General features: G+C 38.1%; 1 protein-coding gene across 1 annotated transcript; it reads right to left on the bottom strand.

Annotated features, from left to right (window-relative positions):
* Positions 1–17,311: 17,311 nt before the first annotated feature.
* LOC146005350 (paired mesoderm homeobox protein 2-like) lies at positions 17,312–82,894 on the bottom strand. The gene is made up of 5 exons (XM_083144544.1): positions 82,746–82,894; positions 46,101–46,279; positions 35,940–36,078; positions 33,957–34,064; positions 17,312–21,457 (listed from the first exon to the last, which is right to left on the bottom strand). The coding sequence occupies exons 1-5, from the start codon at positions 82,891–82,893 to the stop codon at positions 21,321–21,323; spliced, it is 711 nt and encodes a 236-aa protein (XP_083000670.1). The 5' UTR covers position 82,894; the 3' UTR covers positions 17,312–21,320.
* Positions 82,895–121,896: the final 39,002 nt, after the last annotated feature.

The raw sequence follows: 121,896 nt of genomic DNA, 5'->3' as shown, positions 1-121,896 counted from the left end.
GAAGGGAGACTAATTCGGAGGGGAATAGGGGTCAAGCACTGGCTAACAAACTCTAAATGAAGTATGAGAAGTAGGATTCAAGATTCAAGATGGATTTAAGCTGTTTGTTCAGTGGGATCCATGAGTATTAAGTTGCAAATTGTCCATCATCATGTTCGTGCACTTTATTTGACCCAATAAGAGCTTCAAGAATTAAAAGAAAACTCAAAACAAGCTGTTAACAACTTCTGCACCAGCATACATAAAAATCCATAGCTTAAAAACACATAGGATGTAAGAGAAAAATTAATGAAAATAGTCATGGACAATTTGCCAAGCAATACTAGTGGATCCCACTATACACTCACCTCAATTAATACTCCGGCAGTTTGTATCTTTATACAGCATATTTGTAGAATATACAATTCAATCTGCAGGTGTATGAATTCATCACTTGTTTGATAAATACTAAATTGCTGCATAAAAATCTTATGTTGAAAATTTAAGTTACTTTGAGAATTACAATTAAAAAATCTAGAATCGAAACTATCCTTAGACGGTATTTTGGTAAAAACTTGACATTTATACAGTACACGCTGTCACACGATATCACACTAATAAATTCAGATTTGTCGATTACTCTGTACGCAGATGACTGCCTTCTCGTTCATGTTGGAGAAACGTACCAGGATGTAAAGGAGAATATGGAAAACTCATTTCCCAAAGTAATAAACTGGTACAACATGAACAACCTGAAGCTTAACGTTGCAAAGACGAAGGCTATGGTGCTTCACACCGGTAAGGGAATCCCGGCTAACACGACGCCAGAGTACCTTTGAGCTAAATTTTAACCTCCAAATAAATAACTATATTCGTAAAATCTATCACCATGTTTACATATTTCGAAAAATTCGTAAATATCTCAATATAAATCTTAGTAGACATTTCTACCTTTCCTCCTCCAAGAAAATAATTCCCAACAATTCCGCAAGATTTACAACATACCCACAGTCACTTCGAGAATACATTACATCTACCTGAATAAAGTATTCCATAGTATTCTTAACAAATCATCTCCATTGCATAATAGGCTTAAGCTCCGCTCTGAGTTCAGCATCCGAAACACCAGATCGTCCTTACATAGAGACCTAGTAATCCCCACACCTAACAAAACCAGATTTGGCCAGAAGTCTTTCTCGTACCTAGCAGCGGTAACCTGGAATTCACTCCCGACGAAGGCCAAACTCAGTACCAGCAAAGCGCAGTTCTGTCGTCTTCTACGTTCACATGCCTATAAATTCTAACTCCAGTAATATTATTTTCAATGCTTACTCCCCACCCCACCACCATTTCCATCAAAGACATATATTTTAAAATTTTCATCCCTGTACTTCGAACAGTAATTTCATACACACTCATACCCTAACCCATACACCCTTACACTTTCCTTTCTTCTAAATGTGTATAACTTTCAAACTTTCTTTATTTCATTGCTACAATAGAACACTTTATACTGAATACTCATGTAAATTAATCTCATTTTCCTTAGATGTAGATTTTGTATATATATTTTTACCACATAGGGCATCAAGTCATTATTTGTATTAATATTATTATAAATGACATTTGTATGGCTTAATTGTAACCCTATAGAGATAATAAATAATAATAATAAAACACACTTTATTACTAATTTCGTTGACCCTGAACAGTACACAGAAAGTACCTACCCCCCCTACCAAGTCGGAGCCTATGCATTACAGGTGAGAAGGTTACATAGGTACTTCAATACTACTGAATACTCTTACTAAATGGAAAATTACTGATACTACGAGTACTTTAACATACAACATTACACATAACACAAGGTTTATCTTGAATTAACCAGTACATAGGGCAGGGGCGATTCCTCCATGTAGGAAGCGAGGAACTTCCTACAATTCATTTACACTTATTTCCAGTCTTATACTTTCTTATGAATTTAATGCGCGTTATAAAATTATGAGCGCAATGTGCATTTGACTAGGTTCGCTACTGTTCGCTATCACTCGCTTGCTCCAACTGACAGCCAAAAACGACAGTCTCCTCTCTTCCCTGCTGCTGAGGAACCTCGATCTTCCACCTACAGCGTGATGGACGAGGGGCAAGAGAGGGGGTTGCTCGGTTAAATGGCCAGCGAGGAAGGATCGAGGGTTTCCTCATTCAGTACTGCCAACCCTACTATTATTGTTTCAAACCTAGCATAATTTGAACTTCGCTTGCACCTAGCACCCTGTGTTTGGCAAGTACTTTAAACGCGCATCCTTGGGAGACATGCATTTAAGGCTCCTTCACACCGCGACGACGTTCCGTTTTAAACAGATTTTTCAGTTACGAGCAAAGATAGGACCTCGGGATTTGTTTTCTATCCTTCAGAAAATATGGCTGCGTAATTCCTACAAAGCCGAAATTTTAAAAAAGACCCTGCTTAATAAGTAAATTGGGCATAAAAATGGGGAAAACCGTAATTTTCACATGCAATTATCTCGTTAACCACACAAGCTTATGGAAAACTGTTTTGTTGGGGTATGCAATGTTCATTTTACTTGACATTAACATCATCACTGTAGAAGTCAGTTTTCCTATTTTGAGACTGTTTGAGGAAAACGAAACCCTTGCAATACGTAAAAGTGTCCCTGCACTGTGACGACACCTCGTGCAGATAGTTAGAAGCGTTCTAAACCCCACCCACAGTAGAACGCGGAGGGATACAACAAAATAGCTCGTGAAGACAAAACAACCCTACTATTATTGTTTCAAACCTAGCATAATTTGAACTTCGCTTGCACCTAGCACCCTGTGTTTGGCAAGTACTTTAAACGCGCATCCTTGGGAGACATGCATTTAAATCAAAGGAAGATACTTTGAGGAAAGAGCAAATATATTTTATATCTTATTTGTACTTCTCTAGGGGACTTGTTTCAAACAAATTCAAATTCAAATTCTTTATTTCAAATTCAAATTCTTTATTTACGTGGGCGAGGTTCAGCCTGAGGCTGTTCTGAGTGAGTATGCCGACTAAAAGGCAAGCTTTTTAAATCACAACCCGATACATCCTCTTGTTTTAATCTTTTCTTTATCCTCCCCGATTAGGAAATGAACATTTTATGAAAGGAAATCGGTAGAAAGTTGGAGGTCACAAATAAAACATACGGGTCGCCGTTCCCAATGGTAAATTTTTCTCCCAACTTTTTCAAGCACACAATACTAAACCCATTTCATTCATACTGAACCCTCCCAACCAGACAAACAATCAGCAACACAATGGCGTACAGACAAAGGTTGTCACACAGAGTACAGTTCGGTGCTTCTTGTTTACACTCAATTCTCGGAAGTATTCGAATAGTGCTGTTTTCGGCAAATTACCAAGTTTTCAAATTTCCTATACTTTTCTGATACCAGTATTATTGAACAGCCATGATAATTTTATGTTCAGAAAATAATATATTTATAAATTAAATGCTACGTATTAGCAATGATTCTTGTAGTGAATTTAAATCGGGTATCGGGACGTCTGGTAGCCTCCCATCAATTGTCAAAAAATTAAAACGACCAAAGATTGCAGGCTGCAGACTTCTGGATCTCTCCTATCTCCACAAACAACTTATTCATTAACGCAAGAGAAAAATCGAAATTCTATCACAATCTGAAAAATTGTCAATGTTATTTTCGTATGTATTTTTAGGATTGTATATAAATAATTCATTGTTAGAGGGGCATGGCCCCATTGGTACAGGGTTGCAGATAATATTCTAAATGCAATGGATAGTACAAGTTATCCGTGTGCCTGTTTAATTGAACGCACTTTCGAAGCCTTTCCTCGGTTTGTTTACCATAACTTCCTACACCTAAAAAAGCCAAGAGTCGCCACTGGCATAGGGTAAAGGGCGGACAGATGGCGCTTCACGTGTCTAGCATAGAAGGAGCAGGCCGCTGGCTCCACTTTTCCACAGTTTTGAAGAAGAGACAACAGGACGAACGAATGAGCGTTGTGTTCCCGATCAGATATCACAGAAATTACAAGGCTTTTACGTCATCAGGACGTAGCTGGTAAGTGAAAAAAAATATTACCACTATTTTGTAAGCATCATAGATCTCACATAGGAAGTAATTGAGAAATTTTCAAACGCATTTTCTGGAAGCTTGTCTATTGCACTTCCATACTTGTTTTGTATATTCAGGTCAGTGTTGCCATCTGGTGAGGTTTTGTGAAAACATTTATCTCGACGTTGTGGGGTAAGATGACGCAAGTTGAGTGGGACAGATGGCGGCGTTTTTTATATTTACATGAAAGTTTACAATATCAGTAATCTACTACGGAGTCTGATTACTATTGTTTTATCACTCATAAACCAAATGTTTCATTACCTTAGCCCTTACTCTTTCCACTTTTTTACAGAAGCCAAGAACGCACCATAGATCAACGGAACGAGCATCTTGGACGGAGGAAGACATCAGAAAGCTGCACAACGTATAATTGACGAGTAGATGAGAGTGCGGGAAGCGAGTCGACAATTCCAGAAATCAGAGTCTACCTGTGAAGGCGACTTCTTTCCAAGAACTTGTATTAACCTTCGATTACTGAGTTTGAGTTTTGGTTTTAGGCCCACGTTATGCACAGGAAGGCTAATCGGGACTAGTCCTACAGTTTAAAAGTGGGATCCGAACCACTTGTGCCTCCACCCGGTAACGAACGCATCTTTGATGTTTCTGTGACCGCAAGGAATCTATTACCGACATGAAAGTAAGAGAGTGCTTACAACTGTACCAAGAGTTAACGTCCACAGCAAACAGGATACAATGCATCAAATACGTAAGCTGGTTCCATGAAACTCGTTCAGTTTATCCTGATAAGTGCTCTGCGTGTGGAAGAGTGAAAAAATGGAACGGCGGAAGATGTGAGGCGATAAACCGTTATATTCAGATCGCATTCCCACTGTGCCATCTGTCCCACCCACGTGGGACAGATGGCTAAAGGCTACTATTTTCTTGCGCGCATATTGTCGCTACATGGTGATACACAACTTAGCCATCGTACATTTTTATTGTTCCTTAAGAACTGAAAAATGATGTAAAGTACATTGAAAATAAATAAAAAGATGAATAAACAGCTTTTTTGCGTTGCTGAAAATGTCCCCCCTTTTTTTACCATACATTTCTTTGAAAACTGGTTCATAATGTAAATAAATTGAAGAACAACTGAGATTGTAATTTTTAGCATGCTTCGTATTATTAAAAAAATAAATACCATACTTACATTTACATAAGTGTGTTATCCTTTTGTGTGTGTATCAACGTTTCCTTATGAAAATGCCATTTGTATCTTGTATTAATATGTATTTTAGTTCATGATGTTATCAATACTCTAATAAATAAGTAAAGAAATAATGTGTCTAATAGAAAAACAACTTTATCTTTGATACACAAGATATCATTCACACATGATGTATACGGCCCGTTGTTTGCAGTGAAGAGTGAAAATGTAGACAGCTCACAACTTTAAGGATAAATCCACAGATCATGAACAGCAACTGTTACATTCGCTCATCTTGTTTATGAGCAGAAGTCGAAGTAGCTGCAAATATTTAGAAGATTATCTAGACTTTGTTAAGTTCTTTCATAGGGGGCTTCTTTATCTGTACCTTCACTGTCCCTGTTGCGATCTCCCGTTTAGACAGAAATCTGTGACTTTGATGTCATCATGCAAATTCCCTTCGCATCTACATCAAAGGAACGAAGGGGAGTTTCATTGTTTCGGCCGGGGGTGAAATGTACTGTAGGCAATGTGATTGAATATTGTGCGTTTTTTTTTTTTTTTTTTTTTGTGATATACATATCTGTATCATTTAAGTAGTATGGAGTGTGTAAGGGATGATTTCAGTATCAGTCAAATTAACACTTCAAGAGATGGTTTAAAAGATGTAGAAAATGTAGTATCTGTATGATATTTATAAATTTTATAAAAGTTTATGACCCCCTCTCACACACACACATCTTCATTTAATACTGTTATATTTTTGAAAAATGGTTTACAAAGCCCCCCTGATAACCCGTGAGCCCCCCTGGAGATCAATTCTAGCAACGGGCCTGGATGTATAGTTCAGGAAATATGGCCCTACGGAATTCAGTCCATCTTTTTTAATCACGCTGTACATATCCAAGGAAAACTAATAGTGTTGCCCACGAGACGAGACGAGACGAGACTTTGGTCTGTCCCGTCCCGTCTCGTGAAAATGCTGTCTCGTCTCGTGTCTCGTCTCGAAAATATTCGTTTGTCCCGTCTCGAAAATATTCGTGTGTCCCGTCTCGAAGGGTTCTGTCTCGTCTCGTCTCGTCCCGTCTCGTTTTGTCTCGTCTCGTCTCGTAAAAGTGATCCGGGATATCATGCCAACAAAAGTCAAAAGTATCAGAAACACGAAATATTTTTCCAGAAAGTGGGATAAAGCTCCAAATATTTTACCCATTGCGTGTAAGGTTCGTTAATCATGAGGACATTAATATTAAAAATGCAGTTTGTTGGTTACTGATTGCTAGGTATCTTATGAAATCTACCTTGTGTTTTTTCTCGCTTCCATACAACTGTCTATCCATCGTACATAAGTTAGTGCTCTTTTTCATTACTGCTATACCTTTTGGAAGTCTTGAAATGTTTTCCAATAGACCTTCTTTCTTTCTGAATGTCGAACTTCCATGCACTATGAAAATGTACATTTTTTTCCTTTAAATTCTAAGCTTGGCGCTCGGGAGCAACAAAAAAGTTTTTAAATGTGTAGTACGAACACAAAAGACTATTTAAAATTTCAATACTTAGTATATTACAAATAGAAAGCATTTATTGTTCTTAATATTGTTAAACATCCTCTATGATATAAGTTTCAAAAAGCGTTTCTTTGTGATATTGTGCTGTTTCTGCTCAGCTTATGACGCACATACTTCTTTGTTTTCCCTTTAGCCTCTAAGTCCGGTACCACCACCGCTTGATCTAATTTATCCTTCGACAGGCACGCATCTAGAAATATATGTCGGGGGAGGGTGTCTGAGCCAAGTGTTTAAGAAAAAATGATCATAATAACATTAACGACAACAATTAAGCAAATGTTTAAATTAATACATTAATATAATTCATAGGTCTATTCACTTGAATATGTAAATTAATTAATTCTACTATTGTTATTACATGAAATGTTACAAAGATGGTAGAAGAATAGTAATATGACAGCACGAATATTAGCTAATATCTAGCTTACGTGTAGTTAAGATCGCCAAAATTTGCATAAAAACAGCTGTCCTGGCAAGAAAATTAATGTCAAAAAAGGTGATAAATTGAATATTTGCTGAATAACAAAAAAGGATGTTATATCCAGTTGACGAAAAATAAAGTTCCTGATAAATATTTTATGCTCATTATTATAAGTAGTAGTGTACATCGTAAATCTTCATTGATACTGTCATTCAAAGCCGTATGATCCCAATAGAATCCTTGTTTTCTAGTAAGTTCGGCAGGAATAAGTAACTAACCCTCGATTATGCTAACCAAATATATTTTCTTGTTTAGCTAGAGCAAGGCCCCAGGAGGATGCAAGAAGCCGTTCCTGCAAAAGTGTTTGTTTTACGAAGCGAAGAAACGTGACAAAACCACCACGTATGGAAGGCAAACCTGCATTTAGTTCATATCGGATATTTATAGAGCCGTGCCTCCTGAATCTATAAAAATCCCAACTTGAATGATTCTTTTAGACATGCTATAGTTGAAAAAATATGTTTAGATGCACCAAAAGTGCATCATTATCAGATTATTCATATAACGTGTTATTGGAATCAACATATTTGTGTAAATTGGGTGCCTCCCAGATGGCGTAGTAATAAATTCGAGGTCTTGTAATGAACGGTCCTTGCGTTCGATACCCAATGGAGTCACAAAGTGGATCGGATCGCACATTAAACTGTAGGTCGGTTCGCGATTTAGCCTATTTGCGAATCAAGTGGACTTAAAAAAACAAAACAATATCAACCTTAAGAATATTCGAATCCAGTAATTCACCCTCAGGTAAGTCAAATTTCACATATCCGTCTTCATCCTCGTTCATAGACTTCCTGCAATACCTTGTGAATGTGTGTTGCATCCTACCAGGTGCGAGAAATGTGCAAAGTTATTCTTTCCCTGTACTGCGTTATTTCTTTTCATAACAGTAAGGCTAAATTCTCGTTTTATCTGAACTTTTAAAAAATGTGCAAAATACGTCTCCATCTTTAAACAACCACCCTTTCTCATGTATCTGTAAAATAATCCCACTCTGTCTCAGAAAACCTCTTCCCACGATGAAATGAAGGAAACAACTATCAAGTCTCAACAGTTATAATTTTTTGCTTAAATTTCCTATCATTTATACAAACAGTAGCACATATCACGTCCTTTGGTGCAACACTGTCAACAGCTAATGTTACTTTCCGCGTCCTAATCAATTTACTTCCAAACAGTGACGGCGACAGGGAAATGTGACTGGGGGGGGCGGAAGGCTGGCAACAAAATATTGTAAGGGGGCAGTCACATTAACACGCCCGAAAACACTACACATATATATACATATATAATAATACTTATAATAACTAACTAACTAACTCTCTAGCCTTCTTAAACCCGCAGGTTCATGGCTGCAGCAACACAGGCCTTCCATCTGTCCCTATCTTGAGCAAGATCTATATACTCTTTTCCATCCCTACCGATTTCCCTTAGGTCCATCTCAACGTTGTCCCTCCATCTTCGTCTTGGCCTTCCTACTGGTCTCTTACCATCAGGTTTCCCAACAAGAATCCTGTAAACTCCTCTTTCCTCTCCCATTCGTGCCACATGGCCTGCCCACCTAAGTCTTCTTGATTTAATTATTCTAATAATATCTGGACATGAATACAAATTATGTACTTCTAAATTATGTAACTTTCTCCACTCACCTGTCTCCTCATCCCTTTTAGGTCCAAAGATTTTCCTAAGGATCCTATTTTCAAATACTCTCAACTTATGTTCCTCTTTCAATGTAAGGGACCAAGTTTCACACCCATATAATACTACAGGCAAAATTACTGTTTTGTATATTTTAACTTTTAGTTTCTTAGATATTAAACGAGAAGACAAAAGTTTATGAAGAGAGAAGTAACATGCATTTCCTGAATTAAGCCTACTTTTTATTTCCTCTTTAATATAATTTTCATTTGTTAATATTACTCCTAAGTATTTGAATTTGGGAACTGGTTCAAACGAGTTGTTATCAATAATTAGATTTTGATTATTACCTAACACTTGGTTTCGGCCTGTAAGCATATATTTAGTTTTCTCTTTGTTAACTTCCAAACCTATCTCTTTAGCAGTTTTGAAAAATATTTTAGCATTTTTCTTAATTGTATTCACATCATCCCCCAGTAAGTCTACATCATCTGCATATGCTAACAACTGAGTCACACCATTTAATTTTAGCCCTTCTTTAGTTTCTTTTACCTTCCTAACAGCATATTCTAAGGCAAAATTAAAGAGCAATGGAGATAATGCATCTCCTTGTTTTAACCCATCATGAATTGTAAATTTGTCAGACATATTAATACCCACACGAATTTTACTTTCTGTTTCACTGGTGCATATTTTTATCATACTAACAAGCTTCTTAGGTATTCCAAACTCTACTAATATATTATATAATTTATCTCTTTTGACCGAATCATATGCTTTTTTGAAATCAATGAATAGTTGATGGACATTTTGATTATATTCCCACTTTTTTTCAAGTGTCTGTCTGATGTGAAAAATTTGATCTGTAGTTGATCTGTTACGTTTAAATCCACATTGATAATCACCTATAATTTCATTAGCATATGGGGTTAGTCTTGTTAAAAGAATGTTAGATAATATTTTATATGTTGTTGAGAGTAGAGAAATTCCACGGTAATTATTGCAGTTCATTTTATCACCTTTTTTAAACACAGGAACAATTATGGATTCTTTCCATTGTTGAGGGATTTCTTCTTTATTCCATATTAAACAAATTAATTTATGGATTTGACATATTAATGAATTTCCACCATATTTAATTAACTCAGCTGGTATTAAATCAATGCCAGGTGCTTTGTTATTCTTTAGCCTTTTAATAGCATCTTTAACTTCAGTCAAGTTAGGTTCTGGAACTAAAGGTTCTGCTGTGTGTACTTCATTCACTTCTGATTTATCTCCTACATGGACATTTAAAAGGTCATTAAAGTAGTTCTTCCATCTATTTAGAATATCGCTTGGGTCAGCAAGAAAATCACCGTCTTTATCTTTTATCAAGTTTACTTTAGGTTGCCACCCCTTTCTAAACTCATTTACACCTTTATATAAATCTCTGATATTTTTATTTTTGCTGTTTGTTTCAATTTCGTTAATTTTGCTTTTCAAGTAATCTCTTTTTTTACTTCTAAACGTGCGGTTAACTTCTCGCTTTATTCTATTATAATTGTTTAGATTTGTATCATCAGAGTTATTTAACCACCTAAGTCTAGCCTGATTTCTTATTTCTATTAGATTATGACATTCATTATCAAACCATGGCTTACTTTTTCTCGGTTTATGGTATCCTATACTTTCTTTAGCTGCTGATTCTATTGCATTACGTATGTGCTCCCAATTCTTATTTACGTCTGTTTCATTTATATTTTCATCATCATTTAAATCCTGCAAAACATCAAATCTATTTGACAGTTTAATTTGGTAATCTTTCTTAATTCTTTCATCAGTAAACTTTCCTGTATCAAATTTTAGAACTTTTACATTTTGTTGCTTATGATTTATCACTGAGAGTCTTTCTCTTAATTTAGCAATTACTAAATAATGGTCACTGGCACAGTCAGCACCTCTATGTGTACGAACGTCAATTATACTAGTATGCCTTCTCTTATCAATGAGAATATGATCTATCTGATTATGAGTTTTACCATCTGGAGAAGACCAGGTATATTTATGGATATCTTTATGTTTAAAAGTGGTACTTTTCACAATTAAATTCTTTGAGGTTGCAAAAGTAATCAATCTTATACCATTATCATTACTTAATTCATGAAGACTTTCTTTACCAATCGTGGGTTTAAATGTCTCTTCTTTGCCAATCTGTGCATTACAGTCTCCTAACAGAATTTTCATATCATACTGAGAAAATTTATCAAAGACCTGTTCTAACTCTGTATAAAAATCATCTTTACTATTATCATCTTTATCTTCCGTTGGTGCATGTATGTTTATTAAAATAATTTTACACCACCTACCCTGTAAAACTGCATATGATATCCTATCATTAATAAATTCTACTGTTTTAAGAGCCGAGATAATTCTATTATTTATGAAAAAGCCTGTTCCAAAATTATGATTTTCAGTACCACCATAGAAAAAAGTATAATTTTTAGTTTTACAATTCCCTTCTCCTGGCCACCTAACTTCCTGGACAGTTACTACATCTAATTTATACTTAACTATCTCATTAACTGTACACTGAAATGCCCCAGGCCGGTAAAGGCTCAGAACATTCCAGGTGCCTAATTTAATATCCTTATTCCTAATGTAGATCTTATCCTTAGTCCAGGGACCTCCCAAAGTAGTCCCCACCCGGAGATCCGAACGGGGGACTATTTTACCTCCGGAATATTTTACCTTGGGAACATCCATGGCCTTATATTGCTGATTCTTGACATGGCTTTTTTACAGTGCAGAGTTGTCAGCTCTACGCCTAACCCCCACTATGAATGGAGGAACTACTACAAAAGATGAACACAAACACAGAGAACACAACTACTACACAAGACACACACAAACACATCACAACTATAACACAATATAAACACAAACACATCACAACTACTACATAAGACAAACATAAACAAATTAGACAGCACAACTACTACGCAAGACAAAACAAACATACTAAATGACCTTTAAAATGACAACAAAAATCCTGTAAAATGACTTAAAAGTCTTTGAAAAATGACCTTTAAAATGAATCCTGTAAAATGACCTAAAAATCTTTGAAAAATGACCTTTAAAATGACAACAAAAATCCAGTAAAATGACTTAAAAGTCTTTGAAAAATGACCTTTAAAATGACAACAAAAATCCTGTAAAATGACTTAAAAGTCTTTGAAAAATGACCTTTAAAATGAATCCTGTAAAATGACCTAAAAATCTTTGAAAAATGACCTTTAAAATGACAACAAAAATCCAGTAAAATGACTTAAAAGTCTTTGAAAAATGATCTTTAAAATGACAACAAAAATCCTGTAAAATGACTTAAAAATCTTTGAAAAATGACCTTTAAAATGACAAACAAAAATCCAGTAAAATGACCTAAAAATCTTTGAAAAATGACCTTTAAAATGACAACAAAAATCCTGTAAAATGACTTAAAAGTCTTTGAAAAATGACCTTTAAAATGAATCCTGTAAAATGACCTAAAAATCTTTGAAAAATGATCTTTAAAATGACAACAAAAATCCTGTAAAATGACTTAAAAATCTTTGAAAAATGACCTTTAAAATGACAACAAAAATCCAGTAAAATGACTTAAAAGTCTTTGAAAAATTACCTTTAAAATGACTTAAAAATCTTTGAAAAATGACCTCGGAACTTGATCGCAATTTTTTTAAGGACAAGGAATCAATATAAAGAAGAACTCTGTTTTACTCACATTTAAACGAAATAACAATATGTGGCAATTCTATGCAAATACTAGATTTAAATAATACACTATTTACAATTTTTTATTATTACATTTACTTTATTCATGTTTCATTTCATGGTTTCAACTTTATTATAGTAGTTTTGTATGGAGCAGTTTCAAAACTATTTGCAATTTCTATTAAAAATAAATACATTTGTCATCAAATACGCAATAAAATTTTTTACAGGCTTGCATTAGTTGGCATTCTATCCTTAAAAAAAAAAACACAGTGCTATGAGGACGAACCGGGGACCCTTCGTGTGGTTAGCAGGTATCATAGTGACCGGATCACACAGTCCTTCTTGATTTATCGCTTATATGTTGAAACCATATTGCACTATTCTATCTGCTATTCATAAGAAGCATATTACAATTAAATTAGTGTTCCTCGAAACTACGAAACATAATGTTTTCTTGTTAACTCTACATATTGTAAACGAGTACATTTAGAATTCGGTCACGTATAGGATGGTCCATGTCGTGTATGATTCAACAGTCTACCTAAGAAGACTGCGAGCTGAGCATGCGCAGTTCTACGATTGGCAAGCTTCGTGATCCCTGTTCGAGCCCACAATTCACACAGTGAACGCGAAGGTTCTCTCAGCAGTATAACGTCATCCTTGGTTGTCTTGCAGCGGGGTGCCCAAGAATTTGTAAAGGAGGTATATGCAGTGGCGTATCAAGGGGTGGGTAAAGTGGGCGACTGCCCGGTGCAAGATATGTATTAAATAGAAGTGAGGGGAAAAAAAGATGGAACAGGCTAATTTTTGTAGGCAATAAAATTAAAACATTCTGTTTTTAATCTGGCTTTAAATTCTAGTTAAACGTTATAATACGTCAAATCAGGGGCGTAACATACAGGCTCTAAGCCTAAGGGGGCCCGGAAAAATTAAACATTATTGTCATATTTCTCTTGTGTAACAATAATACTTATAATAATAATTATTATTATTATAATTATTATTATTATATTCATGTATGGTGTTTTGTGTTTGTCTTTTATTTAGAGTGGACGTTTACTGCCTAAATTTACTTCTTGATTACGAGTTTATCTCCACATGATTCGTTTTAATAAAGACATTAATTCTTTTTTATTGTAAAGTTGCGTTGTCTCTAGTGGCCTATTTCAGTATTGGAAGACATTCATAATTTTATAATTCATCGTCTTTCTTGAGACGAAACTACTGATATAAATATTTAAGTTATAAGATAATAATATAAATGACGAAAAAATGCTTCGAAGAGTTTAATTTTCTTGGAAAATAAACGTTACGTTGGAAGAAATTAGTCTTCTTAAGTATTAGAAACAATGTGAGGCACTTAGTGAAGTGCAATTCTCCTGCAGGAGAATTCTGTTCTATGTGCTTTGGAGAACACATTTGCCCACCTTTGGTACGTCCAGGACTTGACATTTCTTCTCAATGGCAAGAACAGCCAAATGAGGCAGTCTGCATCCAGCATCCTGTTTCGAGCAAACCTTTTCAAAGATTTTAAGGACAACCATCTTCGTAACGCTGAAGAGTTTTGGGCAAAATTTGTGTTTCACCTTTCAGGGAAATGTTATCACATGATAAAAAATCAGACAAAGGTTTCAGTTATCTCATAATTCAAGAAATATTCTGACCCTGGCATTACTTACTCTTACTCTACCATTCCAACGTATGTCTGTGCTACACAATTACAGGCACCTATGGAGTTTGTGGGAAGAAGTTCTTCGATTTTGATATGTACGAGAAAGAGCGAACCTGCATCTAATGATTGAAGAGTGGCAAATCATAATAAGCGTTCTTTTACCTGCCCGCGATATGTTTTGAATCGAATTTTAAGTGTAATTTGCATTTTAAAGTTCACGTTCAATACATTTCCAAATAATATCCCCTCATTAACTTCAAGAGTATCGAAGAAATTCCCTTTGTTAAGGTTTCCTCAGACTCATCATCTCGAAATTCAAGTCCCTGAAAAGTAAGAAACCGCGATGAATCCACAACTGACATGTAGTGTCGGGTTTTTTCGATCACCTTTGGTCCTGGGTTCGATACCCAGTTGAGGCACTTTAAACTATAAGTTCAGTCCCGATTAGCCTTACTGTGCATAAAGTGGACTTAGCCTAAAACATCAAATCAACCAACCAACCAAATCTTCAATCAACTTTGAATGTCTTTTACTAATTAGCGTTGTCACTAAGGACCACGATTAGAATAATTTGCCCGTACTACAGATGATGTCTTGCGGTCCTCAAATTATTCGTGATGTTTTAAAACCATCCACATTCAACATTTTTTCCCACTTCTTAAGACTGGTTAAAACTTAGGTTAATCTCGGCTATTACAGGACATAAATGAATGAGAAATCACCTATGCCCAGGTCGGCGCTCGAATATTGGACGAAAGTCACACACAGATAGCTAGCTATATATATACTAAACAAATTAATATTTGTTAATGAAGTTGGTATTATAAGCAGGAAAGTGATATCATGCAGAATACACCACTTTGAAAAGGTGAAAATTGTCATACTCTTATAAATGAACTCTCTTATTATTCGATATTTAATTAACTTCAGTTGGGGGCCCCCAGGGGGGGCGAAGTGTCTGACATGGGGCGTCCCCCTGCCCCCCTCTGGCGTCGTTACTGCTTCCAACCCTCTAATCACTTCGCTGCTGATAGCCTCACCTTGGAAATGGAAGCTTGTGTGTCGGCGAATAATACAAAGAACTTGTGTTCATTGTCCCTCTTTCATTCAAAGTCATTCAAAGTCTGCCGTTTTCCTTTTCAGTTTTTATTGCAAAACTTCGTCAGCAAGCAAACCAAATTACAGAATTTTTATTGCCCCTCCCTTGCATCAACCTTCATTCCTACTTCAGGCCTGGATTTATGGCACTTACCCGCTACTGCAGGTCAACCTCGCCCCTATGTTTGGTGTTTGCCCCCTGAAGCAACGGTGTCCATTGTTCAAATCGAAATCTCTGTCAGTGGGGAACGGCGAAAAATAGTCTCGGAATACACCCTGGCCATAAACAGGCTCCCGCCACCCTGACATTGCTGTCAGCTTCCCTCTGAAATTTGATAAAACTACTTTGTGAAATTTGTTTTGAAGGCTAAATTCATAGAATAAAAATAACAGCTACAACATTCCTTCATCTGATTTACAGAAAGGCTAATCGGGACTGGACCCACAGTTTAAAGTGGGATTGAAATCACTATGTGCCTTCACCGGGTATCAAACCCGGGACCCCTTGATTACATGGCGACGACGCTAGCACTGTACCATCGGGGAGTCCCCTCGTAGAACAACGTTTCCTTCTACGACGATTATACAGAACTTTGTGCCCTTCTTCATTTGAAATCTATTCTAGATCAGCCTTGGTATTTCGTTATTACAATCCAAGGAATAGTATTCTCCAATAAGAAATAAATAAATAAATAAAAAAAGCATTGGAAATAATCTTCAGACGGACGTAAAGAAATCGAATCCAATCACCTGTAGATTGCCTGAGGGAAACAACAAAAATTTTCTGAACAAAGACATTTCCAAAATTTCCCTAACATTCTAATAATTTCGCAACCCGTGCAAATAATCATGTGGTAAAATCTTGTCATGGTTCCCTGTAAACACTAAAATCACCAAATTAGTTATTTCCATATTTCCCGTATTTTCTCCTCCTCTTTAGCTCTCAGCTGTTCGGAGTGGAATAATGCAAGATTATTTGTACCTAATTATCTCCTTCTCTTAGTTTTGCTAATATCTTGAACTTCTTAATAACTTTCCCAACAACTCGTTATCAATTTGTACTGTCATGTTTCCTACAATGTTTTTCCTACATCCTAATAACATTCACTTCTGTACACCCTTAAATAATAATAATAATAATAAACCCTATCCGTCGGTCCGTTTATCTTTCCAACCTATAAAGCTGAGACTATTTTTACAAGATAAATCTCGGACTCAGACACTCCACGATGTTTTGGCCTCTCCTTCCACCTTCTCTACCTGTCCTTTTACTTGATGTTATTCAGAATTGTATTAGTATCTGGAGTACTATCGTAACATAAAGTTATTAACCTGGAATAAATTGAAAAAAAATGGGGGGTAAACCTGTGTTTCGAAAGAGTATTGAAAATAAGTTTAGGTATTCAATTCATTCATTACTCTCTCTAAAATAGTCTTATTTTGACTTAATACACGCTTATGAACATTTCTCATTGAAATACTTTATTCCAAGCAAACAAGTATTTGCAACTGATTAAATATTTTGCTTTTATTTTTTTCGAGACATTCGAGACGAGACGAGACTTTTCAAAAGCCGTCCCGTCCCGTCTCGTGTCTCGTCTCGAAAACGAGACGAGTAAGGCATTCCGTCTCGTCCCGTCTCGAATTTCAAAAGGCTTGTCCCGTCTCGTGTCTCGTCTCGAAAACGAGACGAGACGGGACATGTCCCGTCCCGTGGGCAACACTAAAAACTAATAACAAAACGCTTAATCCATTACGAAAATAGGCTGCACATTCACACAAATTAATTAATAGTAGGACTCTAAATCCATAAATCAAATGAAGAGTTTATTGTTCAATATAGTCAAACATTAAATACATTCTTGTACAGTGGGATCTATGAGTATTACCGTGCAAATTGTCCATCACCATGTTCATGCACTTAATTTGACCCAATAAGAGCTTCAAGAATTAAAAGAAAACTCAAAACAAGCTGCAGACAACTTCTGCACCAGCATACATAAAGATCCATCGCTTAAAAACACACAGGATGTAAGAAAAATATTAATGAAAATAGTCATGGACAATTTGCACGGTAATACTCATGGATCCCACTACATACCAACAATATTATTTACACATAAACTGTCAAAGATATGTTTCATACACCCTTGAACAAAATATACTTATAATTCTATTTTTATTTACATGAAAGATCAATTATTATCAATGTAAACTTGAGCTGTGGCACGATTTTTAGATTGTGAAGACTTTTGTACAAGATTTTGTGCTTAAATTACAATAGAAAAGCGAAGGCACTTAACGTGTCATTGTACATGTATATATCAACAATATCACAATACATAATTTCAGAAAATTCATGTACTATTGGCCAGAAATGCAAGTGTACCTCGAGTGTAAATTGGAAGACGACAGCACCAGCATTAATGGACTACTACAATTTCCATTTTGTTGTACAAACAAGCATATATACTCGTATATATAAAAACTTATCAATATTGATTTTCAACTTGCCTACACATTTCTTTTTGTACAAAGATTCATTTTGAGCTTTGTATGAAGGCACATGTTAGGCCATGGCTTATTACTGAGTTGAGTACGCTTTAACCCTTGTTTGCCAGAATTATTCTTTCATTTAATAATGATTTTATACATAATGAACTGTAGCTGCAACAAAAATAATTTTCATGACTTGCGCTACTACCACACAAATAATAATGTTCTCACCAACTTGAACGTGTGGCACAGGGATGATGAAAAATTAAAATAATATTCCAGCCAAAATAGCAACGTCTCTGCAAACGTGTCCATGTGCATACAGTAGGGCAGTGGTTCGCAAAGTGTGCGCCGTGGGTGGGTTACAGGGGCGCCGCGAAATATTCAATTATTTTCACAGAAATGATACGATTGTTCCAAATATTTGGTTATTTAGTACTTTTTACATGTAAAATGTTTCTGAGTTTGAAATATATGCATTTTTTTAAAATTAAGGCAAGCAACTTAACCACACTAAGTGAGCGTTGTAAGTGTTGGATAGCCCCATATTCTGACTAGGGCGCCGCGGAAAAAATTTGAAACACTAGGGGCGCCGTGAAACGAAAAAAATTGGGAACCTCTGCAGTAGGCAGTTAAATTAGCTAATGTCGAAAATTCAATAGACCCAGAGCTAAGGATGGATGTTCTAACCCAAAATTGTCCGAATCCTGATCCGAAGGAAATCCAATCCTCGATCTTATATCCTCGAATCCTGTATCTCAGAGCCGATTATGGAGTTTTGGATTCGATGTCCAAGTGATCAAAGAGTCGAATTCGCAAATATGAACAGCTTTCATCGCACACAACTTATCTTAGCCCGTATTAACTACAGGACTGGACAATTTTGACAAAAAGGCGGTATTATTTCATTGATATGTTCAATAAATAAGTATCAGAATTTCATGGCACGCTGGTTTCGAGACTACATGCTTTTGTTTTAATGTTATGCTCGGAAACTACTGTCTTATTCATGGTCTTGCCTAGAGTTAGTTTGTCAATCCGGGCCACGTTACAACTTATACCAGAGAATTGTCACTAGAGAATTTAGCAGAGCATATAAAATGTAGCAAGTATCGTCAAGTTAAAATGAATGAGGTAGTTGTCATATGGTCCTTAAAATTGAAGCCATAACATGAAAAATATTGTAATCAACGGCAGCAGAACAATGACATCAGAGGCGGATTTACTTGGCATAAGATTCAGAACACATCGCAAATTTTAGACATGGAGAACCAGGTTCGATTTCTGGGATTTGTAGTCTCAAGCAGAATTTTGTCCATCAGAAATCTGAGTTTTCTTGTCAATGCAAGGGCGTAGCCAGGATGTTTATTATTATTATTATTATTTTGGAGGGGCTCACATATCGATATATTTTTTCAAACACATGTGTTGGAAAATTGTTGGGGAAAAATAATGCTGGAATAACAACTTGTGATATACTCGTCACTATGCATATTAATTGTGAATTTTTTCTATAGAGAACAGACTCATGTAGCATAAAATTAAAGTTTTTGAGGTGTTCTGTACAGAATATGTGCCAAATATGGTGAAATTGAGAAGAAACTCTAATGAAAACCACATAAACTAATGCACCCAATGTTCGAAATGCATCAGTTCTAGGTTAATGCACTTCGGGGCTATATTCTGACACAGTTTGAATGATTGTGTGAGATCTGTTCAATTGACACATTTTTTAGTGCATCGCACGGAACAACAGCTGATAAAATTAAGAGAACTGTGCGTAGTATCGCCCCCATTTTGAAAATCTCATGACATGGCATAAATTAAATTTGGCACATTTTTGTTGTTGTTGTTGTTGTATACTTTAAAAAGCTCAGTTGCAAAGACCCCACTTAATCAGTCTCAAAGAATGTATCTAAGAAACTATAGCAGATTCTGTAATAGGAGCAGTAGAGAAATCAACACTAGGTCTTCGTTTCCTTTTTCTAAAGATCGTAGATATTAGATCTCCTTCTTTAGACACTGGCGTAAGTAGGATTTTTTTTCGGGGTGCTGGAATTGAATAGGTGAACATTACATAGCTGTTTTCAGTGGCACCAACTTATATAGGCCCGTAGAGTCCGAGCTCACCAAATAATTGGACGTATTATCATTATTATATTAGTTATTGTAATATATTTGCTTATTGATATCAGTAAAAAAAAAAGATTTACAATAGAATACATTGTTGGTGTGCATTAATATCATACTGCATGGAAGGAAGGTTTCATGGTTCTTTTTAAACTTAAAATAACCCAATGTTTTTTTTCGAAAGTTGGCGCCCCTGGCTGCTTTCTAGTGGGCGGCAAACACAACAAGATATTTCGTATATTCAGCAATTTCCAGTCTCAAAAATGGCAATTAGGGGTCATTTTAAGGGGATTTGCTTTTACTACTCTGGTTTTTCGCCAAGTTCATCGGCGCTTTTATTCGAAAATGTTGATTTCTTTTTAGAATTTCGGAGGGGCTGTAGTCCCATCAGTCCCCCTCTGCGTACGCCAGTGTCTGTAGACATAAAATGAACTTGGATTTCGGTTGGAATGCTCTCACCAGAACGTTTCAATTTTCCAATCACAAATAATATGCCTACATGTAGTAGACTCCCTGAAAAATATGTTCGAGTCGAACTGAACTGCTATTTTTAAATTCTTAGAGTCTTGGATATAGCTATTCCAGAAATGGATCTAGACACGGCACAAGAGTTAACGACAACTTTGGCACTCTAAATTGCCTCTGTCCATTTTGCCACTACATTTTCTTTGAAACACTTTTGTGCAAAAACAAATGAATGCATGTTGCACAACAAGAGCAACAAAATATTCAATGCTTTCTACAAAGTTCTCAACGCCATTCTTAAATAATTATAAAAAATAGTCGTTGTCATCCATGATTCTCAAAAATATGATCGTCTTCTTGTAATATCGACTACATTTCACTATTATGATAGCATCTTTGAGAATGACTCTACAATGTGCCAACTTCAAACCAGGCACCCTGATAAAATTCCACTAGAAAGGCACCGTAACAACACATAAATAAGATATGTCCTTGCTTTCTTGTGAACCACGACACAAACTATAAACCCTGGCAGACATTTTTGGTAAAATTCACTGAACTCGTGAGAGATCACACCGAAGCAGCTCATTCATAGGCACATTAGCTGTTTCCTTCAACTCCTATGTTCAGTTACAAGGAGCTTTTCGCGTGCACTTTCCACAATTCCTCACAGAATCATTTGCTGAAAAAGATTAACTTTATTGCATCAAGAATGGTGGACGGTATATTATTTTCATTACGTCTTGCAAGTCTTCAGATCTGTGCTGGATGTAGGCTGTATTCGTGGGCCCTGAATCTCAAGTTAGCGATGCTGTTGCTGACGTAGGAGGAACTCATAGATGGCGTTTGTGGCGCTCCTAAAGGTGAAGCACTGTAAGGTGACGTCATACCTACAAGAGAATAAATTAGAACATGAAGTGTAATAAGAAGAATTGTGATTCAGTACATGTATTAAGTATGTGTTCTAGTGATCATTTTTGCTTTCATTAATATCTTAACTAATTACTATCTTGCAATTAGAATGCCAGAGCTTCTTTGTGTAAATTCTTCAATTCAGTTTTGGGGAAAATACAATAGTGCAAGCCTCTATGTACCTTGAGTGCAAATGACATGCTATCTTTTTTCAAAAATATTGATAGAATTTGGATATACTATATTTAAGTCATGTAACTGTAGGTTATAACAACTGCAATGATGAGACTGAACAATTGAATGATTAAGTAGTAGTAATAATAATAATAATAATACTGGTGTAACAACACAACGACACATGCATGCTTTACCCGTAATTCGAACCTGTAATCGCATAGTTCTAGCCACTCCACCACAACAATATTAAATGTTAATTCTTTCCCTTACTGCACATCACCATGCACACTTACAAAGGATTATAAAATAAAGATTTCTAATATATGTAGAAATTTTAGGTTGTAAATGAAAATTGTGGGTTGAAAATTTGAAATCAGCAGTTAGTTCATGTTTTTGAACTTGTGGTGATGTGACTAAATATAATTACACAGTGTGTGCGAAAGTCCTAGGTCTGACGATAAGTGCAATATAATCCTTCACAACATATATTGAGTTTATTGAGAACTTTTTCACACGCAAGTACCCCTGAGGGGCATTGGTGCATGTACATTGCGGTTGAAAGAAATACACCACGTACCTGAAGACACGCAGGAGGGGTAGGGGGTTGTCGTTCAGGGTGGAGAAAAAAAATTAACAAAATCACATTTTTGACCCAAAACTACTATCAGTTCCTGGTTTACGACAACTTTCTCTGAACTTTTAGTCTCTACGTACACAGAAATGTCGAAAGAGGCTAATTTTTTTGGTTGCAATGTGTAGGGTGAAAGAGAAATGAAATTTTATGATGTCACCAGGAAAACGTACTTTTTGCAGTTTGCAACGCTGCGAGCATCAAATTGCACGGCACATTGCATACTGGGTATCTACACAATATGGGAAGAAAAAGTACTGATATCGAATGATCGTAAATTGTAACATCTGGTATGGACGGTTACTTTTACTGTTTGTTGGTTAGCAACACTGATTTCTCTGGTGCGCAATCCAGGCGGCGCTGACAGGCTCGATCCAGTTACACAGCATGGCAGCGCCGCCTGGATTGCGCACCAGAGAAATCAAATCTTTTAGGCCTTAATACATACAACGTATCACCTTGAAATTGCAGTTCAAAATTATATTCTTAACTATAAAGCCAAAATTAATGAGAGAGTTTAAAACTCATAAATAAATGCGGCGCTGCCATGCTGTGTAACTGGATCGAGCCTGTCAGCGCTGGTCTGTTTGTTGCATTGTCGGCTCGTTGGTTGTGTCGTATATGAGTGACGTTGTTTCCGCTGCTCTGAGTGCTGTTATTAATTTGATTTAAAGTTATTAATCCTTTATCTTTTGAAATGAATTACACCTTGCAAGAACGTGTTTTTATTCTCAAATGTAGGGATGTGCGGGATCCCGAAAAGTCGGGACCAGGAAAATATTCCCGTCCCGATCCCGACTTCGGGAAATGACTTCCCGACTTTTCTGAATCCCGAACAATCGGGAAATATCGAATGGTCATTTTAAAAAGTCGTTGCATTGTAAATGTCTCTGAAATTTATCGGAAATTGTTAGTTTTTGTACCAGAAATGGAAATACAATCACTTAAGGTGAAAATGACGTGTAGAATTCGAGATTTCAAGAGCGTCGGGAAATTTCGAACATTTCCCGTCCCGAAAAGTTCCCGACTTTGTAGGGAAATTGCTAATTTTTCCTGTTTCGCATGTCGGGATTTAAAAAATTTCCCGTCCCGATCCAAAAAATTGTGTCCCGCACACCCCCTACTCAAATGCTTGTTGAGAACAAACACTCATGAACAGGTGCAGGAACAGCTTTCATTGAGGTATCCTGGCAAGAGTGTACCACATAGGAAAACAATATTGCGGCTTAAAAATAAATTTGATGAAACTGGTAGCGTGTGACAAGCCAAGAAGTGGAAGACATAGTGCCTTTACAGCTGATTTTTTAGAAGATTTGGAACATCGGTATGCTCGTTCGCTTAAGAAATCATTATCGAGAGAATTGCAGATCCCCATTGCGTAAGTTCAAGTTTCGTGCTTACCGTGTTCGTGTCGTACATGAACTTAAATTTCCGGAAATAGACAAAAGAATACGATTTGCTAGATTGTTTCTTCAGACATTCAGGTCTCAAAGGGAACTTGACAAAGTTTATTTTTCCGATGAAGCATGGTTTCACCTATCGGGTTATGTTAACAGTCAGAATTGTAGGATATGGGCTACCGAAAACACTCATGTTTTACATGAGGAACCACTTCATTCCATGAAAATAGGTGTCTGATGTGCGATATCACGGCGGCGCATTGTTGGACCAGCATTCTTCAAAGAAACTATGAATAGTGATGTGCATGTGAACATTGTGCAGGAATTTGTATCGATGTTAGAGGAGGATGAGAGAGACGCTTGGTTTTAACAAGATGGGGCATCATGGCATTCATCGCGCGAAACAATGCCTTTCTTGAGATACACTAGATTACTTCTTGTGGGGTTGTTTAAAATATGTTGTTTATCAAGACAATCACAAACATTAGAACATCTACAGGCATGGACGTCCGCAGGATTTCTTCCACGGAGGGGCAAGGAAAGTATGTTTTCCATGGGGGGTGGCAAACAAGACACATTATCCGCAATAATAGTGTTGTTCCCTCAAGAAACGTTGTTTAAATTTGAATTTACCATGTTCGTGCAATAATTAATACGTATTATTGTGACTGAAATGAAATTGTGTGTGTGGAATATATAATTTTATGGTTGACTTTCATTTCCCAGGAGGGCCGCGGCCCCCCTTGCCCCCACTTCCGGATGCCCATCTCTACAGGCAAACATTGTGCATGCCATTAACAACATCAGTCCACAATAGGGATGGCCAAACGGATCCGGATCCGAAAAATCCGGATCCAAAAGTTACGGATCTGGATCCGGATCCGAAAATTCCGGATCCGGATCCGGGTCTGAAAGTTTCGGATCTGGATCCGGATCCGAAAGTTCCGGATCTGGATCCGGATCCGAGAGTTCCGGATCCGCGGATCCGGATCCGGGTCTGAAAGTTTCGGATCTGGATCCGGATCCGAAAGTTCCTGATCTGGATCCGGATCCGATATTTCCGGATCTGGATCCGGATCCGAAAATCCGGATCCGAGAGTTTCGTATCTCTATCCCATTATAATATTACCACACCTTAAAAGGTATTATGATCTTCGATTACAAAGAAATTTTTCGTTAGTCCTACAAGAAGTTTTTCAAGTGTTGTTTCTAAAATACTTTGCTACGCATCGGCTAACACACTCGTGCACACATGTCAGAGGTGATTTTGTAAATGCCATTGAAACGAATATGTATTCATTCGAATGTATTGGAAATGTATACACACATAAATGTGAGACATTCCATTCCAGGATGAAACCTTTAACACATATAACAAGATAGAAATGTTATACAAAAATTATACAATTGTTCTACAGTTACAGTTCTACAAATTAAAATAAAACATTATAATATATGCAGTGTTAAATAATTACAACCTGGGCTGGGTTACCTTCCCAGTGGCAGAGCTGCATGCCACCAGGCGCGTCCCCAGGTTGCGGATAGGGGAACGGCCAGCAGATATGTTGGCTAGCTGGAAACAGTCGCGGACAAGCAGCAGCAGGATTGGAGGAGACAGCGAGATGTGGAGTGGCAACTGCATCTCGGTAAATACTGCAATGCTCCGATGAAAATCCTGCGATGTGGCGAGGAGAGCCGCCACTAACTAAGCTCAGCCCCTGCTGCCTTGCAGGGAGGGGAGGGATCCCCAAAGGCTAAGGGAAGGATACCCTGACAGAAAACCAAGGGTGGGGCAGACTCGTAAGGCATAGTGAAGCCAGCTGCCCTACGGGAGTAAACCCTAAACAAATCCTGGTCCTCCAAGAATGGGGGTTGGGCGTGGGGCCGACAACCCCATCCCACAAAAGAAACCACGTTACGAGACCTCAAAGAAATGTAGCCGGACAGATCTACCGACGACGGACTGGCGTGAACAATGGACAAGCGAATTATGGAAAGGGAAGGGATCTATATGTAGGGAGCTGGAATGTGCTATCTTTGTATAGGGCAGGTGCATTGAGGATGTTGCTGGATCAACTAAATAATTATAAGCCTGCGATAGTGGCATTGCAAGAAGTACGTTGGATCGGAAAAGGAGTTTTGGAAAAGAGAGAAGCAACTGTCTTCTATAGCTGTGATGAAAGACTGCATATGCTAGGAACTGGGTTTATAATACATAAACAACTAAAACATCTAGTGATAGGATTTAAAGCTATAAGTTCAAGATTATCGACATTAAGAGTTAAAGGAGAGTTCTTTAATTACAGTATAATCAATGCACATGCACCCACGGAAGTATCCACAGATGATGTAAAAGAAGATTTCTATGATGCGTTAGAGAAAGCATTTGATGATTGCCCAAAAAATGACATAAAAATAGTAATTGGAGACTTCAATGCCCAGATAGGCATTGAAGACGTGTATCAACCAACAATTGGTAAACAAAGTATGCATAAAGTAACAAATAACAACGGTATGAGGTTAATAATGTTTGCAGCATCTCGGAATCAAGAATAACAACAACTCTGTTCCAGCACAAGGATATTCATAAAATGACATGGAGAGCCCCGGATGGAAAAACTTACAATCAAATTGACCACATGCTAATAGATTGTAGACATAGATCAGATATCATTGATGTTAGATCTTTTAGAGGGGCTAATATTGATTCCGACCATTATTTGATTATGGGAAGGATTAGAGCAAGAATATCTAATAGTCGAAAAATGAAGGCGACTAGCCTGATTAAATTTAATGTCACGCAGTTAAGAAATCCAACGGTGGTTGAGAGGTACAGAAGTAAACTACAAGAGGGATTCGTCGGGATGGAACCGGCAGAAGTGGAAAATGTAGATGAGGGGTGGGATAGATATAAGCTGAGGATCAGTAATGTAGCAAAGGAAATACTTGAAACACAAAAGCCAGTAAAGAAAGAAACGTGGTTCGATGAGGAATGTCAAAATGTAACCAAAGAAAAGAATGATGTATATAAGAGGATGCAGCAAAGAAGTGCAACAAGGAGAGCTAGGGATGAATATCAAGAGAAAAGAAGGATTGAGAAGAGAGTCCATAGGAAAAGAAAAAGGGAATGGATGAAGCAAGAGATGAAGCAGTTGGAAAGCCTGCATGAGCAGAAGAATGTAAGACAGATGTATAAGCTGGTAAATAATACAAAAGATGTTTTTAAACCAAGGACAACAGTCTGTAGAAATGAAACAGGCGATATAATTAGTGACACTAATGAAATTTTAGAAAGGTGGAGAAGGCATTTTAATGATGTATTGAATGGCAGTGCAGATGTAGCATATATGCTGGAAGAAGGATTAAATGAAGAAGAGGAAAGAGAAGAGGGCATAGAAAGTCCAAAGTTAGATGAAGTATGGGAGGCAGTCAAGATATTGAAAAATAGTAAAGCACCTGGTATAGATAACTTGCAAGCAGAGCTGCTTAAGCATGGAGGCGAGAGTGTCATTAGAGGCTTGAAGGAAATAATAAACATAATCTGGAAAAAGGGACAGATGCCAAGTGAATGGAGGACGGGTATCATAGTACCTATCCACAAGAAAGGGGACATGATGGAGTGTGCAAACTATCGTGGAATTACATTGTTGAACGTTGCATATAAAGTATTTGCAAGAATTATATATAAAAGACTACTACCATATGTAGAAAAGTGCATTGGACCATATCAATGTGGGTTCAGGCCAGGTAAATCTACAATTAACCAGATATTCACCTTAAGGCAAATACTGGAGAAAACGCTGGAGTTTGGGATAGGAACGCACCATCTATTTCTTGATTTTAAATCTGCATACGATAGTATAAACAGGGCCCAACTATATCTGGCAATGAAAGATCTCGGAATACCAATAGGATTAATAAGAATGGTGAGGATACTCTAATAGTAAGATAAGAGTAGGAGGACAACTCTCAGAACCTGTTGAAATAGAAAATGGACTAAGACAAGGCGATGTGCTGTCCTGTTTGTTGTTTAACATTGCCTTAGAGAAGGTTATACGGGAAGCTCGGGTGCAAATTAGGGGTACCATATATTATAAGTCAATCCAGATACTTGCATATGCAGATGATGTGGACATAGTAGGAAGATCTCTACATGCAGTGGAAGAAGCATTTCTGGCCATAGAAAGGGAAGGAAAAAAGATGGGATTGGTGGTGAATGAAGGGAAGACTAAGTACATGGCAGCAGGCAAAGCACACAGATATAATCCATCACCGACCATAACAATGGATAATTATACCTTTGATAGAGTGGATTCCTCAATCTATCTGGGTTCTGTTGTGACATATGAGAATGATTCACAGGAGGAACTAAAGGCATGATTTATAGCAGCGAATAGGGTCTATTATGGACTACAGAGACATTTTAAGAGCACCATATTGTCCAGAACAACTAAGTTAATACTTTACAAGACACTGATAAGACCTGTATTGACTTATGCTGCGGAAACTTGGACCAGTTCAAGGAAAGATGAAGAGTTGGTAGAGACCTTTGAAAGAAAGATATTACGAAGAATATTGGGACCAGTATGTGAGAATGGAAAATGGAGAAAGCGATTTAATAAGGAGCTCTACGACTTATATCAAGAACCAACAGTTATAGGTGTAATAAAGGCGGCTAGATTAAGATGGGCAGGTCATGTGATGCGCATGAGTGATAGTGACCCTGCAAAGCGAGTGATGTTGGATAGCCCAGGTGGACAAAGGAAACGAGGAAGGCCTAAATTAAGATGGGTAGATGGAGTGGATGAGGATGTTCGGAAGCTCCAGTATAGAAATTGGAAAGTTGTGGCGAAAGGTAGAGATAGATGGAGACAAATCACAGAGGAGGCCAAGGTTCATCAGTGGACTGTAGCGCCATAAGAAGAAGAAGAAGAAGAAATAATTACAAAGTGTAAGACTAACAAGGGAGGTTATCTAAGTATCCCCCTCCGATTTCCATGAAACGTGGCAGTATAGTGGGGCCCAAAGGAAGAATTACGTGTATTTTGTTTCAGCTAAAAAACGGTTTTAGGGGGGCAAAACCCCCTCAAATGTCAAGATGAGGACAAATTGAAGTGAGGATCTGACCCCTGTGTCCCTCCGATTTCCATAAAACTTGGCAGGTGTATAGTGGGGCCCAATGGAAGAAATACGTGTTTTTTGTTTCAGCTAAAAAACTGGTTTAGGGGGCAAAACCGCCTCAAATGTCAAGATGAGGACAAATTGAAGTGAGGATCGGACCCCTGTGTCCCCCTCCAATTTCCATGATACTTGGCAGGTGTGTGTATAAACGGGCCCAAATGAAGAAATATGTGTTTTTTTGTTTCGGCAAAAAAATTGTTTTAGGGGGCAACCTCCTCTCAAATGTCAGTATGAGGACAAATTTAAGTGGGCATTTGACTTATGTGTCCCCCTCCGATTTCCATGAAACTTGGCAGGTGTATAGTGGGACCCAAAGGAAGAAATACGTGTTTTTTTTGTTTCAGCTAAAAAACGGTTTTACAGTGCGAAACCCACTCAATTGTCAAGATGAGAACAAATTGAAGTGGGGATCTGACCCCTGTGTCCCCCTCCGATTTTCATTAAACTTGGCAGGTGTGTGTATAAACGGGCCCAAATGAAGAAATATGTGTTTTTTTGTTTCGGCAAAAAATTTGTTCTAGGGGCAACCTCCTCTCAAATGTCAAGATGAGGACAAATTGAAGTGGGGATCTGACCCCTGTGTTCCCCTCCGATTTCCATGAAACGTGGCAGGTGTATAGAGGGGCCTAAAGGAAGAATTACGTGTTTTTATGTTTCAGCTAAAAACTGTTTTAGGGGGCAAAATCCCCTCAAATGTCAAAATGAGGACAAATTGAAGTAAGGATCTGACCCCTGTGTCCCCCTCCGATTTTCATGAAACTTGGCAGGTGTATAGAGGGGCCCAAAGGAAGAAATACGTGTTTTTTTTTGTTTCGGCTAAAAAAACTGTTTTAGGGGGCAAAACCCGCCTCAAATGTCACGATGAGGACAAATTGACGTGAGGATCATCTGACCCCTGTGTCCCCCTCCGATTCTCATGAAATTTGACAGGTGTTTAGAGAGGCCGTATGCCCCCTGTTTCTTCCTATGCCATATTTACGTGGTTTCGGGGTCAGATCCCCACTTCAATTTCTCCTCATCTTGACATTTGAGGAGGGGGGGGGGGAATGAAAACACACATAAATGTGAGACATTCCATTCCAGGATGAAACCTTTAACACATATAACAAGATAGAAATGTTATACAAAAAGTATACAATTGTTCTACAGTTACAGTTCTACAAATTAAAATAAAGAAAGTTCTGGATCTGGATTTCGGATCCGGCAGGATCCGGATCTGGCCATCCCTACTATTCGCGATTAAAATTAACCGATATGCCATCTGGTGGGATTTTCAAAAAGTACTCTAAGTAGGATACGTTGTGTTGAAGTCGTTTAAAGCATGGGGAATATGCGAGAGAGTAAGGTCTACTGTTCAGTTTTTTTTTCTCTAAATCGTTGTATCGGTCAGAACAAATTAAAAGTTTTCATGTGTTTCCACCCCTTTGAATCAACAAAACGAAGTTCGTTAATAAATCAGGGAAAACGTAATTAACAGAAGATTGGTATGGGGGATATAACACTGTAATTCGGCAAGGAAATTACGAAGAATGCACGAGTCTGCTTACTTTATTTTTGGAGAGATAAATATATATTACCATGCAAGTAAAGTTTTAAATTGTACTTTATAACTAAAGCTTTTTTTTTTTCGAAAAATCATGAAGCGTCTTGCCCAATGCGTCCATGTATTACCGGTATTACGTATGTGTGAAATTTGGAACAGGTGCAAGTCGATTAAGAGGGAAGATGAAAATAGTTTGAGAATGAATTAATGTCAAATGTAACCAGAAAGAAAAGTGGACATGCTAATGTTACTGTTTCGAGAAAGAACTGCAACGATATGTTTTCAATTTTCTCCTGTCCCAGCTTTTCAAGTACAGGTCAATTTCAATTCCTTTATTTTCAAATAATTTCCGAGAACCCCAGTTACAACATGACGTGCAGATGATACAGCACTGCTTTGGACAACCAGTGTGTATACATAGTTTCGTCTGCATTTTCCGTGTTATTTTTGCCTATCATAATTAAATGCTTCGTTCTCAGTACAGCTTCACGTTTGTTAGAGTACCTGTAATTCACATCGCATTCGCAGTATTTAAAAAGAATGCGTAATTTAAACGTTTTCTGCCATACCAGTCATGACAACACGCTGCTATTTTGTACTACTGCTGAATGTAAACAAAGATTTATCCTACTTAGAGCGGCCATATTGGAAGCGACACTAGCGCTCAGGTGGTAATTTTAATCGCGAATACACCTGCCACGTTTCATGGAAATCGGAGGGGAACACAGGGGTCAGATCTCCACTTCAATTTGTCCTCATCTTGACATTTGAGAGGTGTTTGCCCCCTAGAACAAATTTTTTGCCGAAACAAAAAAACACGTGTTTCTTCATTTGGGCCCTGCAAGTTTCATGGAAATCGGAGGGGGAGACTTAGACCTCCCTTGTAAGTGTATTAATTAATTACAAATCGCGTACGCGCGCACACACACTATATATATATGTGTGTATGTATATTATATATATATATGTATATTAGCAGGTAACAATATGTTATAAGCACATTCTTACTTTCCAAAGAAGCGCATGTGGGATGGCAAAACGGATCCTGATCCGGATCCAAAAGTGCCGGATCCGGATCCGAAAATTCTGGATCCGGATCCGGAAGTTCTAGATCCGGATCCTTAAGTTCTAAATCCGGATCCGAACGTTCTGGATGCGGATCCGAAAATTCTGGATCCGTATCCGAAAATTCTGGATCCGGATCCGAAAGTTCTGGATCCGGATCCGAAAATACCGGATCCGGATCCGAAAAATTTTAGGATCCGGATCCTTAGGATCCGGAACCAACCGGATCCGGATTTCGGATCCGCCAGAATCCGGATCTGGCCATCAAGTCGTGAAAAAAGTCTTCCACAACTTACGGTGTCGTCTGCAATGTGCTTTGGAACAGAGGGGTGGGCATTTCCAGCACTTGCTTTAGAAGAGTGTGTTCAGACTAGTGTTGCCACCCATGTGACGAGTTTATTGTTTGTTTGTTACTAATTTCCGAAAATTTTTAAAATAAATATGTATTCGTCAATGTCAGTACTTTTTCCTTCCCATATTGTGTAGATACCCAGTATGCACCGTGCCGTGCAATTTCATGCTCGCAGCGTTGCAAAATGCCGTGAAAATGTACAAAAAGTAGGTTTTCCTGCTGACGTCATAAAATTTCATTTCTCTGTCACCCTATACATTGCAACCAAAAAAAAATATATAGCCTCTTTCGACATTTATGTGTACGTAGAGACTAAAAGTTCAGAGAAAGCTGTCGTAAACCAGGAACTGAGAGAAGTTTTGCGGCAAAAATATGATTTTGTTAATTTTCTTTCTCCACCCTGCACGATACCCTCTCTTGTGTTAAAGTCGTATTCATCTCCGACATTTTGTTACCAACTTACAGCTATTCAAAGTTCAAGAGACAGGACGTTGTGGACACACTGTATATACATCAATTGGGCACTATGTTTCTTACAGTAGTACGTATATCAATTGTATAATACAATGTAAAATCATACAAAACAAATTATATATTTAAGTTCCTGAAATTGTTGTGTTGTAAACAAGTTTTTAGTATTCATGTTCTCGAACAGAGTATCAGTATAGCTGACAGAAAAAAAAAGTTTAAGTTTTGCTTGTCATAATAATGAACTCTTAATTATAATTCTTCCTTATTTAATTAATCTTACAGTGAAAATTGGATAAATATTATTTTCTTGCTGCCATCTTATAACAATGAAATAAGCTTCCTATCTTTAATGGACAAATTTTCCTTCAATCCAAATCTTGGACAATTTCCAAAATATTTGAATGAAATTTTAGCGTTGGGGGTTTTAGAGCTAGAATAGTTTAGTACTCGTGGGAATCCCCGTTACGATCGGGATCAGTAATGTACTTTCTCTTGCTGAATTAAACGTAAATTGTGTGCTACAACATCGTCCACAATATCCGAATATTTTACTTTTTATTTTGTCTTGTCAGAAAACAAAATCTGCATTTGCACGATCAAGTGTCATGGAAAATTATTAGTCTTTTGTCGTTCTCTTCTTTGAAATGCTAATATATATACTGTGTGAGTGTGTAACTCTATGCAAGGTATCGTCGAACGAACAAAAAGTTGTGGAAGAACAAAGGTCTTGGAGTCGAGGTGGAACGTGAAGATATCAACTCTCTATTAAATAAGAGTAAATGTAATTGCCAGTTTGCAAAGAAATGGAATAAAAAAAAAGTTTTTGGCCCCTTCTCTCGCAATGTAACCTTTCCTGTAAGAGCCATACAAAGTTTATGCTTAAAGCCTAAAAACAGTTGCTATGTATGATCCATTAAGTAAAAGTTATTTTTTAAAAGTAATCAAACTCGTGGATAAACTCGTGATAAAACTCGTGGAACGTATTGCAAATATATGATTTGCAAGCGAGCTGTTTCTTTTACTATCTAAAATGTGCATTAATTTTGATTAAATTATGAACTGGTATGTTTAAACATGAAAATATGAATCTCATAAAATTCCAAGTAATAATAATAACAGTACGCTTATAAAATTTTAAAAAATGCACAAGACGGCGCTACCAACTATTGGCCGTGCACGACAATAGTTGTCATTGACTGCGCCGGAAAAAAAACATATTGGGGTGGTAGAGGGGAGAGGAATATTTTTGGGGGGAGAATCACACTTATTTCACCAGATAAATATATATTTCGGCTAAAAGAACATGTGTTTTTTCTTGTTTCCTGGGGAGGCAGTAGGGGGTAGAACGTCTCTGGCACCACCATTGATGATTAAGCGTTACTATATCCACTTGCCGGGTTCTCAGAACAAATGAAACATTAAATGACCTTCAATAAAAATATCCGAATACAGGAATTAGCTAATACTGCATTTTATGTAAAAATATGTAGACATCTGCCCCTAAAAGGAAAATATGTAACTTAAAGTCATGTACGTACATCGTTCCTAAACTCGTGATTCGTCAACATGTGTAAATTTTGTTCAGCCGTATACAGGAGAAAATTTGACAAAACGCCCTGAAGTGTTACTGGACTTTATGAGTGCAATGTAGCCTTACCTGCTGGCATCATGGCACAGGCAGCCGTCGTAGGGCTGGGTATCATGGCGTACTGTGGAGGCGGACTAGGTTTCCATGGTGACGAATACGGGGAGTAGTCTGCAGGACCTACAATAGAGGAACATCATTTAATAACAAACAAGGCGACACGTTATACACATAAACCAAGATGTACATCTATTCACTGCCAATCAAGGTGTTCTTTTTTTTTAATCACTTTAAATAAATATTTTTTAGAATAATGTATATTAGGATTTTGTAGACATCAGAATCACTTTTGGTGAAAGTACATTAATCTCGTAATCATTTAATGATGTTTATTAGGCTGCAAGAAAGGAATGAACAGGAAACAAAATGTAGCCTATGTACTGATGGGGTGAAGCTCATACACAAGGAAATGTAGTATGTAAACTGTAAAGGCACTTAAATATAATTTTTATAGGCAAAAATAGTAAAATTTTTTTTAGAATAATATACAAAATACTAATCATATTGATCCGTAAATAGTGTCATTATCATTAAACTGTAAATAAACATGGCTAACTATCATTAAGAAAAATGACAAAATTCAGCTACAAAGGCTATAAAAAATATTTAAAGTTACAATTACTTAGTACATGAAGAAAGTTTTTTTTCCACTGTGAGAAAATTTATGAAATTATTAGCTATAGTTTCATTAACACACACAACAAACATTTCCATAGTAGGTTCATATAAGAAACAGAAAAATGTATATTTCCATCTATTTTTTTATTTGCTTTAATCAAACTGTTCAAATATTTTACAGAGGCGTTTACCAGAAAGAAAAAGCCTCTCTCTATATAAAAAAATATATATATCTATATGTACCGTGCCAGAAACCATGCAAGCAATTTCAAGCGTGTTTTCTTGCAAAATCAAAAAAATCGATTCAAATAAAAAATCCGGTTGAAATACAAAAATCATCAAAAATGTTTTGTTTTTTTTAAAAAAAAAGGTGAGGTTCACGAAAATATAAGAAATCCTACAAATAACCATACCATTGTCCATATATAATTGTTCATATTGAATTTCACAAAAACCTACCCAGTGGGTGAATTACCGTGGGTTGGAGAATGCCGGAGATTTTCCCCCACGAGGAAATTTATTCCCGGCAAAAAAAAAAAAAAGTTTTCGTCCCTGCGAGGAGTGTTTTTAGCCCTCTCAAAAAAATGGAATGGAAAGAATGTGTAGTATACTATTTCATAACTATACAACAAACACATCATCATTCGTCTTCATGAATGGTCCAGTCATCATAAGATTTCCTTGAAGAAATCTTGTGTTCGGGCTAAATCCACACATCGACAGATTTTTATTTATTGATTGATTTGATGTCTTAAGTCCACTTTATGCACAGTAAGGCTAATCTGGACAGGAACCTTCAGTATAAAGTGGGATCCGAACCACTATGTGCCTCCACCGGGTATCGAACCCGGGCTGCCATCATTACAAGGCGACGACGTTACCACTGCGCCATCGGGAAGGCTCTCGACAGATATCCAAACGATACTCCAGTTCGTGCCAAGTGTTGACCAGCATCTGATGCGTTATTAGCGCAACGATACGCTGTCTCAACCACCAAAATCGTAAACTTTCCATTGTGCACAACACATTTAATGAAGCCCCATGCAAAAGAGTCCAACGGTGTCAAATCTAGCGATCTCGGTGGCCAGGAAGTTTCTGCGCATGCGTGACTCATCAGCACAAATGAACTACTGAATCTGGGATCAATGTTCTATTGACTGAGCTTCACTACGAGCAGTTGTTCTTGTAACCTGTAGCCCGGACACTCTGTACTTTAATGTTGAAGCTAAGTTCTTGCAATTCAAAACTGTTGCTGTGAACAAAGCTCGAACAATGGATGGATCACAAATGTAACCTCAGAGATGTTCTGTTACTTTCACTCGCGGGCAGCATGTTCAAAAAAAAAAAAAGAAATCATTAGGCTATGCCTACACTAACCTGTCGTTAAAGCTGTTGGACGGGGAGCAAGCGGCTGCTCAGCAACGTGGTCGGCTGTTCGGCTGTAGACGCTGTTTCTTTGAGCGAGAATGCTTCTCTCGTTTCTTCGGAATTTCGCTCTCCTGTTCTGGAACCACACCTGTGAGTGATGAGAGAGTATCTTAGCATACATGGTAACTATGCTGAAATTAAGGATGGTACAATGGCGTATTTAGAGGGGGTCTAGGGGTTCTGGAATTGCCAAAAATCACAATAATCCACTTCATTCATTATAAATCAGAATTTGCTCTCTGTTGTAACAGTGTGTTACGAGCCTGACCAACGCTCATGCAGAGAGAGGAAAGATGAAGACAACACACAGGGAAAGAGAGGCAGACAGAGAGAGAGAGAGAGACAGAGAGAGATAGATAAAGGAAGGGAATGAGATAGAAAACAAGGGACAGAGAGAAGAAAGGAAAGGAGAGAGGGGCAGGCAGAGAGAGAGAGAGAGAGAGAGAGATAGAGAGGAAGAAGAGAGACAGAAGGAAGAAATAGGGAGACGGAGAAAGAGAGAGAGAGAGAGAGAAAGAGAGAGACATCAAGAGTAATAGAATCATTCCATGTGAAATCAACACAGCTCCCAACCCGGCCATCTCCGATTTTCATGAAATTTGGGGAGTTGAAACTATTTATGGAACTTAGTAACTACGAAAATGTTGAGTCTCGTTTGTCTTGTACCTGTAAAATTACTCAAGGTCAAAGTTTGCAGATATTGCCCTTTCCGAGCTCGTTTAGCTGCGCTAAATGTGCTGTAACTCTGCGCCTATTTGGCCTAGGAAGCTGAAATAAAGTTTGTTGTGCAGGGAATGGAACAATGTAACACGCCTACCTTGGGGTGAAAATAAAATTTTGTCACGTGACCTTGACCTTCGACCTTGAATATCTCAAGACATGTCATCACCAAAAATGGTGAAAAAATATATTTGGTGCACCATGCTATACTCTAACATGCATTAAAAATAAAACTGGGACTGCAATGGGATCAGAAATTCAAAATAATATATACATCTATGTGACTGATAAAGTTTTTAATTGTTTCTCCTAATATTATTAGACATCTTATTTATACATTAATTATAGTAGTGGGCTAAGAAAATTACAATGTACTAGGGTGAGTCAAAAGCCCCTTAACACCCTCTATAACGTATCATTCTAGTGAATGATGGGATCGAACCTGCCACTCCCAATAGATTTATGGGTGATGTAGCTAATCATCATTCATCCTCATCAATGATGATAAAACTTGTCATAACGACAAGTTGAATGCTTGGCAGCAAGAGGCACAACTGAAGTAGAATACCTTACAAAACAACTAGAAATGGCAAATAGTCACTCGTTGGATTTTAGAAACTTGAACCCGAATCATACATGTTAAGGATTAGGATAAATATCTCTCTAGATTTACAATAGATGATCAAATCATTAGCGAAGTGTAAAATGAAAACGTGTTTTCTCCAGGCTTCTCAGCTAGTTGGTCTCAGTCAGGTAGACTACTCTCCTTCCCTACTCTCTAAAAGACCTGTTCCCTGTTTCCAATCAAATCGAAAAGTGAGTCCTCTCCCAGCCTGTCTGCTCCTCTAATACCCCTGTCAATCGAAACTTCCTCCACTGATACGTGAGTTTCTCCCTTCCTATACGAGGGTCACTATTTATATTTTGAGCCTAACAATGAAAAAACAGGAATTTGGCATTGAAAACTGCTTTATTGTTTTTCGAAGTATTCTCCTTTATGGTCAATACACTTTTGCATTCGTTCGAACCATTTGTCAAAGCAGTTTTTCCAATCTTCTTGAGACACCTCCATAATATGGTTTTTGAATGCATCAACGGCGTCTTCCGCCGACGAAAATCGTTGTCCACGCAATTTATTCTTGACATTCGGGAACAAGAAGAAGTCATTGGGTGCCAAATCAGGACTGTACGGCGGATGACCCATCAATTCGATTTTTTGACTGTTCATAAAGTCGGTTGTTAGACGAGATGTGTGACAGCTGGCATTGTCTTGATGAAGAATGATCCGACGGCGTTTGTTTGTTTTCCGTATTTGACCGAAGACCTCTGGCAAACAAATTGTTGTGTACCATTCAGAGTTGACCGTTCTACGTTCCTCTATAGGCACAGTTGCCAAATGACCAGTTTTCCCGAAAAAAACAGGCGACCATTTGTTTCGATGTGTTTCGAGCGCGAGCAACTTTTGTTGGATTGGGTTCATCTTGAAACACCCATACAGTCGACTGCTGTTTACGTTCCGGCTCATATGCATATATCCATGATTCGTCACCTGTTACAATCTTATATACGTCTTTTGAAGCACCGCGATTGTATTTATTGAGCATTTGTTTGCACCAATTGACGCGAGCGTCTTTTTGAGTTTTTGTCAAATTGTGTGGGATCCAACGAGAACATACCTTTCTCACAGCTAAATTATCATGTAATATTTTATATGTGCTGGTGGAACTAATGCCTATGGTTGCCTCAATCTCACAGTATGTCACATGACGATCTTGCAGTATTAGGTTTTGCACAGCATCAATGTTTTCTTGAACAACAACTGATTTTGGACGACCTTCGCGAATCTCGTCGGTGAGCGAATGGCGGCCACGATTAAATTCGTTATACCAGCGTTTCACAGTGGCAAAGGATGGGGCTTCATCGCCAAATGTGGAAGTAAGTTGATCGATGCACTCTTGTCTTGATAATCCACGTCGAAAATCGTAAAAAATCATCGCACGAAAATGTTCACGAGTTAATTCCATTTTATTGTTGTCGCGCAATCTCCAAGGCAACATAAACAACACAAATGAAGCTATTGACAAAACATTTGAAGCACGTTATGGTCAATAATGCCAGACGATTCCGTGCAAACGTCAAATCGCGCCTAACTTCAATCAGTGTTGCCAAGGCTCAAAATATAAATAGTGGCCCTCGTACTTGTAAACAGGTACTACCTGTTTACCTGATGAAACTCTGTAACCTCCATACATCAGGAAGTCTACACACACACACTTAACTAAGCATAACTAAAATGCCTCAGAGGAACAGACAGTTGATGTAAACAAGTGAACGACCCTTGGTGAATTGAAGCTTCTAGAGAAAGTTTAAATAAAAATAAAGAATAAACCTATGGATTGATACGATAAAATGTAAAGGATTTATATTGGCTACAATCATTCATGATAGAAAGATGTTAGGCCCAAGGGGGAACTATAGTTGTGTGTGTCAAGAAGAGGTCCGCCATTTTTTTTTTGTCTGCCATATTGAATTCAACTCAAAGATAGGTGATCTGAATATCAAACCAGGCTAGAATTTTACGAGAAATGCAGTGGCGAAGGTTTTTCCAACGTATCTTGGATGGTCAGGTTGAAAATTGCACATATCTGTGTTTATTTGGCATGGAATGATTCAATAGGAAAGCAATTTTTTAAGTGTCTGATTATGAGATTAAAATAAAATTCAATTAAATATAAATAATATGATTCCAATGCGATTGAAGACTTCATTAGGAAAAATATTACTTGAATTCCATAAAACAAATTACAGTACAAGACATATAGATTATATTAATTTTATATTATTTCGGTCAGGACAGTTGTGTAAATGGACCAATTTGGTGACCAATAGTGAGAAAATCTAGTTTTGGGGACAGATTCGAGTTCAATAAACGTTGACGGTATGTTTTAATGGCTTACATCGTTTCAAATAAATGTTGATGTTTCCTCTTTGTGCACAAAGCGGGCAAGAAACAAAGTTTACTTCAGATAGGACCAATCTACTGCTGTGAGTATTGGTGTACATGTGAAAGAGAAGTTGCAATTTTGATATCTCAACATGATGACAATGTAAAATGTTGTCGTTCAATGACACTGACGAGAAGGTCAGAAATAATAGGCGACAGAAGCAAACAGTTCCGTGTAACCGCCTTAATCAAAGAGAAAAACGTCATGGCACTGTGGCCATAGGGCGACAGCGGTTTGTTTGATCTGTCAATGTCAAGAGAAGAACTGACGATAAGTTATCGAAATTAATAACAGCAATGAGTTTCGAATCGAAATGTTACGGAAGTTCGCCGAGGAATAGCATCAGCCTATTAGAATAAGCTTGAGCAATTCGCTTGCACTTTCCGAGGACACAGAACACGAGATTTCCGTGCACGAACGCGACCGACGGAGCCTATTGCTCAGCTCGCTCCTCCTTTCCGCCATTCCCACAACGCTGCAAGCCTGCTGCTCGTTCTGCAGTCCACAGGTGAATACGAGAGAGCTCTTCCAACATTCTATAGTGAAATCGTGGTATATCCCGCGGCAACCTTTGGAACCTTCCACCTCGAAGCAGCCAGCAGGGAAACAACATTTTGTCAAAATAACCGTTCTGTGGTGTGATTGCACACCGGTTCCTAACGTGACTCTACTGTAGGGTGTTCGGGAACAAGCAAAAAATGAAATTTTACAGCAGGAAGTTATTTATATTAAACATTTTAATACGAAACATCTCAATAACATACATGTTGGATCGTCACTGTTAAGAATCTTTAGACACAAAATTGTACTTATAATATTTTCTTTAATTGATTCAGTATGACAAATGAAAACAACAGAAAATCGCAGTTTGTGACTTATGTGCTTTTTTCCCAAACGCCCTAGAAACGGGTTGACAGGGTGTCTACCAAAGTAACAAATCTAAAATTCTTGACTTTTTCACGACGTTTGCTTGGCCTTTTCCCCCTTTTTGCTACCATTTATTTAATCCCCCTCCCCCTAATTAGGTATAGTTAGAAACAAAGAAAATACATATTTACTTGTAATTCAATGAAAACCCCACACCACAAGTCCTGTTAAGATTAAAACTCAAGCTGTACTTTAACAAGATATTTAGACTTGCTTTAATTTATTAATGAAAAAAAATAATGCTTCAGACTTCATCCTGGATGGGGAATGGCCATATTACTTTAATATGTTTACAAAACTACACGAATGTAATTCTTAATAAACAAAGCGAAAAAATCTTAACCACAATTCAATACAACTTTAGATTTCCAAATTTTACAATTTCCAGTACAGGAATATAACAATGTAAATTCACCATACTGTAAAATATAGCAAAGAAATCTTGACCACAAGCATAATTCCTTGACTGGTAGACGCCTTGCCTGACCAGACCAGATGTAGAACAAATTCTACTGTCTCTTGTCTGTGATGATGTATTCCGCAATTATTAAACTTGAACACACTATAAAAAAACGATTGATCTCATTGATTTGGTTTAATTCACTTCGCTTTTCTGCTACTTTTGGTTATTCGCAATTATGAGAATGAGTGATGGTATGATGAAATTGATGAAGGGATAATCAAAAACATATAGAAACGCCACAACACAAGCCCAGCAGAAGTTTATACAGTACTGGGTGTGAGTTCAGGCGCCAGAGCTTCGCTTGTGGGAACCAAAATTCGGAGGAAACTGACATCAAAATTTCATTATTGATAACAACTCCTTTGAGTAATACTAACAAATTAAAATGATATTAAAGAGGAATTAAAGAGTAGGCTTAATTCAGGAAATGCGTGTTACTTTCTTCTTCATAAACGTTTATCTTCTCGTATAATATCTAAGAAACTAAAAGTTAAAATATTCAAAACAGTAATTTTGCCTGTAGTATTATGGGAATGTGAAACTTGGTCCCTTACATTGAAAGAGGAACATAAATTGAGAGTATTTGAAAATAAGATCCTTAGGAAAATATTTGGACCTAAAAGGGATGAGGAGACAGGTGAGTGGAGAAGGTTACATAATTTAGAACTTCATAATTTGTATTCATGTCCAAATATTATTAGAATGATTAAATCAAGAAGACTTAGGTGGGCATGCCTTGTGGTGCGAATGGGAGAGGAGTTTACAGGATTCTTTTTGGGAAACCTGATGGTAACAAACCAGCAGGAAGGCTAAGAAGAAGATGGAGAGATAACGTTGAGATGGACCTAAAGGAAATCGGTAAGGATGGAAAAGACTGGATTGATCTTGCCCAGGATAGGGACAGATGGAAGGCCTGTGTTGCTGCAGCCATAAACCTTCGGGTTTAAGAAGGCTCGAGAGTTAGATAGCATCAAGTGTATACCCCTGAATTCATGCAAGTGGAGGCGGGCTTCTTAGGCCAGCTTTAGACGAAAGCATTTCCTTTAACATTTCTTTTGCTAGCATAAATGCTACGTAAATGCTTCCAAAACTCTTATAGCAGATATTGCTTCAAAGGGAAGCATTTCATGCAAAATTTCAGAAAGCTTTTGCGATTACAATGTATAATATATACAGCACGATAGACACGTCGAGTTACACAATCTATGGTGAGTTCACGTTGTTTACAATTGAAACAACTAAAATATTCTTTAATACGTGTACAGTAAACGACATAAAGCATGTATTTAAGCAGCGCCATTGCTTTGTACCTAAAACCATTTACTAGGAAACCTTATTCCTCTTGGTTGAATAGTTATTGTGTTTTAAAAATGTGAAGTGATACATTGTGGGCATCTCACTCGGCCGCCATTACATCTTCTGCACTCGTGACCTAGAAGTCGCTTCTGATTGGTTATGCTACGAAAATAGGATCGACCCTATCCTTGAGAAATGCCATGAAGTATGCCATGACATATGAAATGCCATAAGATGTTTCAGTAGCATTTGGGTCATGGCATAAATGTTAAGATGCTAAGGAAAATTCATTCGTCTAAAGCTGGCGTTAGGGGGTACTCCTCTTAAAAGAACTCTAGAAGAAGAGTGAAATAAGCAACACTTAGGTGCGAAATAAACACCAGTGAAACGGAAAGAGGTAGCGTGGATATGAAGACCTCCAATTAAGATTCCTCGAGCAGAGAACAAAGCGGCGATGCAAAGCAAGCGAGAGTAAGCCATGCCATGGACCACGGGCAGGAAGGAGCGGGGAAGAGACCAGCATCCCGTTCCGCCATCCACTTGGCTCCGCGACTCGGAGGATTAATCTGCAGCAGATGTTCCCGAGGGAAGCGTTTTTCCGAGGCAGCACTCCAAGGCGGCCGCCGAGAAGAGCCTCAATATCGGCGCTAGGTGAGGCGTGGAGACCAAACCATCCCTGCCCATTAGGAAGCACAAAGACGGCGCTTAGGGAGTGAAAATGGCGCAGATAACTGAATGCAATACCTGACGTCCCCGTGTCAATGGTCCTTGCCGTCGTCTGGCACCCGCTCTCCTTGGTGTAATTGAATCGACTTCCTTGGTGAGCTGAATCGAGATGTGAAGCGTTATTTCGGGTCTACCTCAATGGTCCTTTCTGATGTTCTTGTTGTGTTCCTCCTAGGAAGGCCTTTTACAATTCGATACGGTGCCGACTTCCTTGGCGGAATGGTTAGAACAGCGCGCTACGACGCCAGGGATCCAAGGTTCCAATCTCGACCTGAACCGTGGAGTTCTTTGTTATTGTCCTTTCATCAATTTCAACATTTATCAATACTCATCCTCATCTTCGCTATTAGCCAGAAGTGGAAAAGCGAAGTAACTAACTCTCTAGCCTTCTTAAACCCGAAGGTTCATGGCTGCAGCAACACAGGAATTCCATCTGTCCCTATCCTGAGCAAGATCTATATACTCTTTTTCATCCCTACCGATTTCCTTTAGGTCCATCTCAACGTTATCCCCTTATCTTCATCTTGGCCTTCCTGCAGGCTTCTTACTATCAGGTTTCCTAGCAAGAATCCTGTAAACTCCTCTTTCCTCTTCCATTCGTGCCACATGTCTTGCCCATCCAAGTCTTCTTGATTTAATTATTCTAATAATATATGGACATGCATACATATCATGTAGTTCTAAATTATATAACCATCTCCACTCACCTGTCTCTTCTTCCCTTTCAGGTCCAAAATTTTTTTAAGGATTTTATTTACAAATACTATTAATTTATATTCTTCTTTTAATGTAAGGGACTTAGTTTCACAGGCAAAATTACTGTTTTGAATATTTTAACTTTTAGTTTCTTAGTTATTATACGAGAAGATAAACGTTTATGAAGATTAAAGTAACATGCATTTCCTGAATTAAGTCTGGTTTTCATTTCCTCTTTAATATAGTTTTCATTTGTTAGTATTACCACTAAATACTTGAATTTGGAAACTGGTTCAAACAAGTTGTTATCAAAAATTAGATTTTTATTATTACCTAACACTTGGTTTCGGCCTGTAAGCATATATTCAGTTCTGTCTTTGCCAACTTTCAAACCTATTTCTTTAACTGCTTTTAAAAATATTTTAGCATTATTCTTAATTGTATTTACATCATCTCTACATCATCTGCATATGCTAGCAACTGAATCAGGCCCTTTATTTTTAGTCCTTCATTAGTTTCTTTTACCTTCCTAACAGCATATTCTAAGGCAAAATTAAATAGCAATGGAGATAATGTATCTTCCTGTCTTAACCCATCATGAATTGTAAATTTGTTAGACATTTTACTTTCTGTTTCATTATTGCATATTTTTATCATATTAACAAGCTTCTTATGTATTCCAAAGTCGACATATATTATATAATTTATCTCTTTTGACTGAGTCATATGCTTTTTTGAAATCAATGAATAGCTGATGAACATTTTGATTATATTCCCACTTTTTCTCAAGTGTCTGTCTAATGTGAAACATTTGATCTGTAGTTGATCTGTTACGTTTAAATCCACATTGATGATAATCACCTATAATTTCATTACCATATGGGGTTAGTCTTGCTAAAAGAATGTTAGATAATATTTTATATGTTGTTGAGAGTAGAGAAATTGCACGGTAATTATTGCAGTTCATTTTATCACCTTTTTTAAACACAGGAAATTAATTTATGAATTTGACATAGTAAATAATTCCTACCATATTTAATTAACTCAGCTGGTATTAAATCAATACCAGGTGATTCGTTATTCTTTAGTCTTTTAATAGCATCTTTAACTTCTGTCAAGTTAGGTTCTGGAACTAAAGGTTCTACTGTGTGTACTTCATTTACTTCTGATTTATCTCCTACATGAACATTTAACAGGTTATTAAAGTAGTTCTTCCATGTACTTAAAATATCGCTTGGATCAGCCAAAAATTGACCGTTTTATATTTCATGAAGTTTACTTTAGGCTGCCACCCCTTTCTGAATTCATTGACGTATTTATATAAATCTCTATTTTTATTTTTGCTGTTTGTTTCAAGTTCGTTAATTTTGCTTTTCAAGTAATCTCTTTTTTAACTTCTAAACGTCCGGCTAACTTCTCGATTTATTCTGTTAAAGTAAAGCGAATCAATCATGTGTTACACACGTGTGTGCGGGCGCATGTATTCATTCAGTACACTAACTTAACTGATTGATTTGGTTTATTTTACGTCGCTTTTTCTTTCACTTTTGGCTAATAGCGATGAAATTGATGAAGGGACAATCACAAGCCGGGATTTGGACCTCTGGGGTCGGCAATACACTACTGTATGAAATGTATAACTAATAATGAAGAATCGTTGAACAGTTGCATTTGATATTCACTCATTTGGTTGATGTTTTTTCTTTTTTTTTTCGAGGATGCCTTCGATGTTTTATCTTCGTGAGAACAAAAAAGTGGTGTTTTTAGTGTTTTCCAAACAACTGCTTATTTTAAAAAAATTCTATAAATAAAAAAACTTGTGGTCCGATCGCGATGAAATTTAAATACAGTACAGGTAGAAAGGTTTTAATCACAATTCTTAATTTTCAGGTTTTTATCAATTTTGTGAAACAACTTTTTTTGGGGTAGTACTGCAAATTCGTTGTTGGTCTTGTTTTTGAAGCTTTTGGCAGCTGTTTTCAAAACTCATTATCATTGCCAGTTCATGTTTCGAAACCAATTTTGTACAGATTTTTATTCAACGGAGTAAATATTTGTGTTGAACGTGGCAACACCACTGTCACTACAGAATTGAGGCTGTCACTGTGAGTGGTGTCCAAACTCGAGTATCCATAATTTTTAGAAAAATAAGTTTTAAATTAAAATAGGTTTATATTAATTGTATAAAAATGATCATTGTCATAATAATTGTTATTTCTAAAGTGGTATCAACAGTCTGACTCTCCTACAAAATGTTCCTGCGTTGTCCATGCTCACCTGCACCCTGGCTTCACTCAGGTTGACCCTCCTGGCTAGCTCCTCCCTCACGAAGGCGTCGGGGTAGTGGGTTCTCTCGAACACCCTCTCCAAGGCGTTCAGCTGCGATGTGGTGAACGTCGTTCTATTCCGCCGAGGCTTCTTCCGTTTCCGGTTCTCCCCGTCCAAGCAGTCCTCGTCTGAAAGTGGAACAGAGGACGTGAACCATCTCTCTCCCTTGCAGTTCTAACTCAAAGTTCAGTGAAAGAACCACACAATATCTCGGGCCACATTTATGGTGAACAAAAGGCTATGAATTTTGAAAAAAAAAATGGGCATATTAGCATTTCAGTGCTAAAACGGTAAATCCAATCATACATTTTATTTAAAAACTATACTTAGTACACAAACTTCACAAAAGGGATGATTAAATATCATTCAAAGTATTGATATCATTATATTGGAACGAACAAAAATGTTCCACATAGTAAAAACCAAAACAAAATTTGGTGGTATTTTTTGTAATTTGCACCTATATAAATAACAAATGAAGCAGTGATCCAACAACAAAGTGGTTTATTAAATTTTAGTGATTAATAAAACGTTTGGGCCTCTGAGGCACCGTAAGTTTCTTGTACGGCTAGAGTAATTTAGGGTTAAAGCATGTATTTGCCCTTTAAGTGCACGTAAATCCGCTACCAATGGGAACAGAACAACATTAGAAAAAATTTAAATCCCTGTTGCAAAATAATGCGTACGAGCCTTACTCAGAGAATTCCAGGAACCATTTCGACCCATCGGGAGACAGAGGCTCCCTTGTGGTTCCAGATCGAGGCTGTGATACTCGGCCAGCATCAAGAGCGTTTTTACTAGAAGGCGAAGAGAGAGAGAGTCTATGTTGCGCAGGAAGGAAACTCAGCTCCGATAACAGCCCCCGTCAGATACTCGGTAGATTGTCGCCCCGTCCAAAGGAACCACCTGTGTGGAGGATATGTGCCACACATGGTCCCTGCGCAGCATCCTCTATAGGGAGACAGAAGGAGATCTGTTGTTTGTACCACTTGAAAGAAGCCGCGCCTGAAGTCAATTAACTTCGCCTCTTAGGCTTTCCGCTACTTACTTTATATCCCAGATGAGTTGTCGCCTATAAGGCATTCGTTTTTCTCTCGTTAATACTATTAACTGACTATTCGCATTAATTATTGTAATTTGATTATACAATCAACGGAAACAACCAGTAAATTAGAACGGTGGCTCAAGTTAAATACGTAGGTGTACGGTGCGAATCTTTCGGAACGCACATGTAATCTCTTTCACGTAGTACCGGGGCGGGCATGGGCGTCAGGAAGGGGAGACAGGGAGCGTGCCCCCCTGGAAAAAGAAAGTCAACCAAAAATTATATATTTCACACATATAATTTCATTTTAGTCACAATAATATGTGTTAATTATTGCATGAACACCATAAATTCAAATTTAAGCAATGTCTTTTAGTGAACAACACTATTTTGGGGGAAAATGTGCCTTTTTTGCCCTCCCCTGGAAAAAATACCTTCCTTGCCCCTCCCTGGAAAAAATCCTGCGGACGTCCATGGAGGCGGGTAAGGATAAAATTTTCACCCGGGCGAGGTGGATTTTTGTGTCAACCCTGCCACCCCTTCCCCAACTTTGTACCATGACCGTAGGCAGGATTTTGGGGGGGGGGGGGTTCATTCATAATCGTTCTCATGGGCGTCACCAGAAATGTGAATAATAGAAATAATGACAATAATTATATAATAATAATTCAAATATAATTATAAACCAATTTTATTCCAAAATAATAATAATAATAATTATTATTATTATTGCAGTTGTTATATCCTTGAGGAAGTTACTGAGTCCAGCAGATGAGTGAATATCCAGCACTCTAGCACGTTTTTATCATTTCTTTAAAAATAATTTTTACGTTTCACACAGCATACAGTTTGTACTGAAATGCACAATTATTATACTTTCTTATTAAATTTTAAACACCTTCAAGAAAAAGCTTTAAAAGTTAGATGGAAATTTTAGTCATAACGTTTTGTTGTTTGACCTTAAAACATAATTTTTGGAATTTTGAAAACTATGTAACCAGTTATTATTTTTAAAAAAACTTAGCCCGGTGCATGTATTGTAACTGCAATTGCGAACGTAACGCGCTACAAAACTGTGTTCCGAGGTTTCAACTCATATCAAGGGGGATTTTCAACTTTATCGGATAGGGAATTTAAAAGTTGGAAAGGAATTTTGGAACAATCATAAGGAAATTTTCAGTCTGACCCAGCCAGGAATAATACTAGAAAGAGGACAGCAGAACTGAAATTGGAGGGGTCACGTGGGTGGGCTGCAATTCCGAGAAACAAAAATACGGTTTCACTCAAGATTCAGAATTCTAAATGTATGAAAATTCTAGATGGATCGTTTCAACATTGTCTCCTTGTTGTATTTCTTTGAAACTTCGAATAATTTTTTGAGAATGAGTTACAGATTATGGTTTCTGAACTTCCACTAATCCAACATGTGAGAATTTTCGGAGGGCGTTTGAACCCTAGCAACCCCCCTCTAAATACGGCCATGCTTTGTATCCTGTTTTATGAAAATCCTAAACACCAGGTTAATCAAAAAGAAGGAGCAATTTCAAAATGTTACGTATATTCAACAAACCATACACGACAGGAAAATAATCCGCACATCATTGGATGGATTAGATTAAGGGTACACAATTTTATTACGTATGACAATTGGCGTTTTGTGTGCCACAATTTGCGAAGTGTGAATCCATTGCGCAACGCAAAATTCGAACCTTCTGTGATGGTCGCCAGGGTGAAGTTCCTGCATTTATTGCAATTTGCACGGTTGCATATCCCCAACACAGGCAAGCCTAGAACTGTATCAGATCTTGAAGAGTAGCAGGCATACTGTTTTTAAGGAATGCCCAGATTTTCTAGGGCTCTCGGATACGCTCGAAATTTTCATCGGACGTCCGTGGGCGACCAGTGCTTTTCCCTTTGCATATGCAACCATCTTCGACGAATTTCTTATGCCACTCGTAAATTCACTTATGACGAGGCGGCTGTTAGTTGATTGCACAATGGACTCACACTTCGCAAATTGTAGCACACAAAACGACTTTACTTGTGGCGTCGTCATTTTCATGCAAAGAAAAAAGAGCGTCATTGTTAGTGCACGAACGAAAACAATTGTCTTGCAACAAAACTTTGAACCTTAATCAGTCCAGTGATATGAGGATCATGTTTCTGTCGTGTAGTCTTTGTTGGAAATAACATTTTGAAATCTGCTACTTATTTTTGACTAACCCTGTATATGACATGGAAAGCAGGGGAACGAGGGTAGAAAGTTGGGGAAGAAATGACAGGGGTGACAGTAGAAGAGAGCCAAAAATTCACCCGGCTGAAAATTTTATCCTGAGCCGCATCTGTACTACCTGAAATAGATGACATTTGAGTGAGTGACTTCCGAAAGATTCCAGAAAGACCAAAAATGTCAGCGCCTGAAGAAATTAGTAGAGAGGCAAGAATGTTTTCTGACAGGGGTGCAGTCACATTCAGTGTACACTCATATACTATACAAAAATGCATATTTGTGCTAAAAGAACACTTGTTTATTGTTTGCTTCGGGGGAGGGGGGAACACGGGCGGACTAATTGACAGGGAGCGAATGGGGACGCCGTTACTGTTAGATGGGTCACCCCTATTTTGTCAGACTGTAGAGCAAATGGAAGCAGGTTCTGTGAAAATCATTTCTTCCAGTTCTAAAGAATTTGTTATGTTTGGTTTGAGTTGGTGTTTTAAGTCCACTTTATGCACAGTAAGGCTAATCGGGACTGGACCTACAGTTTAAAGTGGGATCCGAACCACTTGAGCCTCCACCGGGTATCGAACCCGGAACCCCTCGATTACAAGGCAATGACGCTACCACTGCGCCATCGGGGAGGCCCTGTTATGTAAGTTATAGAAGACCCATCACAGCACGAAAACCTAATATGTACATACAGGGTGATTCAAAAGTCTCTTGACATTTTCCTTATATCGCCTCAGCCCTAGTGTACACATGTGTGTGCGTGCGTGCGTGCGTATGCATTGAGCTTCTCGGGGCTCCAACTCAAGTACGAAATAGATTTATGCCATTTCTGGGCATAGAACCAAGGATCTCCAGATTCCGTAACGCATCGCGCTAACCCTCATGCCACGAAGACAGGCCTGGAAAGCCGCTGGAAGACTTTTGCAGATGACAAAAGCATGTCGCGCTCTCTAAATATTGACTCTCGAGAGAAGGATCAGTTCCAAAGCAAATCCCCTTCCTCCCCGATCGCATGAATGGCGGCGGTAGAAGTTCCCTCGGAGAAGAGACGATTTGTCACCTTCAGCCTCTTCCTTCGGCGTGATGCATGCGTTGTTAATTGGCGTGTCTTCCTCCATCCCGGAGAGATCTTTATCGAACAATTCCGAGTAGGCTTGGTTCCTGTGTAAACAGCCATGTTGCTCCCCAACACGTGTTAGTCGCCCCATTAGACGCGTCCCTCGGAGCACCTTCCAGCCTCATCCATCACACGGCCACGTGACCAACTACGTCATCGTCTCCTTTTTTGCCTACTGCTTCTCTCCGCATGCTCATAACGCACTCAGCTGCTTGCAGGATCGAGATCCCCAAATAAACAACTCAGCACTGCCCATGAAATGTTCTTAATAGTGTTACTTGAAATCTTGAAAAGGATTCCAGAGGAACTCGCACTAGACATTGCCAGAAAAACTTGGAAGCTGTTACGTTTCATGAATTTCCTTTGCGTCTACGTATAAACCAGGATGCGGAACCCTGTGGAAACAGGGGATTTCCCTTACCAACAATCTTGTTCTAAAAAATCTTCCACCCCACCAAAAATTTCCGAAGATATTGGGTTAAAACAATTTGATTTCATTTGGATTTTGTTATTTAGCGTCGCTTCTCTGCCACTTTTGGCTAATCGCGACAATGAGGATGAGTGATGATATGATGAAATTGATAAATGTACTCTCAACAAAGAAGCTCAGGCCATGATTCGAAACCGGGACCCCTGTTATCCTAGCGCATGTAACGTGGTTGTTGCGTACGTAATAAAGATAGTGAAAGTTATTTAAGGAAACGTGAAAAAGGTCCGGGATCAATTAACGTAAGTTCGTAGAAACGAATAACAACAGACCAGTTACAAAAGTCACAAAAAAGTTGAGGCTAATGGCAAGCGTTTATCACTGCCACCTCAGTCTCTATTGAGAACCAATGGGGAAAAAAGGGGTGACACGCGTCCGAAGATGCGGGACCCTCCCAAAAAAGGCTAAGCAACACAAGGTATGCAATAAATATAGTCACAGAGTATCGTGGAAAATTTCACACTATACCGATCATTCGATTTTGATATGCGTATATTCATGTACGGGAGTGTACACTGGAACATCACAAAAAATGCACGCAATATTAACCAATCAATTCGTCTTTTCATTTAACGTTGGTAATCTTTCGTTCTTTGTTAGCAAGCAAGGTTCCAAAACAAAAAAAAAAAAGGAAAAGAGAGAATATATTTCATTTGAGACCTTAAGTCAAAATTTATTGCGATAATCTCTCAGCGAAGACTGATTAACGTCCCAACATGAAAACATGTACATCAAACAATTATTAACGACAGACCCGTCTTTTAAATCTCACACGATTATATCCAAAAATAGATTCAACAATTACTTCTCCCCTTGATTTACTCCGTAGCTTTCATACATTAGGTCGTTACAGTTACGACAACTAACAAGAATAAATTCAACCAAAACGTAGAATGATATAATGTCAAACACCTTTAACAAGTTAAAATTCTCAACAAGATTTTATAGCAAAAAACTCTTATTTCTTCTTGTAACAATTTATCCCCCTTTTACTTTGATGCTCCCTATTTACTTTATTTTAATATCTTTCATTGTGCCAAAACAAACATTATCTCTCATTGTATCCTAACGTCCTCTGGGACGCAACAATAAATTGCCCTAGTGTACGCCTTGCTGAATTTACGTTAAGAACTTAGAAATTCTCCTTTACTATTATTGTACACGAGAAAACAGTGACGTCGACGTGCTTGCACAAACAATTACGTGATTAATTCTATTTCCATACTTCCAATAATTCGACGCTTATGTTCTCTTTCTTCCCATTATTCGAACTGGAGATTCAAAGTATATAAACCCGACGCACTTCACTTTATTTGATATGTCACAAATGAGGGATTTGACACAGTACATACCTCAACAGTCGACTCAAAATTGTTCCATCTGGCCAATCAGACTCTGCTAATGGATCGTCAAACAGGATTTGGCTTCCTTCTCATCCGGTCGTCTTTTCCTTCAAATCGGCGTGGCGAAACTCAGCTTCCCCCTCAATCACGGCTCCGAGAGAACGCTCCATAGAAGTAGTGGTAACGTGTACGGTGCGTAATACGCCAAAACAGTCTGTCGCACGTCAAACGTGAATCGGAACGTGCGTATTAGATTCCATGCAAACGTAGTCTTTCCACTACTTGACTTCAAATGCGAGATCGTGAGAACAATCCGAACTTTGGGTGGTTGTCCGAAGTATGGAGAAATAATCCAAAACAGTGCGTGCAATTAGGAGATCAAAAAAAATGCAAGTCTCGTCCAGCGAGACACTGTTCCACACTAATCGCACGTCATCCTCCTTTTTTCTCGCTCGTTTCCCTGCGAGAACCTGACTGTTACGTGAAAGTCGGTCGGATCGGAACTGATTCAGCTTACACGTTCGTAAATGCAGCACTGGGCAAAGATAGGTGGAGACACCTAGCGGCGACTGGCGCAACCAACAAACAAGCGAGACGCAAGGCGTACTACGAAGGAGAAATGTGAGGTCTTTTCTGCGCGAAATATGACGTAATACTTCTTTATTACAAATCGCGCAGGAAAAAACGTCACAAACTCCCCCGACTAACAAATATAAAAAGAACAAATATATATAATAATAATAACCATAATAATTTGGCAAGAAAGGCACATGAACTAACCAGACACCGATATACCATTTAGGAGCATCTAATATATATGTAAGAAAATTCCCCTTAATCGAAGAAAAAATACCCAAATGCGTGTGTTTTAAAGAACCATAAAGACACATAATAAATAGAGAACGCACATACCATGTGAGAATATATACAAACAGGTAGCTAAAAAATATATATATATCCCACACAAATTGATTAGATTGAGACTAGATTGAATAATATCAAAAATATGCACAATGTTGGTAACCAATGTAAACCCAATAGATAATAACATGAATAAATACTCTATAAAAAATGATTGCGAAAAAGGTGAGCATGAAAAGTCGATTGCAATCGTATTAATGAAATGACCATATTGAATGAAAAGTTAACATTACAAATAAGAATACTCGTAACCTGAGATATGAGTATAAGTGCCATTAAAAAAGGCATTACATCAAAGTAAACATTCAAGTTTCACAATACACTCAATATAAAGATACCTGTTAAATAACACCTGTACGTAGAAAAAGAAAGTGCAAATAAACACTATAATGTGGAGAATTTCTCTAACAACAGAGGAGACGTTTTACAATCAGGTTAGCACTCCAAGAGAGTAAGATGGTGGTTGTTTTCCATTTTATGCGTCAAATAATGATTCCAGGCTGGCACACTCGATATTTATGTTTCCTCAATAAACATGAAAAATAAACAGAAAAAAAAGGGCGAATTAGAATAGAAGAATAGAAGAGAAGAAAAAAAAAGGATAGGAAAGAGGAGAGGAAACCTAAACAGAGGGGAATACAATGAGAAATGGGAGCACCAATTACAATTGTAATTAAAACAGTCATCCTACATATACACCAAAAATTGCAATAAGTAATATGCAATAAGAAAATTATTTACCAATGAAATCATGATTGACATCTGACAAGAAACATTTGTGTCCAAAAACACAATATATCACACATAAGCTAATTTACAACATGAAAAAAAAATATATTAACAAGGAGATCATGTATATATCAAAATTGCGTAAAATATATATATCTTCAATATTCTTAAGGTTCTAAGTCAAATACACGACCAAAATACAAAAGCCAAAGTTGCAGTATTCCGTGCATTTCTTAGATGCGAGGAACTGGGTCATGAGAAGAGTGGCGGGTGATTGGGGGACGACGTCGGCAATGAGAAGCAAGATGTCCAGATCGGCGGCAAAAATTGCAGTAAAAAGATTGGCGTGAAAGTGAAGAACGCTGAGGGGTTTGATCCCGGGTGGTGACTGTGTGAAGTGGAAAGTCCACACGCCGGTCAACACGACCTGTTGGATTTTTGGTGTATGCATTTTGCATCTCCAAGGGAGTAATAGAATGGGCGAGAGTTACCAACTCTGACATAGATTGTGGTCGGGATTGAAATAGCAGACAATTTGTGGAGGTGTTATTTAGGTGTTGTAAGATGAACGTGACTAAGATATTTGAGTCCCAACCCAATGCCAAGGCCTCTGCCGAATCATGAACGTCCGACACATAAATGTGGAGAGTCTCCCACTCTCGTTGAGGGCGGGTGACATAAGTATTCACTAATGTATTATATAATGACATAGGGACGGAATGGCGCCAGATGTAAGTTTTCATATCTGGCCAGGACATTGAAGAAGCAAGAGCAGTTGCCCAAAGAGTTTGAAGAACTCCCTCGGTACGGCGAAAAGCGTTATGGAGTAACCAAACTAATGGATACTGATGAGACGCTACGAGACGTTGGAGAGCCAACATAAACATAAATAAGGCCGTGTGATTATGACCATCGCACATGACCAGAGCGTTCACACGGGTGTCTAAGTTCTTCAACATAATCTTGTGTAGAACACGTGTATCATCGTTTGAATGGGAAGACAAAACCAAACTGGGTGAGGAAGGAACCGTTACAGTCGCAGCTATCGTAACAGGCAAGGGGGAAGAAGGCATGGTGGGAACAGTGGAGGTTATAGCTGCTGTAACTGGCAATGACGGAACTGGAGAGGTGGCCTGAGTCGGGTGTACAACATGGGGACCCGTCAGAGAAGGAGGTGGCGGTAAAACAAAGGGAGGAGGTGGATTCTGTTGGAACGTTACTAGATCTAGAACGTCGCTCAAATCTGGTGGCGGCATAATAACAAGAAAATACACGTACAACAAAAAAAAAGGGGGGGTAAATCTATCGTCCGGAAAAAAAAGGGGGGGTGTTCCAAGGTTAACAAAAAAAGTTGTTAAGCACCAACAATGTATGGCCACAAGGGAATTTAGTACACAAGAAAAAGGTATAAACGGAATGTTGGTATCACCAATACTACCAAAAATAGTAGTGTGAAGGGAAAAAAAAATTTTGTGATATTTCAAGTAAATAAATTAAGAAAACCTGCTCTGATACCAGGAACTTTGTGACGTGGTTGTTGCGTACGTAATAAAGATAGTGAAAGTTATTTAAGGAAACGTGAAAAAGGTCCGGGATCAATTAACGTAAGTTCGTAGAAACGAATAACAACAGACCAGTTACAAAAGTCACAAAAAAGTTGAGGCTAATGGCAAGCGTTTATCACTGCCACCTCAGTCTCTATTGAGAACCAATGGGGAAAAAAGGGGTGACACGCGTCCGAAGATGCGGGACCCTCCCAAAAAAGGCTAAGCAACACAAGGTATGCAATAAATATAGTCACAGAGTATCGTGGAAAATTTCACACTATACCGATCATTCGATTTTGATATGCGTATATTCATGTACGGGAGTGTACACTGGAACATCACAAAAAATGCACGCAATATTAACCAATCAATTCGTCTTTTCATTTAACGTTGGTAATCTTTCGTTCTTTGTTAGCAAGCAAGGTTCCAAAACAAAAAAAAAAAAGGAAAAGAGAGAATATATTTCATTTGAGACCTTAAGTCAAAATTTATTGCGATAATCTCTCAGCGAAGACTGATTAACGTCCCAACATGAAAACATGTACATCAAACAATTATTAACGACAGACCCGTCTTTTAAATCTCACACGATTATATCCAAAAATAGATTCAACAATTACTTCTCCCCTTGATTTACTCCGTAGCTTTCATACATTAGGTCGTTACAGTTACGACAACTAACAAGAATAAATTCAACCAAAACGTAGAATGATATAATGTCAAACACCTTTAACAAGTTAAAATTCTCAACAAGATTTTATAGCAAAAAACTCTTATTTCTTCTTGTAACAATTTATCCCCCTTTTACTTTGATGCTCCCTATTTACTTTATTTTAATATCTTTCATTGTGCCAAAACAAACATTATCTCTCATTGTATCCTAACGTCCTCTGGGACGCAACAATAAATTGCCCTAGTGTACGCCTTGCTGAATTTACGTTAAGAACTTAGAAATTCTCCTTTACTATTATTGTACACGAGAAAACAGTGACGTCGACGTGCTTGCACAAACAATTACGTGATTAATTCTATTTCCATACTTCCAATAATTCGACGCTTATGTTCTCTTTCTTCCCATTATTCGAACTGGAGATTCAAAGTATATAAACCCGACGCACTTCACTTTATTTGATATGTCACAAATGAGGGATTTGACACAGTACATACCTCAACAGTCGACTCAAAATTGTTCCATCTGGCCAATCAGACTCTGCTAATGGATCGTCAAACAGGATTTGGCTTCCTTCTCATCCGGTCGTCTTTTCCTTCAAATCGGCGTGGCGAAACTCAGCTTCCCCCTCAATCACGGCTCCGAGAGAACGCTCCATAGAAGTAGTGGTAACGTGTACGGTGCGTAATACGCCAAAACAGTCTGTCGCACGTCAAACGTGAATCGGAACGTGCGTATTAGATTCCATGCAAACGTAGTCTTTCCACTACTTGACTTCAAATGCGAGATCGTGAGAACAATCCGAACTTTGGGTGGTTGTCCGAAGTATGGAGAAATAATCCAAAACAGTGCGTGCAATTAGGAGATCAAAAAAAATGCAAGTCTCGTCCAGCGAGACACTGTTCCACACTAATCGCACGTCATCCTCCTTTTTTCTCGCTCGTTTCCCTGCGAGAACCTGACTGTTACGTGAAAGTCGGTCGGATCGGAACTGATTCAGCTTACACGTTCGTAAATGCAGCACTGGGCAAAGATAGGTGGAGACACCTAGCGGCGACTGGCGCAACCAACAAACAAGCGAGACGCAAGGCGTACTACGAAGGAGAAATGTGAGGTCTTTTCTGCGCGAAATATGACGTAATACTTCTTTATTACAAATCGCGCAGGAAAAAACGTCACACGCACTGTAGGCGTTTGTTACAACAATTAGTAACTACGTAACCCGTAGCGCAACAACACGTGAGTTTCAGGGTCTACCTACGCGACTGCCTCCCTCACTCCCACCATAGATGAGCGATCATCCAACAAGTTGCGGTCAGCACGACGAACCCCCAATCATTGTTGTAGATTTTCTATGTAGCTACTCATTCCAGCTCCCCAATTTTCTCACGATGGTGGCCCCCGGCCCCATACGCAGGCCGAAGCACAAGTGTGCGTGTGTAAAAACCAAGATTCTCTTTCCATCCCTCCTCTCGTCGTCAATGATTTCGCACCCTGGTGTAAACACAGATCTTTTGTAGACAATGCTCATATGAGTAAACATTTAATCGAATATGATCTTTATGTGTGTGTGCTGCAGCGGTAAATTTCATCTCGCATTACATAACTAATACTAGCATCAAAAAAAAAAAGTTCTCAGTTCATAGACCAATATTTCGGGCCAGTGAACCATAGTGTGGATACTCCTCTGTCTACTCCACTTATAAGCTACATACGTACACACACACACACATATACAAGCTGTGATAACACAGTCGGTAGGTGTATGACTGCCACGCGGGAGACCAGGTTCAATTTCCTCGGTGTGGATGATTTTACGTGGGAATATTTCCGGCAATATCCAACCCTACTTTCTGGCTGCCTTAGCCGAGACGATGGACGGAAGTGCGCATGCGCCAACCGGACGTGTTCAGTGGCTAAATAGGGGTGACGGCACTTTGGGCAGGGAGCGGGTTCCTTGAAAATTGTCTGCTGTGGAAACAACAATGAAGTTTCAATGTAGTAACATCGCCGCCAAAATACATAGAGAGATGTTTACGAATTATGTAAGGATTCAGAACGAAATTAAAGCCATCCATATACTATATCAGCAAACAGAACATATCAGGAAAGTATCCATCACGTCACATTAGTAGATGAACTTGTTTCTAGCACAAGTAGCTTTATATTAGATCTTTCAATTAAATTTATGTCCTTAGTTAATATTATAATTAGCACAAATGTACACAACATTAATCAGGATAGTATTCACTAATAATAGTATTATTGTATGTAGTATTATAAATAGAAATGTACTAGTAACTGAATGGTTTGGAACATTTTTTAGTGTAACGAGGGTGTTTTGTAGAATGTACAACAGAGGCCAAAACGTTCAAATTTCCGTTATTCTACCTCGAAACGGTTTCTTGCAAATAGTAAGAGCCATCACAAACACAACACAGAAAGCGGTAATAAACACAAGTGAAATACCACAGGATAGTTTAGCGAGTGCTTCTTCCTGCTTCCCCTCTCGCGTTTGGAATCATCCTTCAGGTAGTTTCGTCTTCCTTGGCTGGACTGGAATGACTCAGGGATTCGCCCAGCCTCTAGGGTACCTGGGGGCAGTTCTCCGGGAAGGGGGTATAGGCGGCCAGAGCGTGGTGCGGATCACATAACCTCCAACGAAAGCCATGCTTTTGAAGGGATTGGCCTGCCTCCACTTTCTTAACGGCATCTTACAATGTGCGGGGTAGCTTCACCCTACACTCAGACGTAATTTGTCAGTCTCGTCCCTTCCGCCAAAAGTCATACAAAGTTTATATGTAGTTGCGCGTGCGACAACATTACCGCTAGATGCCACCACGTTGTCCTGTCTAGCGAAACGGAGCTGTCGGCCTGCTCTGAAGGAAAACCTGCCAGCGAAAGAAGACAGAAAATGGTGGACATTTGTTCTAATCTTTGTAAATAAGTCTCGTGGCTACGTTAATAGGAAACAACGGAATCTGAACACAACACGAACGCAAAACAGCAGAACAACGTTTCCTGCCAGTTTATTTGTATTGTGGCGTGTAGGTATACAGGCAGGCAGGCAGCCATAAGAATTGTTGGAAATGGAGTTCAGAAAAATCTAAGTATTGAAGTTGAGTTCAGTCCTGTAGTCCCGAAATTTTCACAGGGTGTACGGTAAGTTTCGTGACAGTTTAGGTAGAGAGCATATTTCCATTAACTTTGGATTACGTTTCCATTAAATACAGGGTGTGACAAAAAAGGTACCCGAAGTCGTGTCCGTGAGGACGGTGTATTTATCTCACAATGACATGTTCCACTTGGTTTCCGTCATTGCGAATAACAAGTTCCTTGCGTTCGATGATTTTAGACACCATCCGGGGGCACTGTTCAGTTGATACATCTCCCAGCACCGAGTCAATGTTCTGGCGTAGTTCTAGATTTCGTGGTAGTGGTGAGAAACACTGTTCCTTGAACATTCTTCCCAGAAACGCATCACACATCATCAGGTCCGGACTTTTAAGAGGAAAAGGGAGTCAGTCCCTCTGGACACAAGGCGTTCCTCTAACAGTGCCCTGTTCCCCAGGCCAATGTGTGGGGTGGCTCCATCTTGCTGAAAAACGTGCTGATGAAAATCCAGATTACTCAGATCACAAGATGTTTGTATGTCAACTTCATCTCATTTCCATGTTTCGTTTAGCTCCTTTACCCCATCCTGTATATGGCTGATGCCGTTTATGTCATTCTCATCGTCGCTATTAGCCAAAAGTGGCACAAAATCGACGCTAACATACAAATTACAACCAGCCTTCCATTTTAGAAGGAAATATACTCCATGAAATTTCCATCTGGTAAACCCAGGCCCGATATAGCCGGCGCCTGCAACTCTGTTTCCTGAAGATATGTGAAAACATGATTATTTTTATCTTTTTTAAAATCTGTGAAAATGGGGTGAATGTGACGTTCTCGTTTGTCAGCGTAACGCCCAGGCCAGAATCCGATCTTCATTTCTTTTTTATGTAAACCTTTCCAGGGTGAAGGAGGAAGACTCGTTACATGGCGTTCGTGCACAAGTGTGAACACGTTGCAGTAGCATTTCTGGAAAGTGCAGATGGCGTGGTTCCTGGCGATGCGATGCGAAGGATCCTCTCCACAATCGCCCCGCGGTCTGTCGTTGTCTGTCACGCTTGAAACCGATACGCGCTCGAGGGTTGACAGGGGGACAGGCAGTCGAGAGACGGGGACCTCCCGCTGCCTTTGAGGTTGTATATAACCTAAATTAGGATCGGGGTGGGTTGGGGATGAAAACACTCGCCGCGAAAGATTCTACTGAAAGCGAACTCCAAGACGCGAAGGAATCTGAACACTTCATTATTTTTATTAGTTCTAGTTTAGGCTGCTTGCTTACACACAAGGCTAGATCTCTTGCTGGATTTTCCAGTTGGACTCGGACTAGTTGTGTGGTACTGGCTTAAGCCCGCATCACACGGATCTGGAATTATGCCCTAGTTGGCGCTGGACTGCTACCAATTTGCTAGTTTTCGCCTCACACGATACTTATCAGCGTACTTCTCGATAGACTTTTGTTCCCATACGAGGGAAGTTGTAATGGCGGCCGCGTGAGATGTAAACAATGTATCACTTCACATTTTTAAAAGCCTATAACTATTCAACCGAGAAGAATAACGTTTCGTATAAAACGTTATTAGGTACAAAACAATGGCGCTGCTTAAATACATACTTTACGACGTTTACTGTACACGTATGGAAGAAAATTTTACTTGTTTCAAATGTAAATACCGTGCACTCAGCATAGCTCAACGCGCATTTCATGCTGTATACGTTATACATTGCTGGAGTAACACTCGGAAACCACAGACAAGAGCGCTCCTTTGCACACTCACAGATTATCTTCACATGGCGAAACTTTGCTCTGATTGGCTGTTCCACAGAATCCAGTCGAGAAAAGCAAGTAGCAATTAGAACATGTCCTATTCCTCCAAACCAGTCAAGCAGTCAGCCAGGCGGCCATGATTGCTACCTAGAAAGTTAGTTCAGCGCCAACTAGGGCATTCCTACTAGAAATCCAGTTCCGTGTGATAGGGGCTTCACACACGAGGCTAGATCTCTTGCTGGATTTTCCAGTTAGACTTCGGACTAGTTGTGTGGTACTGGCTCACTTGCTAGGTTTCGCCTCACACGATACTTATTACCGGTATACTTTTGTTCCCATAAGACATTGCGCAGATCAGCCAAGCTAAAAAGATGGACGAGCGATTTGAAGAACGTTGTAGGAGAATTATTGCTGTTATTAAAAATTAGAGAAGAAAAGTATGAACTAGAAATTGGATCGAACGAAAATATAGTAATCAATGCATACTAATCAAGCTTTTAAGTGAACTCTGGTATGCATATTCATACATGAGATTCGCAGGATTCACTCATTAAAAAAAATGTTCAACTAAATATATCAAACATTTAATACACGTATAATAATAAGGATTTTCATTATCTGCTAATCATATTTGCCACGTACAAATCTTATTGCTTTGCATAAATACCTAAATATTCATGAACTGAACACGAATGCACATCATCTCTGTACTCTTTTTTTTTTTTTATCGAGAAGTGAACAAAAATAACCATCACTCGGAAACCACAGGCAAAAACTATTCCTTGCCAAACACGCAGATTATGTTCACATGACCAAAATTCACTCTGATTGGCTGTTCCACAGAATCCAGTCGAGGAAAGCCAGTTGCAATTAGAACATGGTCTTTTCCTCAAAACCAGTCAAGCAGTCAGTCCGGCGGCCATGATTGATTTATTGATTACGTGCGTGCTTCGAGCGCACATAGAAGAGAAGCCGTTCATCGAGCGCACGTGAAGGTCACATAACTAAGTCATCCTAGCATCATAGGCGCCGACTCCATGGGGCTTGGGGGTGCTCGAGCCCCCCCCCAATTTTAACGACGTGGGGGCTGAGCCTCCAAAATAATTTTGCTTAAGAGGATCTAATGTATTATTTTGCTTCTCTTGTAAAGTTTACTCTGAATTGTGCCACATGAACTTAACTTTAAATACACATTTGAAATGTTCTAGACCATCAACTTTGGGGGGCTGAGACCGCTAAACAATCAACTTTGGGGAGGCTATGGCCAGAGACAGCTAAACACATGACTTATTACTATATGCTAAGCACGTAATTATGAGTATTGTTAACATTTTTACTAAAAAGAGTTTCAAAAGACGATGTGCATGAACTAGGGTAGTAGATGGGACGTTCGGGCTACAAATGGCTCTCACATGACATTCAGAACGACATCATTGATATGTTAGGAAGACCTGTTTTGCGCTCCGTGGTAGCAGATATTAAAAGTCGGGAATATTTGGCTATTATGGTTGACGAATCTTGTGACATATCCATTCGTGAACAAGTGACATTTGCATTCGAACTGTGAATAAAATTTTTTGATATTTTTGAGGAATTCATGGGCTTTTATGAGATTCCGAACACTGAGGCCAAAACTTAAAAAAGGGAGAGAGTTAGTCATTCATTAATTTATTTCAGTGTTCAGAACCCTCGCCCCCCAATAATTTGGACAAGTCGGCGCCCCTGCCTAGCATATCCAAGGTGCAGGCAAGAAGGAGATTGAAATTTATAAAGCGGGTTCATTCTTTGCAAGGTATTTGTAGTGAGAAAGTCGTGGTTCAGAGCGCTTTGTTTTTGTGTAGTTTTTTTCACCACTTACAAGATCAAACATACTCTTCTGCTCGATGGATATCGGTACCGTGTTGGCCGTCAAACTGAGAACATTATTCACTGGCGGTGTGTGAAGGAACGGCAACTCAAGTGCAAGGGTTCAGTGAAAACGTCATCGATGTTTTGGAATCGACACTTCATCAATGTGTGCCAAACGTTGCTGAGTCGGAAGTAGAAAAAGCCAAGAATAAGTGCAGGAAAAGAAGCCAGAGAGGACCTTTAGGCGCCACAGACTTTCGTGTCCGGTTGTAATTATCATTTTAACCAGTGTCTGTGGAGGAAGATACAGCAACTAGGCTTAGCAAAGGAGTACAAAGAGGAGATTAGGAAAACATGTAGGATGTGTGCTGCTTTGGCGTTGATACCGACAGAAAAGTCGACGAAGCCTGGCTCGGGATTGTGGAGAGCGCGCCACAGGATCTAAAATTGACAAAATTCCTGGACTATTTTGTGGAGCAGTGGTTGAACAACGAGAATATGCCAATAAATGTATGGAATGTTTCCGGCCAAAGACAACGAACAAATTATGCTGTTGAAGGGTGGAACAACAAGTTCAACAGGATCATTGGAGTACCGAATCCGAGCGTTTACCTACTCCTCCAGAAAATGAAAGAAGAAGCGTCAGGATAATGGCTCAACACTTGAAAACCCAAAGCAGGAAGAGGAGACGCAAGTACATTGAAATGGACAGAGGCAAAATATGCTGAAACTGACAACCTGCTTCGCTGCCTGAGAGCTCTATCGTATGTGACCAAGTTTGATTGAAAGACATTAACCTTATGTGACGAGGCTATTACCGATTGAAAATATATTATTGTGAAAAGTTTTGACAGCTGACTGCTGAATTAAAAAGTATTAATCCTAAAAAATCGGGCGAAGCCGTTCCTAATAGACAACAACCTTTAAACTAGCATTGTATATATTAGATTACACATTGTCCAGTCCCAAGTCTGGAAAAAAGTATGAGGGAAGGTTGGCATTTAATCATAAAGGTAGAAAAATACGTGTGCGCTCGATGTACGAAATTTCCTTTGTGCGCTCATCGCCCGACACCGATTTATTTGCTTTATTTTACGTAGCTTTTCTTCCACGTTTGACCAATCGCTAAAATAAACGAGAATGCAAGTATGAAATGTGACTGATTCATTAAACCATTTCAATTATTTTGTAATTTATTGACATTTTTTGACCAGTTGTTAAAGGATTTTTAAATATCTGACATTATACGAAAAGTAACAAATGAATTCCTTTGTATAAATTTAACAAAATATGTATTTAAATATTTAGTGGTTTACTTTTATATGTAAATATAAATATGCACATCATACAATAATTCACATATGTGTGCGTATGTAAATTAAGATCTTCCTTCCCCCACCCTCCTATGATTTCGCCCCTGTACAGAAGGAATGTGCGGAATCGCATAGACAGAAGGAAAGAGGGACATTGGGTTCAGAAACATTATGGATACAGTTGAACCCGAGTTATGCGTACATCAAGGTGAAGAGAAAATAATACGTTTAACTGAGAATTACTTACAAATCAGATTTAGATAACATGTCATATCATTATTAAGATACTGTAACTGCTTGTATTTTGAGAAGCAAGTGATAAGTTAACGAATCTAAAAGTTTGATTCATAAATACATTACATTTGAGATTTTATTTGTTTTATGTGGATTAGCGTCGACTTTCCGTATAAATATTACTTTCTGGTCAAGTGTTCTGTTCTCCATGACCGACCAATAGGAACTGAAAATGCTCACTGAAGGAGCCACTGTTCTGTCTTTATTATGGCAAAAGTCAGCTATCGGTATCTTTTTAAGGTGTACGTACATACAAAGGAAACTGTTTGTCATGTTCTGAACAACTACGGCAAATCTTTTTCATCTGATTTCATGCCATGAGCTGCCTCTCCTTGACTTCCCACTGACACCGCTGCGTCGCACTCGTATTCCCAACTCCAGTCAGACCCACCGCTGCCATGCCCGCCTATGCTGCTTCGTATTAGAAAATCGCCTTGATCACTGATATGTATAGCACCGACTGATTGATTGAATAGTTGCTTTAAGTCCACTTTATGCACAGAAAGGCTAATCGGGACTGGACCTACAGTTTAAAGTGGGATCCAAACCACTGTGCCATGTGCCTTAACCGGGTATCGAACCCGGGATCCCTTGATTACAAGGCGAGATTGAGATTGAGTTGCTTTATTTTACTTCGTTTCTTGTGCCACTTTTGGCTAGTTTGCGAAGATGGGGATGAGTGATGATATGATGAAATTGATGAATGGACACTCACAAGCATCCATGCCCGGGACCCCTGGCGCCGTAGCGCGATCTGCTAACCACTCCGCCACGGGAGCCGGCAATTACAGGGCGAGGACATTACCACTATGCCATCGGGGAGCCCCTCGTATAACACCGAATTACGTATAAATGCATTACGTATAAACAAGGTTCTTTGATTAAAATCAGGTTGATTTAAATCGCGATTATAATCCTTTAAATAAATAATTTATAGAATAATGTACATTAGGATTTTGTACATATCAGAACCACTTTTCGTGAAAGTGCATTAATCTCGAAATCATTTAATGGTGTTTATTAGGCTCTAAGAAAGGAAACAAAATATATGCACTGATGGGGTGAAACTCATACTGACGACGAAATTCCCGTTGGACTTGTGTAACACTCTCACACTTAACATACCAAAGGAGGACACATTTAGCCCGTTTGCTGGTTCGTAAACGCCATTTTAACAATAACGAATCAGTTCAAACTTCATTGTTGCCAACACACCACAGCAAAACTCCCATGTTTCACGCACGAAAATACCAACACGAAAATTTTCCTACCATCACATTTACGTTTCTATTAATGTTTTATTTTATCCATACCCAGATGGATAACCCGGTATATCAAGTATATACAGGGTGTCTCCAAAGTCACTAACTATTTCTGTGACATTAAATGTTTTTCTTTTGAAAATACTGTACCTTCATAAACACGTGTATCATCAGTGCAGATTTATGTATTTTCAAAAGGTATGGTTCGTGTCGAATTGTGTGTAATTGTTAAATTTTCCATTTCAGACGAATGTCATTGATGTGCAGTGCAGACACCAGCAATAAAAATGGGATCCAGAAATTCTCCCTTCCCTGCGATGTTTTGTGTGTTGAGTAAATCTACGGTGATTAGTGGATTTTATTAGCAAATTTTCAATGCCAATTCCTGTCTTTTCAATAGGAAGTTAAAGTTATATCTCTCTCTGTATATATAAGGTGTCCGGAATAGGACTGACAGTTTTTAAAAGTGTGTTATTTTTATACGGTAGAAACAAAAACATACATTTTGAAGGCAAACTTAAAAAGTTTTATTGGAAGCAGTTACAGCTCAGTATAGCTCCCCATGAGCTCCGTTTGTTGCATGGAGAATGTCTGGCCTGTATTCAATCTCCCTCCGCGTGTTCTGTCGCTCAAACAAAAATTGCGGCGGTGCAGGAAAAAGCAGGCGTAGCCTATGGAAGTCAATACAGGAGGGGACCAGGCAGCTGGGAATTCCAAGGCCCACTGTTCACGAAGTCGTGCATAAAAGGTTGCGTTTGTATGCATCCTAGGTGCACTTGTTGCACGAAATTAAGCCAGATGTCAAGCCGAAAATACATTAATTTTCCATTGACATTCTGCAAAAGATCGGGCCTCCAGAATGGCGCAGTGGTAGCGTTGTTGCCTTGTAATCAAGGGGTCCCGGGTTCGATACCCGGTGGAGGCACATGGCATAGTGGTTCGGATCCCACTTTAAACAACAATTCAATCAAGCAAAATATATACGTTACCCCTCTAGACTTCTTACTTTGGGGGTACATGGGTGTATTCTGGCTGAAAGATAAATTACCTCCAAGAACTGTAGGACAGTATTCGGAAAACTCTTGCCTCTGTAACCCCTCAGATGCTACAGAACACGTGGAGGGAGATTGAATACAGGCCAGACATTCTCCATGCAACAAACTGAGCTCATGGGGAGCTATACTGAGCTGTAATAGCCTCCAATAAAACTTGTTGAGTTTGCCTTCAAAATGTATGTTCTTGTTTCTAGCTACTCCTTACCGTATTAAAATAACACACTTTCAAAAACTGTCAGTCCCATTCCGGACCCCCGGTATATCTATCTCTTCCTCCTGCCTCCCTTACACACATGCATACTCACATTCACATACACACATAATACATGCATATATCTTGCTGTCCAGAACAAGTTTGCTATTTAATTGTAGCACCAATGTAATATTTCCATTATAATCATTAAAATTTTGTATTTGTGCACTGCCATTTAATTATTTTACATCACTTTCTGCACATATAAGAAAATCGCGACGTTGAGGATGAAAACAATAAGTTGAAATTGATGAAAATACACTCTCAGAGAAACATCCACGCCCAGGACTCGAACCATGAGTCGGCTACTTAACGAGCTTCACCATAATCACTAAAGTGGACCCTAATTTTTACAACTAATTTTCGAGCCTTGTCTCTAACGAACTTAGTCCTTTGTATACAAACACTTCACGAACTGTTAAACCTCACTTGGGAAGACAATTACTTAATAAACTAAGTTAGAATTCCAGTAGATTACAAATAATTGAAAATCAGAGTGGTAGAAATGAGCAGTAATGGACCTAGGCTCGCTAATCGGAACACCCGACATAGACTCCAATCCTGGCTGTCACACACAAGACCCGCAATGCCAAATGAGCAATCAACCAGCGATTTTCAACTTTCTTTTTGGAAGTGACGTTGCAATGCGAGGTGAATGAAGCGACGGCTAGGGCGCTCGAAATAAACAGTTGCACGTCGTGGAATTGGTTAATCAGGTATCTTTCCGAAAGCGTCTCCTGCCAGAACAGTCAGTAACTTGATCCCGAAGGTTCCGCGCCGGCACCTGTTCCAACTCACCGTGTCCGGAGTCCCGGAGGATGTCGAGCAGAACGGACAGGCCTCTTCTCTGCCGCCAAAGTCTGTCAGGGCTTCTCCCTGATGCGTTTGAAGGCGTTTTTACTTCTTCCACGCGGGACTCGAATTTCAATCGCCCCGACAGCAGGGGGTAATAAATAGACTTCTGGCTTCGGTTCTTCAGATGAGAAATGGGTTTCCTATGAGTGTTGGGAAAGTCACTGTGGTCTTCTTCTTTCACCACCGTACCAACAGGAACACCATGTTTTACAACAAGGTTGTAAGAAAACTACCTGCGTTTAGGTTTTTCCCTTGAGTCGGTTGTTGCGTAAGGAATGTTCTAGAATAATATAACTAACTAACTCTCTAGCGTTCTTAAACCCGAAGGTTTATGGCTGCAGCAACACATATCCTGAGTTATCTCAACGTTATCCCTCCATTTTCTTTCTGGCCCTACTATTGGTCTCTTACCATCAGGTTTCCCAACAAGAATCCTGTAAACTCCTCTTTCCTCTCCCTATTCGTGCAACATGGCCTGCCCACCTAAGTCTTCTTGATTTAATCATTCTAATAATATCTGGACATGAATACAAATTGTGTAGTTCTAAATTATGTAACCTTCTCCACTCACCTGTCTCCTCATCCCTTTTAGGTCCAAATATTTTTCTAAGGATTTTATTTTCAAATACTCTCAATTTATGTTCATCTTTCAATGTAAGGGACCAAGTCCTTTGGTTCTTTAATAATATAATAAATATATTCTCTAAAATAAGTGACCAAGTGATTTCTGAATATTTCAATCTTTGGAGAGCTAATATTAATCTCATTTTCAGGGACCGAAATGAATATGTTCCCTCGGATTAACGATCAATAAATTATGGAGAAAGTTTTAAGGTTCGATGATTCATGTTTGATTTTTGTTACTTACCGTCGTTTTCTGCTACTTTTGGCTACTCGAGACGATGAGGATATGATGAAATTTATGAGGGACACATACAAATCTTCAGGGACCGAAGTGAAGAGATTCTCTAGATGACAAGGTGGATTCTTGAGAAGTCGTCAAGTGTGGTCAATCTCATCTTCAGAGACTGGAGCGAAGATGTTATCTTGGCTTAACGAACAAGGAATTCTAGTGAAGGTTATTTTTAATGTAATCACTACTTTATTCATCTTCTCTTCTACTTTCATTTTTATCACCATTCCTTACCTTCGTTCACAGTATGTATCTACTCTTACATATGTTAAATAGAATGTAAATCTGTGTAACTTTCCTGTTGTTTAGGTATTATTGCATACTTGTATAACTTAATAACCATAGTACTGTGTATGTATATATAATCATGTAATCACAGAGTTATGTATCCATTTTATCATGTAATGAGAGAGTCATGTATCAATTATGTTGTTAGTTCTTTGTTGATTTGGGGTTTTAAAGTCCGCTTTATGCACAGTAAGGCTAATCGGGACTGGACGTACAGTTTAAAGTGGAATCCGACCGGGTATCGGACCCGGGACCCCTTGATTACAAGGCCACGACGCTACCACTGCGCCACCAGGGAGGCCCCCATGTATCAATTATACGTTATAGCAAATGTCAGTCTCATCTTCGGGAATCGTAACAATTCCATTGAAAAGTAATGGCATCGTTACAAACAAGAAGTGTCAGAGACTGCCCCACCTGCTAAGCAAATAATAATATTAATATTTAAGTTCCTTTGGCTAATTAAAGTTGAACGCTATCGATGACAGTTACTCATAACTACAAGAAGACAAGGAATGAAGAAAATGTGTCCTGAGTTTTGGAGCCCACGTCTTGACTGCGTGTGAGACACGGAGCGATAGCTGGGCAAGTGACAATGAACGTCTTCGCCTGGATGTCATAAAAGAGGTTGTTTTTTTTGTAGTTACTCCTCCATTGATACGTAGCAGGAATGGAAGTTCAGTTGGTCAAGAGGAGGCCACGAACTCTTTCTCTGGTGATAGTTCGGAGGCTTTTTATGACGGCTGCTTCTCGTCCAGATGCCTCGGAGGAGAAGATAAAAGCCAAAAAGCCGGCTTCTCTCTTCCTCTGAGCTCTTCCGACAGAGACCTCTTCCCTCCGCAATTAGGAGGAGGATTGATCAGTCTGTTTAGCGTCATGTTACAAGTGTCAAAATCTCATTAAGTGTTTCGAACGCGGGAATCCACTATTTTCATTTACACCACATTAAATGTCGCCTTTCCACGTCTCTATGTTAATCGCAACGATGTAGTGATGAAATGAACTCTCTGGCATACCTAAACCCTGGAATTTATTGCAGCCGAAACATTAGCCTTCTACCTGCCCCCATCCCTTTCAAGATCTGACGAGAGAAGAGGTACTCCTTAGAAAGGTATTAGTGCTACAATAAATAGGCTATATAAGGAAAACAGTACTAGCCAATGGTTTCTATATTTTAATTTTTGTTCTTAGCGTAGCTTTTCTGCTACTTTTGGCTAATCGGGACGATGAGGATGGGTGATGATATGATGAAATTGATGAAGGGGAGCTCACAAAGAACACCCATGCCCAGATAGGGATTCGAACCCGGACCCCTGGTGCCGTAGGGCGCTGTGCTAACCACTCGGCACACTGGACAATATCCAATTAAGAATGCATGTTTATTGACCATGCTTACCAGTTTTCTACAGTGACATCTCAACCTTCACCATAGCCTTCATATATGTCTCTTAGCATCAGACAAAAGAATAATCTAAACTCTTCTTCCATCTTTTATGCATGCATTGGTGGAGTCAGGATGTACTGAAATTTAATGTCAATAATAGATTACAATAATTTAACTGTGTTCTTTAACACCAGAATGTGGTGTAGATTTCCTGGAGATCAGTATTTATTTCTGTTATTTTTTAGTGTGCGGTGTGTAACTTCATGAGAAGGAGCGCATGCGCATAAATCCATGATTGGTACTGACACGAGACCGAGGCAGGCTTGTAAATATCGAGACAAGACCGAGTGTTAATGTTTGGGCGATATATCGTCCAGCCGATATATCGCGATATTGAAAATATTTCGTCCAGACGATATCAACTAGACGATATATCGTCACGATATTTTGACGATATATTTCGTGCATATATATATCGCCGATATCACGATACGGAAAAAATATTATATCATCTGTGACGATATATCGCGATATAAAATTTTCGATATCGTCCATCCCTATTCGAGACTTTGGGATAATATTGAAATATTTACGTAAACCTAACGTACTTCTTTCCAACTTCAAGTAATTATTACTTCTGTCAAGAATCATAATTTAAAATAATACGCATTAAAATATAAAGTACAAAGTGATATGACATATTGATGAGAAAGCAGTTTGATTGGCAGTGATACCATCTCGTTTCTCCTGGCTAGACGTGTAGTAGTAGTTTGGGCTACTGGATATCCACATATTTATGGTTTGGAACTATCAGTATTCCAACACAGGTCAAGTTCAGGAGCGGTTTTTTTTTATATGGGGACAAACATGCTAGATAATGGACTACATGTATACAATCGTAGTAGATTGGTCAGACCTCACCTTTGATTTGAGGACTGACTAAATCGGCTGTGAGACTGTGCAACGTTTTTATCTCTATGGTGCAAAGGCAGAACACAGTGAGCCGTGGCTTACCATGTCAAAATAGAATGATAAAAAACATAAAATGCAAATATAATAATTGCGATGAATATCTTGCGAGAGCTTTGAAGATTCGAATTTAGGACCTCTGGTTTCGGAGCGCCATCTACCAACCCCCTGATCATTGAGGTCCCATTAACATCGTTCCGTTAATTAGTTAATAATTTTTAATTATTACTTACTGTATATATTGACTCCAATGGCACATTAACCTTTTAAGTACCGCCGATTCATAACATAGACTAGCACCACTATTGACTGTATTTAACACGTCATATCTTCAAAACAAATTAAGATGGCTACTCTAGTTCTGTTTCTTGTCATTAATATACTGTAGATTGAATTTTATGACATACTCAAATTCCAAAACAATACAGTTATATTTAGTGTTTTCTAAACACGCATTTTATAAAAAGTTTTTTTTTTCAGGAAAAGATCTACAATCATGGGCGTATTTAGGGGGGGTGTTCAACGGGTCCAACACCCCCTCCCTCCTCATTGGTTCAGTAAATTTATGCAGATTTCCTGTTATATCCCTTATGCACAGCGACTTGTTCACAAAAAATTCTTCACACACATTTATTCTTCAAAATTAGAGGCGTACAGGACGGAGTACGGACGGAAAAGATATTAATTCCAGACAGCCTGGATGACTTTGAAATGAACGTGCCTGATCTCAACTGATGCATTTGCATTTCAGCGCATCACACGAAACAGCGCCTGATAGAAGTACCCTATCATGCATTTCTGAATGTATTTTGACCCCAAAACGGGACATCCCAAGGGGATCAGTCCTCCCCCCCCCCGCCACGTTTCTGAAAGATCGGTTAGGCCTAATTATAAAATTATTGTTATTATTAACGTATTATTATTTATTAAAGGATGGATCACATAAATGATACATCATAATATACAATAAATGAAATATGATCTTCCGTTGTCAAGAGGTATTCATTATCATATACTCAACATGACTTGCATAGCGTTATTATTACTTTTTTTATCAACCTTTCATGTTAGTCCTGCGCTGAAGTTAAGTAATGCCAGAAGTATTTAGCAGAAGAACCAATCTTCTTGAGAGCAGCTCCATTCTTCATCAACCGTTTATAAATCTTCCCGAAACCTTTACCTTACATATCAGACACACAACTCTAGATTTTTCTTATGAGGTTGTAAAGAAGCAGGAATTTTAAATTCTTGTTGCAATTCCGTAAAGAAACTGCATGCTTACTCACTGCTCTACATATTTCGGAACACACACAAAACAATACAATATCTTTTTAACCATGAAAATGTCTCTCAAATTTAGACTTGGTGTACAAGATAACTCCTGGACTTCTATAAAACTGGACAAATAGTTGTGTTTTAATCATATGGTCATCTTACGCTGGAGTCAACATATACTTGTATTGTATTACTTGACGCATTTGGGATTCTGTGTGTGAGGGTGAGCATGAGTGTTCTTTCGACAATACATTCACCGTCGCGATTAGCGAAACCAGTGGCGCAACCAGACGTGGGGGCAGGGGGGGTAATTGCCCCACCTCCCAACCTTGGACGGAAATCGATTCTTGTGGGGGCAAACATTGACGCCCAAGGGCACCTACAGAGGGCACAGATGCCCCCCATGATTTCAAATTTTATACAAATAGAAATACATTTCGTAAAATTTTCTTGCTGGTCAAGCTCGCAATGCCTAGTCTTATCGAGTTCAGAGCCGTAGCTAGGGGGCCTCAGGGAGTCCAACCAGGGCACAGAAGAAAGTTGAAGAAAGTTGTAAAATTTTCAAACAAATTATGTAATTTTTGTTGTTGGTTTATTATGAGGTGTGGATGAATTGATTATGTAATGTATTTAAATAATATATGTTATAATGTTGCACATATGTTTTAAAATTACACAATTTAGTGTTAGCATGTTGCACATGAATTTTCTTATTTTACGTCGCTCCATACTGCATAAGTCTAAAACATATGTTGTACATGAAAGTTATACACAAAAAGAATTATACTTGGAATGCATCTATCATGCTTTTTCTGTCTTTCAAAAATGCAGTTTGTGTTTGTTTTTCATTATTAATGTGAAATTGAATACATTGGAAAACATATTTCAAATAGTTTGTTCCAACACAAATGCTTTAGCACCGACTTCTACCCCCTTTTCCCGTAATTTACGAGGATAATAACGTCTTTGACACTACTACTACTACACTAATAATAATAATAATAATAATAATAATAATAATAATAATAATAATAATGACATTATTATTAATATTATTGGTACGCTTATACTGTTGCTTGCCCCACCTCCCCCCCACAAAAATTCGTGGTTGAGCCTCTGGCGAGAATAGAAAGAAAAGCGACATAAAATAACATTAATACAAGTACAAATCATCCAGTGGTTTTTCTAATTAAAAAAAAAACAGCTGGTGCAATGGAGTATCAGCAATGCAACAACCAAACTCCATATTGGCACGTTGCTGCTTCTGAGACCACAAGGCTATCTAAGAAATTACTCTTTAAGACCATGAGAATTCCGAAATGTCTGACGCGTCAATTAATGAGTAAATTAGCTTCAAGAGCTCTGCAATTACAATTTTGAACTCCATGCGAACTTCTCCCCATTTTAGACCAGTAAGTGCGGACGAAGTTTCTGAACAGAACTATTTGTTAACCAAGGACGTATTTATGGGGGGTTGGTCTAGAGGGTCCTGACCCCCCCCCCCCCGAAAGACTTACCTAGTACTAAAATTAAATAATCAAAATATTTTTTTTTTCAGCATTTGTTACATAATCGATGGTTATTAATAGAGCTCGGATAGTTATGCACTAAAAAAACAAAAAATATGCACTAAAAAGTGTAAAATATGAACTTAAACATGAACTTTAAAGACCTGTTTAATTTATAAATGCTGTATATTACAAACTATGAAAGATTACATGTCGGGCAATGAATATGCATTATTCTGAATGCTCATTCGCTACACAGATTTCTTTAATTAATATGGTTCTGCGTTAAATGAAACAAAATACATTACAGATCAAGATCATGATTGCATTTGATAACAACATGATGTCTCAAATTTTCGAACTTGAAACTCCTTCCGTTTTTAGCTAGAAATCACACGTTCCACTTCGCAAGATACAAGTGGGCCTCCCCGATGGCACAGAGGTAGCGTTCAAGGGGTCCCGGGTTCGATTCCCGGTGGAGGTACATAGTGGTTCGGATTCCAGTTTAAACTGTAGGTCCAGTCCTGATTAGCCTTACTGTGCACAAAGTTGACTCAAAACACCGACTCAACAACCGCAAGATACACGTGGACTGTATTTTAGGGCAACGAAGTCAGACACATCAAATTCCAGATCATCCACACCTTGTCCATTTGTATGCAAGAAAGACAGAGAAAAGAGAGGAGAAGATAAATAAATACAGTATATCCTCGTTGTTGGTTGTGGGTTCAAAAATATGCACAACATTAACATATTTTCATACAAATATGCACCTGAATATGAAATATACATTTTTAGTTAAATAGCCTTAAATATGCATTTGCATATGAAATATGCAAAATGCATAATTATCCGAGCCCTAGTTATTTCCGCCGAACTTATTGGAAGGCTAGAAATTGGGATAATACGGCTTTGCAGGACAGTTCCAAAGATTTATGCACACAATTTCTTATGATAATATGCACAAAATATTAATGAGGAACTTTACTTTTCGTCAATTGAATCTAACTCCTTCCTCTGTTATTGAATAAATTTCATATTCTTTATTTATTTGACATTAATTTCCTTGCCAAGGTAGTTGTTTTTATACAAATTTTGGCGATCTTTAGAACACATAAGTCAGATAATGAATACGTGCTCTTATATCTCTATTCTTTTACCATCTTTTTACCTATTCATGTAATAATAATAATGCAATATTAATTAATTAACGTATTTTATTAATATTCATTATTATTATTATTGAGATGCTTGGTCGGACCCTCCGAAATGTATTTCTAGATATGTGCCTGTTGTTAACTTTCAAAACTCATTATTTCAACTTGAGGAGTTACAGAAGGAAATTACGCGAAAAGTCCATACGTTACGACGTAAAACGTTAATATGCATAATGAATGAATGAGCTACATCTTCGAAATATACTCGTCTGAATTTGCGGGTACAGCACAGAGGTACATTGTATCCGTGCAAAGTCTTGAGAGGATGTACAGTACCCTCCTAAATCCTTCAATCCAAACTGTACCCGCGATCCCAATAATTTGACATGATCTATGTCTTGAATGTTCAAACTTACTCAATAATTTATTTTTTGCTAAAAAACAGATTATATTAAAACCGCGTATTACGGTCCCAAGAATAGTAGATAAACACAAATAAGATTATCTTGTTCACATTATCAAAAAGAATAAAAAACAATCGTGAATCTATTGTAATTGCTACATTGTGATATACGTTTTTCAAGAGAACAGTTCAAGTGAGCAACTTCTAAGTAAAAACTGTTTAAAATGAGTGCAAAAACGATGGAATGATGCCTGAACGTATCTGTTACTGAATTCCTCGTACATGTTTTTATAGTCAGCTAGAGGGCCTCCCCGATGGCGCAGTGGTAGCGTCGTTGCCTTGTAATCAAGGGGTCCCGGGTTCGATACCCGGTTGGAGGCTCATAGTGGTTAGGAACCCACTTTAAACTGTAGGTCCAGTCCCGATTAGCCATGCTGTGCATAAAGTGGACTTAAAACACCAAATCAATAAATCAACCAATCAATCAATATAGTCAGCTAGAAAATATGCACTCTCAAACACACACAAAATTAATTCACACCCACATGAAGATTACACTTTATATCTCTCAAATCAACGCCGCTGCTCTTATGTATATATATAGAAAAATCATTAAAATATGTAAAAAGTATATAAGGATGTTTCTTAGTTCTTGGTCAATTCCTTCAGTCCCGTGCTATTCTTTTATGTTCCAGGTAGTGAAATAGTAATTGCTCTAAGCTAATTTCTATTTTTAAAAAATATCTAATGAAGTTGATGGTGAAGAACCAAGGCCAAAAGCAAAAACCTTGAATTGGTCAGTGTGATTTTCGGGACGGAAAACAACATTCAGTTAAACTAATTCAAGCACACTACCGCAAGCACATAAAAAATACCATAAGCTTTTATAAATAATATCTTTAATATTGGTCCCAGAAATATATCTGCATTACACAAATTTTCAAATCTAGAGAATTGCTGCATATACGGCATTTTCCATGTAAAAATATGTACTGTATATGGAATATAATCGCCTAAAAAATTGTAAAATTATATAACGTAAAATTCATGAATATAGATCAAAACATTAACATTCCGAGATAATTCTAATACAAGTGAAAAAATATAAATATTAATTATATAAAAATCTTGGTTCTAATTATAACGAATCAGGCAATGGAATCGCCAAAAATTAGAAAGTGCAAAAATAAGTATTATTAAAACAAACACATGTTTTTGCTGTATAAAGTGGTGAACCGAAGTGGTTACGTTTGCCAAAGGCTTTACGATTCATTGTTGTGCTGGTAGGAAAAGCTAACAATTGGATCTCAAAAATTGAGGTGCATATATTTACTAGAAAAGTTGATTTCAATCTGCTGGTAAATTGTTCCTTTTTTCACTATATTTCCATGAGCTAGTGTAGATAGCTTCTCGCAAATGTAAAAAAAATCTGCGAGTACAGTCACGGACATTTTTGGGTTTAAACAATCTCCTTGACTCCCAATGGTATCGCTACAACCCAGAAATGTCCGTGACTGTACATAGAATAAAATCTCTCACAAGTACAGCTACGGACACTTCTGGGTAGTAACAACACCATTGGCTTTTAAGTAAATCTTTACAACCCAGAAGTGTCCGTGACTGTACAGTAGCTTCTGCAGATCTTCTGACCTCACAACTGAATGGAAAACTAAGGCATAAAATGTTAACAAGCTGAACATAATTTTAAAAGTAAAAGTATTATCATTATATGCACAAGATGTAAGGCGTCCTGCCTTGGGCAGGTTCGAGTCTCTTGGGGGAAGTGAAACAACTTTTCTCCTGAGATTTCGGCCTGTGTATGGGGCCACGCACCATCGTGAGGAAATTGGGGAGCTACGAATGAGTAGCGTAACCTGGTCACGGAAACTTACATCAACGACTGGGGGTTCGTCGTGCTGACCATACGTTACTACCCCGTAACTGGTTGAAGGATCCCCCACCTCGGCAGGTGAGAGTGAGGCGGGCAGTAGGTAGGTAGCCCCGGGCCCTCACTGAGCTGTTGCGCCACGCGTTATTATCATTGTATCATTACATTCAATTGTATGCAAGAAAACATAAATTATAGTAACCTCTCAAATATGCATTTATATGCACCATAAAGCTATTTTTTTACGTATTAATACTATTTCTGTCAGAGAAAATGAAAAGAGAAGAAACATTGGAAACAGCATAAAATTAATCGAAAAACAAAGATAATTGTTAATTTTTACCTGACTAGGATTCGTTGTTCATTGTTCATTCTTTGAATTAAATAAATTCGGTAAATACTTTTTGTTCACTATAACAATTGTTTTTTCTAATCCTAGAATTTCCTTATTCACAGTCGCCGTTCAAAAAAATTGTGTACATTTAATTTACTTTGTCTTAATTTGCAATAGGCACTTACACTGGCGCCAACTTATATGGGCCCCTAATTAATATAATTTTAATCATTCAGTTTTTTTAAATATATTTAAGGTGCGCAGAACTGTAATTTATAATCAGTGTCTGTAATTATGAAAGGTTTATTGATTGATTCATTAATTTGGTGTTTCAAGTCCACTTTATGCACAGTAAGGTTAATCGGGAATGGGCCTACAGTTTAAAGTGGGACCCGAACCACTTGTGCCTCCACCGGGTATCGAACCCGGGACTCCTTGATTACAAAGCGACGACACTACCACTGCGCCATCGGGGAGGCCCTTTATGAAAGGTTTAATATTCAAATTTAGCAAGAGGTAGACTATTATATTTTAAAGGGGAGGAATAGTGTAAATTATAACGTAACTTCTAACAATGTATAAATAAAACTAAAAAAATATATTTTGTGAATTAAATGCCTAAAAGATGATAATACTAAAAAAACAATGATTATATCGATTTGAGCAATTTATATATTTCGTAATGAAATTAGACACACATGCTAATTATGATATAATTAATTCTTTAAAATTCTATAACCAATAAACAGCGGGTATACCAATATTCTGAGTACTCGTGGAGTGGTGACGTGGTAAATGCAACTTCAGCTTGTTTTTAGTTTTAAAGAAAAATGTATCTATACCTCAAACTTTTCTTCCATCCTACAATCTAATACAGAAATATATATATAAAAAAAACCTTTCAATTCCAGATGCTTTCTTGACCCTTACAGTAACGAATTAACGCAAAGCTTCAACTCAGAATTGTCAAGTTTCCGTGTGAAATTGCTAAAACGTATAAATTTTGTTATTTATTTTGTGTGTATGTATGTATGTGTGAAATATGAGCATCGTTTGACCTCAAGTATAAATACAAAACCACTTAGGTTTCTCCAATTTTTCTCCCCAGTTTTATAACGAGTAAGTTGTATATAATACTACTTCAGAACACTAGCTGCAATTTTTTGTAACATCAATTTGATAAAAACACTAATATTTGTCCTTTTGAACCATTATGTAATAAATTTTATAAAACGTTTTTTTCCGACTTGGGATGCAGTAAACCATGAATAATCATTATTGCATTTACTCTTCTTGCTGAATATTTTTATACAGTTTGTGGAAATCATACCACAAGAAATAATTGCGTAGTACTGACTATGAAATTTATTATCCTTTATGTCAGCATAAACATAAAACGTATAGCAGTTTAAAAATAGTTTGCACACATAGTCAAGATTGCTCTAAAATTGTAAACAAAAATACAAATAATATTTTGCTTTCAGTAGCTCCATCTTCAGATCAAATATAGATCAAATTTTTCAATCAGACAGACAGACACTTGAAGAAAAAGTGGGTAATATAATCAAAATGTCATTCATTTTTTTTAAGATTCATTGATTTTAAGAAAACGTAAGTTTGGAAAACCTAAGAAGCTTGTTAGTATAATAAAAATATGCAATAATGAAACAGAAAGTAAAATTCGTGTGGGTATTAATATGTCTGACAAATTTACAATTCACGATGGGTTAAGACAGGAAAATGCATTCGATCCATTGCTCTTTAATTTGCCTTAGAATATACTGTTAGGAAGGTAAAAGAAACTAGTGAAGGACTAAAATTAAATGGTCTGACTCAGTTCTTAGCATATGCAGATGATGTAGACTTACTAGGGGATGATATGATTTAAGTACGATTAAGAATAATGCTAAAATATTTTTAAAAGATAGGTTTGGAAGTTAGCAAAGAGAAAACTAAATATATGCTTACAAGCCGGAAGCAAATGTTAGGTAATAATGAAAATTTAATTGTTGATAATAACTAGTTTGAATCAGTTTCCAAATTCAAATACTTAGGAGTAATACTAACTAATGAAAATGATATTAAGGAGGAAAGTTAGTTAGTTAGTTAGTTAGTAGCTACATCTTCAAGTATATAAAATGAAATACTTTCTTTGTGACAAATGCAGGGATTTTTTTTCCTTCCCTGACACTTTTCTATGCTACTTAAAATTTTCACATGTCATAAATGAACCTTTGCTTACGGTAATCATAAAGCGATTTTTAATATTGCCCTTTTCTCCTAACATATATTAAAAAGAATAATAGGGTTGTAGTAGGATTGTTGGTAATATGATCAACAACAAAAAAATTTCAATGCACCCAAATGAAAATAGTAAATAATAAACACATAATAGCGGAATGCAAATACAACCCAACTCCATTCCATACCAAAATAAGCAATATGTTGTAGTGGACCATTAATTGACTTCGTTATAAAAGTCTTTGTTCATATGCCACTCACCAAATCTATGTATCTTGTAATATGTGCAATGGATAGTAATGTTGGATATGCGAATTTACTATTTAAATACCGGTACGTAATATTTTATTTTCTAAGAAGAAATTGTCATTAAATTTAACGTATTAATTTGTAATATGAAATTCGGTACATTTTAAAATCTCAATTATAATTAGGCATAACGTTGTAATTGTAACGTTATGTATTTGCTTGTACGCACTCGTGTGTAAGAACGAGAATGTGCGTGTGTGTGTGTGTATATGTGTGTAAGAACGAGAATGTGTGTGTGTAAGGGGGGGTGTTATGGTGTGTGTGTAAGAACGAGAAGGTGTGTAATATAAACTGTGCTGCCTTTTTATTTATGTGTGTGAAAGGGTGAGCATGTGCCTATGTTTGGGTTTATAAATGGTATATTTTGTGGTAGTGATTGCTGCAACTACAGTTTTAAGCAATCCGAATGGCTGACGTGTCCGACTGACGTCATTAGTGACGCTAGGTTAGGTTAGGTTGGGTAAGATAGAAGAAGAAGAAGAAGAAGAAGAAGAAGAAGAAGAAAGAGTGTTGTGGTACTAATTCGAACCATATATTTTTTGTTGTATTCCTTTTTAATTATTGTTTTCTTTCTTTTATACTTTATTTGGAAACAGATGTAAGCAGATGGTTAAGTGGAAGAAAATGCATTACCCAAAGCCTTAACTTCGCCATGTACAATAGCCGATATAAAATACAATAAAAATAATTGAATTTTTGTTTCATCTTGTTGCATCGTGCTAGCAAAGTGATGAATCTATAATAATATCAACAATATATTTCTTATAGAAGTCCATATTTAGCAACATGTGCATTGTTTTTCTTTGAGTTACGTTATTGTGCGTTGCCTTTTACCTGTTTGGGCTAATGACAACAATAAGGCGAATATATGGATTCTTTTCCTGTGACCCCATCTGTATAACAATGGTGCAACGTGAGCTCAGCTTTCCGAGATTATAAACCAGGGAGTCATATCATTACATGGGGTCAGATCCATCGTCTACATAGCACTGACGACTTAATTATATCCATTTAATAGGATTAAATGGATAAACAGATGCTAAAAAATGCCTGGTCGGCAGGTATGTACTTAGAAATTTATTTCGGGCGGTCCGCAGCAAGTGTCCGAGAAATAATAATAATATTAATAATATATATAAACGTTTAAAATAAAATAATTATATTATAATTATATTCAATTAAAATATTAATTAAAATATATAAATTTATATTGTATTGCTATTATTACTTGAATAGGTATAAATACTGTATGAGAATAGAGATATGCAAGCTTGTATTCATTATCTAGCGTACGTGTAGTTAAATCGATAAAATTTGTATGAAAGCAACTGTGCTGACAAGGAAATCAGTGCCAAATAGATAAAAAAAAAAAAAATATTTATTAAATAACAAGATAGAATGTTAGATCCGGTTGACGAAAATTAAAGTTTCAGATTAAAATCTTCGGCACTGTCATTCAAAGTTCGGCGAAAATAAATAACTCACCATTATACAGCAAATGACAAACAGCGTATATATTGTCATTATTTAATTTTAGAATTTGGTTTAGCTTTGGGAGGGGGCGGGGGCGTCTCCGAATAAAATAATTATCTTGTTGTTATACAACAAAGGAGTCTTGTACTACGTTAGCATTCATTTATTATCAACATAAATAAAGCAATTATAAAAACTAAATATTTACTGCCTTCAAATAAGTTCGGCAGAAATAAATATCACTCGATTATACAACAAATGTTATATTTTCATTACATAATTTTTGTTCTTGGTAAGTCTTTTGGGGGGGGGACCCATGCCTTAAATACGTCCTTGCTGGTCGGGACTCGAAACTAGAACCTCTAAAGTTGAGTTGAACACTCTTGCGCTCGGCCATAGAGATTCGTGTACACATAATATTAACACGAGTTTACAGCCAGAAGAATTACAATAAAGATTAGTTGGCAATATTGGGTCACTTCAATAGTCCTTGCACTTTCCGTTTTAGTTAATTGGTTTCTAAGTGTGGGAACTTCTGAATGAAGCTGAGGAATCTAGTTGTGTATATATAGATAGAGAGAAACGGTAGAAAATAGAACGCCCTTACCTTCGCTCTTGTCGGTGTCGTGTCTAGCGCCAAGCTTCCCGGCGCCCGGAAATTCCTCCAGTTCCAGAAGGCTGCTGACGGAGAAGCGACGCGAGTTCTCGGACGCCGCCAAGTCCCCCGGGAAACCCAGGCCCATCCCGTAGCTCATCATGGCCGCGAGATCTCGACTGCTCCTTAGCGGATGCTGCGAGCACCGCCCCTCGAAGGCGCAACCGCCCCGCGCAAGGACCTCCCACTTGTCGGCGGGAAGTGGAAGCGCGCCCCTCCTCCAAACAGGGAGCCAAATTAAAAGCTCGGTGTCCGGTTACATAACGAGAGCAGGCCTTCACATCCTTCATGTCTGGTGGTCAGTGTTTCCAACTCCTTGGTAGTAGAAAGCTCCGCGTAGAAAAGCGGCTAAAATTTTAAGGAAGTGGGGTACAAGCATTGGCGTGCCCAAGAACGTGGTTTTGAGGGGCCATAACCCCCATTGGGCCCAGTATTTCTAAAAAAAATGAACGTCGAAGCCAGGAAAAGATAGCAAAATTAAGCTGACTATTAAAAAAAGTATACTTTACCTAACCAGGTAAAGGTACCCCTGTGCCCAGGCACGTAGTCAGGGGGAGGGCTCGGAGGGGCTGAAGCCCCCCGCGAAATTCTACAATCTAATTTAAATAGTGTAACTTGTAATTAAGTTGACTTAATAAGTTGGATTAAACATACTATTTAATAAGTTGTAACATACTGACAAATTCATCTTCAGGTCTTCTACCCCACTCTTACGCCTTTAGATGGAGGCTGCTGACAAGTTATGATACCCCACCCCGAAATACAATTCTGGACACGGGCCTCCTTGTGGGTGTGCACACGTGCCATGAAGACATATGGGGGTGATGAGGAGGTATAGAGCTCCACATATTCTCGATCTCGGTCATAGAGGGGATGATGTGATCAGCATCACGTTCGGCCACTTTTAACACGCAGGGTCGCTCCAGGTACCCATTTATAGGAGGCTGGGTGGGCTTCAGAGTCGCGCAGAAACAGGAAAATGACTGGTAATATTCCTGGTCCAGATCACCTGCCCCGGGATTCAAACCCGGGTTTCCCCTTCCTTTCAAAAATACTAGGCATGACACTGGTTACAAGTAGCCACAATGGCGTCAGTGATGTACCCACATGCCCTTACCCCCCCTCTTCAACACCCATCTAATCTTTTTCACAAAGGCCCATATTTTGGGGTGGCTGAAAAGCAAATGTACCAAAGGCGTACAGGATATACTGTTGACAGGCTCAGATGTTTTCAGGGAACGAATATTTAAATTGAACCCTTACTGGAAAATTCAGTTCCTTGCAATTTAAATATAACGGGTGGCGCACGAAAAACCGAACCCTGCCACGAGCAGATACAAACAAGAAATAAAATTAATAAAACAAATAAGAAATGCAAAGGTCTGCACTCTCATCTTCTTTCTTTCTTTCCTTCTCTGAGAGAAAGAAGGAAGGAAAGAAAGAGAGAAAGGACGAAGGAAGCAAAGAAAGAGAGAAAGGAAGAAGAAAGAAGGAAAGAGAGAAAGGAAAGAAGCTTCTTTCCTTCTTTCTTTCTTTCTTTTCTTTCTTTTGTTTCTAGAGAGAGAGAGAGAGAGAAGTTCTTTCCTTCTTTCTTTCTTTGGAAGATACCTCTCTCTCTCTCTCTCTCTATCTCCTTTCTTCCTTCTCCCCTTCTTTCCTTCTTCCTCGCTTTCTCTCTCTTTCCCACCCCCTCTCTCTCTTTTATTTCCTTGTTTCTTTCTTTCTAGAGAGAGAAAGAGAGAGAGAGAGAAAGAAAGAAGAGAAAGAAAAAGAGGAAGAGAAAGAATCTCATATATATATCTCTCTCTCTGTCTCTCGAGAAAGAAAAGAAAGAAGGAAAGAAGTAAAGAGAGAAAGAAGGAAAGAAAAGGAAGGAAAGAAGCTTCTTTCCTTTTTCTCTCTTTCCTTCTTCCTTTCTCTCTTTCTTTGCTTCCTTCTTTCTCTCAGAGAAGGAAAGAAAGAAAGAAAGAAAGATGAGAGTGAAGACCTTTGCATTTCTTATTTGTTTTATTTATTTTATTTCTTATTTGTATCTGCTCGTGGCAGGGTTCGGTTTTTCGTGCGCCACCCTGTATAACTTAGATATCAATTGAGAAACAATTCCAATCTGGGAAAGTGTAAAGATGATAAATCAGGATATTTAATGCAAGGATTTGGTTCGTGTCATTGTAAGACTGTCCCCATATATTCGATGCAGTTAAATCCGTCTGGACTTAAAAACGGGGAGATTTTTCTGTTAGCACACATTCAGACAATTTATTTTTCCTTACACGAAGCATTTTCTAAAATATATGATTGGATTAATGTAATTTGTATTAGCTCAATCGTGCAAGACGAAAAAGATAAACTAACTTTGAAGTTGATGAACAATAATTTGAACTCCAATTTTTTTAAATTTCATAATTTTTCCAAAATGTCTTTAGAAAATGCCAGATGCAAGACATGGTAAAACCAAGGACGTATTTAGGGGGTTCCGACCGCCCCCCCCCCCCCTCGTAAGACTTACCAAGTACTAAAATAAAGTAATGAAAATGTACTTGTTAGCATTTCTTGCGTTGTACTTGATAGTTATTTATTTGCTATGAAGTTGAAACGCAAGGTTTATTATATTGGGATCATATGGCTTTGAAGGACAGTAACAAGGAAGATTTCTGCACGCTACTACTTGTGAAAATATGCATAAAATATTAATCAGGAATATACTTTTTTATTCTTCAATAAATATTCAAATCTTTATCTATTTGACATTAATTTCCTTATTATTATACACATTTTGGCGATCTTAAGTACACGCAAGCTAGGTAATAAATATATGATGTTATATCTGTATTCTTTCATTATCTTTTACGTATTTATGTAATAATAAAAATGCAATATTAATAAATTTACATAATTAATATTTTATTTAATTATTTAAATTTAAACATTTATATCATTATATTGCCCCCCGCCCCGAAATATATTTCTAAATATGTGTCTGGGTAAAACATATTTTTAAAATACCACTAAAACCCCATACAAAATTACTGGACACGCCACTGCTCTTGAAATTAATTTCTGGTTCGCAAGCCCCAATCCAAGAGCTTCTTTCATTAGTTTATTCGTTGTCATTCCACCAAATCCAGGTACTTTTATCTACAGTTGGCAACACCGTAGCTGGCACCGGCGCAAGTCTTGTTTTCCTCGTCCGCCTTCAGTCAAGTTCACCGCCAAAGCATCGCTTTGCCGCTTGTCATAAGCTTCTAATCTCGATGGTCTTCCGAGCGGTGGAATTCGCACTTTATTAATCCGGCGGAAGCACAAACAGAGGATTTGTCACTCCACTTGAGGGGCGGAAGGATATTTATGAAGGAATGGGAAAAAGTTACACGTAAACAAAAAAGTCGAAAGCAGATGATATTCCTATCTGCTTAATTAGTCGCGGGGAAGCGTCAACAATGTAAACAAAGCTCTCAGAGGAGCACAAACACACTCGTTCGCACGCAACGCATCATATGTTACCTTGTGTTCATGAGCTGGAAAGTCTGTAAGGCAAGGTTGCCAGGTGTCAAAGTTGAAAGTAAGGTACAAAATCGCAAACAGATGTTCAAAATAAGGGTAATATAGTTTTAATAAGTCATGATTTTAATTAAGCGGCTAAAACATACTGTGTGTGTGTGTACAGGGTGAGTCAAAATTCACAGAACATCGTTTCATTTCAGAAATGGAATGGAAATGTAATATCGGAGAACCTCAGCAAACAAGGGGTGATGAGGGCAATTTTTTTCAAAATATAACCGCAACATGGCCGCAATATTGAAATCTACAATCTTTGATTCAGGTCATGGTTTTGAAATGGGATGGGAAACTATTATAAATTTAAGGACTTGGTTGTAAACCATGGTGAGTGACATTTTGGTAATGTTTGAGTTACAAAGTAAAATATGCGATCCTTCAATTTTCGAGTGAAATTACCATGTCATACAATTTGCATTGAACTCAGTGAAGCCTTGTGAAATTGGTAAACACAACACGATTTATCTACATTATAGCTTCTAAGAACATTTTTTCTTAATGAACTCAGAAATGAGCAAAATTTCACTTACCATGTTTTACACCAGAGCCCTTCAATTATAATATTATATTATAACTATCTGTACTAAAAGACGTTTCTGGGTTCCTAACCTACCCACTGAGATATCAATGCAAATATTGATCCCTATTGAAAACATGTAACCTGTGATGTAACTTTCATTATCATGTTACATGTTAGTTATCATTAGTAACGCCCAGCTTCTCGTAAAGGGTTTTCCAATAAGAATGATATGATTTTGAAATGAACTGGCAACTATGATTCAAATGTTATAACTGTCACTAGTAGTCATTTGTGTTTAGTATACTGTGACAAATCATCATGGCTAAATACACGCTTCAAGAACGGTTGGTTATTATCCAAACATTTTATGAAAATAGACGTTCTATTGAACTTGAAACGGATCATAATTTTGGGTAAGAAATTATCTTCTCAGATGAAGCTTATTTCTGGTTAAGTGGATATATTAACAAACAAAATTGTCGTTTTTGGTGTGAAAACAATCCACCAGAGATTCACGAGAAGCCCTTGCATCCGCAAAAGGTCACTGTATGATGTGGTTTATGGCATGGTGGCATCACGGGACAATTTTGTTTTCCAAAACGAGGTAGGAGATGCAGTTATAGTGAGCGGTACCGATTGATGTTAACAGATGTTTTGTGGCCAAATTTAGATGAAATTGATTTGGAGGACATGCGGTTCCAACAAGACGGTGCCACATGTCAGTCACACTGCTAATGCCACTATCGTCGTATTGCAAGAACAGTTTAATGAAAGGATAATTTCAAGAAATGCAACTGTTAGTTGGCCTTCAAGTAGTTGTGATTTAACTCCTTTAGATAGCTTTTTGTGGGGTTATTTGAAATCTATAGTCGATGCAAACAGACCACGAACCCTTGATGCATCAAGATTGAACATCGAACGCTGCATTCGTGACATTAGGCCCGAGTTATTGCACAAAGTCATCGAATTCACTCGTGTGCACGAAGTCGAGGTGGACACTTAAATCATGCGTTATTCAAAACAAAATGTAATAAACTATGCTTCAATATAATATAAAAGGTTTGGCTGTATCTGAAATAGTTTGTATTTTATTTCATTGTAAAATCATATCTTCTTATTGGAAAACCCTATATTAGCACGGCAAATAAATAACATGTATGGATCAGCTGGTTACACACACTACAAACTTTCAGATGCTTTCTGTATCTTCTGCGAAGTACGCCCTTTATTACTTTCCTTTTCTACCACTTGGCTAAGCGAGAAGATGAAGATGAATGGTGATAAGATGAAAAGACAATCGCAGAACACAACATAAGCCACACAGAAGATTATACTGGCCCTGAGGCCAGACGCCAGGGCCTCGTTAGTCTTCAAAATACAGTTTAGAGCCAGTTCTGTTGTCTCAAAATTTTCACAGCGTATACGTTAAGTTTCGTGAAATCCTTAGTGGAGACTATGTTCCCATTAACTTCGGACAGTGGCGGCGATTAGGGGAGTTGTGGGGGGCATTTGCCCCCCCCCCCCTTTTGCCATTTTTGCACCCGCACTCTGCTAAACCTTAGCTTCGATGGAAAGTAAACTGTCTTTGCGCCTTGCCCCCCCCCCCCCTAATTTTGGAATCCAATCGCCGCCACTATTCGGATTATACGTATGGAAAAAGTCAATTAAAGTCTACAAAAAATGTCATTCATGGTAAAATGCTGATGACAATGCCCAGTACTTGGCATAAAAGAGACACATTCCAATGAGAAAGTATCTTTAAAATAAAATAAAATATATGAACCTAATTTTTAATGATTGCATCTAAACATAAAGGCTATTAGTAAATTATAGACTACAGTACAGAATGCTCTACTTTCTGGATATTGCTTTTGTGCATTATCAGTTCGTATAATATTAACTAACTTTAATAATACTGCTAATTGCACAAAAAGTGAAAATCTTGGAAATATACTGATTTAAAAAATAAACAGAAGAGCCAACAATTCTCTTTCTCTCTTTCAGCGCTTAAAACTGAAATCCAACAGATGTCGTTTGTTGCGTTTAACGGTAAGGACCTTTATAGTCCGCTGACAATATTTTCGGGAAAAAGAAAAAAACATTTTCTAGGGATATTTAGGGACACGTGCCGCTTGGGTATTATAAGCTCACTGGAGTTACGGCCAAATTATATAAATAAATAAAGCAGACGAAAGTACAAGGTAAACGTATACCGCCGTGTACCCTCGATTACAAACCTGTCTAGGGTGTACAGTGGGATCCATGAGTATTACAACCTGTGGTATTACCTCAGCAAATTGTAAATGACTATTTTCATTAACTTTTCTCTTACATCATATGAGTTGTCACAAGCTTATTTTGAGTTTTCTTTTAATTCTTGAAGCTCTTATTGGACAATTTGCACGGTAATACTCATGGATCCCACTGTACCACGTGGAGGTGACATTTTGGTGCCCTACACCCCTTCCTGAAGTAAGTGTGTTCGGTATGGCAAGAGCCCTTGGTAATCGTAACGCCTGAAATCCTGCAACCAACACTGCACAGTCACTTTGCACGTTGCATAATTGAGACCTGTTTCGTAAGCACAATTTTGAAACAGTTTGCTGTGAAAACTCTTTGCAATAACAAGACAAGTCATGAACGAATCGCAACAAATCCAAGGTGCTACCCTTTGGATTGTTACTGTAGAAACGAAAGTAGCAGGCAACTTCCTTCACTGCTCTACCACTGTGGCGCTGCCGTCGCATTTTAAACCATAAGGAAGGGAAAGGAAATGTGGGTAATGCAATCAGCTGTTTGCTGTGTAATCCTGCCCACGCGTTGCCAAAATGCTGCCAACTATGCCAGGGTGGCATCAGTCGGATCTGAAATCTTCGCGCAGTCTAAGCCATCAAAAATGAGTCATAAAACTGGTTCCCCAATGTGAGGCACTGCCTTCTGGCTACTTTGAGTGCTACGAAAATGCATATCAATGATTGATTTGGTGTTTTAAGTCCACTTTATGCACAGAACGGATAATCGGGACTGGACCTACAGTTTAAAGTGGGATCCGAACCACGATATGCTTCCACCGGGTATCGAACCCGGGACCCCTTGATTACAAGGCGACGACGTTACCACTACGCTATCGGGGAGGCCCGAGAACGTGTATGATTCATACATTCATATCGCTTCGTTACTTGCCAATTTTGGCTAGTTGCGAAATAAGGATAAAGGATGATATGATTGATGAAGAACACCCATGCCCTGACCACGATTCGAATCAGGAACGCTTAGCGTCGTGGCATGCCGTGCTAACCACTCCGCCACATTCAAGTATTACTTAGAACTACAGACCCTTATGATTTCCCTTAAGACATTTGCAGTTATTTGTAATCATCTCTGTTTTTTCTACAAATGCATCATAAAAATATTTTCTAATGATTTATTCACAACATTCAATCATTACGTAGGGGAAAATCCACGAGTTAACACTAAAATCAAGAATTGGCGTTACAAGGTGCATATACAAGAATGTAATAATTTGCCCCTGATGACGTGAGAGGGCAGGAAGGAGGCGGACATTTTCTGAGCGACAGACCCACTCTCTAGCGCCCCTTATAAAACAAGAAAAACTAGGCAAATATTACTCTTTTATACGTTATTATTATGCGTCTAGGCAAGTTCGTGCTGAGAGGGAAATATTGGGACTCAATCCCCTCCTCTGAAATGTCTTTGAACGTTTAATTCTAATACATAGCACCAATTATAGTTGTATTTGCCCACTGTTTAAAACATTTGCGTTATTTCAATTGCAAAGCGCTCGATTTATTGCCAACAGATGGCGCTAAAGTGTTAGGAAAATTGCCATGTGCACTGGGTGGTTACGGAATCGTTTCTAAACTCTAAATTAAGTTAAGTAAGTAGAATATAACTTTAGAAAACTAGAAACTCTTTTGCACAATAGATAAAACTCTATTTTTACCCTGCAAGTGAGGGAGAAAGTTCTATCTAGCATTTAAAGTTGAACAGCGGAACCATATTTACTTATTGCCTACTTTATGAGGTCCATAGGTGATTTTGTTCATAATGATTATATTAAACATAAAAGCTATATTAATGAAAGAATTATAAAGGGATTCTCTTTAAAGTATCATATCATTCTAAAGAATGATGGGATCTGAACCAGTCATTGTGAAATTAATTGCTGGGTGATGTAAATTACTCATCACTCATCCTCTGATGAGAGCACTCGTCATTGGCATGAAGAGTTAACGCTTGGCAATACGAGAGGTACAAATAAAATTAAGGAACTAAACTGCAGAAAAGACAATGGTCACTCGTTGGGTTTTGTGAACCTTTGAACCTGAATCATGGCTGGGTGTTAGGATAATTACCTGTCTATCTGATGAATTAGGCTGAATAGAATATACGAAGTCCTCTGTTGGCTTCTCAATTTGTTGACAAGAGCGTCGTCTCACTTCTGCCCCACTGCTCTCCTAACCTCTTCTCCCTTCTCAACTCCAATCCAAAGTCAGTCCCCTCTCAGCTTGTCTCACCTCTATATCACTAGGCCATCGAGCTCTTCCTCCATGCCGAATCGTGTTTTTAATTGCCACTATGCAAACCGCTGACTCCATAGGCAGAAGAAACTACCTGTTTCCTGAATAGCTCAGGAGGTTTGCATAGCACAACACTGTGCATTGATTACATGCCTCAGAGGCTGAGACAACTGAGAAAAACAAGTGAATGCCCTGGTCAACGTGAAGCATTCAGAGAGACTTTATAAAATAAACATATAATCTTGGGGATTGATACGGTATGTATTAATTTCTGTATTTCACTTAAATAAAATAATAATATTTCAACGTATTTGTTCAGTAGTAAATTTAACGTTTCTCCATAAAGTGGTTTTGTGCTAAAGTTTCTCTTAGGACATTGCTCCTGTGGGTTAGAAACCATGAAAAACTACAAATCGCATCTACTAGCGCCTACTAGCATCAGTGGTTGAATTTGTCTCCACTTCATGAGAAACAAAGAGAATATCTAAAGATTTTTAGAATATAGGAATGCTGTCATACACTTAGCCCTAATAGTACCAACAGCTCAAGTTTTTTTCATGATACCCCTTTAAAAGTCTGTAAGAATTCGGCAAAACACATTTGTACTCGTAGACCTCTAGAAATGAAATCACATTAAAATTAAAACGAACGAAAACTATGCCCTCGATAAATTGAGAATTGGCATAAGTCTAAAATTTTAGATTTCAATACCACACATTGTTTTCTGGATTGAAATAGTTGTAAATTCTTTCGATTCATCTGGATATTTACCTAGGGTCGTGCCTAGGTAAAAGTGCACTAGATCTCGTGTAAATTCAGTGAAAGTTAATTTGGTGTAAAGGGTAGTCTTTACACACTGGGCTGCATTTTGCAGACTAACAAGGCTCTGGTGCCTGGATCTACAGCCAATAGGCTCTGTGGGACTTGTGCTGTGTCATCCTTAAATGTGTGTGATTGTTCCTTCTTCCATTTTATCTTACCATCATTCATCTTCAGCTCCGCGATTAGCCAAAAGTGTAAAATCACAAGACGTATTCAGGATCACGAAAATTTGATAATTGGATCGGCAAGAATTTTTCCAATGGTGTGTATTAGAATTGCTTGCATGATTGGTAATGTCAGTCTTTTATTCCAGAAATGCGAAAACGATCTAATCAGGAAGGAAAAAGCATGCAGAATTAGAAATTTCTATATACATACGTATACGTTATGTATGTCAGTGTTTGCAATAACAGCACACATACACGCAGCACATCGTTTATGACAATTATGAGCCTGTAAAAATACCGACCCAAAATTTTCTATTTCAGGGCATTCTAATTATTTGAGTTGGTTTTAATTCTATAGAGTTTGAATTACCGGGATGTGTGAAATTTTGACCACGGGAATTATGCCTGAATTCTACTTAATTGTCTTCATATGCGTTTAATATGACAGCATTTAATTGAAAATGTACCTCTCACCTTGTAAACTTTAAAGGGGCGATCTAAATTAATACTTACAATAGTTAACAATTGTCATTAGTGTTAAACGATTCAGGTGAGATGGAGGGGAGTCGTCGATTGTCTTTTACTTCTATGTTAACTGACATCTTAACGTTAGTTTTAAATTTTCCGGATGAAATTCCTGTTTTAGTATATGTAAACTATTCATAAGTATTTAACAAATAATGTTAATAAAACTACTTGCTAATGTAAGAAATGTTGTTATTTTTCACCTTGATTGATTGGAAAATTTCCCTTAAAGAACTGATCTTACACTTGAAATTTATCTGCGTCATAGAATAATCAAGCTGAATTTAAGAATTTCTTGTATTACTACATAATGCAGTCAAACTTTTTACTTAACAATCCTACCCCATCTATGGGGAAGAGAAAGAGTATTGCGACGCATGTAAACAGTTCAAATATAATAGAAGTGTAGATAGGGAAATATTTTTAATGAATTATTTTTTACTTTTTTAGTACTGTTTCACAGATATTTCGGGGGACTTAAACTCCCAACTCCCCTCCTTCGGTCGACACTCCCTGGTATTTACCTATAGTATAGATATAGTAATTATTAACTAGAAATATAGTAACAGAGTCTCACAATTCAATTTCTACTCTTGAAGCAACATTTGAAATTATACCACCGAAACATTTCAATACTTTAAAGATATTTCGTAAATGATTCTTCAAAGAAGTTGGTTAATATAACATGAACATGCTGTGAGAACTCCCCTCCCCCTTTCAGCCCCCCCCCCCCCACTTTCTCTCGGGTTATTCCGCTTTGAATTTATGTTTATTGCTAAAGCTCCGTCACTTTGTTCGTGGTGTGTATCAAAGATGGCAGCAGCGGAGCCTTGGTGGCGACAGGAATCCGAACTCCAGATAAATCATGGCGGTTCCCTCATTAGCCGGGGAAGGCTTAAGGAAGCTCATTATCCCATCAACGCAGCCATCAGTCCACCTGTCAACGCAGCCGAGGTCTGCCAGCGCCACCACATTGGCCCGCGGAGAGCTCTTCATCATCGCCGCACAGAGGAGCCACTGTCGCCGAGGCGGGAGTTTTGTCTCGAGGTGAAAATGATTGTTCGGTTGTTCGCTTATGACAACCTCGCACCGAGCTAAACTGTTTGATATTGGGAAAGTGGAAATGTTTCCTAAACAGAAACAGATGTTTGGCTAATGTCTAGTTTTGCTATTTTTTTGGTCCTCGAGCAGAATAAATTAAATATAGCAATGGTATGAGATTATTTCCGTAATATCTCTGGGTGTTCTGCATTTGTAGCTTGGAAGCGAGTCATAACTCCCGGAGCATCCAATCAACAAGCAAGCCGATGACGTCATCTCGACCCAGCATCTATCGCTAACCCTCTTGATGATTCACTACACTCTTTCTAGGCTCGCTAGCTGGAGATGTTACGAGAGAAATCTGATTTTATATCGCATTTCTGCCACTTTTAATTAATCACGAGAATTAGTATGAAAGGTGATAAAATTATATCAATTTCTTACGGATCTTTTGAAATGTTGTCTTAGCGATTGTACTTTCAATCACTAAGAATTTTGGAACCTAATCGGTTTTGATTGATTGATTCATTTGGTGTTTTAAGTCCACTTTATGCAGAGTAAGGCTAATCTGGACTGGACCTACAGTTTAAAGTGGGATCCGAATCGCTATATGCCTCAATTATAAATATATTTGAACTGGTTTTAACAGGAACGTTGGAATTGTGGTTTGAATTGAACGTGGGATTATTTTCGGTTACATCAGTACAAGTTATAACTGGCGATATAAATTTTTCAATCTACTTCATACGTACATTAATTAAACATCTTCATTTGCTAATCATTGCAAAGTGAACATGTTGATATGTACGAGTAATAGAGGCAAAATTCAGCTAACATTCATTCATATACACTATTGTTGCCAGTCTGTGGCTAAGTTATTAGAGCTAGGCTATGTGTTTGTGACACCATTGAAATTAATATAATCAAATAATTGTTCATTCTTATCGATGTGATTCATCTACAGCTAACGCAAGGAATTCAATGGGCATCATTGTAAAACAATAAAATTATTATTCTACTTTTATTTGTATAAAAGCCTTTATTAATTCATAGAAGGATTTGTTCACAAAGATCATTGATTGCAGCTTTCTAGCATTGCAAGAATTTATATCAAAAAGCTTTATTTTTTTAATTAGGAGCTAGTAATTAGTGAAGGTATCAATGCAATTAAATATGTTTATTTGATCAAATATTACTTGAGTTTAGTGTAGTACATTTCATCTTATCATATTTCATGTATTGATTAATTATTTTGTAAACATGACGCCATCTTATAGTACTTTGCCTACAGGAGCGCACAGATGCCATCTATGGGCACTTCTTACGTCAGCAACAACATGTCAAACTCTAGGGTTCACCAGTACAGTATATTACACAATTAGCAATGCATGATTATTTAATAACGCCCTGTTAATATTGAAAATTCTACGTATGTTTTACAGGGTGTCCAAGAATTATCTTTACAACTTCAAGTTTTAATAACTCCAATTCTAAGTCACATATTTACATACTGTTTGTAGTACATGATGCAGAAAGTCGTTGAAACAAGAGAAGAAGTTTTATTAAAATTTTGTTGTGGATATTTCTTCCGCTTTGTAATCAAAGGATCCATGGTTGGAATGCCGGAGCAGTTAGAGTACAGTGGTTCGAACCACTATTCAAACTGTAGGTCCAGTCCTGATTAGCCTATATGAGCATAAACGTACACTCAGAACTTTCCTTTTTTGCAATTATTGTCCTCCGTGTTGTAATTTTCAGCTATAAGTAACGGGTATGGCAATTCGCGGTGAACTTTTCCGGCGACGGTGCGAGTGAAAAATCGTCTTTCGTCAGGTGGGGATGGGGGAGGGAGGAAGTGGGAAAGGAGCCGAGATGACTTGTGCCCCGGGGAGGTTCCCGGCGACAGCATCATTGTGGAAGGGGTCCCTCGGCCCCCGCGCTAATTACCCCAATGAGCATCGCCTTTCCATCTTCCTGGGAGGGCGGGACCACCCGTCGAGGGGACTCCCTACAACGGCCGCACGTGTGCTGAAGCCGCTCGCCGCGCCGACACCATGTCCGTGGAGCAGTGTGCACACCGCGCTTATTTAATAATTGACTAAAACTACAACCATCAAAACTAGTAACCATATATGTAAGTACACAACATTTGAGGACGTCTAGGGGGGGGTCCAAGGGGTCTGGACCCCCTCCGAAAAATTCCCAATTACTAAAATAAAATAATGAAAATTTACTTTTTAGCATAATCGATGGTCATTTATTTCACCTCTACTTGGAAGGCAAGGATTATTATATTGGGATCATACCGCTTTGAATGACAGTGCCAAAGAAAACGTATATGTATAAAAATTAATTAGGAACTTTACTTTTCCTTACATGCTTTTTTGATTATTCAATAAATGAGAACTAAAAGTGGTAAACGTTGTAAGTGCCAAAAGCGAAGGTGTTGGGAAATCGCATCGTTTAGCACATCAGCCCGTAAGAACGTTCACACTAGTGACCTCTTTACACGCCCTTTGAACTACTTATAGGGCTACCAGCCACTTTTCACGTTTACCACATTATAAAGCATGGCACCAGTGACGTGCGGTGACGTCGACACTTGGGGTAGCAGTCAGTGGCGTGCTCAAAGGGGGGGGGGGGTTGGTGTGGGTCACACCTTTCCTCCCTTTAGGGCCAGTATTCCTACAAAAAAGAAGAATGTCAATAACAGGAAAATATTGCAAAATTATGAATGAGTACCAGAAAAAAGTACACGTAACCCCCATCCACATTCGAAAGTAAAAAACTATTTGATTTGACTCTAAGCCAGAGATCCTGGGTTCGAATCTCGGATTGGCCATTTGTGTTCTTTGTGTGTGTTCCTTCATCTATTTTGTTGTACCAAAGGTGGCGGAAAAGCGAAGTAAAATGAACCAAATTGAGCAATCAATCAATGAGTTGATTTCATTTTTGTTACTTAGCGTCGCTTTTTTGTCACATTTAGTTAATTGCGAAGATACGATGAAATTGATGAAGGGACAAGCACAGGGAACGCCCATGCCTGGGTCGGGGTTCGAACCCGGAAATCCTGGTGTCGTAGCGCGCTATGATAACCAGTCTCCCACGCTTGGTTGATTTGGTGACAGGTAACAAAACACAACACACTTTTTTGTAGTTTCTTCAATGATATTCATTTGACTTTTTGAGTTCTGAGATACATTTTTTTTTCCAAATTATTTCATTATTCACTGCAACACATAGGACGGGTTCGAATCCTGGCCTGGATTGTTCATATGAGGTCCCTTAACCAATTTCATCATATTATCACTCAATCCTCATTTTCGCGATAACCAAATGTGGCAGAAAAGCGAAGTAAAATAAACGAAACCAACAACAATATGAACACGCGTTCTCTTGCCCAAATAAATACATCCGTATTTATGACTGTTAGAGACCAAGAGTAGTATATTTAAATAAAACACTACTAAAACGAGAGTGAGAGAGAGCATGAGCATATATTTGTACTTTAATCATTATATATTCCATATTTGTAAAAGAAAAAAAGAAAGAAAGCATAACATCATTGTCTGCACATAACACGTTCCCATTTCATAAATAATAAAACTACATCCCATATTATACATACGCACATATTGTACAACGTGTAAAAGGTTGTGTAAATACAGAGAATATAAGTACTGCAGAAAATTTTACCCTGAGTTCTTTAGAGGATTTACAAAAAAATCTATGAGAGACCTATAGGAGATAGACTGGGGGACCTGAAAGCCTGGGCTTTCAACCATTGCAGCGGGGGGCGAGGGGACAAGAGAGGTAGAGGTAGAAATCTTCCTTTTCCTTGGGCCGGCCGTTTCTACCTGAAAACTGGTCTGGCGGAAGAAGAGCGAGCTAGGGTATCCAGACAGCTTTGCCCGCGGAGAACACCGATGGGCGAGAATCGCGTGGAAAAGAAAGTGTTGCGTATGAGCTGTGGTGGCTTTAACAAGACAATAAATATTGTGATTTGAATATAATTCGAGATGTGAGATTGATTGATCTATCTCTGCTAGACTAGCTACTCCTCAGTGCACGTCACTGCATGGCACATTTCACAGTTTAACGTGGAAAACAGTGTTTGAATTATTTTGGTTGCAAGGAAAAACCTGCCCCTGATCAGAAAACAAGGAATGAATGAATATCTGTTTGACATTAATTTCCTTGTTTTATTCAAATTTTGGTAACCTTAAGTACGCGCAAGGTAGTACACGCGAACCGCTGTATTATGCGTTACCACTGGGGATCGAACCCCCACGACCATTTGATTACAAGTCAAAAGCGTTACAACTATACCAACGGGGAAACTCAAATAATTGATTGACTTGTAACATATTAGAAATAGGCATATAGTGATTTACGATGTAAAGCTAAAATTATTCTTAAAAAAACAATAGAGGATCGGAATTAAAAACTAAAATACTATAAACAATGTGAAATTGTATAAAGGTATTATCCACCGCAACAATGAAATTTGCATAATTTGTTCTTCGGTATTTAAACTTCCATTGTTGCATAATATTTTTTTTAATCACGTAGTAACAGTGTGATTATCAAAATACAGTTTCTTTCAAGATTTGACCAATCCAAATCTTTGACCCAGTGACTCAACCACAGTCATTCATAGCAGTGGCCTGTGTCCTAACCTTAGCCTCAATGGAAAAAATAAGTGAAAAAGTCATGTATTTGGCAACACTGTCCGTCTGTCTCCTAACCGGAACATAAATCGTGCCCTTACCAGGAGACGAAAAGGGGACATCACCACCGCAAGCATATATGCCAATCCCACTCAGTTCAGCATAGGAGATTTAATTCTCCTCTCCGATTGGCTGATTTTGCGGATGTGACGTCACACCAACACAAAAACAATTGAATGGATAATGCAAATTGATAAACAATGGAAATGCGGAAGTGTGTGCATTAAAAATATATTATAACATTAATGTAACAACGGTGGAAATTGTGTGTAGTGTGTGCAAAAAAAAAAAGTCACTTTCGTACTGTAAACAGGAGATATAATTAGCTATAGTGCTAGTTGAGTTAAGAGCAAATCAAAACGAGAAGAATATCTGTATGTGTTTAAAAAAAATCAACTCAAGCGAAAACTTGGACATTTGAAGTGAACCATGATATTCTTTATCACCTGCTAAATTTTAGTTTCGTACAGCAGAGAAATATTGTAATGGTGTAATGTGCAGAAAATAAAAACACGTTGTTAAGTACGAAGCAGTATTCTTGATAACTTTAATTTTATCTTTTAAGTATTTCTTTCGTGCTATTTTTACACTAAAATGCGTCTAAGTTTTGACTGTGTAATCATTTTAACAATTTGTATAGAAGGGTGGAAAATGCATTTACATAGGTCGCGACTATTTTCACCAGGTGGTGAGAATAGTATATGAGGCTACTGTCGCCAGGTTGTGAGGATAGCATGTGGAGCTATTTTCACCAATTTCTGAGAATAACATATGGGACAGTGGAAAGTGCTGAATACCACAAATCACGTCATGATTATCAGGTATTGGAAGTATTTACAGAAGTACTTGTAACGCTAATAACTCAAAACCTGACCTGTCTAACCTAACAACAAAAGCATTTGGGAATGTGTTAAGTACACATTCGTACCTATGTCAATTGACATATTAGCAGTAGCAGTGAATGTCGGAACACCTTGTGGTAATTTTTCCAAACAAATAGTGTGCAGAAGTAGAAGTACTTGTCACCCAAACGAAAATAAATGCTAACTGACCTAAGCTTGATACATGCTAACAACTAAAGAGTACACTTCTGCATATAACAGGCCAGGTTAGGTAGATTATGCACATGTGCAACTTAGAAACCTGGTCACTTCATTTAGAATATTGGAAATGTGTGCAGAAGTAAGCTTCAAGTTTGGAAAAAGCAAATTGCTAATTTGTTCAGTATATGCTGGTTTAACTTATAGGTGGTTTTAGCTTCAGTTCATGCATGTTGGTGGGGAGCTTTGGGTAAATATGTGATATCGCCCGAACAGATTTCTTCAAATTTACAGGAGAAACTACTTACTGAAATCAGTTTCTGTAGCATTGTCAAAGTTCTTCAAGGTATTTTCTTTCGCGGAAACTGAAAACTTCACCATAGAATGCTGCAGAATCAGAAATAATCACTTTTTATGTAAGGAACTTGCATTTTCTGTAAAGCGACAACATTATGTCGTTGTTTCCATTATGTAGGCCTACCTGCAAATGGAGCGAGCGTCGAAAGTCACACGGTCTCGCCAGTATTTCCAAACGTGCCTTTTTCCTATGAATTTTTTCTTTTTTTTTTAAACTATGCTTACCTAACCTAACCTTTCCGGAAATTGTTCGTGGGGCTATCGTGAATGGTTTTTGGGGCTATCCGTCAAGGGTTCGTCGGGCTATCGTGAATAATTTTTGGGGCTATCCGTCAATAGTTTGTGAAGACATAATGAACACGAAAGTAGGTATTTTTCAGTTAAGAAGGTTGAAACACTGCATACCCACTCCAAATCGACAAAATACAAGCACAACACGCGATGATCCATGACGGGTGCACGCCATATTGTCTGTTACCCAAGCGGAACAAGGAAGACAAATAATGACTCGTAATATGAAAAGTTAACACTATTTTATGGAAAAAGGCATAACTTCACCTTAAAGAATTTTCCGCAATGCAGAATAGGTAAATGTCAATGCTAAAATTAACGAAATAAACGAGTGAGAGGTGTTCGGGCGATATCGCATAATTACCGAGCTTTGTTATTTAATTCTAAGTAAAAAGAAAATAAACATCACTTGTGTTTTGATGTGAAAAAATTGTACATGGAAAGTTCTTCTGATACACAGTGTAGCACACTATGTAGAAGTGTAGAATGGCTAGCCATGTGTGTGTGTTTATTTAGTTTTGATGTAAGCTTGAAAAAGTTCTGGGAAACCAGACGAAACATTGCAGGAAAAATAAAAACCACTAAAAAATGTTATATTTTTATGCCTAGACAATGCCCATTTATGTTGTGTGCATGTCTACAATGTGAAACACCATGAAATGGTGCATAATAAGAGTTTAAGTTTAATGGTGCACTACCAAATCCCATTAGGCGAGTTGTTTCTTCCACTGTGGGCTGTGAAGCCAGGAATTCTTCCTTACAATTCTCAACGAATATAAGACATGATTGTTTCTTAATGTGTGTTCATTGTGTATTTCAGTATTTAACATTTATTGTTCACAGTCACAATGCAGATAGGGAACATAAATGCATTGTAGTTTTATTTTTCTCACTTGACAATGATTTTCTGTCGCTTTTGGCTAATAGTGGTGATGAAGATGAAATGGTGATCGCATGAAATAGATTAAGGAATAAAAAGTAACTTCCATCTGCAGGCTAGATCTCGAGCAAAGGAAGTTTGGTAGCGAGGCTGCTCACCATGCATAGCCACCTAGGTGGTAGGAAATATAAAGTACAAAGTATAAAATAGGATGAAGGTTTAAACAGCATTCCATTCATGTTACCATACCCATTGCCAGATAAACTGCCGCAAAGGATATATTTATTCTATCCATTATCTGTTTTAACAGTGTGGTATTCAAGTCTGGTTTCAATTTCTAAATTAGGCATGCTCTTAATTTTGAATATTATGGTTAAATATATCATACCAAACTAACATTAGAACAAGAATGGTATTTTGTTTACAAACGATGTCATAATTTGTGCAAATATAAAAGCAATCATTGGAAAAACTAATCTATTTCCAAATATATATAAACTACATTTGACAGATCTCATTAAATCCAGTCAATATTTTTAAATTAACAAAGACAATAACTTTAATTTTCAATAAACTTCTGATTTTTTTTTCTGATTTCATTTGGTATGCATTTGCAGAGTGAAGAAATTCGTTATTGCAAACCAAACAATTAAACTTTAAAATAAGTGATAACAGGTATGTGTTTCCAGGAGTTTGTTTTTGTGTCATCCATATGTGTTTGTGATGATCCCTTCATCGCTCTCATCTTATCATCATTCATTTCCACCTTCGTGATTAGCCAAAGTTGTGGATAAAAGTGTCGTAAAATAAACAAAGTGTAACCAAATCAAGAAATAAAGATAAACTACAGGGGGTCATGTATTCAAAGTCCAATGAACCAGTTAAAGGGTTCAGTCTTGTGTTCTTTGGGTGTGTTAATTAGGATGGTCATTTGTCAAGGGGTGGATAAAATGTTAACATTTCAGCTGCTTTGGTGATTGTGTCTATGTCTGTTAGAATTTTAGTATAAGTGTATATCTAACTTAAAATGCTAATTTTTGTCACCTTGAAATTTCTTATGTTCTCACTTTGATAAATATAACCCAATAAAATAATTAATTCCCCATACCCTTATTCCAATTCACACTAACAAAAATAAAAAACAACCAAAAATAAGTGCAACCTGAAGTGTGCTACTCTTGAGACTTTATGTACATCCACTCTTCTTAAACATTATAATATTTTTGCGGAAAAGTTTACTTAGTTCTACATCTTTTTGTTCTTTGCTTATATAGCATGTGGTCGCAGCTGGTAGATTGTTACTAATGATACATATACATTACATGTACAGTCAACGGCAAAGATAATGGTAGGCAAATGGTCCACTGCCATTTTCATTACTTCTTTATTCTACATCCTGTGTTGTTTTAAGGAATGAAACTACGTTGGTTCGAAGCAGGCATTGTTCTCTGCTTATTGAAGTCATTATTTCAATTCGTCTTCATCACATTGTGTAATTCAGACTGAATGAAAATGGTGGTGGACAATTCGCCTACTGTTTCTTTCACCGTTGGCGAATGTATGTTTTCATACATTTATGTATGAAAAACAATGTCAGGCATATGTCCACCCCTACTGAGTATGCATGCATTTTTTATACTCTCCACAAAATTATTGATAATCCTCTCGCAGATGTCTGTCCTGATGCCTCCAATCACCCGTATGATTTCCGCCTTCAGTTCCAAAAGAGTTTGTGGTTTGTACACCTGTGATTTCACAAACCCTCATAAGAAGAAATCACATGACTTTGCCGGCCATTCCTGGGCACCATGCAAAGAGATCACTCGTTGCGGGAATTTTTCATGGAGTTCCATATCGTAACCAGAACAAACGAATCAAAACAATTGAGGCTACATTAATCGGCATAACAACAGATACCAACATTGGTAAAAACAGGTCTGCCAACCTCGAAACAAAACAATAGCACTCGATTCAAATTCGGCATCCTATACAGAACACCCTTTATTACCTTCAAATTATTGTGGTATTGTTATTTAATTTCTCTTCTTGTGTCATTTTGACTAATCATGATGAGGATAAGTGATTATTGGATGAAATTGATGAAGACACACCCATGAAGAACATCTATGAACAGGTTGGGACTCAAACCTGGGAATTTCAGTAACACTTTTGAAATGTGATCACCTAATATATTCAGCAATTGAATCGACTATAAATTGCCGTTCATTCCCATTCATAATAATTGTAATCATAGGAACAAAGATTGATGGAAAATAAGATAGAAAATATCTTGCCACTAGTGGTCCTCCCGAGTCTCCCTATCATCAATGCTTGAAGTGGAAATTCCTAGCTGGGCTGGTGGAATGCTTGGGGATAGGAGGGTGCTTGTATGAACCAACATGGAAACAATGCAGTGGGTGGGAAGATGCCTGTGCAAATTATACAAACTGAGGGATGCTTTATGGAAAATTTTCCATGTTACCTGCCACTTTGAGCACTTGTAACAATTATAGACACAAGTGATCCTGGATTAAATACACTCATGCAACAGTCTTGTTAGGTTGTAAATGAAAGTAGTGCAAATGCTCCTCTTTTGTATTGAGTTAGAGAAACATGTGTTTTTCTTCAAATTTGAAACCAATGATGGATGCATACAAATCTAGAAAGTCCTTTACAATGCCATGTCATGAACAGGGCTTAAAGTGAGCTGGAACTCCGTTCTGTCAAATTACTTTTGTGCCAGAACTCAGTTCCTGCCGGTCATCCATTTCATTTATTTACTACACTACAAAAGTCTGTCCATTGTTACATTCTTTTTTGAAAAAAAAATAGATGAAGAGAAAGTTCTTGTACTAAATTTGTCTTTCGTCAGTGAGCAGTGCGGAAATTTTGAAAAAATTATTGTACTTGGGCAAGTGCTCTCTTTTATAATCCAAATGACAACTTAAATTTTCTGAAGTAACAGATGTGATAGTTTGTTTATATTTACTTTGTATGCAATAATAACAACAATACCAATCACCATTATTATTGTCATCATTAGTAGTAGTACTCATGTTGATTCATTTGTGGTTGACATTCTGGCTATTGACTGAAACCACTTAAAGCACTGGTCATGAAGGGTCTACAAGCAGCACTAGAAATCAGTGCATTAAAAGAGCAAGCAGTTAAACAATACATGTTTGTAATACCAACAAATTGTATTTGGCATGCTGTTTCTTCTATTCTGCACTGTGAAACCAGGGATGCTGACTTTCAATCCTGGACAAGGCATGCATGTTTCTTCTGGTTTGCAAGAGTTGTAGAAAATAAATATAGATACCAACTTTCTGTGTGTGTGTGTCGACCTTGCGAGCGAGAATATTCACGACTAGGAGATTATGTGCTTTGAGATGGGCACTATGACCTTTTAGGTTACTGCCCTGTGGAAAAGGGCATTCAGGATGGATAGGCATTGTTCCTTGTGATGGAAGCTACGGACGGGTATGGGGAATTTATTTCAGAAAGGTTGTATTTTACATCACATATTAACACCATAAAAACAACCAAGACAAAGTTCGTTGTGACTTTGCATTGCTTGTTTTTTTAGGGATATTTTTTACACTGAAGCAACATGTGTCAATTGAGGATGAGACAATCCAATGGTGGCTTGTGCAGTGGATCAGTGTGAATTGTTGCTATTCATTCCAAGTGACATATCATTTTAGTGTGAAGTCTCTCTTTAGTTTCCATATGTGCCAATGTTTCAGAAACTGGTTCTGCTCCCGTTTTCTGGGTAGTGTACTGTATTTGCTTCCATGTTGTCCCATGTAAGAGTGAGACAGAACCAGTCTCTGAAACATAGGCACATACAAACACTAAAGTCAGTGGTTACATGTAGAAACAATTCAACATGCCACTCCTGACCACTTGACTGGAACGTTTGGTGGTGAGTTCATGAGTCAACTTAATTTAGCCTCTTCATGAAGCAAAGTTAAGTCACATGTAAATATATGAAGAATGTATAATGAAGTTTATTGGTCTGTACAGCATGTTATCTCTTGAAGTTTCTTAATATAAAATCTTCTGTGCTCTCCATCCTCATGCCTTTCCTGCATGGCTTAGTATTTTCAAGATGTTCATCATTAACACACACATTATATTACCATTGAAAAAATGCAATTTCTTTGCTATTTTCTTTTTTAAACTTTAGGTGGGAGTTTTTCAGTTAATGAACAAGTGTAAAAAATAAAATAGTAGTGAAGACAGCAGAACCACTTGAAGTATCATATTAAAATCAATCATTTTTATCCAAGATAAGAATCATTTCTAAGTTCACGTCTATGAAGCAGGATATTTGAATATTAACATTCGTTACCGTTAGCATGCTTCTTTCCATGGTATTATTTGTTCACCAAATAGATTCTGTATAGACTCCATATCAGTTTTTTTATTCACGAACAACAATTTATGAAGTGCGAAGGTAATAAACCTCCAGTACTAGTGGACATTTTGAAATTATATAGTTGCAGTTGCAAACTAGAAATCAACAGTGGCATGTCAGATACTCTGGAGAAACAGTTCTCAAATCTTGGTATGTAAGGTAATGGTGTGTACAAATTCTGAATAAGAATTCACTAAATATTCATTATATTTTAGGAACATTTTTATACAAGGTTTCTATAAACAAAATAAATATACAAATAATTATGTACGTACATACCATCTCACGATTTACATTGAAACTTGTAATCAATTTATTTCATTTATGTGTCTTGGCATGGGAATTGCAAATTAGCTATTCAAATTTGCCAGAAGCAGGCATTATTCCAGTAATTTACAGTACTACTCATTGATAAAATATTCCAAGTATACCTATGTTGCTTTCTCTCTCGCAGATAGAAAAATGAAACTCAAATCAAAGGACGTACAAGAATTATTTTGCTTACAAAGCTTCACTAAGTTGGAAAATTTAAAGATTAATTTTACGATTTAAATGAATGGATTTTATTTTCTACTAGCTACAGTTACCTTCCGATGAACGTACCATCAGAATAAAAATACGCATTTTCATTAATTTTTTTAGAAAATAGTGTACATTTTACAATTCTCATTAGGCTACATTTTCAACAAATACATCGTGTGGCTACAGAATACGTGTCTTGCTTTCAAAATACCAGCAGAAGACAAGTGTTAGGTCACTTCCGCAAAGTCGACCAATCAGGAGCAAGAATTGTTCCTCCTATGCTGAACTGAGTGGGATCCGCAAATATGCCCACCGCAAGTAACGACTCTATATCCTCTTCCTGTGACGCGCGTTTTCCGAGGTCATGCCTTTCCTGGGATTCCTTCATTATCTTCCCATCAACAGCGCAACCCCCGACGCCAGAGGCGTGTAATCGCGATTGTATGATTATTCGCAACGCCCCCTTTGCGTTCTTGATTCACGGCAACCGATTTCGTTACTTGGGTTTTAGAAAATTGGCTATTAAATGTAAAATAACCAATCATCGCTGCTAGTTCCCCTTTTTTTTAAGTGAATATTTAGAACGAAAATACGACGGATCCTTACACAAAAATAAACATTAAAATTAATAGTAATAATAATAACAACAAACAGTAGTAGATGTGGGCACGTATCTAGAAATATATTTCGGGGGGGTTCGAGCCAAGTTTCTCAAAATAATAATAATAACTGGTATTATTATTATTACTAAGTATATTATATTAACTAAAATAATTATAATTAACAACAATAGTAATCAAAATATTCCAATTATGATATAACAGAACGTATTCAATATCTTGATTACGTAGTTAAGTTCGGCAAAATTTGTAAGAAAGAAAAGCAACTGCTCCGGCAACAAAATTAAGTTCAAATAGATAAGGAATTGAATATTTATTGAATGTCAAAAAACGAAGTTAGAGCCAGTTGACAAAAGTAAATTTCCTGGTAATATTTTATGCATATTATTAAAAATAGTAATAAATCTTGCATGACTCTTCTTTGGTATTGTCATTCAAAGTCGTATGATCCCAATATAATCCTTGCCTTCCATCTTTTTACTATTTCATTATTTAATTTTAGAACTTAGGAAGTCTATCGGAGGAGTTAGGATCCCCTGAACCCCCCTAAATACGTCCATGCGAGGTAAGAGTGTGATAGTAAATTAAAAATCCATGACCGGTTAAAACAGGGAAGCTCGCAGCCTTCTCTGCGGAGTGGTTATCACAGCGCTCTATGACTCCAGAAGTCCCGGGTTCGAATCCCGGTCTGGGCATGACTGTTCTTACTGAGTGCCCCTTTATCAATTTCATCATATCATCATCGCGATTAGCCAAAAGTGGCACAAAAGCGAAGTTCAACAAATGAAATCGCTACGCATGTATCTCAAATTCCTTTTCTTTCTATTTCTTTTTCATGTACTTCTCTCTTCTTTGTCTTTTTGTTACGTGTTTTCTTATCTGGATCCTTCTTCTTTTCTACGCGTTTGTTTCAAACTATTTTTTTTTTCATTTTTCCCATTCATTCTCTCTTTTCCTATTTTCCTTTCTCTATTTTTCTGTTTCTCTTACACTTCCTATCTCTCTCATTTTCCTCCTATGTTTTCTATCTTCCCGTTCCCATCTCCTTTTATTTCTCTTTTTCTGTTATTTCTTCTCCCTTTTTCCTCTAGTTCTCTCTCTCTCTTTCTATCTCATTATTTCTATCTTCCTTTATCCCTCTATCTGTGCAATTTTTTCAAACACTGAAGTGGTTTTAGCTTATGTAGCTTCGCCCCCCTGAGTAGGGAAAAAAAAGCTGCTCCATATATGTGTAAGTACAAAGGTGCAAAATCTATCTCGATACTGAAAGAAAATAATTTAAAATGGGGTCAGAAAGAGAATACATGTTCGATTCACAGACACACACTTCTATTACCAAGGTAGCACATACAGGGTGACAATTAATGAACTATATGAAATAAAACGGAAATTAGTGACAAACCACGTAGTACACAAACTGTATTGCACATGTAAACGGCACTACATACATTCGGATTTAGGTTATCACATGCTCGATATGTCTGCCATCTCTGGCGATGATGTGGGGCAGACGAACAGCAAAATTCTGCATGACCCGCTGAAGTGTCGAAACATCGACGACCTCCTGAATGGCAGTTTTCAGCTCGGCAATGGTTTTGGGGTTATTTCTGTACACCTTGTCCTTAACATAGCCCCCTTCCAGTGGCCTGTAGGTACCCCAGAGCCAGAATGCGGTCCCCAAAATACTCCTCCAGGACATTTTCACTTGCAAATGGCCGACATCAACACGTTGCGTGCGCATGCGCGTACGAATTCCCATCATGCCTTGTGGCCAGCCATGCAGTTTAGACGTTATCACGCGAACCGTTCAGAAATTCTGACGGTTTTATTTCATATAGTTCGTTAATTGTCACCCTTTACCAATAAATGTTACAATGCTAAATATAAATAATAATCCTTTACAAAATTCCTCATTTTACAAACGTCCAAACAGTATTCTGCGAGAGCTCTCAAAACAAGAACTTTACTTAAAAGTTCTTCCTAACATTTAAAGCATTTCCTTGAACGATATATGTAAAAGTCAATAACAAACAGAAACAAATAATCAGTAATTAACTGCATGAAATGTTAAGAAATAATAATACAAAATTGTTGGTCTGGATATTCACTCCATCTGGCGGATCGAGTTGAAGCCTCTTCGCAATGACAAATTTGGAATGGAATTGTTAACTTTTATTTGTAACAGTTATTTTGGTATAATAATAATAATGGTAACCATTATTATTTCTACCATTAAAGTTTCATCAAGTGCCCGACTCTCCCATCAAAAATTTCTGGTGACAGAGATATATCAGCCTATACTCCTTTTCCGGAATGTCTGGAGTAAGAGAACACGAACGCGACCTGGGCGCACGTTGCGGGTGTGTTCCTCGTCAGCAGTTCTGTAGTAAACATGACAGCTCGCAAGCCTACTAGGGGAATTCTGCATTCAGGAGAGCGCCGCATAATCTGGCCCCGCCCACGAGCTTTTGCCTCTGCGCGTCGCTACTCCAGACATTCCGGAAAAGGAGGATAGTGTGTGGAAGGGTAGGGGATTAAGCAAAATTTTCCATCTGTGTGTTTAAAGTTCATATTTAGAAGGGTGTAAGATTAAATTTCGAGCCAAAATGACCATAAATAGGGGCTCCATTGAACATGTTTGGGGGACGATGAGAAAATCTTGAGGGGTTGCTTCACCAATGAACACGTAAGAGGGAACGGTATTGCGTGGAGGGGGGAAAGTGACTGCAGTTACCCACCTTCCAAGCAGCGCGTACTGCTTCGCTCTGCCGACTCGATTTACCCCCTTCTCTGCTGCTATGCGCGGCTTTGCTCCGCAGATTCCGGGGATAGAGTATAGTAGCAAACAGAGACACAAGGGCGTTCTTTATTTGGGTGGTAGTACAATGTTCAACGTCCATATACATGTGTGTAGGCCTATGCACATATATAATAAACATGGACCATTCCATTTTAGAATGTGATATTTACGTAACGTTGTATTGCCAATTAAAGAAAACAATATTTGCAAAATAATGTTGAGTTTTCAAATATATATAGGCTACCCGATGTTTCAAAATGATGTGAACGATTTACACTCGTTATATTTTATTCATAAATTGTCAAAATAAGATACGTTCAATTTCACACATATGTAATGTAACTGTCCAAGTTTAAGGCGAGGAGGGACAATTTCCCCTAGGTCTTTCTCGCTGGGGCAGCTGCTGATCACTGTTGCCAACTTCGCTCTTTTGGAGCCAGATCTGGCTCCTTCGTGCACTCGTTTGTCTGTGAACTGTGGCACCCGCCCTCTGCCCCACTATGATGCCACCACTGGATCCGGCCCATGAATACCAACTTTTGCCATGAGTGTACATTTTGCACGTGACGTGATATTCGTATAGCTATAGGCTATGTCACACACCTCTTCTTTCCTCCCCATGTATTTTTATATATAGCGCTGTGGCTAAGATGAAGATGACAATTTTGTTATCCGGGAACCCTTTATTTTCGATTTTATATTAACATCATTGGATTATTGAGATGGGTGATGCCGCCAAATCTAGGCGGTGAAAACTAAGAATAAATTGCCATCACTTTAAAGCTAACGGTAATAGCAGCACCCCCACCCCTCTGACAACTAAAATTACCCTAGTAGGCACTTTATGCAGCCTTCGTTAATCTAGCTCCTTGAAAGTCCTCTTAGCTATATTAATGGTGAAATTTAGCTCTATTATACACGTCAGGTTTGGCAACACTGCCAGGATGGCCGTAGGAGGCAAGGAGAAATGCACTAGGCTTATGGGACCATTATTTTATTCGTTCTCTCGGGAATATCAAACATCCGATGACGTAGAAAAGTACATGGACGGAAAAAGGACACGTTGAACTATGTCATAGTAGTAGGAAAAGTCGAAACTCCCATTTGATGAGCCGTAACTTGAAGTTGAAGTTGATGTCCCATAAGGAATAATTGGGATTCGGTAAATACTGATTTATCATATTTTTCAAAAATCGTATAAGGCTTAATAATCAACTTAGGAAATCGCTTCCACTTGCCACATGGGGAGAAATTCATACTCTTCATTTCTGGCGGAGATCTTTTTAGTAGCATTGCTCATTCCGACGATATTTGAATAAATGCATGCCTGGTGCGTAATTGTCCCTCGTCGCCTTAAGTGTCAATGGTTATCGCGAAGTGAACTCACAAATGCTCAATGTGAGCACCCTTCATTACTCTGCACACGTTAATACGGTAATATATAGGGTCTTCCCGATGGCGCAGTGGTAGCGTCGTGGCCTTGTAATCTAGGGGCCCCGGGTTCGATACCCGGTGGAGGCACATAGTGGTTCGGATCCCACTATAAACTGTAGGTCCAGTCCCGATTACCCTTACTGTGCACAAAGTGGACTTAAAACACCAAATCAAACGAAACCAAACGGTAATATAACTTCCCAAGGCATGTTTCAACGTGTTCTCGTCAATGATTTGCACAGCAGCGCTAATGCGATATAGTGCTTTGCTAGTGGATCTGTATATAATCGTGTACGAAACTGACGTTGCGCACTCACGACCGACCCACTCTTGCAACATGCTTTCTCCTCATCACTGGCAGCCATTTTACAACTGTTCGGCCTGGCACCTGGCGGCAGAATATTGAACTACTGGGACAGTTTAAAAAAAACTTAAGGATGTGTTTGAATGTATTCCATTGGATATTCGATCTGTGATTATGTTGTATTCTTGCACTCATTTAAAATCATTTTTACACCCTCAAAAAGTTATCCAATAGCACAGATCAAGGGAGGTAACTGGTTTCCGGAGATTTTGGTTCTTTTGGATAGGAAGATAAGCTGAGCTCCATGGCGGAGTGGTTAGACAAGCGCGCTACGACGCAAGAGGTTCCGGATTCGAATCCCTGGACATTAGTGCTCTTTGTGAGCGTCCCTTCATCAATTTCATCATATCCTCATCTTCGCGACTAGCCAAAAGTGGCAGAAAAGGTAGGAAGTTAATGTTGACAAAATAAACCTTTTGCCTTTTAGGTACTAAAAACGTGATTCTTTGAACCTCAAATTATGTGACGAGGGTCAAGTGGTATCCGTGTATATCCCTCTATCCGGTTCCAGGCTTGTTAAAGGTCCAGTAATTTTAAATAAATTTAATTCCGGTCCAGGAGAGAAAATCAGCAAGCGTAAATGAGTTCTGGACTGTAAAGAACCATTTTGTATCTGTAAAGTATTTCAATTCGATCCAGGAACATTTTGTTCTGGACGAATTTAAATCCGGTCCAGGAACCATTTTTCCGGTTCAATTTAAATACGGTTCAGGAACCTTTTCTTCGGATCAAATTAAATACGGTCCAGGAATCTTTTTTCCCGATTAATTTAAATTCGGTCCAGTAATTTTAATAAATTTAATTCCGGTCCAGGAGAAAATCAGTAAGCGTGAATGAGTTCTGGACCGTAAGGAACCATTTTATCCGTAAAGTATTTCAATTCGATCCAGGAACATTTCCTTCCGGCAGAATTTAAATTCGGTCCACGAATAATTTTTCCGGTTCAATTTAAATTCGGTCCAGGCATTTTTTTCTGACTGAATTTAAATAAGGTCCAGGAACATTTCTTTCCGTATCAATTTAAATGCGATCCAGGAACTTTTTTTTCGGATCATTTTAAATAGGGTCCAAGTTCCGTATTGAAATGAAACAATACGAAACTTGGACCGAATTTAAATTGTGCGAGAAAACAGGTTCCGGCCCTTTAACAACCTTGTCCCGATCCTGGGCCACTGATAGTAAATGTGAAGTATGAACGCAGAGATAGTACAAACTTGAAGCAATAATTGCCTTCTAAAAAAAAAATACTTCCGCAATGCTTTAACCCTCTTTATGGCCTGTGACGAAAGGGAGGGAAATAATTAAGGAGCAAACAAACCGAATAATAGGATTCGAACCACTTCGCGTAACAAATTTCGCCTCCTGACAATGCCAAGTCTTTAATAGGCTTGTACGATTTAATTTGGCAACAAGCTAAATTATCATTCCATTAATTTACCCTTCCACCAACAGATGTCTCTCTTTTCCAACTACGGTGTGACATTCAAATCAAGAAGTAGTTCAGTAAATTGCTCCTGTGTAGTTAAACGGTCTGTTTGGTGATAATGGAACTATATTCTCTTCTGATAACTAGAGTTAAAATCTTTAGATGAAACTTCTTTTTCTTCAAAATAGGCAGAGTGTTGCAAATTAAATTACTAATACTAGACACATAAGTAAAGAAAAAAAAAGATATTTTGAAAGTAATAATGTGTTGGAAGATTTCACATCTCTTTAAGATATGGATATTAAATTCATTCCTGAATGTAAAACGGCTCAGACCTCAAGTTTTTAAGGCTTGGTTTATATGTAATGACGTCATCAAAATGGTTGTCACAACGAAAATTATTTTCTTGAACCAAGTTACTTCCTTACAGTTACTTATCTTTCATGGCATCTAAAAAGCAATTATATAACTTTATTATGATAATAATTAATAAATTAAAATAAAATCTCATATTAAATATGGAACCCAGTGTGGCCGCTAAAACACTAAAATAATCCTTTGAGCTACATGATCATTTTTGCAATCAAAACGTATGATTTGAAGGATCCAGAATTCAACTGTAGCACTAAGATTAATTCCATGAAATAATAATAGTTGCATTTTTAACAACATATTATATATATATATATATATAATATGTGTGTGTGTGTGTGTGTGTGTGTGTGTGTATGTGTGTGGGGAGTGTCTCCCCTGCAGGATTCTAAAAAGCTGTAACTTTAAAGTAATAGGTTTATTACATGGAAATATTGTTATTTTACAGAGAGGAAACTTTAAAATTTTGTTCTGTTCTCACTGCTGAATGACTGTGAGCAGGTGATCACGTGATTCCAAGATGGCATCGATACAGGAAAAAGCTCAATGCGTGTTATGGCTTGCCGAGTTAAAGTCTTGTATTTCGGTGGAGAGAAGGTTCCAAACAAAGTTTGGAAAAACACCTTCAGCGGAGACAAGTATCCAGAGATGGAACGGAAATTTAAGGCTACGGGAAGCGTAGCAGATTTGCCACGTAGTGGGAGGCCAGAGCGAGTGACGATGTGGTAGATGCAGTGCAGCGTGCAACGGAGTCCAATGAAATATCTTAAACGAAGATCCTTGGAACTGGGAGTGGCGAGGTCTACGTTACACAGTATCTTACGCAGAAAAGTGAAAGCCAGACCCTACAAGTTGAGATTTGTGTAGGATCTGATAGAAGAGGACTGTACAGGAGGAAGGAATTTTTTTAAATTAATGTTGTTAACCTGATTAAATGGGGATGGTTGTGATGCCCTTCGGTCTATCATTCTTTTCTCTCATGAGTCCAAGTTCCGTTTCGGGAAAAGTGAACAGGCACAATTGCCGCAATAGCGGGGTTGAGAATCCACGAGAGTTCGACGCACACAAGCGAGACAGCCCCAAGGTCAATCTGTGGTGCGCAGTTTCCATGGACCACCTCATTGGTCCATTCTTCTTCGAGGAGGACCGGTGAACGGCGCCAGCTATCTGAGCATGTTACAGACATTTCTTGTCCCGGAACTTCAGAGGTTAGGCATCATTGATGAGGTCCACTTCCAGCAAGATGATGCTCCACCGCAGACACACACGTTGCCCTTGAGGTTCGTGAGTTTCTTGAGTTGAGTTGTTGTTTTAAGTCCACTTTATGCACAGTAAGACTAATCGGGACTGGACCTACAGTTTAAAGTGGGATCCGAACCACTTGTGCCTCCACCGGGTATCGAACCCGGGACACCTTGATTACAAGGCGGCGACGCTACCACTGCGCCATCGGGGAGACTCTCGTGAGTTTCTTGATGGTCAATTTAGGGAGAGATGGATTGGCCGGAAAGAACCCACATCTTGGCCCGGAAGGTCACCAGACCTTACGCCTGGCTGTGGGGACATATCAAGCCTCGGGTATATGCACAGAAACTGACATATCGTGACGACAAAGTTCAAGATACGTGATGTAATTCACAACATTCCGGACGAGCACCGTCAGAACTCAATTCTCGGGTTCAAATGAAGATTGCAAGAGTGTTTCCTCTGTGTGAAAAACAATATTTCGTTGTAATAAACCTATTACTTTAAAAGTAATAGGGGAGAGTCGTACAGTACCGGCCACCTTAAGCTTATCGATTACAACTGATAAAGAATTAGGAGATAGTCTGATTGAACATAGTAATGCATACTTTAAGGAACACGGGTTTAATTTCTCTAAAATGCTTTCAGAACTACAAGATATATACAAAAAACGAAAAGCTGAATTTTCAATGAATGGAAAAATTGTCGTCCAGTATCGGCCAGTCAATATTTTAATTTTAGGTGGTGGTAACTATTGATAAATGCTTCAGTTTTATGAAGAAACTGTGAACTATGTGTGCAAAGGTGTGGTGGTTAACAAATGTGGAAATAAAGTCCGTTAAAGCAGAGTTGAAATCACATTTTTACAATAGTTACAAAAATACAGAATATTTTCTTGGTCTACGCATTCAACATGTGCCAAACTCCACATTCGGTACACTGAACCCAATCTTCCTCAAAGGACTCAAGACAAATTATGCATTGTGACGTTTCTACAGTTGTCTTCTTATTTACTGAGGGACATAAACTTATTGTCCAAGTCTTTCATATACGAAAGTAATTGTTTTTCCGTTTGTCATCAAACGTCTTCTTAAATCTGCCCATCTGAGGTGTCAACTCCACATCCATACCACCTTGAATTGTTCTCAATTTATCTCCTAGCGTGCTTCTTGGTAAACAATATATACTAGCTCCTTGTCTTGCTGTCATTTTGTTTGTCATTACCTAATTTACCGTCTCTTTCATGCCCTCTTCAGTCCATTTACCTCTTTTGTTGCCCTCCTCGTCTGCCATCTTACTCTGAAAACAAAAGCAAGCAGAACTCCAGTAGGTGCGTACGAAATTCTGTGTGGCCGATACTGGACGATACTTCGTTGGCCGATACTGGACGATAATTAGGTGGTAACAAAAGTTCCGATTACACGTTGTTTATAATCAATTTGCTAAACTATTTACAGGATTTCGTATCCATATAGAATATCGATAAACTGAATCTGACAATAAAATCAAACACTTACCTCGAACGTGAACACCAGGGCCCTAGCAATAACTTCTCGCACGCAGCCACTTGACTCTTCACAGTAACACAGGCACAGCTCTCACAATACTGCGTGAAAGCGGGTGATCCCGAACTATGGGGGTTATTCCTGAGTAAAGAAATAATAATCGATCAGACAATTCGATTGTAGACGGCGGGGAAAGAACTTCCGGTTTGTGCAATTTTCCAATGTAAACAAGTGGAATACAGATCGTCACCGAGCTTATTTTCTTATAAAAGATCGGGTGCAAAATGGATCACTTGAAATTTTTGAGTGATATAGAGAAACAAAGGTATCTAGAAAAGATTGGCAATTTCCCGGATCGTTTGGATGAAGATATACGGAATAATAGTAGTATTTTCCAAGACAATGTTTATATTCTACCAACAGTTTCGTGTTAAGACTTCTGCAGGTTGAAATAAAGCTTGCATAAAGTATAAACATTTAAATGCTTCAATTTTACAACAGTAAAATGTATAATTTTCGACATTATGTAGAAAAAACATAGCCCCTTTAATTTTATCATATGGCTTAGAAAGAGCGTCGTCAGAAATTTTTGTAGCGGGTAAAGACCAGTAATAAAAAAAGTAGAATAGTAGAAATAATAATAATAACAATTACAACTGTTATACATTTTATACAATAAATAATTACTTAACTAATGAAAAAAACAAATTTTATTCTATTTTTTTATTATTTATTTATTTATTAATGTTATTCGAGTGCATATCCAGCACAACAGTTACAATACTAAAATGTTCAGTTATTGTATTTTATTATTAACTTTTGCAAGTGTCGTTCAAGAAAATACTTTAGAAGTTAGTAAATATTTTACTAATAAAGTTTACATTGATTACATTAAATTAACTTAAAATTATATTTTTTGGAATTCTGAATGATTATAAATAAATCCAATTTTTTAATATAGTAAACACATTTGCATTAGACAATTATTCTTTTCGAAACACGTAAATTATTTTAATTTGATTTACTCCGGTGATGTAGTGTCGACTATAGAGCTTAATCCCTCGTGTTTGTGACTAGTCTTTTCGCTTTACTGCCTGAATCCACTGATTTTTCCGTATCGGATCTGTCTGAAAACTATGCATAGATACCCGAGAAAAAAATATTTGTTCCCAACCTCGTGTTGTAACCAAAAGCCACACAATGATTGTCGCTTTTCTTAAGACGCTGCCTTAACACCTTTGAACTCCATGTTATTCTATTGAAAACCGGAAGTACATTTCCCGCCCGCGCCAAGCTAGCACAGAAATGTAAGCATCCGGTGAATAGCACCCATAGCGCTCACGAATACAAACCCTTCCCTCCTACTTCCGTGAACTACTGCTATGTAGCGTCAAATGTCTAGCAATTGACCGATGCTGTAGGACGGCCGGTACTGTACGACTCTCCCCTAGGTTTTTAAAATCCAGCAGGACTTTTAAAACACACTGTATATAAACCTAGGCCTGACTGTGACTGATATCAGTGATATATAAATGATAAGCGAACAGTTGAAAGTCTAAAACCATAAACAACATTTCAATCGTTCACCAGAGAAAGAAATGGTCTTCACAAAAGTTAGGTCAACCACGAAGATTACACGACAATGCACTTGGGTTCAAAGTGCTTCATCTCCGTAACACTAATCCTAAATCTTTGTTTGAAACAAGGTGTCACGCTCCGTAGCCTTGTCCTAAATTTGGTGCCTTTCAACCTTTCTCTTTAGCTTGGTGCAAGACGTAGAGCAAAGCCTGCAAAAAAAAAAAGCACGACCAAAAAACTGAAAGGGTGTTGAGGGTTGAAATCAGCGTAAAAGACAGTCGCCAGAGTTTCTTCTTTTTCTAAGTTTTATTAGTGACTCGTTTCCGAGGTATCTTCCAAAGCAAGGGTGGAATCTTGCTGTTGTGATCGTCGCTTGTTTTTGTGAAGCTATGCTCGTCAACGCAGCGCCACCACAGGAAACGAACTCGCTACGAAAAGAGAAGAAAAAAGAAATTCGAGTTTTACACCGCGCACATAACTCAGAGGCGAGCCACGACTTCCAGACATGTGCAGTCGATAAATCTATTTTGTGCGGCGGATGATTTAGTACGCTATGCCCTTGTTTTCTTCTTCTTCTTCCTTTTCGTGTCTCCCTCACCGTCTTTTCGAGTTTTCTTTTCTGGGAGCACCTGTTGGTACTCCGTCTAAGGAGGGCGAGGGGGGGCCCTGCCACTAAATCAGCAACATGGCGGAATTAATGGGGACGCGTTGTCGTCCGTAGGTGTGGAATTAGCGAGACTAGGAGCTCCACCGAATTGACCGCCAAGGATGTAGTAATGAGTGTCCGAGACGACAAACTTGGCTTTGAGAGTGGGTCGTCGGTCATTGCGGCGAAAGGAGTGGATTAAATATCTCGTCAATGGAGCAGAGCTTGAAAAAAACGAAATCCATTCTCAGCATATTTCTTTCTTCTTGCTTCCTGCAACGGTTTGTCCTTTGCCTGCTGACGTCATTCGCGTTTAGCATATGGAAGGGGGGCTAATGTGGACGTAGAACAGATAGGCTAATCGGGACTGGATCTACAGTTTAAAATGGGATCTGAACTACTACGTGCCTCCAGTGGGGCGCTGTGCGACACACACATTCACAGCTTAGGTCATTTGTGGAGGTGATGCGATCACCACCATGCTTCGGCTCCTTTTCCCCTTGCAAAGTAATGCACTGGGTGATCCCATGATGGAAAAATTCGCACCGAAAACCACTTATCCCAGGAATCGAATCCGGGTCTACCCTGTGGCAGTCAAGACACCATATCGACTGCACCACCGTGTCTCTAGCCATGGACGTCCGCAGGAATATTTTCCATGGAGGGGCAAGCAATGTATTTTTCCAGGAGGGGGTAGGGGGAAAAGGAGGCATATTCTTCCCCATAATGGTGATGACTCCTCAAAAGACACTATCTCAGTCTTAAATGATCATGTTCCTTCAACGCCCTTATAATAATTAATATGAATTACTATCACTGAAATGAAATTATGTGTGAAAGAGATACTTTTGAGGTAGATAATCATTTTCCAGAGGGGAAGGGGTCCCCCCCCCCCTTGGCCCTCTTTCCGGACGTCCATGGCTCTAACTTATCGTTGGAAGAAATCAAAAACTTCAACCCGAAAAAACTACTATATACAAGACGTATGCAGAAAGTAAGTTTTGATTGGCTATACGGTAAAAACACACAACATACAGGGTGTTCATAAAGTCCCGGTACCATTACAAAAAAATAGCTCAGAAACTAAATGAAATAGTACCTTCTTCCTCAGTTGGAGGCATTCCAGCCAACCATAATTTTTCAACAAGATGGAACACCTCCTCATAGGTCCAAGGATGATCGAGGTCTTCTGGATAGGCGTTTCCCTGACAGGTGGATTTGCCGTGATGGACCTATTCTCTGGCCACTGCGGCTCCTGATATCACACCCTTGGATTTCTTCTTCTGGGGGTATGTCAAAGATTGTGTTTACAGCACTCCTGTTCCAGATGTTGCTACTCTTCGAAGAAGAATAACGGAGAGTATCCTAACTGTTACTGGTGATATGTTGGGGCGTGTATGAGCAGAAGTGGATTACCGCCTTGATGTTCTGATAGCAACTAAAGGGGCGCACATTGAGGCGTATGACATATAAACGTGGAGAGTTGTAGCTCATTTTGCAATCAACAGCATTGTTCTATTGCATGTAGTATCCGAGCTATGTTTTTTTGTAATGGTACCGGGACTTTATGAACACCCGGTATAATTAGCAAACTATTTTATTTTACTGGCCAAGTGTATTTTATATTTTGATGGTAAAATACTTTTTTGTGCAAAGAGACTATAGCCTCATATGTGGTCATAGTTGAATTATATTATTGACATAATGGGTAAAATTTATTTTCTAATGACTGATTATGCACAGTTACAAATATACATTTAAGGTTGTTGAGTTGTGAGGAGAAACATCAGAGAGCTGGCCAAATGCTTTTGTTGTCTGCGAACATTCCAGCAGAAATCCAGTCCAAAATCTTCCTCTTCCGTCTCTTTCGTTGAGATAAACGGTCTTCGCTGGATTTCCAATGCTTTTGGAGCACTCAATTGTACACTGATAGTCCATTTTCACGTCTGCTTCAACTCCGAATGTCTTGCCATTTTTCCTTCCTCGAAACTTGATCGGCTTGATGCCCATCTTGGATAGGTCTTTTGTCGACGGCTGACCGTTTCGAAGTCCCTTGACACCAACAGTTTTGCTGGCGATTTGAAGGAATGATGCTCAAACTAGTTGTTTTGGAATAATGATGCTTAAGTCGAGGAGGGACAATTACGCACTAGTTGTGCATTTATTTCAATATCGTCGGATTGCGCACTACTACTTAAAAAAGGGTTTAGTATGCAAGAGAGTATGAATTTCTCTCCATGTTGCAACTGGAAACTGTTTTTCAAGTTGATTAGTAAGCTAGACACGATGTTTGAAAAATATTATTAATAAGTATTTACAGAATCCCATGTGGGAAATCGACTTCAACTTCAAGTTACGGCTCATCAAATGGGAGTTTCGACTTTTCCTACTACTATGACATACTTCAACGTGTCCTTTTCCCGTCCATGTACTTTTCTACGTCATCGGATGTTTGATGTTCCCGAGAGAACGAATAAAATAATGGTCCCATAAGCCAAGTGCATTTCTCCTTGCCTCCTACGGACATCCTGGCAGTGTTGCCAAACCTGATGGCAACCATAATAGAGCTAAATTTCACCATTAATATAGCTAAAGAGGACTTTCAAGGAGCTAGATTAACGAAGGCTGCATAAAGTGCCTACTAGGGTAATTTAGTTGTCAGAGGGGTGGGGGTGCTGCTATTACCGTTAGCTTTAAAGTGATGGCAATTTATTCTTAGTTTTCACCGCCTAGATTTGGTGGCGTCACCCATCTCAATAATCCAATGATGTTAATATGAAATCGAAAATAAAGGATTCCCGGATAATAATATTGTCATCTTCACATTAGCCACAGCGCTATATATAAAAATACCTGAGGAGGAAAGAGGGGGTGTGTGACGCAGCCTATATATGAATATCACGTCACGTGCAAAATGTCCACTCATGGCAAAAGTTGGTCTTTATGGGCCGGAGCCAGGGGTGGCATCATAGTGGGGCAGAGGACGGGTGCCACAGTTCACAGTCAAACGTGTGCACAAAAGAGCCAGATCTGGCTCCAAAAGAGCGAAGTTGGCAACAATGATCGGCAGTTACCCCAGCGAGAAAGACCTAGGGGAAATTGTCCCTCCTCGCCTTAAAGTAACTATTTCCAAGCATCCTGCACTAATAATGCTCAAACTAATACCATTTTTTTCGATCAGCAAAGCCCAGAAGCATATGTCAGAATATCTGTCGTTGCCGGGCATTTTTGGATATCAACAATTGACTGTTTTACTACAACAATGCACGGCAGCCTTCTGTTATGTTTGCATCAAGTATATTAATTACAGTATCCATCATTGGAAGGAATTTTTAGCTATGAACAAATTCATATTAATCTCTTCTCTCTCTCTGCACCTTCTCCTCTCTCTCGTCATCTCTCTACTTTCTACCATCTTCCATTCTTTCTCTAACCTCTTTGTTTCTCTTTCATTCTCCCTTTACTTGTCTTTCTTCTTTTCTTTGTCTTTCTCTCTCGCCCTCTCCCTCTCCCCGGTAACCTTCTTTCTTCCTCTATCTCTCATTCTTTGTCTCTCATTTTCCCTTTATATCTTTTCCGTTTCTTCGCCTCTCTCTCTCTCTTTTTCCTCCGTGTTTCTCCCCCTATTTCTTTCTTTCTCGTTTGTTCTCCATTTCTCTGTCTCCTTCTTCCTCCCAATATCTTTCTCCATTTCTCTGT

This window comes from Lepisma saccharinum, chromosome 23, assembly GCF_977018435.1.
Source record: "Lepisma saccharinum chromosome 23, izLepSacc3.1, whole genome shotgun sequence".
In the NCBI taxonomy this organism is placed as follows: domain Eukaryota; kingdom Metazoa; phylum Arthropoda; class Insecta; order Zygentoma; family Lepismatidae; genus Lepisma; species Lepisma saccharinum.
Note: the sequence above shows the minus strand (reverse complement) of the source record. Positions and strands in the feature narration are given on the sequence as shown.

Excerpts from the sequence above, each read along its gene's own strand:
- LOC146005350 (XM_083144544.1), bottom strand. The coding sequence starts at position 82,893 with ATGAGCTACGGGATGGGCCTGGGTTTCCCGGGGGACTTGGCGGCGTCC. Across the intron at positions 36,079-46,100 it reads TGAGTGAAGCCAGGGTGCAG|GTGTGGTTCCAGAACAGGAG; the intron begins GTGAGCATGGAC and ends CATCACTCACAG. Across the intron at positions 34,065-35,939 it reads TCCAACAGCTTTAACGACAG|GTCCTGCAGACTACTCCCCG; the intron begins GTTAGTGTAGGC and ends CCTCTATTGTAG.